A 144,179-nucleotide genomic window follows, 5' to 3' on the forward strand; every position below is an offset into this window, starting at 1 on the left:
ATGCAGGTGGAGAGCGTGTCTCACTGAGCAAATGTCCTGGGAAGGGATTTGCTTTCTAGGCAAAAAAATGTGGTTTTCAAGATATCCTGAGTTTGTGTCTCTTACAGCTCTCCAGTAGTACCTAGTGATCCCTAACCGAGAAGGCTATAAACACCCCTACTTAAAAGACCATCTCAACCCCAAAAGTGCTATTTGCCTGGCAGAGTGAGGCATTTGCAGCCACTTTCTGAAGTGTAAATGCGATGGGTGACTTCTGGGGAAATATACTGTAATTAATACTGGGGTCAAGTCTGGGGCAGTACCCTTCACACTCCTTCCCACTCCGAGAGAATGATTTCACATGGTTTAGCAAGTATCTTCATTTGTGTGAGGCATCAGTCAAGTTCGTGAGGGGCTGTGGTTAAGAAAGATTGGTTTTCACTTTTTGCACACGCTGGAATATTAAACTTAGCACTGCTCAAGTCTGAGCAATTTCTGTCTGTCCAAAACACCACTGTCGTTTCTCTTTTCCCAATCTCTCAATAGTCAGCTAATTTATACTCCACATATGACTCAGCAGAGCTGCATTCATGTTGGTACAGAAGCATCATTTTATGCTATTTAAGTATCAGTTCATCAAATTCTCTCTGACTGAAAAGACTTATTACATACATTATTATTACAACAGTAATATTAATGAAGAAATTGCAGGGTACTGTTACAGTGAGCTGCAGGTTGTTTGCCTGATCATTTTGGTGAGAAGACAGTCATTTCTTCCTACAATTTCATTTCTTGCACCCTCTAGGGTCTGTAGAATTAAGGCACTTTCTTTTACTGACAGTAAGAATAAGTATGTTCTGTATTTTTTTCATAATAGATAATAAGTAATATATTCTCCTCACTCTCCTTAAAAAACGATAGGTTTTATTAGTCCAAACTGACAGAGAGCCAAACTACTCAGAAAGCCTCTGGAATGTGCAATACATTACTATATAACCTGCCTACGATCTGAAAGATTGATTGCTCAATCCTATCAATCATCGTTTTACACTGTTGATCAGTTTAGATGCATGTATCATCCCCACAGTATCATTAATTCCTTCTCACAAGCTGCTTATGGAAACACTATCCCAGTATTAGGCAATAGCAGGTTATATATGAATGGGTCAACAAACGAACGCACATTTGCTGCACTATGGATCAGGAGCCTGAGCTCCTCTGTCCCTGAAGTCCATAGAGTGACACCTGAGAACTGCCAGAGACCTACCATTAGGTCATTGATTACATTCCACTAGAAATGAGTAGGTCACATTTTGGTTGTTATCTTTTATGCATCCCTGCAAATATATGAAATCATGCTAAGCCAAAAAGAAAATAAAGTCATGCTTCATGCTGATTGCATCCTTCTTTTACAGCTAGACTAGAATTTTTTATTAAACCTAGTGCTTTTACATATCTCTCAAATATAAAGTTGTCAGAAGTTTGAAATTACTGGCATAACTTCTGATTTTTGGGAACTGTGACAATGATAGGTGTTAATCTAAATGTTATATTTTTCAGTGTAATGAAATGGAGAAATTGGTTAAAATTAATCAAAGATGCTCTTTAATCCAGAGGGGAGCCTTTACCATTAGTGCTTTGGGCAATGTTAGAATGAGATTTTCTAAAATAATTCATGCTGAAGGCTATCCTGACCACTTTTCCATCGTTTCAAAGAAAACTCTCTTCTGAGGTACAAAGAAAAGAGCTGTTTAGTTTGCATTCAAAACAAAGTCTGGAGTCTCCATTGTTCTGACTTGTGACTTTATCCAGTCTTTAGCCTTAGGGCTAAGACGTCCTGTGGCTTGAGAGTGTCACAAAGCAGCAGATCCCCTCGTCCCTCAAAATAGGAGAAATTTGGGGAATCTGCTAATTGCCCTTTAAAACAGCAACTATTTCAAAGACCGAGTTAAAAGGGCCATTACTAAAAAAGTTCTCTATGGAACACAGAAAATGAATAAAAATCATGAATACAAAATTAACATTTTGCAGCATGTGTTGCAAAATAGATAAGAAAAGTATATATTTAAACTGAACAGAAAGAAGAGACTTCTAATATCCAAACTTTTCAATTCTAAGGTATTAAGAAACAGTGACGAATGGGTAGTCCACAAAACAGGACTTTTACCCAAATGATTTACACTGATTACACAGACAAATAGTTAGCCACTTGCTGAGCGTATGGGTAAAATACAGCAGGGGAAAACAACAGACATATTCAACCTACCTTTTTGGAAACCTTTGATTTATCACTATTAGATGTGACTGAAATCTCATTCTCTAGTCCTTTCTCTTCTTTTTCTTTCTATTTCTACTTTGCTTCCAATTTCTGGTCTTTCTTTTCCCTATTCTTTGACTTTTGGAAAAGACCTACTATATAAAAACATGAAAGCAATAAAGCGTAACAAAAACCAAGTCAAGCTAATTTCTAAATCTTTTTTTTCTCAACCATGAACTTGTGGGGATACATTTTTAATATACTCAGAGTCGTTTGTTAATTAGATGTCATTGCCTTTGAGGACTCCAGGTGGTGCAATCAAAATTCCAAAAGTCTTTGCATACTTTTAGACAGCTTTGAGAATGTATCTCTACAGTGACCAAATGCATCAAAATATGTAAAAATAGAAAAGCTACAAGGGGGTTCAATTGTTTAATCAAAGAGATGGATAGGAATTGCAAATGTATGAGCAACTGCCTTTGGGAAAGGTTATAATAAATGCAAATACACTGGCAAAATCCACTTTCCTATAAGAGACAGGTCATCCCACTGGTGCAATCAGTTATCTTTATAAAGGCTGTAGGGTTGATTTTTTTTATATTGTACTTCTCCGAAATTAAATCTCCATTTTAAATCTTAACTCATGCCATCTTAGTAATTAGTTCCAGCATCTATCTGTGCCAGCCACTGCCACCATAATTTTTGTTAATTAAAACCAGTCATAGCAAGGGAAAATTGAAAATGTAGATGCTTGAAGTTTCATACCAGTTGCTGTTGTAGAAATTTGAAAGCTTTCTTGAAAAGGCAAAATTTTTCACTGAAATAATTAATTTGCTGCTGTTGTACTTTTTCAGCAGAATACCAAGGCTGAGATTACTTAATACGATAAATATTAACATGCAGGCTGCATTTCGGTAAGCCACGAGCAAATGAATCAAATGCTGGTTCCAGGCAGCATCCCTTTCGCCGAGAGCGGTTGGCCAAACGTGCATGGCAAGAGCATTCACATCCCAGTCTGTGCACAGCATTGCCTCCACTTCCATGGTCTGTGCAAAAAACCAGAAGAGCTAGAACAGCTTGTTTGCTTTCACGTGTCTTTTGCAACTATTTCTTCTCATTGCACCTGCTTTCTTCATTGCTGTTAAGAGAGAAAAGGATGGATCAAATTCATCCTTGCAGTAAATCCACTGATGTGAGCTCACATTAGAAAACGTCGTTCTTTTCAAAGGCAAAATTATCACAAGCGGTGAGAAGGGGTTTTGTGTCACATTAAGGCTTTGTAAAAGAGCCAGAATTCTCATACTTTATTAATGAGGATTTTCTTTTGACAGATGTGCTTTGTATCCCAGTAGCTGCAAGTGGTTTCAGTGTTACAAGCACTTTTATGGGAAATGCCTGGGTTACTTACGGCTAAACAGTGATTTTCAAAGAAGAGTTGATACGAAACTCACAATGCATCAGTTAATGAGGAGGTTTTGCTATGCAGCCTCCTGTTGCTCATGAATCTTTTTAATTGAGGGAACACGGATAGGGCATCAGCCTGGGACATGAGAGACTCACTTTCTTCCTAGCTGTGCCACCAGTTTGTTGGATGACCTGGATGAGCCTCTTCATCTTCCTGTGAGACCGTTTTTCCTAAAGCAAAATAAGCATCATGATACTTCTGTCCTTTAGAAGGTGTGTGGTAAGGAATGTTAAGTGCACTACAACATACAAGCATTCTTATTTCAGTTATAAGAAAACAAACCTTTTCTTTTTAAAGCAGATGTCCACTGTTGATCCCTTCCGTGAATGCCTTTGCCAGGCCACTAACACTGATGGACATCAGCAGCAAACACTTAACAGGGCTATTTTACCACTGTGGCTACCACTTTGTATCATGTGAGGAATCACAATTAAACAAAGGCAAACTTTTTGGTATCTGGGGTACTGCTGAGTTTTGACCAGTAAAGGCTTCCTTTATGCAACCGGAAAACGCAGTGTATGGGTAGCACAGTTTTTCTATTCCTGCTTCAGAGCTACTTACAAACAAACCCATCGTTTTCCCACCCCTCACAAATTTACTAGTATTTTGTGACCTATCTGCATTCCAACAGCGTTGCCTATTACTAAATCTTCTTGTACACTAAGGTGTCTCAGACAGTGACTCACTCAACTGAATAGAACAGATATTGAAAAATGCAAATCAGATTGCTTTCAACCTAATCAAAGATGCAAGAACTCATTTTGCCCAGTAGCCCTTCTGAGGACGGAGGAGATCAACGTGAAAATTGGAAAAAAAAAGGTTGCTGACTGTTAAGAATAATGCAGTTGTTCTTTTCACTGAACTTTGTAATGAAATGAGGAATGCACTTAATTATATGATCCCAATGGTAATATCTGAAATAATCAGGTTTCTGTTTGGTTGTCTTCTTATTCCTCCCTGCCACCATCCTTGCGTAATTTCTAATCTTGCTAAAATAATTGTTAAATTACTGTCCAACGTTTAATGCATACATAAGGATATGAAGAGGGCTAGAACAGTGTAAATATTCACACTGCCAGCATAATTAGTCTCATCTGTTGCAAAAATACTTTCTTGAGTCGCATAACTAGTCCTTCCAAGTTTTAAAACCATGGAAAATAAAGCAAAAATTGAAGAAATGTGATATCATTTAGAGGGGGGAAAAATGACTATTTTTTTTTTTGTGTTTTTTTCTCTGTAAATGAGCAATTATCCCTTAGTAAATTGTAGCACAATGGATTAGACATGCCTGTCGATACCATGTAAAAATCAAGTCTTTGAGACGACTTGTGTTTAAATTACTTTACAAAGGACTACAAAATACAAGATTATGTTTCAAAACTGTCTTTATTCCTTAAAATTGTGCAAGAAATTGTGACTGTTGGCCACGCAAATCATCTGCATCTATCCCGTTTGTTGACTTTTACATACCAATCAGCACTTCTATACCTTGGAAAGTCAGGGGACTTAAAATCTTCTGGAATTGAAGACTTCACACTTAAAACAATTTTGACAAATACAAAACCTTATGGATCTATGTCTGCCTAATTTCTATAGCACACTTTGTGTGTTCAACAATATTGCGTGTATAGTGTGCACGAAAGGTTCTTATATTCAGGCCAAATAAGAGGAAGATTAACTTGTACGTTCTCTCTTTCTGGAACCTGCCTTGGCTGCCTTTCCTCTTGCGGGGAGAAAGCAACTCTTGTTCTGCTGAAGAGATAATGGAGCCAATGGTCTTTGCAACTGAGCGGAAACCTCAGGATCCACTGGTGCGCAAGTAAGCGTTGAGAAGTTGATTGCTAGGGACAGGAGGATTGCGCCTCCCACTAGACTAAAAATGACCCTGCAAGAATTATCAGTATTATATTTGATATAACAAAAAAAGTTTATTATTAGAAAGCCTTAAAAAGTCAGAATACTCATATTTATGAAGCAAAAGAAACTTCAATGTAAAACGTGCTTTTAACCTGTCCAAATGCAAGGCAGAAGTTTTGAGCAGTACGTGTTAAAATTTCAGAGATACAGTCTACAAAAATTTGTACATTCTGTACATTCTACAATAGGAACTTGTGGTTTTATTTGAGAAATTATTTGTTAACAGGTTAAACATTTTTTGGTATCAAAATCAAGAATGCTTTGTTAATATCACCACTCTGACTTCAAATCTCCTTTGGTTTCAATACTGTATAACTCATGCTAAATATTTAAATTTTTTATATATTTTCTGCTCTGAAGCTTGTCTGTCTGGGATGTGATTCAGATTGATTATTCTGTCTTCAAATCAGGGATATTTTATTCAAAATTCTGTGGAGAATAGGGAGCTAGAGAGCTGTTTTATCATGGAAAACTCATCTACAATAACCCACTGTATGAAAAACACCTGTATTCCCCAGTATGTGCAAAATGTAGCAAAGAAAGCCCAAAAGAAGGAACATGAAAATACAAGATGGAACAGAATTGATAAGCAGGGAAAAGATGCTTTGGGCTTACAGTTTTAGATCTGTTGACCTTGTCAGTGAAAAAGTGGCTGTTTAATTTGTATTAAAACTGAATATCAGATCTTCTCTTCTCAGAGCAGAAATTCCAAAATTGCTGGAAGAGCTTTCAGGGGAATAGGAAATAAAATGAAGGAATAAAATAAGGCTGAAGACTTAGCCTGTGAAAGTTAGGTTTACCACACGCTGATGTTTCCCCTGGTTTGGTAGCATGTTGATCATGTCATGTTGTTCAGCATTGCTTCATTGTCTTCTTGTAGTCCTTCATCTTTCGAATTTCCCTGCTGTCTCTTTTCTGATACTTCAGTAACTTCTCAGGAGCTTGGGTTGTGGAGCTTGGCTTTTGAGCTCCAAGTGCAAAGTTCTAACCATGGGCCATGACATCAGTCTCTTTTGGTAATGAAATGATGATTGAAGGGAAATGTTAGGCTATAGGGAACTAGATCGCTATTGAAATGAGAATGATAGCTTCCTCGGCAGAGAGAGTGCATAAGTGTTTCTCCACACTAGCGAATCCTATCTTTATTCTGATACTGCAATAATCTGCTTTTTACTTTGTCAAAAAATTCATACAACTGATCTTTGCTTAAAACAGGGTTGATGCCATTTCTTTGGCCGGGAGTACATTCAGAGAGAAATGCAAGCCATTGACTTTGAAGAGTTACGGCATGCCATGAATCCCAAACAACACCATGTGAAGAAATATGATCCCAGGACTGGAGAGAACTCGTCATCTTCCCACAGTATGTAGGAGGCACTAGCATTCTGATATGCACGTCATTTATTTTAATTTATCAAATATTTTTTAGATCGTTGATAATGCGTGATAAAATATGAACAGATTTTATTTTTCACTTGAACGCCCTGCAGATTGGTGCTTCTCAAATCCACTGAGCTTCCTTTCTTTCATGCTTTGTACACATTGTCAAAGAGGAGAAGGGATTGACGTAGTCTCTGCTTCTTAAAAGTATGTGAGAAATGCTTCATGTGTTAAGCCTTGCATCACAGGCAGCGTGCAGAAACGTAATTCTCTCCATTGCTACCAGGGGCAGCCACCTGCTCTTTACATCTGCTGCACATTAAGGTTTTGAAGATGGGAACTTTGATGACATCACATGCTGTGCTTTTAGTACAGACAAGCCTTGAAACTCGCTGCCTTTTCCTAAAGTGGGTTCAAGAAATACTCTTCTTCCAACAACCATCAAGAGCACTAACAGTCTTAGAAAAGTAATTTCTCCCATCCTGAAACCCTCAAGTATACTGATGCTACATGGTCATCAGTACATACACTTATCAAATGATATCCATTAAGAATTAAGGAACAGATAGTCCTTAAACTATACTAATTTTGGCAGCAGTTATTTTCAATTACTTCCTTCTCGAGGGAAGATGCATATATGTCATGACCCTAGTAAAAGAATATTCTTGCTTCCTATATTGCAGATACTGTGAAAATACCATTATAAAGGATCTGGGGAGCTTTAGCATAATGACATATCAAAATATTTTATCTAAACTTGCCAAGTCTGGTAAAGTTTGCAGACAAATGCATCACAAAGTGAGATGAAAACTGACATAAGTGAATGGTGTATTTGTTGATTTAGGGAATATCTCCCCTTACTCCATAGAGGAAGATAAACAGTTTTGCTTTGTCTTCCACCTACTGTCAGCACTTTCATAATTTAGGAAAACCAGCTGGAAGCTGGATGGGCGTGCTCCAGTGTTATGGACCTCGGGAGTCGGATGCTTCTTTGTGCCAGCCCGAGCGTGCAGCACAAAGAGTATTTTCTCTAGGATGTAGATACAGAAATTATCAATACAGAAGCAAAAGTTCAGGTGTAATTTTAATGGAAAGAAGTACTTTCATTATCACTCAGCACTGTCAGAATTGAAGAATTGGCTTAGAGTGAAATTTGTTTTATAGGAAAAAAAATAAAAGTATTTGGAAATAAAGGTTTCTTACTCTCACAGTTTATGTCCCATAAAGAATGCCAGTCATCAAGTATATTATTTTAAATAAGGCCTGAGAGAACTGGCTTCAAACTGAGTATATTCCTTCCTTTTTCGTTTAATGGGAGTCCTACTTTGGAGAGGAGAAACAACAGAAAATGGAAATCATCCCCAGTATTTGCAGCACAGGAATACATCAACTCCTTTATGGGAGAGTTTCAAGACAACAGTCTGGAAATGTTTTGCAAGAAAGAGATAGAGGTACATTTTCACGAGTAACAAAATCCCACTTAATGCCATAGATTTTAAATTCCCCAGCCACATGCCACTCTGGAAAAACCTGACTTCTTAAATTACCTTATGCAGTGTTGCTTTTAAAGGCTATTTCCACATAAGTTTGTCTTGAAAAAGCAGTTGTCCGATGCTTCCAAATATTACTTGTGTGAAAACATCACCACACATTTGTGCATTCCTGTATAAATTGCCCTGTAAATTTAAGTTCCCACATGCATTTCTTATAGCTCTGCTCTATGACCCTACAATGAGTGAGGTTAAAAAAAAATATAAATTCTCAAGTAGTTTATCTTTTCTGAACTTCTTCAACACTGACTGGGTCATTTCAGGCAAGCTTAATGAGACGTGGAAGAACATCCTCGTAGAAGTCCTAGATTTCAGAGATTTCTTAGTCTTGCATTTCATCATAATTCCCACTTGAACAGAGATCATACTTCTGAGGCATGAGATGTCTTTAACTGATAAAGCTCCTAAGAAGAATTTCATGCCAACCCCTGAAGGCCTGGGCTCTTTTTTTTTGGGTCTTTTTCTGTCTGTGTGGTTTTGGTTTGGTTTTTTGTTTTTTTTTTTTTTAATCTGCCTTTGTTTTTCTTTTGTGCTGAAGAGAGAAAAGTCAGAAATGGAAAGGTAAATAAAATCAAGGATGGGAATATTGCCACAGTATGGAGGGCCTTAAAGTCAATTTATCACATGGCTGAAGCCAGTCAAACTGTCTCTTGCATATATGAGAATGAACTAAACCAACAGCTATTATTATTTCTTTGACATCCACTGCATGTTGGGAGAACAATTTTACATTGTAAAGAATCTTCTTTAAAGAAGAGGATGTGAATGTTTTAGATAATCACCAATAAAGCAAAGAGACAACTTTCTCTCCTACTTTCACTGAAGGGGAAAAATAGATTAATACACTGATGCCACAGAATATAAACCAACACATACAGCTCAAACAGGACTGTGAAGGCATACATTTTATTCATAGCTGCTGAGGCAGGGGTCTGATCTCTACTACAATGACAGTATTTTTTTTAAACGGATGATTTTCATATATATGAATACATGGTATTTGTCTATTAATAGATACAATATTTCAGCCAAGTCATTTCCTACCCTGCAGCCATTTATAAGAACAGGACACTATATATGTGAAATGTGATGGGTCTTGTGAGGATCTCTACCTCTACATTACCTTTATCAGTGATCATAAAACTTGCTTTTTCAGCACTATTTCAAAGTCAGATGAAATAATTACAATACTTATGGGAAACCTTTATATAAGCTCTTTGAAATCTGAACAGTGACACACCACCATAGAAAAAGTACTAAGAATAACTTGATTTCTTTCAGTAACTTAATGCCACATGAGAAAGCAGTTAAAGTGTGGAAAACAGCCACTGCAGGAGTCAGCCGTACTGAAGAAAAAGCTCTTGCGACCTGCCTTCACTCCACTGACCACATATTTCTCCCCTTCCCATGGCTCCATGGCTGCCAGACTCTAAAGTAATTGCTATCAGCTTCCACTTCTTTCCACGTGTGATGTTTCTGCAGAGCTGCCTTCTACCTGCCCTGGCCAGTCTGCCCCACAGACAGACACGTTCCCCTCTGATGAGGTGGAGGCCATCCAAACCGCACAGCTTCCCATAGCCACGCTTCTGGGCTGTTCACCATGCTGGTTTGCTTTCAGAGCCTTTTCCAGAGTCTTCTTTCATCCTTTAAGCAAACCTCAAAGGACATTTGCTATGCCTTCCTCCAGGATGCACCAGGGTCCTTCCCCTGCATGCCCAAGAGCCACAACCTGTGAAGGAGCCTGTAAAGCATCATCAGTGAACCAACCTCAGAAGCTGATTTTTTGAACGTGTTTATTTAATATTTGGATTCCAGCAGCTGTGTAGAATTACTGTCTCTCTTACTGTCACAAATCTGGATATTTTGTTCTGCAACCAATATACAGATCGCATAGTTTATAATTTTGTTCTGCCAGACTGATGCATGATTTTCTGATTCTTACAGCCTGGTTCCTAGGTGATCATTCTTCACTTTATTTAAACTGGAAAAGTGACAAATCCCAAATCAAGTTGACTAGGAACTCTGGTGCACTTACACCTTGTGTTCCAAAACCTGCATCTTTCTTATTGCCTGTGATCAATTTATAATTACTCCAGAGGAAAAAGAACTCATAGCACAGCTAGAGAGAATTCACTGGTCATCACTGTGCCGAGTAAGAAGGAAAGCAAGCTTTGTGCGTCATAGTTCCAGAATTTTCCTGGAACTTCCATTTTTTGCTTCTGTTTACCCACAAGGCTTTGTCCTCCACTTAATATATATCAGTATATCAAAGAGATCAGAGCATTTTCCAGGACACTTTTCAAAAAAGAGCAGTAAGGTTCACCAAAGAACCCCAATCCCATAGCAAAACATTGTGTAACACTCTTAAAAGTTATTTTATTAGGAAAAAATGAGCAATTACAAATTACAACGAGATTGAATACGTAATGCCTTATCAGAAACCACTACCTAAAGCCGCTGATACCTCTCAGAGGAACTGGAGGGAATACATCCATAACCTGTAATAGCAGTGGTTATCCATAGTATCAACTGATAGTTGAGTAACTGCCCTGAGGACTGGAGACCCATCAAATGTGAACAAAATCTTACTTTAAATAATGTCGCTGTCTGCTTGCTAATGCTGTTTGTGTTTAAACAGGGACTTTATCCTTCACAGGCCATCTTAGCCTTTTATTTGATTCTTTATATTGTATTATCTTACCAAGCTTTAAGCATCCTTAATTTCCCTTAAGCTTATAAGAGGTTCAGAGGCTCAAAGCTCCACAGTATCACTTAGTCATAAACCAGTCCAGCCTATGGAATTCATATCCCGTTTTGTGGAGAAGAGACACTGGTGAACATCATGGTTCAAGTGGCTGATATGCTAGGCTGTTTCCTTGCTACATGCAGATTGCACTGCCACATATTGAATTATACACAGTTATTTTGCACCATATTGGGATTTTCCATGGATATCTTCCACCTAAACCATTGAAGCACAGCCATACTTTGCCATTGATTGCCAAACTTCACTGGACATTGGAATCAGACAAGTCCTAATATATAATTTTCAGAAGAACGTGAAAACCATTTAATCAAAATGTTATACATTATGAACTACATTATGAAATAAGAACAACTGAAGGTTTATGCACTCATAAGAATAATTTGTGGGCTTTATCCCACCTAAATATCGGTGTGTAGGATATATTACATGCAGCAATTAATAACACTTTACTTGATATACATGGTTACTGTGGTTTCTGGACATTTGAATTTCTGAACTTAGTTTAAAAAAACCCACACAACCCAAAACATTAATAACATGGATTGAAACTTTTCCCACCCATTTAATATGCAATTTATACGAGGACACTTTTATTTCTCAATATACACTTTAACACATTCAATAAATTACTACATTCACATTTTCATTAGCTGTAGTCATGGAGTTGCAGATGGCTCTTAAAGTCAGTCTTTACTCCATTTTCCATGATTTTTTCATTAAGCATGTCTTCTTAGAGTTTTCTTCTTCCTTAAACATTTATGTCTTGGAACACCAGGTTGTCAGGATCACTGATTAATTTATCAGTCTTGAGTATACTGCATTGTTTTACATAGATTTCAAATCCCAACTTCACATCACTGTTACTGTTATCCTATATCTTAGACTAAAAGGCACTGATGCTGATAAAATGCTTATTAGCTACAGAAAATATTACTTTATGTATATACCTAATAAAATAGTAAACAAATGCTTTCTAAGATTGCTAGGACATTTCCAAAGCTCTGAAGTACTCCGAGCTTCTCTCCATTTACCCATTCACTGTATCATTTAGTGGCATGAATATCTATCGCATAGCACCTGGCATCCCAGGCACAAAACTCCTGTGCTTAGCTACAGCAGGCATACGTGCACAAGAGCCAGTGTCTGAACTTTAGCAATAGTCACCACTAAAAAAGCTCAGGGTTACGTCAGTGGAAATTTTGATTTCCCTTCTTAGGAAAAACCCTATTTTTTTGAAGTCCAAATCAATCAAATGGGCATTGGATGTGGGTATCTGGGATTAGCATTCTCATTCCCTCTTTGTGTCTGTGAGTGATGACACCCATATTTCAGATCTATGTCTGTTTATCTGATGTATTTCTCAGGAGATTATTCACACTGTCAGTGTACAGGATATTACAGGATTGATGGGTACACTGTTACTCTATTGCCTTACTATTTTCATGTAGGGCCTCTAGGTTGCAACTTCCATGAGTTCTGAGCACATGAGATGCTGTACAAATGCAGAGTAACAGACAAACCCCGTCTCAAGACCTCATAAACTGAACGGACAAGAGAAAAGCGGAAGAAAAAAAGTCCTTCCTCATCTTGTACTGGGTGGGAAATGAGACAAAGAGACGTAGATTCTGATAAACTCACTCTCCCTGGGTACTGTTTAATGCATGGGACTGCCTCAGCCAGCATTAGATAAGGTGGCATAATTTAGAGATTGGCAAGTTTGTGGTAGAACTAGACTGAGCTCTCTGTCCTATTCATTAGCTCTCTTTTATTTATGACTTCTCTGATGCTGTGTTTCAAAGTATTTAACAAACTATTATGACAGTCAAGGTTGATGCAGCAGTAATTTACCTGGTCAGGATTATTCCAGTTAATTACTTCATGGCACCAATACTTGGAAGAGATGTTGCCTGGGTAACAAAATAATCCTCTCTTCTTTTTACAAAAGCTTTAAATCTTTTATGATTCATTTCATCCCTCATTCAGAGGATTAAGCCACCCCAATATTGTCATCTAGCATCATTACACCGTATGGTTCCAACTCCTAAATAGTTTTTGAGTTTCCCTTCACAGAAGTCTGCCAAAGCCAGACAGAAGAGGAAAATACACGTCCACATTTAAAAGAGATAGAGGACACAATCTGTTGCTGTTACACACAGGATCTCCAGCAACCCCAGGCAGTATGAGTCACACAGAACCACCAGCAATACAGCAGGAGGAAGCTCATCCTGCCCTCTGCTCAACATGCTCTTCTTATGCTGGCCAGATGCCTGCTCTCATTCTATGTCTCCTCAGACACTCCTGAGCTGCACACTAAGAACAGACACCAGTGGGGTGAAATTTCTGCCCCCAAAAGAGCTAAAAGAAGCCTTGACAGAGGCTGCCAGCCTCACTCTTACCAGACACAAGAAGCGCATTGCTGGTCAAAGGACTGTTCTCTTAATAGCTGTCCCTAAATGAGATTTCCTGAAATCACACCTGAAACCCAAACAGTTAAATTTAATGAAAATGCTTTTTAACAATGGCAGATTGCAAATCTACCCCAGCTGTGAACTCAGTTATAGCAATATATTTCAGGGAGGTGGGCAAATGTTCATCAGCAGAAGTATTCAAAGAAAGGACACAAAAGGAAACATAAGGGCCAGAGTCTCTCAGTGATTGTGTTAGAGCAGTCAGGGATACTTGAGGCTAGGATGAAATCAGAAAGAAACAGAACAAAACTGGCACCATGGAAATTAAATTTAATTTGTGAATAAAATAATTATTTGTTCTACATTTCATCATCTTTTTGGACCCTTAGAAAAAGAGAAATGCTTAAGGCTAAGGAAAATATTTTGGGGGGAAAAATAGCAGACCACTTGGCAAGTTTTTCCTTTGACGACACTCAGTCAAAACAAAGTGAGACTGCAGGCAGTCATTAGAGCTCTCTGCATAGTTTGCTCCACTACCTTTCAAGGTTTACATTGACATGCCCAGCAAGTTCAGTGGAACTGGATCAGACCATACATGCTCACTTGGAGTAGAATTTCTGGGTAATTTTTGAGCTGAAAGCATTTGGGAAGGGAAAAAAGTGTTTGAGCCTTTGGCCAGAAACATCTGGTTTTGTAAAAAGCTGATAGGGTTCTAGGTGCCAAATATTTCACATTCTGAAATTCATACATTTATTTTATTTTTATGTTAATTTTAGCAGAACTCTGAAGTCCCAGAAATAGCATCTCTTTCATCAATACATTTTATTTAATCTTTTTCTGAAAATACAACATGAAATACAAAGATCCTTATCAGGATTATAAAGTCAGGCTGTGATCAAATGAATCTTGACTTCAGATACATTCCCTTTCCAAAAAAATCCCATTTGCTTTATTTTAAATAACAAAATTATCCACACTAACACTCAAAACAAGGGAAGACACATTGAATAAACTGGAATAAACTGCCCAGGGAAGTGGTGGAGTCACCCTCCCTGGAGGTATTCAAGGAACGTGTGGACGTGGCATTGTGGGACATGGCTTAATGGGCATGGTGGTGTTTTTCTGGTGGGTTTTTGGTTTGGTTTTTTTTTTTTTTTGTTATGGTTGGACTTGATGATCTTACAGGTCTTTTCCAACCTTAGTGATTCCGTGATTCTGTAATTCCATCGGTATTCAGGGATGCCTTGAGATGTTTCCATCCCTGTTCTTTAGTGCAGCTTTAGAAATACCTGAAGCATTTCGTTGCACAGCATGCTTTGCTGAATAAGGATGTGATTGCTCACACTTATTTGTTAGAGAGGAGTGCTTCGCTGAAAGAGGACCTAATTCTCTGCTGATTCTGAATGCAGACCTCTCAGTTGTCTTCTTGAGAAAAGACGGTGTCATGTCAGGTCAAGTGATGGGGAACATGTCTTCTCAAGGGAACTACCTTCCTGTATGGCTCTCTTGAACACAGAGCCTGTGATATGACATGGCTGTACCATACCTGCCTTTCCACTCAGTCATCTCAAGATGCAGGTGCAGAGGGGCAGCTTGTTTCTGATGAGCTGTCTGCCATTTGAGGAGGTTCCAGTCACGGGGGCAGAGGACATGGCACGACGCTGGGGATATGTGAGGTATACACATAGCTGTGGAGCTGTACGAGGCAACGGACAACTGTGCGAGTCTCGTGCTCTTTGCATGAGTCCTGATAGAGAGAATAGCATCAGTTCTGTGCATAGTTTTCACTGTTGGCTCCCATTTAACAAGGGACACTTAACTAGAAGAGAATTTAAGAAGCTTTAAATGCATGGAGTAGAAATGATAACACGAAAGCAACTTCAACATAATTTGTAAGGCAAATATAACCCTGCCCCATAGCATATATGAATTAGTTACATATCCTAATTTCAAACTGGGTTTTGTATAATGGAATGCAACAGCGCACAGTCTCTAATCATGGTGGTTCAATGGTGGATCCCAGAAACTCCTGGAGCTCTACCTTAAGGTCATGGAAATTAAAGAAGTCCCAGAAGCTTTCACAGGATTATTCCTGCAGTAATTATTATTACATAAAAGAGAAACCTAAAAGAGAGAGACTGTGCACATATCTCTACCTTGGTCCCACTTTTTCATGTTCAAACTCACAGAAGAATTATTTAGAATCATGAGCCGAAAGCTATGTAAAATCATAGTTCTCATTTATTTAATCTGAAGGTTTTTTGCTCTATTGGTTTTTATGATCATCCACAATCTCATTCTCCATACGTACTTTGTGAGGACAATTGGAGTTGAAGCTGTCTGGAATGAAGTCTCTCCCCCTGGGTATCATATCTTGGACATTTGCTAGTCCCAGAGGTTTTAGCGGGTCTAATAGTATTACTGACTATGCAGTTAAACACCTTTAAGTTTGAAGTTTATTGTTTGTATAGCAATCAAAAGCGTATCACTGTATTTACAGATGAATGAGAGGACTAAGTGCCTTGATGTGAGTATTTTGCATTCTCGCTTAGCAATGATTTAAATGAAAATTAAGATATTAAAGAGCTTATACTGTTAACCACCTCAAAGAAAAAGTGAGCATCTCTGGTTTTAGTTCACATCCATTTGCTGTGCATCAGTCTCTGTGTTGGTGAGTAGCTATGGATGGACCCCAGGAATCACACGCAGTTCATCCAGTGCACAGCTCTTCTTCCCCTCTGACATCTCACAACATTCCTATTCCTTTCAGCTCTTCCAATGATCCTTATCATTGTTCACAAACCTCTTCCTCATCTCCTCTCTACCCCTCTGACAAAGCTTCAGTACGTATTCGTCTGGCTGATACACCCTGATTTTCAGCCTGCGATCTGACCCTGAAAACCACTCTTCTTAGATTCTTAATTTTTCAACCAATTTGGTGGCACGGCCCTCATTTCCTCTTTTGTTTCCCTTTTTCTGGTACCTTTGTCCTTATCTTCAACTACCTTAAAGGATCTGTTTCTTTTAAGCATTTCATTTGTCCCTTGGTTTTCTGATGTCAAGAAAATGGACAGAAAACTGCCAAGAAGAGCCTCTGTTTCTCTTGTGCAAAAAAAGTTTCAAAGCACCCTTCTCACGAAACCCCAATCCAACATACCAAGCAAACAACCAAAACCCTCCAAAAACGTGAGTAGCAGCAGGATCTCCAAGGACACAGAGTGAAACCCCAGAATTAGCAAAAAATAACTAAAATTAATGAGTCTAGTGGCTGCTCAGGCTCCCGCAAAATTGATCTCTGGAGGCATAGATCATGTTGTCCTCAAATGGTAGCAAAGAAAAAGGAAAGGAAAACTCCTCTACTTCTTGAAAAAATTGATTTTTCAGCTTTCAAGGGTAAGGAGAGAGATTTTGGGAGAAGGAGTAATAAAGTGACCTGAAAATGGTATTGAGCAATGTACTTTGTTTCACAAGCAGATTTCTTTAGAAGAGAGTTGGAAAGACATCAGCTGAAGGTTGTTTCTCGAGTTCCCACTTGCAGAAATTCAACTGTGATTAAAAAGAAAAGAAAAAAAAAGGAAGAGGAACAGCACTTATCGCATCTTCTGTGACAATGTGACGCTGCGGCATTGCAAAAACGTGTAGCTGGCATTACGATCTCGCCAACCTTGGCCATCTAGTGGCATCTTTTTCACTACAAAAAATAAGAAATAAGCAATTACGGGCCACCTCTGCTTTGAAGAGAAACAAACCCCAAAACAGTGCGCGTATGTTAGAATTGTGCCTGGAGCTACGTGATTTTGGCCATCTTCTTAAGATGCTGTAGCACAGAAAAACTTCTGGCTCTTTCAAAGCTCTGCAGCCTGTTGTGCTCCAGTGCAAATGCACAGCGTTCTTGCAGGTGGACGTGACAGCCTGGGTGGCTTGGCCAAGCATGAGTGACAGCGTGGGGGATGGCTGGAGGACAGGTTGCATTAGGTAGGACTCGGCGCCTGATGGTACAAGGGCATATGGCGCGGTGGTTATAGAATCATAGAAGCTTTTAGGTTGGAAAGGACCTTTACCACAAGAGGGCTGACACTTGCATTTTGCCGTTTAAGAGGTAACTTTGGAGCAGAAATGACTATGGTGAAAGAAAATCGCCGCATCTAGTAGCGGGTCCTGCAGCATCCGTGCACCTGGAGATGAGACAGGGAGCCCTCTGCGCGCTGAGGTGACTTCAGGTGCCCCAGTCGCAGACTGGCAACAGGCACAAGTTTCCCCGGAGCTGTTCAGCCAAGGCAGACGGGGCCTCCGGCATCCCCACGGCCTCTTTTCCTTCCAGGCTCTGCGATTTAAAGCCTGAGAGGCAGAATCCGTGTCTCCAGGCCCGGGTGGCAGTTCCGGGGTTGCCCGGAGGCACCCTGGGGCGGGCGGGAAACCAGACACCCCGGGCCGGTGCCTGAGACGGCGGGGAGCGACCCGCCGCCGCGCTGAGGGGCTCGGGCCGGGGGAGGGCGGTCGCCGCGGCCCCGTTGGGCCCTCCGAGCGGCGGCGGGTGGGGCCGGCCCCGGAACTGCCGTTCCCGAGCCGCGGGGCCCCGGCGGACCCCGGCGGCACGGACCGGCGGCACCGCCGAGGCGGCGCTTCCTGCGCGGCGGCGGTGGCGCTGGGCAGGGCCGCGGTGTGCTGGGCTACCGGCTGCCCGGGCTCGGGCCGCCCCGCCGGGCCCGGCGCTCCCCGGCCTCGCCATGCAGCGCTTCACGGTGAACATCAAGCTGCCGGCGCGGACCCTGACGGGCGCCCTCAGCGCGCCGAACAGGGGGGCGGCGGACTGGTGAGGGGCCGCGCCGCGGGAGAGCGGGGGCGGTCTGCCGGGCTCGGGGGGGGAGAGGGGCGGCCGAGGTGTCCCGGGCCTCTCCCGCGGCGCCCCCCGGGCCGCCCCGTGGGTCCTTCGCCTCAGCCGCGGCTTGGGCTTCGCTTCCCGCTGCCTGCCCGGGGTCTGCCTCCTCCCGCTCTCCGCCAGGCAAGGCGGGCCGCGCTTTTAGCCGGGACGTTCATGCAGTCCCGGTGTCGAGGTTCGGCCAGCACCGAGAGCTGCCGGGCGTGCAGTAAAGCGGCGGTAGCGGTCCCTGTGGAGAGCGGGCTGTGCCCTCCTGCGGGGGAATCGTGTCCTGCCGTCTTGGTCAAGGTGGTCACCGCAAATACTCGGGTCCTTTTGTGTTCCTGGAAATGGGCAGGCTGTGCTGGTGTGTCCAAGGCAAGCCCTCTTCTGCTAGACCCTGTGCAAGCTGCTGACACTCCCGTGCTCTCCCCGAGCCTCGCTGGAGGGGCTGGCAGAGCGCGGGCGGGGAGCCCGGAGGAGTTGCTGTTCTCCACCTCTGAGCAAGAACAAAGCCATGGCCACAGGCGAGCGTGGCCCAGTCCCTTCTGGCAATGACATTTGCTTCTCTGGGCAGAGGTCTTGTTGGTGCAACGAACTGTAGAGATTAGAGCAGCTTCTTCTGGTTTCTATGTTATTTTTGAGACTTGATGTACAAAGCCAGTACATACGCTGGTTTTTTGTATTCATAGCTCTGAACAATGAATTCACCCAGTTGTGCTCTAAAGCGTTACCCTAATGTCGCTGAGTCTTAGGGAGAGAAAATGAATGAGCTGAACCAAGTAATTTTTTAAAACTGTGTCCTTTAGGCTTGTCAGCTTGCAAAGCAAGTGAACACTGAGGCACTCAGAAGTTCTTAGTTTGAAACTTTGTTTTTCTGCTTTGAATGTTCTCACTTGCTTGGTGTTCACCATAGCTTTGTAATTGTCATCGGTGGCTGCATTAACTTCTCCTGAAGTCAGACAGGCCTCAGCAGATTTTCACTGTTACTGTAATCATTGTTCACATTGTTCACAAGATGCAATTAATTATATAATTGCAAAGATATTGCTTACCTGCCTGCTTATATATAAAATCTGGGAATGCTCTTCATGAATTCCTATGTGATGTCTTAAATTTACGGAAGAGGATTTTTATAGATGGACACAAAGAGATGTCTTAGGGTTCCATTAGCAAACGCTTCAGCAGATAGTACAGCAGTGGCATTTTATAATGCTTTTGAGTTTTACGTTATTAATTAATTTTTACGTTTGATGTTTGTATCTAGTAGCATGCATTCAACTTACCCAAAAGAAGCCTCATTCTTGGTGTGAAGTGCTTTTTGTTCTTTTATACTTGTTTGATGATGATATGTGCTTTTCTAGGGGCTGGCAAGGTTTGATTGCGTATGGATGTCATTCTCTTGTGCTGATAGTTGATGCCAATACTGCTCAGACTTTACAGGTCTTGGAAAGACACAAAGCTAGTGTTGTCAAGGTGAGATGTACATGTTTTAAGGTATATTACTTGATTCTGGTGTATATATTATTTTTCTAAATCACTGTAAATACTTGACATTATATTGCACTTGATTTTCACATAAAATTTGTTATAAAATACCCGTGTTTTACATGATCTCTTTTACAGCTAAATCAAACCATACATGCTGAAATTTGAGCTGAGGTTGATGGTATACCTCTATAGAAGGTATAGAATACATAGAAGGTATAGAATATATAAAAACATTTGATAGTGTTATAGAACACAGACAGAAATGTTTCTAAGAAAGCTCTTAACATGACAATTTCAAATGAACAGTACAAAATATCAAATGAATCTCTTTGCTGATGCCCTTGCTGATCTTTCCTGTTGTGGGGGTAACCAGCGCACCATTCGACTAGAAAGTTACTTTTAAGTTTTTACTTCTGTTCTTACCTATAGAAAAGGAACAATAGCAGACAAAACCAAACATCTATTTTAGCAAAAAAAATGGCTAAAATTCAAACTTGAGTGTAGGGTACCTGTACTTTCCTTTGAAGGTCCTTGACTTGAAATTGCAGAGAGTTTGACTTCGGGTCAAGTGTAGAACACGATGTATTTCTTTGATACATCATTTTTTTGACTGTGGAGAATGGCAGATTCAGTCAGGGTTTAGAGGAATGTTTGGCTGGCAGATGTGATGTTTGATCGTCCTTAGCTCAAACGCTGTATTAGAAGGCTGTCAGTAATTTATGAAGAAAACCAGATTTTTAGATAGGGGAATTTTGGTGGTTTTTGTAGTAAACAGATAATGACATTGTAGCTTTTAAAAATGGTTGTAAAGTTTAGGAATTAGTTTTGCTTGATTAGAGAGAATATTGAAACTGACTGGAAAAAAGGAAGGTGGAAGGGGTAGGTTTCAAAATAGGTACTTTTATGTCGTTTTTTGAGACTTTTGTGCAGTGATATATTTAAAAATAATGCTAAAATGTCACAAAGGACCGAAAACTGATTTGTTCCAGCATGTTTGTATACTTGCCCAAATCTTTCAGTGAATTTTGAGGATTCTCAGGGTTGCCCAAACATTGCTGTCAACTTAGATCTTGTGCTGCTGTTATGAATAGTCTCTCTGGTGACAAATGCAAGGCAACTTATCAAAGGTTATTTCTCAGTTATCTCAGAGCAAAGGTGTGGACACGACGGCAACCACAGAGTAAGCGTCATTCTGTGAATCAATACCTTTGCTTGCCTTTTGGCAACTTGTTTGGGTAAGCATACCCGTAGCCTCAGTTGCCTTCAGGCTATCCTTTAAAGTGAACAAATCAATTCCTATGTCTATAATTGTGTAAAAAATAGAAAATGTAAGTGGTACAGAGGTAGCAGCTATAATGATGACTCTGCTTTAAAATTTCCACTTAGCTTAGATAGTAAGTGGTAGCAAAATCAGTTTTTGATCCATGTCGTGATAGCATTTTAATGTGCTTCAGTTATATTCACCAGCTTTGAGAAGTAACGTTATTTCACTAGGAAACCAAATGCTGAAGTCCAAATAGTTTTTATATCATTTATAAGATAATTTTTCAAAACCACTATCTGGTGCTTTGTTAACAGAAATAGACCGTAAAAAAATGACTAATTCATGAGGAGGAAGAATGAAGAGAAATTCTGTTCTGCTGTAGGAAGTAGCCATTATATGAGAAATTATTATGAGGCCATGATCATTGCAGATACCTTTATGTGCATTTGTAAGAAATTTTCTTCAATTCCTAACTGACTTCTTTTTTTGTTTGTAAATGCTAAGAGCGTAAATAAGCTGGAGGGGATTTGTAAGAAGTCTGCTGTGTGCGTTTGACTTAAACTCTTTGCAGTAGAGGTTCACACCAGTGAACTCAGTCTACAGGGGATCTTCTCCCTCAAAACCCGTGCTTCGGATTTGAAACATTTCAAACCACACCACTATCTGCAATAAAAAAGCAAAGAGAAAAGTGATTGTTTCATAAATCCTTCTGCAGTCTGTTTAACTATTTTTCTTGAAATACTTCCTGGCCTTTGGCTGTTATAACTGTGTCTGGAAGAGGTAATGGTTTCAGTGAAAATGGATCCATGTTGTCCGTATGTCCATATGGTGTTTGTGGGATACTGGTAACTTTGTACGGAGTGGATTAGATCTGATTTTTTTTTTTTGTACCTTTATAAAGATTACTTGAAAGAGTACTTTTACAAAAGAAAATGTAATTACAGGAACAATTTTTTGACTGAGGATGGACATTTCATTTGTGTCTATTCTGATATATTAATGAACAGTCATAATAAGGTTCTTTAAATCAGGTGAGATAGATTGTGAAAATTAAAAAAAACTTCACCTCTGGTTCCTGTTTCTGACCAATGCTGCTGTATTTTGAAGTCAGGGTAGAGTGGCAGTGACCAGTACAATAAGAAAATAATTTCTTTTAGCAGAGGGATCAGGTCACGTGTGGGGACTTTGTTGGAGCAGTGTGACTACAATGGGAAAAGAAGGCTTATGGTGTGAGAGCGCCACATGAGCTCTGGCTGAGACCGATCTCCTTTTTGTTGTTCATAACTTGGTGATAGCTCCTCCCTTGGAAAATGTTTTCCAGACTTGGAATTTGCTTCAAAGCAATATATATTTAACTGTGGAAGAAATAGCTTTGCAGGTTTCTGTAATTACTTTTTGTAATAGCTACATGCAGGTATCCTCATGGGTAGGTTTTTTGAACTGCAGGGAATCAAGAATTGCAAAACTGGAATTTGCAGGTAAAGGAGAGTCTCCTAAAAATTCTTTGTTATTTTGGTAGAAACACACTGGGTTTATAGCTAGAGCTCTTTGAAGATTGCTTGCTGTGCATGTGTAATGTTTGTTTAGTTTATTCAGCTAGGCTTATGAGATACATCCTGGTCACACCTCTGAGAGGGGTAGCACAAAGGTGGCTATAGTGCCCTGAATGCTGTTATAAATCTAATTCATGTTGCAAAGTTAGTGGTGCCTAATGATAATTCTATTTTTTTAATGTCATGCTTTCAATATCTACAAAAAGTGTTGTGTTTGGCCTCACCCTTCCTCTGTCGGGTACTGTGACAGCACACAGCTGTCATTTTTGTAATAGGTAAACTCCCATTAGTTTAGCATTAAGATTTCTTTATTCTGTTAGTGTCTTCAGTCTCTCTTAAGGGCAGAAGTTTGCCTTTAAAGTAGATAGCAAAACAAGTCCATATTGAATACATAAGGAAGGAGTCAGTGTTATCTCCGTATAATCCTGGGAGACTTGCAGACAGGATGTTTCAAATTTCAAGACACATAATTTTCATAAGTATTGCCAACTTGCAAGCCCATGCAGCTTGAAATCCCAAACCAGAAAGTGGTATGTGGAAATCATTGGTGGCAACATGCTGAAAAGGACCAAAAAGATCGCAAATGTCAGCAATAGCTTGTCATGAGACAACATATAGATGAAAGACTAACCTTCCTTCCTCCCCAATACCGTAATGTACTTATATTTGACAGATTAGGAAAATGACATGGTTTAGGATGTATATAAAAGTTGGATGGTAAATTTTCAACTTTCATGTTTGGAAATCAGTGGGTATAGTTTGTAGATGTGCACAGAACCTTAAACATTGCCATTTAGTTTCTTCTAAATATTTGAGTAAACTTTTTATATACATAGCATATATTTATGGATTGTTGTAGTCACCTTCAGAAATAAGGATTGTTGATTTATGTAGTTTGAAAATATCAACCATGCAGTCATGCAGCACAGTTGCAACATACCTTAAATTTGGACACCTGATGGTAGCTTAAAGGTATGCTTACACAGCTGCTATTAACGTTAACTATTACTATGCTTTTTTGTTGAGTTGCTTATTGTTTGTTTATCCATCTGAAAAATATGAAGTATGGTGTCTTTGTTATATGTGTTTGCCTTCTTTGACAAGTTTTCATCTGTACCTTCAGGTTAAGTGGGCTAAAGAAAATTACCATCACAATATTGGCTCTCCATATTCTTTACGTTTAGCTTCTGCTGACGTTACTGGAAAAATAATTGTATGGGATGTGGCAACAGGAACAGCTCGTTGTGAAATACAAGAACATACGAAACCAATTCAAGGTAATGATAGTGCATGATGTTTGTGTGGAAGTTATTTTATGGAGCATTGTGTACAAATTCATCACTTAGGTTTTGCAAACTATTCTCAGTTCTGCCATTGATTTTTACTGTTGGGATTACTAGCCTTCTCTATGTTTGTCTGCTCATTTTCTGTATAAAAGTAAGATTTGCTGTCTCGCAGAGGGATGCTGTGAGGTTTAATTCATTATGGTAATATTTTCCAAGATCTTCTGAAAAAAAGTTACAATCTATTTTTATTAATGTTATTGATTGAAATAATAATATTTGCGGTGTCAAGTACATCTTCCTGCTTTTGAATTGGGGATGTAGTGCAGTTTGCATTGCACCTGAATGTTAATGTCATCTATGGTGGTGTAGTACTTTAACAGTACTACGTTGCTGTAAGTTAAGAGTTTCGATTGTGCACATATAAGTTGACAGTTATTTAGATAGTTCATTATATAGCTACTTCTGATCAAATATAGTAGAATGATAACATACATTTGCAATGTAACTAGAGAGAGAAGATTTTTTTGAGCATCTGTGTAGTTGTCCGATTCATAGGAGCAGGGATGCTTTTCTCTGCGTAGATAGCAATATTAAGATGTGAAAAGTGAAATGGAGAAAGGGCAAGATACTGGGTAAATCTTAGCATAAAAGACAGTTGTAAATAAGGTAGGTTTCGCATATAGATGGAGTTAGCGGTAGGAAGTCTTGAAACTGAGTATCCCACATTTGAATTAGGTTTCAAGTGTAGTTAAGTGGACATAAATGATAGGGATTAACACAAACAGTCAAGAGAAAGAGGAAATTTTGACATGGTGTAAATACCTGGGTTTGGCTGTTATTTGAGAAGACAGTTTAGCTGTGGTATTTGCTGCTCTTGGTTCTCTTCTGTGGGTGTTAGCCCAGTGCAGCTGGGAAGGTCTGAAAAATATCCAATAAGCTCTACCCGAACAGTTCTGGGCAGCTGGATGTTTGAAGATTCTTTATCCCATTTCCAGAAAAAAAATCATGATCTCATTCAGGGATTTCACAAGGGGGAAGTAGAAAACAAAAGCAAAAACCAACCAACAAAAATCCCACAAAAAAACCCAAACAAACAAACAAAAAGCCTGGAGAAAGGAGCTACACATTCATGATGTTGTAAGCCACAGAAGATTTATGTTTGCTTGTGCTGGAGGCAGAAATGTCTAGAAGCCTGGCATAGAGGTCAGTAGCTATCTTCATTGGTCTGAAGAAGGATAGAGAACAGAAAATGCAGCCACTGGCCAGGTATAACACAATTAAGAGAATATATTGGAAAGGAATAATTAAGTGTCTTTTTCCTTGTTTCCTTCTGTTAGTAAGGTGTCATCTACCAGATGCTCCCTTTCATTAGTTAGTGTCTTGTAACTTCATCAGTGAAAAAGTTAATGTAATGGTTAGAACTTAGAAAAGGGAATCAAAAGATCTAGACTTCATTCCTTAGTGCATCACACGCTCAATATAATTTTTACTATTGCTTTAATTGTTGCAGTTTGTAGTTGATAGTAGTACTCTCCTACTATTGTAAAACTTGGTTTTTTGGTTCTAATTACTTGTGGTAGGCACTTTTCTGTCTATTGGAACCACTCCTAACAGAGCTACCGGGAGCTGGCTGGAGCACTGGAATCTGGTTAGCTTTGTGGCAGCACTACTGTGGCTGGTCTGCTTCCAGTACCTGAGCTGATGCTGCGAGTGGACTGCTTCCAGCATCAGACTGGCTCTTTCAGAATTAGCTGGGAGGGATAACTGCAAGTACAGCAGTGTTTACATGCTCTGCTGCATGTTCTCGTTTTCTGTTTATTGCTACTGCTGCCCATACTAGCAATATGTCTACAAATTATTTCTGAAGTAAAATGTAGAAGACTTTTTTTCTTTTTCTTCTTTTTTCCCCTCCCAGAGAAACTACCATAATGAATTTCTAAGAATAATTTATAGTTTATTTGGAGTGTTTTAAAAACTTGTGATGATGCTTGTATTATACCTGCTTTTTATTTTTAATTCTATTATTTGAAAACCCACTTATGAAATTAAGTTGTTTGTTTTTTGTTATACTTCTGTTTTTTATAAGTTCTATGAAAGTAGGTGCAATATTGTAAGTCTGATAGTGGGACACTGAAAATGTATTCTATTGACTACAACTAATTTTGTTAGTTTTGTTTCTTTTTTTGTGTGTGTTATTTACTCCTGACACCTATTCACTGAATGCCTGGTGGAGTTTCAACCATGTCACTTGAAGATTTTTCCAGGTTTTCAGACTCAGTGAAGGCTTTCCAATCTGCTGGGTGAGAAAAAAAGTTAAGGAGCAACAGAACTAAAATTCTGTTCTTTCCTCAGTCCCTGGTTTGATTCAGCAATAGCCTCTAACAAAACCATCTTCTTTTCCTTTCCATCTGTTTCTGAGGCCTCTGGCTGTTTTTTACAAGCCTGTAGAAAATGGTGCAAATACGGAGATTGAGCACTGGAGTGATCTGCTGGTTCTCTGGGTGTTATCTGCAAGAGCTTTGTAGGGTAACAGCTGGAGCCTCCTTGTTTCAATGAGGAGAAAAGTGATGCTTCAGTGGCACTCATCTTATTTGATCCAAACTCTGCATTCACCTGGGAAGGAGTTAACCATTTGTTAACTTACAGTGTAACTGATTAGGACACACATGACTGCATTTTTTTTTCTTTGAAACCCAGTGAGAAGCCCTTATCAGCTCTGAAAAAGCTGGGTTGATAAAACAGAAGAATGGCTGAGGAGGGAAGTTTTTTCAACATCTTAATATATATGAACATGCTGTAGAGAAGCTGTGACTTGGTGAGGTCATGCAGTGAGCGGTAGGAGCTGGCCTGGGGGGACTTCATCCGTTGCCTGCCTGACTCATTCTGTTGTCTAAAACACTGCCCCCATGGAGTGTATAGGTAGCTCTAATACAGCTCCTTTCTAGTAATTGAGGGGGCTGTCTGTTCTTACTGACACAAAACATAGACTTTTGTGTCCATTTATCTTGAATGTTTAAATGATGCCCAGCTGTGGTGATTGGCAGCCATACCTCTTCAGATTTACCTTAGCATTTAAGTACTGTACTTGTATTCTTGAATGTGTGTTACAGTCAGTTTCATTTTACTCTTAAACAGACTCTCTGTTAAAAAGTATTTGAAGTGGAGAAGACATTTCTTTCCAGATCTGATACTGATACCATCATAAATATTAATTTGGGATGCTGTATGGTTCATGGTGTCATCCCAACTATTAATTGGGATGTTGTATGGTTCTTTTCAGTTTGACTCTGTAGTGGTTCTGTACAATACAGTATGTTGTTTCAGGTAGGAATTCACTGGATGAAAAGGTCTGACTTCTTCAGATTGGGTGTGGGTTGTGTGCATGTGTGTGGACATGTGTAACCCACTGTATTGCTGCTTGCTAAAAACATAAATTTAGGCTGTAAAAGGAACTTATTTTTTAGAATTGTGAAATAGAAACATCTTGTTACTAACAAGTCACTACTGATTTCTTTAAAGACGAGGTATTACAGAAGAAAAACAGTTTTAAAATAGAACACTTTTTTTGAAAATTAATGTCACTGTTTGTTGTTCCTTCTTTCTTTTGACAGACATGCAGTGGTTGTGGAATCAAGATGCTTCTAGAGATTTACTGCTTGCCGTTCATCCACCTAACTATATTGTACTGTGGAATGCAGACACAGGCACCAAACTTTGGAAGAAAAGTTATGCTGAAAATATTCTGTCTTTTTCATTTGACCCCTTTGATCCATCACACTTAGCTTGTAAGTTTGCATGTATAAAATAGTGTGACATGAATAAGGGCGACCGGGAAAAATGTTAAACTAAAATATTGAGATTAAAGTAATGGGTTGGAGGTAATAATGCCGTTAATGCCAAGAAGTCTCAAAACAAAGACAGGGGAGTCTTTGGTTAACGTGGAATCTTTGAAAATAAGATGCCATTGTGTGAGGGGAGGGGAAAAGTAGGCATGAGTAGAGAAGTTAGAGATCTGAAAATAAATGTTTGAGACTTTATGAAGAAGGTGGAAAGCATGTAAATAGGGGGCTGGAGGAAGCCAAGTATAGAGCGCCCAGTTAAACTGACATATAAAGCTATAAAAGGATGGATGGTGAGGGAGAATCCAGTGAGATGAGTAGACCAAGAATAAATGGTATTTTCAACAGAAAGGATTTATTTTAAAGGAATAGAGTGTGAGCATCAGTTTTAGAAGCATTTCAAATGTCAAGAGGATGTAGTGCAGATTTATTGACATTTTAGCAGAAAGAAACTAGGAGAAATAAGAGAGTCACCATTTTATTCTTTAGTTTAGCTTGATCAGTCCTGATCTATAATACGACAGTACAGTTTCCAGGCTTTGCGGTTGTCTTTTTTTTTTTTTTTTATCTGCCATAGCATTCAAACTAAAAAAAGACTTTATTTTTTTTTTTTAGAAACACGTAGTAAAATCTTAGGTACATCTTTACATCTTAGCTGAATCTGTATGCTGCAACATAAATAATGTGAGTTAATGATTCTTTGAGCCATGCTCTGCTTGAGAACAAAAAATGGTGAAATAGCCAATGTGGGCAACCCTGTCTTCTATTTGCATTGTGAAGCTTAAAGAAAAATAGTTGATGAGAGAGAATAACTGTACTGAAGAAATAAGGTTTCTGCCAGTAATGCCCACAATTTTCTTTTAGTATGGACTTAATTTTAAAAAATTGAGTTTTGTAGATATAATTAATTTTAATGGACCATCTGCAGCTCTTTCAGTAGAAGGTGCCTGTTGTGTAGAGTTTTCTCCTAATACAGTATTATTAGTTACTAGCTTTTCTCCCCATCAAAATTTCATTAAAATGGAACACCATAATCAAATTGTAGATTGTATTTTGCTATAATAAAAATTGTTTTTCTTTGTACAGTGCTCACCAGTGAAGGAATAGTGTTCATCTCTGACTTCTCTCCTTCCAAAGCTCCTGCCAGCTCAGGGAAGAAAGTTTATATCTCTAGTCCCCATTCCAGTCCTTCTCACAACAAGCTGGCTGCTGCTACAGGGGCCAAAAAGGCCCTTGATAAAGTAAAAATCTTAATCAGTAATGAAAAACCAAGGTAGGTTGCAAATAATTCTTCTCAGATAATGCTTTGTATGCCTGTATATTTTATAGATATAATCAGATTAAAGACTATAAGATAATTAGTTTTAAAAAATAAAATTCATTGGGGTAGGCAGATGGTCGGATGTTCTATATGAGGATGTTATGTAAGGGTATAACATTGACAGTCATTCATCCAGTTCTGTTCATAAAAACAGCCGTATCATCCCAGCATGTTTTACAAAAGTTAATGACATAATGTTCTCCCTTCACTAACAGATTTTCATGCAGGTGTAAATTCAGAAACATCTATCTTAGGGGAAAAAAAAAGATGAAAATGGGCTAACGTAATTCATTTCAGTTGTGGAATGAGAAGGGATATAATAAGAGAATAAAAATTCTGTAAGCACTGATACCTGAGAAGAGTTGTCATTCTGATGTTGTACATGATACTGCAGTAGGAGGCATTTTTAAAATTAATAATGTATAAATAAAACTAGAATTTATACATTTGTCTATTTTCTGACCTTTTAAAACTAAAGTTGTTGCATTTTGAGATTATTTTTTTTGTTAGAAATTCTCAAGACCACTTTCTATTGTGTGTTGTAATTCTTTTTTTCCTTTTGTACTTCCTATTAGAGTAATAAAAGTATTTCTCGAGCCTCTAGCAAATTTGAGAACAAACTAATCAGACAGCACTTGATACCAAAATTTAGTGCAGATATGAAATTTACACTCTGCTTTAATAAGGTGTTTAAATTGCAAACTGGGGAGAAGACTTGATGATACTTCCTCTGGTAATAATTTAAGAAATTGTGATTTTTTTTTTTTTTTTTTTTTTTTTTTGGTATGAAGTTAAAGGGCACAATCTTGTAATTTTGTGTTCTATAATGCTTGATTTGTGCTGCATCGGACAGAACACCTGATTTGCAAATACTGAGACAGCACATATGCTGCTGCAGCCTTATGTATGCTCTGTAATAATAGCAAATCAGCAAAGATACCATATTTCTGCATTCTCCTGATTGCATTTTAAGTTGTATATGAATATTGCTAAGGGTATGATAGTCTTCTCTTTTCTCCCTCCTTTTCCATCCAGAACAGCTGAAAAGAGTAGAATGGGAAGAAAAAATTGTAGCAGCAATGGTTTATCTGGTTTTGTATTAGTTTGGGGAAACTTGGAGGGAAGAGGAGCAGGAGATTGTCAGGGAAGTGCAGAGAAAAGGTGACTAATACTCCTGAAGCAAGGAATGAGATGCCAGAAGGGGTGTTTAGTGTGTGGTAGAACAAGGAGATTAAAAGCATACAAAACCCCTCAAAAGGATGATACATTAAATCAATTAAGTGACCTTCAAACCTGATCACAGTATAAGGATTATTTTCTTCAATGTGACGTAAATACAGTTCATTGGATTGCATATACCTAATAAAACTCTTTACCTTGCAGCCAATCTTCTGTTAACAGTCAACAAAATGACAAACGTTCCTGCTCTTTGCTACTTTCTTTGAGTTTGAAGACTGGTATTCTTGATAGGCTAGTTCTGTTCATTTCAAAATAAAGTAATATGCATAATAATATAAAAATTGAAGCAAGCAGTATGTTTGAGAGTAATTTCCCATGAATACCAGTAAATGTCATGGCAGATAGCACTGTTCATAATTGAATTGCTTTGTATTTGAGATATGCAAGTATTACGCATACGTATGAATTACATATTCTTTTAAAAATCACTCTGTAATCTTATTTAGACAAAAGTCAACAGAGTGTGTGTCTTTTAAAGGTCAGTGGTGCTTTGCACTGCTGTAGCAATTAAATGGAAATATGCAGTTCCCTAGCGATGAAAATAGGGAATACTTGAAAAAATGCAGCTGCAGGAAAATTTGTACTGTTAATTTTATTTTGAACTTGAAGTATTTGTTGATACTGAACTTGATTAAAGATTGTATCTGATGTTTTACAGTGCTGAATCTGTAACACTCAATGACTGTCTTCAGTTGTCGTATTTGCCTTCCAAAAGAAATTACATGCTGTTATTGTATCCCAGAGAAATTTTAATTCTTGACTTGGAAGTGAATCAGACGGTGGGTGTGATTGCAATTGAAAGAACAGGTGTGCCTTTCCTACAGGTAATGAAAATTTGATTGGTTTCTATCATTGTAGTTGTTTATTAAGATTATATGTAAGTTCATGACCCACTGATAGTTGTGTTTGGTTAGTTCTAGAGGGTGTAAAGAAGTCAGCTTACCAGGGGGAAAAATGTCCTCTGAACCAAGCATTGTTTAATTTAGTTTTCTGAAGTCTGCAGCAAACCCACTTCATTTTGTGGTGTTACAGAATTTACCAGTGTGGAAATAGTGCTGTGGAAAACGGACATTAGTTTTCTGGTAGTTAAGCTTCTTACACACAAGTTAATACTAGTTCTCTGAGCATCTACCTTTGCTTAATTAGACAGCTAAATCTAGTCTGAGGTCTTATTGAAGGATCTTTATTCTCTTGGAATCATGAATTCTGATACCAAAAAGGAAAGTTTGCTGTTTGCTGTTTTTTTTTTTTTTAAAAAAAGTGATAGCTAAAAAGAATATGTATGTGTACATTAATGTTTAAAATAAAACCCAACAAACCCAAACCAGCAAACAATACAAACAAAATCTTTCAATGAATTTCTCAAATGACTTGATTTCCTTAGTCACAAGTACTGTAGCTAAAGAAATTCATTGAGTTGTTACTTTAATGGTAATGTTTTTAGTGACTTGTGTGTAAATCAGGATACATCAGTGTACTTTGCAAAGGATAAAATTTTAATAACCCAGTGTAATGTGGTATCTCTTTACCTAGGTAATTCCATGTTTTCAGCGTGATGGGTTATTTTGCCTACATGAAAATGGTTGTATAACTTTAAGAGTTCGCAGATCTAACTGCAGTATAACTGGAACTCCAAATGAAGAGCCAGGTAAGTTATGTGTCAAAAATGTCCAGAAATTAACTTTGAGGTATTTTAATTAATACTTTAACAACAATATTAAACATCACGCCTCATACAGGATGGTGAATTACAGCCCTTCTAGTAGTTTTTTTTCTTATACATTAGATTTAAAATTTAAATTTATGCTGCATTCTCCCAAAATTGTTTTTGACTTCCCTGAAATTTAGTGCAAAATAAGATATTCATATCCTGCAAATCCTTTTGACACTAAATAATATTTTAATTATGAAGTGGCTTAACAGTCACATATACAAGAAAGTTTTACATAAAAGATGATTAGTTTGTTCTTTTTTATCTTTAAGAAAAAACATTTTTCAGGCAAACATGTTTTTGAAAGTCATTTGGTCAATTGAAAGAATTGATTTTAGAACTAAGACATGGGCTTAAATTTAAATTAAAATCTAAATTATTAAACCCTTGTCTCTTTTGTGAAATGTTACTAAGAATGGCCCTTTAAATGTAATGGAGGAGACTGGAAAAAAGAAGGGAAAACATAGTTCTGTAAATAAGTTATTTTTTTGTTTAGAGTTTGTTGGTTTGGTTTGGTTTGGTTTGGTTTGGTTTTGGCAGTTTGGTAATTTCTAGTGAGCTTCTCTCCTTCTCCCTCCCCCATTACTTGCTACCAGGTTTACCAATAAACCAAATGAGTTTTGGATTGTGAAGAGCAGATGCACTTTCTGCCCAGACATGAAACAGAGTGGTTGGTTTTTTTTTTAGATTTTGCAAGATTCATGTGGAATAAGATATTTTAAAGACAAAGTTACATTTTGGAGAACTTTTCAAAGCTGTATTATGCACAGCAAGATCAACAGTACATAGTTTTTGATTATTTTTCCTAATTGTTGCACAGGAAGCATGTGGATTTCAACCAAAGAGCTCAGTCATTCTGCAAATTTACCTCTGTTGGTTGATCACATCATATGTTTTTCATTCTAATTGTTTGTCCTTTGTGGGACATTGATGTTACAGATCCAGATCCAGTTCAGGAGCTGATTTATGATTTAAGAAGTCAGTGTGATGCAATCAGGGTAACAAAAACAGTTCGACCCTTCAGTATGGTGTGTTGCCCAGTGAATGAGAATTCTGCAGCTCTCATCGTCAGTGATGGCAGGGTAATGATCTGGGAATTAAAATGCAGTATTTCTGGCAGAAATATGCGTAACAGGTAATGGAATTTATTTTTCTTATCAAATCTTCTATCAGTTACATTTACAAGTGGCATGTAGTATTTAATTATATTCTGAAAGCAACAGTGATGTCCTTGTGTGTATGGTAGTGTGACATGTGCTATACATGTGTATGAACGAAAGGAAGAGGAACAAAATACATCATCCACATAGATTAGTTTCCTTGCTTTGGGGAAGTGAAGGAACTGTATTAACTCTTCTTTCTTTAAAAAAGTAATTCCATACTAAGTGATTGCATTAAGGGAACAAAAGATAGGAATGACTATTGACATTATTTTGCGGGAACATTTTCTTCTCATTTGGCTTTCTTCAGACTATATAATTTTCTTCAGGAATGAATCCCTCACTTTCAATCACATGAAAGGACTGCAAAATGAGTCTGGAGAGAACTACGTTTTTAGTAGGGGGAAGTTTTTCTGCTAGATTTGTGTGAATTTGACACAGAGCAATATAAGGCTGCACAGCAGGTGGCTGGAATACGGTGGTATAAACAATACTTTTATATACAAAGCCTTTAGAGTTCTAGGTTTTGAGCAGTCTCTAGAAATACTATGTGAAGTAGTATAGTTCTTTAAACATTCAGTGTATTGAGGTCATTCTGCTGCAATAAACCTTTAAAGTACTATTGAATAAAATAAATAACGTACTGCCATAAAAGAATTACAGAATTCTTGGTACACTTTTAAATGTCAGAAGTATCAGATTTTCAATGTAGATCCTTTTGTTGCTCACCGGTGATATAATGTTTTTATTCTTGGTGTTCTCAAAAATACTGTTAGATGGATTCTTTGTGATGCATATCCAAGAGAGCTATTTAGGATCTATATGTTGCTGGCTTTTACTTATTGGATTCTTAGGGTCATTTCTGTAACATTGATTTTTGTCATGATTATATAACCAGGAAAAATGTAATAATAATATAAGAACCACTGAGCTTAGAGGATTCCGGATATGGTTGGATTGTACTGTAAAGTAAAGCGTATTTCTAATTGGCACAGAGTCTTTAATGGATTTTGAAGGAGTCTTCCTCCATTAGCTCTTGATCTTGCTGGATTTGATGGTCTTAATTAAAATTTGAACTCAAAGTCTGATAAATTGAGATTTTAAAGAAAAAGGCTTTGTATGTGCCTTAAACTGCGATTTTGCATACAGCTAGGTGCAGTCAGTAGTCTTTGGTCTTTACTTATGACATAGACCCGTCCTCAGCCCAGCATTGCCAAGGCTGCAGGGGGTGTTTGAGTCCCTTTTAGATGGAGATTGCACTGGAACCCAGTCATAGTCATTGGGGAAAAAATAATACAAAAACCTGATGCATAGCTATCTCACAGGACTGTAAACATAGGTATTACTGTAAGTTTCTGTTGTAGCTCTGTATATACAGAGGCAATCCTGTTTCACATGCTTAGGTGAAAGGCATTGCTTCAGTTACGGGTTTTGTCATCTGGAACCTATGTAAGAAGTTTATACAGACTAACAGAAACCAATCTAGTTTGTATTAGGAACTTGTTTTCATTTCTTTTACAGCAGTTCAAGTGCATCACCTTTGTATTCCCCAGTCTCATTCTGTGGAATTCCTGTAGGAGCATTCCAAAATAAACTTCCAGACCTCTCATTAGACAACATGATTGGTAAGAATTTCTTTCACTGATACTACTGCTACTCATTTCTAGAATTTTTGAATCATTGTACATCTTAGCTTACTTGAGAACTACATATGTTAGAATTATTTTCTATGCAATTTAAATAGTAATTCTGAAAGAAAAGAATGTCTGTTTGCTAAAGAAATTATCAAATTAATCTTTTTGGGGATTTTATGTTGAGGACCAATGTTCAAACTTCATTGTCACTAAGGGAAAAAAAAAAAAAATTAAAATGGAATTTGGCCAAAACGCCTTAATTTTTTAAAAGTAATCTTAAAAAGATGAAGACAGTTTAAACTACCCTTGAATTCTGGAAGACAACTGAAATGGTCGCACTTAATTTTTTTCCCCCTCTTTCTTCCCTTTTCCCCCTGCCCCACCCCCCCCCACCCCCCCTTCTTAGTATTAGGAAAGAAAACTAGTATTGGAGAAATTACCTGATGTGCAGTCTTCTAAAAAGTTTTGTCATACAGAGTTCAACAGGAAGGAATGCCTCTTTAAATAAACATTGTTAATATGTATGTTAGTTTATTTGTGATTTTTATTTTATAAACTCCTGTTTCTGATAACTTCCCATAACATCTCGGTTTAAAATTTAATACTAACAAGAGCTTTAATTTTTAAGCAGGGCAAGGCACAGTTGCTGGAGAAGAACAGTTAAAAAGTACTTTTCTGCAGGAAGTGCACCTCAAATTTCTCCTGACTGGGCTTCTTTCAGGACTTCCTTTGCCTCCGTTTGCTATCCGCATGTGCCCACCTCTTACGACAAAAAATATTAAACAGTATGAGCCAATCCTTGCTGTTGGTAAGTATCTTCAATAGTTTATTGGTTGCTCTTAAAATAATATACTCTAGATTAAATACAAATATAGTTACTAATACAGAAAAATTTTCCATTTTTCAATCCTGTGTAACTAATCACAAATAGCGATTGTGTATTAGTATTGATGCATTAGTTTGCATCCATGATAGTCTTCGGATTCTTTTTTTCCTGCCTTGGGTTTAAGTAATACTACCTGAAAAACTGCAATGTATTAGCAAGTTTGTATTTATCCTTTCATTTACTATGATACTGATCCGTTCATACAGTCAGCATTTTAGATGCTGCTCTCGCTTCATTCTAAACATCAATAAATATGGAATTCTGCAGCACTGCATTCCTAGAATAGTAAATGAACTTAACAGAGACTGCACTTTAGTTGTGATGTAAGTACCTAAAAATACACTTAAAGAATCTCATTTTTCCTGAATGAATCTATTCTGTCTTATTACAAATGTAGTTAAACTCCTCTAGGTATTAGAATAGGTGCCAGTGAGCACCTGATTTGTTAACTGAGCTCTCCGTATTTAAATCTGATTTTTGTGGCATGCTCTTTCAGACCACATCAGGAATTTCACAGTGTATCTATGCAGGCTGCTGTCTTTCTCTGCAGTCAGCAGGCTGGAACAGTAGACACAGAGATGCTTTAATTTAAAGATTGTAGAAGGTTGTAAAATTAGACCTCTGGATTTGGGTTGTTCAAATGTGCTGGTGATATATCTAAAGTATCAGTTGATTCTCGTCTGCTCTGTCAAGGCTGTGCCTGTTGCAAGTCAGACTTGGGAGATTTTTGTTGTTCTTAAGGTTGCCTGTGCTATAGAGCCTTCTTAGGTTTTTGGATGGGGTGGGGGAGTATTGTGCAGGTGAATGTTACACAGGAGCTTACAAAGAGGCTCTCGCTCCAGTAATGAAAACACCATAATAATGCATGTATGTATGCAGTTCTCTTCTGCTATTACAGAGCTACAAGTACCATCAATAGTTGTGCTCTAAAATGTAGGCAAGCTATCATTACGTGACTTAGAAAATGTAACTTTTGATTTTATATAAGCTGTAGTTGTTAAAACAGGTGAAATATAAAGATTAGGAAACTAATAGGTAGGTATGAAGTGCATTTACAGCAAGGTCTGCAGCACCCTAGACTTAAGGTACCTGAATGGCTCTTTAGGTATCCATTCTTGTATTTAATAAAGTTGATATGAGTATAAAGAAAAAGGAGAAGAACAAGTAAGTCTTCCCAGTGTCTAATAGAAAATGGTAACTTTCAGTGTTTCAGAAGGTTTTTGATCTAATTGAAGCTAATAGCTGCTAAGTTATTGATTTGTAATTTGAAAGAGATCATTATTTCAGGGATGAGAAAGCAGAATTGCTTTAATGATTCAGTAAAATCTACTTATGATTCTCCCCTAGGGTTATTGGTAGATAACAGTTAATACTCTTCCTTGAGGCTTTTACTCATCTTGAGTAATCAAAACAAAAAGAAACATTCCTTTCTCCTGTAACTGGGTATGTTGTGGAAATGCAAGAAGAATGAACAGATTTTCTGTAGGCTCTACAAATAGGTTCAGGAAAATGGATTTTCTAAAATTGTAAAATATAATAGTTACAGGTGGGGGGGAGAGAAAAAAGAGAAATAGCTGTAAATCCTGCTTTTTCACTGAAGTATGGAAGAGAAAAATAAATTTTTTTTTAAATCACTTTTTATAGGTACAAGTAATGGCTCTGTCCTGGTGTTTCATCTTACAAGTGGACTTTTGCACAAAGAGTTAAGCATCCATTCCTGTGAAGTCAAGTAAGATTTTAATTCCCACTATAATCCTTCTGGGAGACAAATACTAAAACATCTAACTAACGTTGTACCAGCAATGTGGGTGTCTTGTTTCATTGTTAATGACACTCAAGAAAATTGCCTGTTGAGTAGTCTACCCTAACAGTATCTTTGCTATGTATAAGCAGCAACACACTGACAAAATTAGAGTGAAAATTGCATTGAACTAAATATTTGAATTGTATCTCTGCCTGCTGATCTAGGATGCATATCAGCTGCTTCCAGTTTCTTTAGTATATTGTAGTACAAAGAAGTCTTTTTAGCACAGGAAACTTTATTACAGTGTTGTGACTCACAGATTGTGTCCTTTGAAATAATTCTGGTTTGTACGCCAAGGTTTGTTTCCTCTGCTCCTTGTGGCTGAAATTGCTGTTGAGACAATTCTAGCCTTAACTGAAGTAAAAATTTTTCATTTTACCTTTAAAAGATTTTTAAAGACCGAATACAGGACTCAGTATTTATCCATTCTAGGTAAGGAATAGAGTAAGTTTTAAAGCTGTTACTGTGTGTTCGGTGTACACAATGGCATAAATTTTTGGGTAACTAATGGAAAAGGTACTCAAGATGGTGCTTGATGGATACATAGTTCCAGACAGATGGAAAATAAAACATTTATTTTTAGCAGTAATAGTAGTGAAGATTTGTATCAGAGTTGTGGCATGAAGCCTTCATCAGGGTAAGGTCTTCGTTTTACTGTTCATTCTACAAAAAGGTAAGAAAAGTACAGGTCTCTGAGAATAGATAGCTTTAAGAATTCATTATACAAACCTGCTTTGAATCTACCACCAAAATCACATAAGTGTATTTACGTTTGTGGTGTGATTAGTAGGCACTGTAAGAACGTAATTTCCCTTTCTGTTCTAAACCATTCGAGCTTTTTGTTTCACACCATTAACTACTTAGAAAATTATTTTCATTTTATGTTCTGTTATGTAGCACAGGAGAATACTGCATTTTTTCTCATTAAGGTGATTATAGAGTTCAAAATTAAAATGACTGCTAACATTTCACAGATTAAAGAAACACACACACAAAAAAAAGAAGATGGGGATGCAGGAGGAAATACGCTTTTGAAAAAATATTTCTTTATCTTTTGTTTAGGCTTCATGTATTATTGGAAGTATTGTTAGTTTGGGGTTTTCACTTTGCAAAGGTTTTGTGACTTTTTAAAAACTTTAAGAATACATTGTGTTTCTAGGAACTGTCCTTCCACAAATGGTATTTTTAGAACAAAATTAAAATGATTGTGAATTTTGTTTAGTCATAAGCTGTTATCTTAGGTAAGTCTTCTAAATATTTGTTTTAATTTCCTGAGTCCCACTCTTAATGGTCTGAGTGACTTTCTACATAATTTTTACAAGTTTAAGGGATTGCTTTAAGCAATGTAGAATAAGGCAGAGGGATTTTTTTTTTAATGAATATTCATGGAGTGCAACAGTTTCTTTCAGTGGGAATTCTTACATTACCTCTAAAATGCAGATAGATTGGATAATGCCTCTATTTCAGTTTTATCTCAAATTACACCTTCAGGGAACACTATTATTTAAGTATGTAATTGAGAATACCCTGAAATGGTAACTCAAGGCCAGCAGAGTTTTCAGTGTCTTGTAGTTCAAGAGGAGAGTGTAATAAAGGTAAGGTCTTTGGGATGGCAACTGTTCTTTACATGTCAACTGTGCTAAAATAATGAGTTGTCTAGGTGCTAGCAACTGACTTTTTTTTTGAGATTAAAGTGTTCTTTTTTAGAAGCAACATATGCAGTCACGTGCTGGTTTTTTTTTTTTTAATTATTTTTAAACTTTGCAGTTCTATATTGTGATTAGGAGTAAGGTGAATTGTTTTTCTGTCCTCTATTTAAGATAGTTTATACTCGTGAGTAACCTTGAATATTCATTTTTTCCATGATCATTACTTAGCTGTTTCACTATTTATTTAGAATTATGTGAGTAAATACTTTTCCTTCGAGATTAATTTGGTTTTTATTAGGAGACTGAGGCAAGAAGCAGCAGAAATGCTTCAGAGCACACAGAGAGGAAAAGTCAATCAGGCTACTGCTAGGAGCATAAGTGAGGGAAGAAACAGAGGGAGACTATAGCGTGTGTGCTGGCTGAAAGATGCTGTGAGCAGGAGGTTAGTTTTTCTTCCTTCAGGATACAGAGAAATGCAATTAATTTTTATTACTAAGAGGAATTAGAAGAATCATGAAATAACTAAGTCTGATACCTGTTGTGTCTTTTAGGTGGAGCAATCTAAACTATTGTGATAAGATAGGAGATAATCATACATCTTCAATGCAGAGGAGAATATATTTGAGACATGTAAATAAAATGCCTGCAATGTAGCTTCTAGTTCAGTGAAAGTGGTGTGTTTGCAGTGCCCCTCACTGTTGCTTTTGCTTATTCTGATAGATAGATAACTATGACTAGAGCAGCACTTCTCATTGTTTTTCACTGAAGCTCAGCAAGTTCAAGGTTGCAACAGCTTTAATTTTTAAAATTAAAATCTCACTGACTGTAACAAGAATGTGTATGGCCTGCAGGCAAAATTTGAAAATTACTGCATTACATCTGAGTTTTAGCAGTTGAATTTAAGCTGACTCCACTTTGGGAGACTGCTTTGCAAACATTCGTCACCACCTTAAAAAAACTTGCCTCACGTAGAGAAAGATGAATGAGAAAGAGTTCCCACTTCTGTCATACAGGTGTTGGTGTGCTAGATTTATTTCTGTGCTTTAGTAAATGTGAGTTGCCTGACAAGCATAAGCAGTGTCGCAATGAAATCCTGTGTATTCAGAATTGAATTCTGAACTCTCCATTACAGGATATACAATTATCTGACGTACCGTGTTCAGCACTTAATTATAATTTCTTTTTCTTAACCTTCCTCTTCTTAAAAAGGAAAAACTTGTTCCATTGCTGACGTTCACGTTTGGACATGTAGACCATACAAATACTTTTGAAGTGCAAGGAAAATTCTTTTTAAATAATAAAATTTGAGGCTAAGAGTATTTTCTGATAATACGATTGAGATTTTAATACAGTTTTCTTTAAGATATGGTTTTATTTCCAATTTTACCTTTCTCTTTTTCTTATAATTAATTTGAGTAGCAGCTGCCTTGTCAAAAAGTCACAACAATCCATTCCCAACTAGAAAAGTAATTTGTGTTTTTATCCATTTAAGTACCTTCTGTAATTTTTTTGCATTGGAAACATTAATCAAAACAACTGAATCTTACCCCTGAAGTAACTGAGACAAGTTGAATGTATAGAAACCCTGAATTTCCTATTTTAAAAGAGTGGATCCAGTCTGAGAAATAGTTTACAGCTGAATGTAACCCTCAATTCTAGTAGACAAAGATGTCTTTTATTAGGAAGTTTTGCAAATGGAGATGTTTCAGTGGGGAAGGCATTACTTGTTTCCTTCTTAAAACTTGAACCACTGTCTTCAGATTCTCAGTTTACATGTATGACAATAAAAAAATTGTACTGTTTCAGGTGCAAACATTTAGCTAAGCTAAGGTTTCCTTTTGATTATAAGTGTCTTGGGGTTCTGTAGATTTTTATTGGTATTGACAGATGGTCAGCCGGCGGCAAAGAAAAAGGACTTCTCCTGTTAAATCTGAGCTGATGAAAGAAATATAGAAAATGCCTCAGGTCTTTGAACAAGAATAGTGAATAACTAGTGGCAATAACAATGCATTACAAGTATTCTGTGCTTTTTCAAAAAAACATAGTAGAATAATAGATAAAAATTAGAAAGATGTCAGAATTCATATTTCTTCCATTTCGGAAAGCTCCCTGTATTTGTGACCTTTCAGAGACTTACAATGTCACACATTATTGCAGTTGCAGGTTTCTATTCAATCATTCCTGTAATGTTTCAATTAATAATTGAATAGTTCTCATTTTGATTGAAATTATTGGTTGAACTTTCATAGGTCCTGGTGGGAAAAGGACTGGGTCCTAAATTTTTAACGTTACTTAAGGATTTAGGAATAAAGCTTCCCATTTTTTTTTAAAGCTTGAACTAAGAAAATAAAGGAAAATATGGCCTTAACTTGTATGTGCAAACTATTACGGGAGTGTTTTTTGCTTTCACCCATCTACATGGCATTTAGGAAACTTCTACTTAGTACAAAGTGGGTTGGATTTACTGACAGTAAATCATAAATACTGTTATTTATCTTTCTTATATTTCATATATATTCTTGTGACATGTGACGTGAAACAGACCATGATTTTACAATAGATACAACAGAAGACTGACTTAGTTGTCCTGGAAATAGTTCTTAAGTAATCTGTGTTTGAAGAATTTGAGGAAAACCTAAATCCTTTTACCCGTGTTAAAATGAACTTCTGCATATGTATGTATTAGAACAGTCTCAGTTTTCTTTTAGAGTAGTTCCTTGGTTTATTTTTGTAGATAAAGCACTCAACTATTTGTGCTGGCACAAAGTGCATGGGGGAAACGGGGATGGGGAGGACTATCTCGTTTTGGAACAGTACCACCTAGTGCTGCTTTCTATCCTTTTGCGGCCTGTGGTATATCTCAAGAATTTGGTTAGAATGTGCTGACTTTGTTATATACAGCGTAGCTTTACATCCTTGCAACACTTCAAGGTAATTTGGCTTGTGGCTGCCTTGGCATGATCTAAAACAGCAGATAATCAGGTTTTCAGTTTTGTGATAGCCATTGAAATCTGTTCAGGGACTCTCTTATTTTATCATCTTTGTTTCTCCTCTCTCTGTACTGAAAGAATCACGTCTCCCCACCCTGCTATCCATATGAATATTTTTCTCTTTCTGTATGCTGGCAAATTTGAGTTATTTGATAGTTCTTCCCATCTGTTTGGTGAACCACTGATTTAATCAGAGCAGTGCTTTTAGTCCACTCTGGTGTTGAGTATCTGTGAAGGATTTTCTCAAAAGTTGCCAGTGTTTCTAACTGAAATATGTGTTTTAACTAAACAAGAACTAGCGTTGTTTGAAAAGAAAGCTCTTCTTTAATTTCATTTGGTAACTTTATATTTACATCGTAGTTGTAAATGTGTAGCTTCTTTTTATGCTTAAATATAGTGTTTCCATAAAGTGTAGAAAATTACTTCAGGGCTGTTTTCAAATTGAAGAATATGCATGAAAAAAATTATTGTACTTCAGGCTATTTTCTAGCCATTCAAACGTTTTGGCTAATATGCTCCACATACTCTCTTCTGATGACAGGGGAATCGAGTGGATAAGCTTGACTGGGTTCATTTCCTTTGCCACATCAACACCTAACAATCTGGGGCTAGTAAGGAATGAGCTGCAGCTGGTGGACCTACCAACAGGTTAGTATTTCCTGAGAAATCTGTATGAGAGGCTGACAGATTTGCTGGGGAGTGACAAACAGAAGTTTTTAGTACTTTTTTCTTTCTTCTGTTGTCCTGACAAAATAAAATAATAAAGAGGAGTTTTAACTGGTTCTGCTCTTCTGTCCTTCTGGTACCACGTAATGTTTTCCATCTGGTACCCTACAGACAGACTTGAAACAATACCTTTGTAGAGATGTTTTTGCCTTGGGCTTATTAAAAGAATGAGTATATGTCAGCAGGAGGTTTAGGAGCATTCACACAGCATGGGTATTAGTGGTGTGTCTTGTTCACAAAATGCATGTATTTCAAATGTGTTTTGTCACAGTCTACACCCATTGTTTCATGACCACCTGAAATAGTGTTGAACAATTTATTGTGGTTTGTATCAGTAACAGATAATTTTTCAAGGTAGGCCAGATGTGTGGCCAGAATTTGACTCTGTGTATGAATGTAAAATGGATATTTTAATAATGAAATTGGATACTTTTATGAAGAATTGGAAGGGTTAAAAAACAAAAAACTTCTTAAAGGGTACAGTTCATAACAAAATTAACAGTCAGATTATGTGTGGTTTTCAACTACTCCAGCCTTACAGTGGATCACAAATATATTTGTGACTGAGTTCAATATTTGCATAATACTAGGAGGTATAATTTGGAAGATCAGACAGCCCAAAAGAAGAAGCACTTCAATAATTTAATATTATTTTTGAATGGGAAAACTTGGAGCCATTTAATTTCTAATTGAAGAGCCTGAATCTTGTAACACATGGCTAATTCTGAATTGCTCTATGTAGCATAAAGTGATTTTTTTTTTTTTTTTTTTTTAAGCTTACGGAAAAGACTCAAATTTTTGTATTTACAGGGTGCTGCACAAAGAGGCTATTCTTTTAACCTAACACTATTGTAATCTTTTTCCTGATGATGTCTTTTGTTCATTTGTTTAAAATCAAAACAGAAAAGATATGTACTTTGTAAAATTGGATTTTGATTTTTCACTCAGCTTGTAAATCGGTATTGAAACATTTATATTTGTAAGTGAAAAAAGGCTCAGTATTTCTGCAGGCAACCAAGTTCCAAGTAAATGTGAATACCTGACACCTTAGCATATGTTTTGCTTAAAAAATATTACTTTTCCTCTTTTAAAACTTACAAGAAAGGCATAGCTGTTTAACTGTTTGATCATTGGGTCTTCTATCACTAATTAGCCCAACTTTCTATGCTAGTTCTAGGAAAGCTGTGCTGATTTGTATTTACCTCATGAACACTTTGACAAAATTCTCATTTACGTTTCTGAACAACAATAAGGAAGACAATTCCTAGGGTGTTTGATCACTAAAGAAGAAAATAGAGCTGAAAGGTTTCCTGTAGCTTGGCCTCTGACATGAGAGCTCTAACTAGCATTGTTGATAACTAGGTTTATTCACATAATTGTCATAAGATAAGTAATTTAGCTTGAGCAGCCACAAGATTGGCTAAAGTTTGAAAACTTGAATTGTCCTTGAAAGCTAAGGAGAATGAAACTTGGATGGGAGATGCTGTGATACCCCGGTGTTTGTTGACCATTAATGTAATTCTGCCACACTTTGTACAGGTGGGCAAAAATTTTGTTGGGGATAAGATTGTAAGTTCTTAGGGTTTATTCTTTTAGCTGGAAAGAAAGAGAGAGGGGTTCTGCTAAGTGTAGAATGAGTTAGTACTTCACCGTGGAAATACTTTCAGACTTAGTTTATGGCAGAATTAATTTCCCTTACAAAACTTGAAATCTACTCATGAATTTCCTTCTTGGGGAATTGAGAGTATATCTCATTGGCTTTGAGTGGAAAATAATAACTCTCTGAACTCTCTTTCTATATTTATGTAATGCTGATGATGAATCAATTTTAGTAGTTGTGCTCTGGAATTGAGTCAGGTATTATATTAGTAGAATTTACGTTACATTTAGTCCTTTGAAATGCAGTAAAACTTCGACAATGACAAGAGTAATGTAAGATAGGTCAGGTTACGTGGAGATGTTCTACCTTATTTGTAAACTCTTTCTGTTTACAAACAGAATGGTTTATAAATGATTTCTGTATTTATGTTTAGTTTAGTAACTATTTCTGTTTTCCCTGGTGTCATTTTTGTGTTCCAGGCAGGAGCATCGCATTTCGTGGGGAACGAGGCAATGACGAGCCAGCTATTGAAATGATAAAGGTGTCTCATTTGAAGTAAGTAGATTAGCCTTGTGAGGTTTATAAATTTTACTGTACTGCATGAAGATCCTCATGCAGTAATAGACTCAGTAGAAATAATAGAAATTTTGGGAAAAAAGACTCCAGAGAGTATAGAAAAATGTGCAACAGCATCAAGAGAAAAATACTTCAGAATATTAGTTCAGAGTGCAAAAGTTGTGAATGTTTCTGTGGTTGACTTTGTCGCTTCAGGATCCAGTCACATTGCAAGGTCAGTCAATATTTTAGTTCTGTTAAGAATTGTGTTCACCGAACAGGCATTTTGATAATATTAGGGAGAATAAAAGTGCTGAACAATTTTTGTCAACTTTGATTACGTTATGAGTTAATTCCCTTTTCTGTAACTTAAGCCTAGAACGTTGACATTAAAGGCGGGATGATTTTTCATGTGTTTATTAATTTTTCTAAGTATGTATCTCTCACCTTTATAATAATTGTCTACTGGAAAACCAGATGTGAGGTATAGTTGTTTGAGAAGTCAGCGGGTAAACGACCACGTTGTTTACCATCAAATCCTGTGTCTTTTGGGATCAGGCCTGCGAGAGGATACCCTGTTCTTTATAGTATCAAAAATAATAACAGTAGTGAGAGTAATCCCTGTGAGATTACTTTACCTTCCTGTGTAAATGAAATTAAAGTAGTGTTGAATTTAATAAGGCATTGTCTCTAAATTTTAAAAGGTTTTTTTTCTTTACAGTAGAGGAAAAAAAATAATGTTCTCTAGCTTGGATAGGAATATTTTCTGAAGTATGTATGTGTTCCAGAGGATTTGGAAGAGTTCAACCATATAATGGTCTTATTAGTACATTAAAAATTAAGAACAACTGTGGGCTTAGATGACAAGACTAGAATGTTAAGCGAGAACAAGAAAGGATAGTTAATTTGAATAGAGATTAATGCAGTTGAGTAGAGTACATATAGCTGCAGAACCTTTCTGTATTTTCAAGTTACATGTAAAAAGTGGTAGATTGAAGGTGTTTTACTCATCCAGCTCCACAGATGAAAGGTCTGAAGACATGACTGGCAAGTGGTTCAGTGTAAGAAGATTTTATGTTCATTTATCACTGGATTAGGGAAGTGGCATGTGTCTGGAGTAGAGAAAAAAATCTGTCCAACCTACAGTTTTGCTATGTCTTTCTGGTATCTTGTGCAGTCATCAACTCGGGCTGAATATGTCTAAATTAGAGGTGCTGCTGCTTTCTCTGAATTACTTCCCATGTATCCTTTACAGTAATTGAGCAGTACCACCTGACAGAAATTTTTAATTCTTTTAGCTTTGAAGGAGGATTCCTTTCCAGATGCTGTTTTGCACCTCAGTAACTCAAGAAATCGGAAGCTTCAAGTGGGATTTGAGCCAAATCAGTCTGCGCTTCTTCCTCTTATTTTTTTGAGGGTTTCCAGAGTGCTGATACGAACAACACGTGTGAAGTAAAATGCTCAAATTAAAATGGAATGATTACTTTTGATGTAGAAAATTCTTATTTGTTTTAGGCAGTATCTAGCTGTAGTATTTAAAGACAAGCCACTGGAGATCTGGGATGTCAGAACATGCACTCTGCTCAGAGAAATGTCTAAAAACTTCCCTACAGTGACCGCTTTGGTAAGGAGTAAAATCTGTTACTTAGTGTGTATTAAATGCAATATGTTGAGATAGTATAAAAATCTATGAACAAATTTGCAGCAAAATGTTACTGTATCTGTTACATACAGATAAGTGCTTTCACTCTTCCATTTTCATCTGTCATCAAATAGAGGCAAGAAAAAAGGAGGTGCTGGTGGAAGAATCTTGGGTGATGGGGGGAGGTATCATAGAAAGCAATCTTCATTGTAGTAATTACAATGAACAGAAAAATCCCCAGTAAATTCAGGGAGTAAACATTTGTCTTTTCCATTTTTCCTGGACAATTTTTCGCAGGAGTGGTCCCCTTCTCATAACTTAAAAAGCCTGAGGAAGAAGCAGTTAGCAGCCCGTGAGGCCATGGCCCGGCAGACGGTTGCGTCAGATACTGAAGTTAGCAGCGTAGAATCTTCTGTTATCAGGTATTTCTGATTCTGATTTAATGCTATTCTGCATCAGTTGTTTTTCCACTATGTGTCATTGTTCTACAGAACAGAATATTTTGGAACGGATTCTTGAGTACATACCGGGCAAACAACTTTATGGGCCTCCCTTTAGCTTTTAGATGTCAAAGCTTACTGCTGAATGAGAGAAACAGTGTACCTGTTTCTCTCAGGTGTGTCTGTAGCAGTCCATTAGTTACCTGGTTCTTGAAGTAAAACTCTTACTTGTCCCCTGAACATTGCCACAAGTATATAAATGAGTTAACTGTTCCTTCTGGTAAACTGTTTTGAAGGAAACATACATTTTTGTGCTGCTCCTGTGCATTAGTTAGGGAGAAATTGCCTTGCAATTCTAATTTCAAGAAAGAAGTACTTATGTCTCATTGTGTTCTCTTTAAAGCTTGTTACAGGAAGCTGAAAGTAAATCAGAGCTGAGCCAGAACATTTCTGCCAGAGAGCACTTTGTGTTTACAGGTGCCGATGGCCAGGTTTATCATCTCACAGTAGAAGGAAACTCAGTAAAAGACAGTGCAAGAATTCCTCCTGATGTGAGTTCCAATTTTCTGTATCATTGATGCTTTAATTTTTTTCTTAGCTATGATTGCCAGAAAAAAAAATCAGGGATATGCCTTGTAGTGGCCAAGTGGTCATTAATGCAGTAGTTTGAAATATGAAATAAAAGTTCCAACTTCAAAAACTGTAGCAATTCTCTTTTCACATTCTTACGGTTTTTCTACTGAAAACAACATTGAAATAAAACATTTTTTTACAAGTTAGAATCTTCATAGGCCCTGACTTGCTTTTTGAATAAATTACATGACATATTTTTAAGAATTTTAGTAAAGTGTATACAAAAAGCATGAATAACAAAGAGGGTGTTACTGAAACATGTTTATGCGCTGTTAATGGATTTTGTCTTGCATCGTAAGGAGGACTTGAGTAGGCCAGAGCACTCTCTTGTGAGTTTTAAGTTTGTTGGGGTTTTTTTCCAGTTACTCTGAAGAACAGTCTTTCTCTTTTTCAGTTGTTCTTCAAGGGTTTGATAAACTGAACTTACAAATAAGAATTCTTTTATTTTTGTTTTCTACTTTAGTATATACTAGTGTTGTGTTTAATGAGGTCTGTCATGTTGGTGTTTCCTTGCCACAAAAGACAGAGAAGTGATTTCCATTGCTTTAAACCCAAAATTTCTTACGAGGAAATGTCTTTTGAAGCCTATTGAAGCAAATATGACTGACTTGATAAATGCTTATATTCAATAGAATTGTTTCTGTTTTAACTGAGCAGAATTTGGTCTATCATGTCATATAATATTTTAAAAAAATGAAATATAATGCTGAAATGTTTGTTCCTATGTTTGGCTCTATTAATCACAAGTTTTTATTCTGCTGCTTAAATATTTCCAGGGAAGTATGGGTAGCATTACATGTATTGCCTGGAAAGGGGATATTCTGGTTCTTGGAGACGTTGATGGAAACTTAAACTTCTGGGATTTGAAAGCTAGAGTATCCAGGTAGGAATGCAAATTAAGTCTGATAAACACGAGATAATGAGTGTTAGAATGTTTTTTCCCCCTTCATTTTTGTTCTTCACTATAGCAGGTCACCTGTGGTGTTTGAGGGGAAAAATGCAAGTATTTTGAAATAAAATTTCAGAAAATGCCTACTGTGTTATAATTCTCTACATTTCATCTTTCACGTTTTCAGATGGAGTAACATTTTGTCAAATTTTTAAAACAACTAGCTCTCTTTCTTATGTTAAACCTGCAACGGCTTCCTATAAAACGTTAAGTATTACAGTATTTATTTCAAGCATTTAATCTTTTTAGCTTTCATGATAATTTGGATAGCCATTTGTGTGTGTGTATATATATTGTCCTCTTTCTCAATCTGTACAATATGATCTGCAACATTCATGAAAAGGATTTAACTACCCACAATATTAGGTATAGAATGATTGATACTAATCTTGTGCTTTGCTTTCCTTAGGGGGATTCCTACGCACCGAAGCTGGGTGAAAAAGATACGTTTTGCCCCAGGGAAAGGAAATCAAAAACTTCTTGCAATGTACAACGATGGAGCAGAAATTTGGGATTCAAAAGAGGTAAGCATCCATTGTTTTGATACGTGCTTCTTTGCAAAATACACATATTACTTCTGAAAATCAGGACGAGTCAGGCATTAAGTTTTACTTAGTCATGATTCCTTGCTGACAGTTGTATAATAAAGTTGTATGGCTTTTCTCAGAAGACTTTTAGTTCCTATAAAGCATTTTTAAGCTGTCATCAATAAAAAGTACCTTTCACTCATAAAGCTGACTGTGTCTCTGAGATACTCTATCATTTCATTCTCTTGTAACGTTTTTGAGGCAGACATTGAAAATTTAAGGGGGAGTCCTCAATCTTAGAATTTAATCTGTGGACAAGAGAGTATTTTTACTACAGGTTTCTTAACTTCCGTGCATATTCAAGAGTATGTATTCTTCGGTGCATGGATTTAATTTGTTAGGGAATACCAGAAAGCTAGACACTTGTTAATTAATGATGTCTAGCTTCTCATCTTATTAAAAAATTCTGTAGTAATGCTCAGAAATCTTCTGGGGTTTGCTTCATGGGTCTTTCAGGGGATTATAGTACCATGGGGAAAGAAACATAATTGTACTGTTTTAACTTGGAGGCCCTCGGAGTAAGTTCAGGTTATGAGGGTATGAAACAGGAATTTTAATTTTTTTCTGTTCACTTTGTAGCAAGCACCAGGTCCAAAACCAGACACTTAATTTGAGCAATATGAAACGCTTCGTTGAGGATAGGAGTAGGACAGAGATATGACCAACAACTGTGAATTACATGGGCAGAGTAGAATATTATCCCATGAGTCTCTCCTTGAAGAATATTTGAATAGTTTTGATGCCATGGGATACTCCTCCTGTAGCTGTTCCCTCTCTTTTTCTGGGACAAGGGAAAGAGTTTCCTACATGAAAGTATTTAAAATTAATTCACATTTTCAGCCAAAAATCTTTCAGAATATCTATAGAAATATTTTATAATCTCAGTCCTATTGTCCATATAATCCTCTCACCTTTGCCTACAACCACTTATCCCATATTTCTATATTTTTCTCTAATTCTCTCAGTGCTAAGAGTAATCATGCTCTAGAGCTGTTGTACATTACATCTCTCTAACTCCATGCTTTGCTCTAGAACAAGTGAAAGCAAACAGCAGAATGTTGATTGCAGTGGAGGCTTTGTTAATATTTCCTTATATTAACAATTGTAATGTTCTGTGATGCTACAGAAGGGTTACAAAATGTCTATCTACTGACCTGTGGTTAAAAGTGCAGTTTAGAAGGTTTTGTTTATCTGTGTTTTCTTTGTGGACAACAAATCATCCTGTTCGCATAATGTTGCGTTAATAGTATGTCTAACTGTATTTCTAGACAAGTTCAGTATTTATCAAGAAAGTATATGTTTATGAAGAGCATGAGTTAATTAATGAGAACCTCACTTCTGCCTTGATGCACATATGCTAGATCAGGGACTGGAATTAGAGAGGGAATGTAAATTTCCACCAGTTTACTGTGGAAATTTTATGTTCAGAAAAGATAACGAAAAGGCAGCTGTACAGCTGTGCTCAAAAGGATGTTTTCTCAGCTCTCAATTGGCAAGAAGTATTGTTTCAGCGCAACCATGTGCCCTACTCCAAGGTTTCTAAATTCCCTAGTCTCCAGAAGAGACCATCATTAAAATGATTTATGACTAACTTCACCTTTTATTGCAAATTTTGTGGTATGCCTCTTGGGTGTGTGCCAGAGTCTTACACTGTGTGATGGAGAGCCTACTAAAAATGAAAAATAACTCAACTTTTCAAGGTACAAATGGTGAGCAGTTTAAGAAGTGGAAGAAATGTTAATTTCCGAATCCTGGATGTGGACTGGTGCACATCAGACAAAGTGGTCTTGGCATCAGATGATGGGTGCATTAGAGTTCTAGACTTGTCCATGAAACCATCATGTTTTAGAATGGATGAACAGGAGTTAATAGGTATGTTGATTTCTTTTTTGCTGTTGGTTGCTAGATATTCCATTTTCAAAGTGGACCATAAAAATGCTCAACACTTCTGTTAGAACAGAGAATTGTTGTATGTAGAGGGTTAGGTGTCCCCATAGTGGTCTTCATAGATGCAGATAAACTTTTTAGGCTTAGGGCATATGGATGGTTTTTTGGTACAAATTTAATCTCCTAAATAAACTACACTTTTTAATATCTTAATACAAATTAATAAAATAAGAGCTTTTTGTACAGATGTCTAGCAGGTTGACCTAAAAAGCATCAGTACATCAACTTGGTATCAGTTCCTGCATCACTGCTGTTCATTACCTAATTCTAAAACATTTGTTAATGTGTCAAAATGTCTTTTCTGATATTTCCAGATATCAAAGGCAGTTTGTAGACTGATTCATTGCTTTTCAAAGTAGATTTTCCCATTGAACTCTAAAATAGCAGTGTTAGTGCTGTTTGACTTTTTTTGCCATATGTTTAAGAAGGGAATTTAAATAGTTAACTAAGCTGCGTTTTTCTGGGGTTTTTTTATTACTGGTGTTCCAAATAACTGCTTTTGTTTTGATCTTTTTTTGTCAATCCTGCCTTTACTCATACAATTTCCTTAAAACATGTGGATTCTGACTAAGACGTAGGTAATAAAAAAATAGTGATGTGGGGAGCTGTGGTGTAGGATCCTTGAGGAAACACATAATTTATCGCAGCTATCTTTACTATCAAATGAATTTTCTGTAATATTAAGCTATGAAAATTAATGTTCTAAAACCAAGCACACTGAAATTAGGATATACCAGGGTTAAGGTTGCCTGTGATTTAGCTGTCCTTCTGCCTCTACACTGTGATAATCTTTTAATTACAAAACCACGTTTACAAGATTCCTACATCATTCAGTGCATATGAAATACAGGGCATTGCTGAATATTTAATAATGTGGCTGGTTGGTACTTGTTTTACTCCGAAGTCACTGCGTAGCATTTACTGCATATCATCCAAACCTTGTAGTGAATACAGACTTACTGACTTGTAAATTGGTATGACAACAGATAGTACTATAATTTTCATCTTATTTCTTTGCTAATATAGACATGTATTAAGCGTCACAACATCCTTTTGGGATGATGGTATTAATCCTTGTATTATGGTGTAGAAACTACGATTGCAAAGTAAAACTAAAGCATACATTATGGGTACATGTACATGCTGTACATACTTTCCAGCATGTCCTTGTAGTAGCAATAATCATCATATACAGCTCTACTTAATGCCAGTATAATGTATTCCAGGAGTCTATGGCTAAATTCAACATGGAATGTCCTGAAATTCTCATTTGAGCATGGTTGATAACCCTGTACCTTCTATGAAATGTTTTTGCTTGAGTGTAAAGATTAGCTTTTATGTCTAGTAACCCATGCTGTGTATATGAAAAGCCTGTGATTTATGGTTTTCTTCTGGTGCTTGCAAACAAGGTGGTACATTTTCTGGTTACTGAACACAGTGTTATTGCACATTAGCCACTCAACAATGAATCTTTTCCTTTTGTTTCAGAACCTGCATGGTGTCCCTATCTGCTTGTTCCAAGGGCTTCATTAGCTTTAAAAGCATTCTTGTTGCATCAGCCATGGAATGAGAAATATTCTCTAGATGTTGTAAACATGTAAGGAGAAATATATATTTATATATAAAATAGTATCATTTTTTAAAATTCTACATCTTTTATTAGTCTTTCTGTGCAAATAACTGTTAGATGTGTAAGTTTCCTCACTCTTTGGGACAGGCAGAAAGATAATAGCTTCAGTATTTATTACTAAAAGTAATAAATGGAAAAGGCTTTAAGGTCAAGTATTTTGTTTCTTTTGACTTTCAGTAGCCCTTGGCTATTGAAAACTGCTGTCTACTTTAAGATACTGGCAATATTTTGATGTCATTTACAGGTTATATTACTTCAGAGGACAACTGTGTGTTCTCTTTTTTGAGGAAGTTAATGTAAGAATAGTCAGAGTTGGTTCCTAAAGTGTAATTGAAAGTGATACTCTAACTGAGAGTCTAACAGGCATATCTTTACTTTTAGTGAGCCATACTTCACATGATAGTAGGAGCACCTTCCTGTATCCTTTATTGTGTTTGTGCACTGTTAGTGGTCACATAATAATGGGCTAGGCATTGTCATTTTCATTCATTTCGAGGTTTATGAATAAAAGAAAAGTGGGAAAAGAAAGATTGGTGGCACCGACTCTGAGGTTGAGAGAAAGCAAAACCAATCTTTCATTACTATTTTGGAGCTAGTAACTAGACAAAGAATCTTGCACGAATGGCTTTCCATAAGAATATGAAAGGTTGTTTCCATATATGTTCTTGTGTTTTTCTACTACCAGTAATACTCTTCCATTTCAGATAATTCTGTCATTTTGGTAATATAGGAAACCTTTTCTTTTTTTTTTCTTTTTTTTTTTTTTATCCAGTGATTATCCAGAGAATGAAAATATTAAAAACCTTCTTCAAGAGCAGTTGAATTCATTGTCCAAGTAAGAATTTTTCTATTAGTAGTTGAGTAAGCTAGTGAATTTGGAGAAGGAAAAAAAAAAAAAAAGGCATTTGTGGCAATTCACAACTTAATGAAGAAAGAATGCTTTTTGCCTCTTTAAAGATAAGCTTGAGTAATGACAGCTTTTATTTTAAACACAGTTAATTTTTTTTTAAATGTAACTCTTAAAGGTGCTGCTTTATTCATTTTATTGAAGATTTTAATTTTTTGTTTTTGATTTTTTTGTAATTAATAATACAGTCTTAGAAATTTTTTTTTAAATAAGAAAAGTATCTCAAAGTAGTTTGTTAAATATTGACTCAACAATAAAAATGTACTGTTCTGAATATATAAAGTGTGATGGAAGTCAGTATTGAATTTTTAACATTGACTTATCATAGTAGTGCCTGACAACAAGAGTTTCAAAGATACTGATTAGGCTTAGTATATAATTTGTCCAGACTGTATTGGACACTGCTTCTTAAATACTGCAATGTTTGTTAAGATATTTAACCTCTGAGGAAGAAAAGACAAACAATTCTAAAAGCCTTTTGTTGATAATATACTTTCAGAGTAATGTTCATGCACATTGCTCTGCTTACACAGAAAACAGATTTTGACATTCCATTTAAACTATAAAAATAATGTTTGAAGCTAATAAACAAAAGTTTTTCCTTTTGTCCTTTCACTTAGTAGGATAGAAAAGATAACTTAGCATATTCTTATCCAGTCTGAAACGTATGTAGAAAACCTAAATTTATGCATGTGGATCTCTTAATGCTGTGGCACTGCATAGTTGCAAAATTATTTGTAATTAAATTAATCTTGTAATTTATCGAATCACTGCAGTCTAATTTATAGCTTTGTATACACCCTTGTGGTTGTTCCCTTTATTACAAGCATAAGGGGTTCCTGACAGACTCACTATTTGTATTTAAACTGGTAGAGTGACTTGCTCCTTGACATCAATTATATTTCAAATTATGTATACTTCCTGTTATGGTTTTGATAGGTGCATTTTTTTCAGCTCAGAAAAGAAATTGTGTAATTTTTGTTTTGATTTTTTTCAAATTTTAAGTGATATATCCTATTTGTGTTCAAAAACAAACTAGCACAGCATTTTACAGGTTATTTATGGCTTTCTCTTTTTGCAGTGACATAAAGAAACTTTTGCTTGATCCGGACTTTACTCTCTTGCAAAGATGTCTCCTAGTTGCCAGGTAGTAGAGACTCAGATAACTATATCAAATGTTTCCTAATAAAATCTTGATGCTATTAGTGCATATGAATGTGCTGAAGTTTTACTCAACTAATTCTCCTTTAACTCAGTGCAACTCCTAAAGTACTTTGTTACCCACGTATTAGAGCATTTTTGGGGCTGATAATGGAAATGTTACCTTACTGAAACACTTGGTTTTATTTGCTTGCTGGATGTAGAGAACTTCCTTCAGTCTTGGTGGTACTTTCATAAATGCAGTTCTGCTAACTACATTGCATTTAGTTGTACAGCACCCAAAAACGTAATTCAGAGCTTCACAACACACAGTAGATTATATGCAAATAGGGGAAGGCCTGTTTTTATGTGAATTGTATTTGTTCTGTGTTGTTCTTCTACCTAAACTATAGCTAATTTTAGTCTGTCTATATTCAGAGATGTTTTTTAAACTTAGTCACTTTCTTGTAGTTGAAAGAGGATGTTAGTGATTAAGTGTAAAATAATAATAAAATACCAATTTCCACATATTTATATGCTGAACCTTCACTGAGTTTAACTGCTATTGTAACAGTCTTCTGGCCAACCTCTTTCTTACCTACCTTGCTGAATGTCATTCCTTAATCTTTTCTTGTAGTTTGTCCCATTGATAATGCAAACTACTTTTGGTGCCCACAATAGTGCATGGTCTTTGTAAAAAGATATTTTAAATGTGTAATATTTTTACGTGACATATGAAAAAATACAAACATATTTCACATCCCAATTTGTATCTTCTCAGACTGTATGGGGATGAATCTGAACTGCATTTCTGGACTATTGCTGCCCACTATTTGCACACTTTATCCCAGGAAAAGCCTGCAAAACCGACAGACACAGCTATCCTTCAAGAACAGTTGGTTAATCCATTGGATATATGCTATGATATACTGTGTGAAAATTATTACTTCCAGGTATTTCAAGGAGTTAAAAAATATATTTAATAAGAATGTTATTAGAACATTAAAAGCTCAGCATTGTAAACTTATTATCTTAGAGCTTTTTCACGGCACATATGTCACTTTTACTAGTAACATACAACTCTGGATTAAATAACTCCCTATTATTTAAACATAGGGAGATTTTTGGAACTCCCAAAATACTTCCATACTTTTTAAAATTCTTATTTTTATTTCTTATGGTAGTCTTATGTTTACAATATTTTTCCTTCTTCATGCAGAAATTCCAACTTGAAAGGGTAAATCTCCAGGAGGTGAAGAGATCGACGTATGATCACACCAGGAAATGTGCTGATCAGCTTCTTCTCTTGGGCCAGGTTTGTGGGTAATATTTTAATTTTTTGTTCTTCCTTCTGCATTTTTGTACTTACCCTATTCAGTTAAAGGTCTGTCTAACTCGTATGTGCTGTTTCATACTTTTAGTCACCCAGTGGATAGTAATAATAACATATTTATTATGTTATTACACTGCAGACTCAGCGTAATGACATGGAATACTAATGTTTGGTATTATCTGCTTCAGAATGTATGATTTTTCTGTGAACCCTATAAAAATCTTTCTTTCTATATGGTGACTAGAAAAGAAAAAATACATTTTGAGTTTCCCAGAAATAACGTAAAAACATCTTTGGGATAACTCAGTCTGCACTTAGTACTCTTGTTTTAGGCAGCAAAGGACATGTCTAAGCTTTTGGTAGATCTGTACTGAGCAGTGAAACACTGTACAGAGCTGCTCACTAACACCTTGGTAAGAATATTGTTGCATTTGTACAGTACATATTATGAACTCTTCACTACCAATGCAGTTGTGCTACATCTGTTTCCAAAAATAGCTTTGGTGATACTAGCTCGAACTTAAATTATTTCTATACCACTGTGCATTTGAGCATGTCGACAAATGTTACCAGTAAAAAATGCCAGAAATATTTAATCTGTAGACAGTCTGTTTAAAATGCCAGTTTATAGAAGTTTAAAAATACCAGTTTATTGAATCACTGTATTTTAATATGTATTTAATGTGGCTTTTCATTATTTCTGTGATTATCTAAGCCATCAGTTGACTGACCTCACCAAATTGGCCTCTCTGAAAGTTAGGCATCTCATTTTAATAACAGGCAGAGATGACATGCCTGCAGTAATTCATTTTATTTGGAGACCAGTGTCTGCAGCCAGTGTAATGAGCCCCACTGTTTAGGTGCTCAGCTGTAGCTAACATTTTAAATGGATGAATTCTACCTTTGCTTTAAAATATCAGGTATTTAATCAGTCCTTGAGATCCTGGCCAGTTTCTGCATCTTTACAATTTTATTTCTTCTCTGCTTACTTTAAATGCTTCTCTTCCTTCTATAACTCTGCAAAAGATTATGTAAACAAGGAAATAAATGTTCTGAATTAAACTTTTCTTTGGCTTCTTCAGGAAATTTTAGGCTGTGATTGAACATTATATTCATGATGGATGCTTAAATGCTATCCTTACTAAGGATACTTTACTGAAATAAGACCTTAGTTATTACTATGCTGGTAGATATTTTTGTATTCTGTTTTAGAATAGCTTTCACTGTTATTTGTTCCATGTCTTAAAAAGGGTATAAAATGTAAAGACTTTTATTTAAAAGTGAGTATGTTATGGTCAAATTTTATGTGGTGGTTTTTTTTTTCTCTTGCCAGACTGACAGAGCAGTACAACTATTGTTAGAAACAAGTTCAGAGAATGCACATTATTACTGCGATTCACTCAAAGCTTGCTTGGTCACAACTGTCACCTCATCAGGTCCATCTCAAAGTACCATTAAACTGGTAGCAACCAACATGATAGCCAATGGAAAGCTCGCAGGTAAAATGTGACTTTAATTTTACGTTTGCTTATAAACTAGTAATTCTGATTTTACTAGGGCAGCTGATAGAGATGGGAGAGCAGAAAATTGTAGTAGATCTTATATGTTGCATATGTTATGGTACGCGCTATCTACAGTAGTTAAAACAAAAATGATCAGTAACTCCGTTACAAAGCTCAACTTGTTTTGATTCATTTTCATTGGAAAACATATTTCTGGAGTAATTCTCTTAGCAGTGGTTTGCCCTAAAAGAGGCCAAGCATGTAAAGCTACATCTTTTCCACTTTCCTAATTAAAGAATTAATTTTAAAATGGTTTCTTATTACTGAAATGGAAATACAGACTTAGTTTCCTTTCCAGTTCAGAACTTGTTTCAAAAAGTGTGTTTTCTTACATGCACAGGTTAATTTTGCTTAATGCAAAAGATGTTCACAATATGGTGATTGACTGAAATACTCAAAGACATGCAGAGAAAGTACAGATGTCTGTACTTGCCTCGAAAAAATACTTTCCACTCTGTGGACAATTAACACTTCGCTGTTACTAATTACACTATGGACAACATTAAAATAAAGGATTATTCATTAAATCTGCTTATTTGGCTTACAAAGTTCAGTATGTCTTTATGATGAGAAGTCCAGTGAGCTCCTTGTCATATGTATTTAGGACAAAGATAAATGAGAGCTTTGTGAGGTCCTTCTGAGCTCTGTAGCCCAGGAAAACGAGATGATAACTGACACCCAGGTTACATGGAGAGTGAGGTGGTAGAAATTACGGTTTTTCAACATCTTCGTATGCGAAGAAGGATATAAGAGAGATCATTTTTCTGGGGATGAATGATCCGCTCACACTCTACATAGCAACTCTTTTTTCCCTTAACTTACTAGGTAGTGTGCTTTTTATTTTCCAGAGGGTGTACAGTTACTGTGTCTGATCGATAAGGCTGCTGATGCCTGTCGCTACTTGCAAACTTACGGTGAATGGAATCGTGCAGCATGGCTTGCAAAGGTAGGTAATTTCTCATTTTTCAGTTTGGTAACGTAAATGACCTACTTAGTATATGTAGGTATGAAGGCTGATGAGGGTGTTAAAGTTCTCCAAAGTTAAAAAAACTGAAACATCAATTTGAAATATCATCATCAGTTCTTTCCATGTGTTAAGCTATAACAAGCCAGTTCGTTCAGTCAGTGTTGACAGGTTCATCTTCAGCCTTTTGACTACAAAGGTCTGCCCCGGTCGTCCAAATGACAGGATTGGGGCCTAAAAATGGTTAGAGTACTCAATTTTCTAATTTTTGAGCAGTGATTTGTGAAGTTACATGTAGCTGCAGCAGTACAGAGTTCATAATAAACTATAAAAAAACACTCCTGGAAGTGGATAAGTAATTAGGCAATTAAGTGACTTTGAGCTGCGCTCCATGTAGCTTGTGTGCTGATTTTAAAGTTAGCACCAACCACATAAATTTGCACCGACTTCTGTTTTGGTACACAGACTTTATTACGGTAAAAGTAACTAGAAACAGCATTAATTCTCCGTATTATAATGGACAGGAGTCAGTAAGGATAATCTTTCAGTGTCACCAAATAAAGTTTCTGTTATGTTTCCTGCAGAAAGTATGGAAAAAAGTCATACTCAGATTTTCTAAATGGATGAAACACACTCTTAAGGACAAAACATCTCTATTTTTCATAAGTTTTCAGCAAAGGATAAAGATTTTGAACTTCTTGATACTTGAGGTTTTACTAAAGCCTTCTTGGGGTAAATGTAATGTTAATCACATGTACGTGTGGAGTGACCACAGCGGAGTTTTTTTATATCTATGTAATTCTTCTTTTTCTTTATATTGTATTCGTTCAAGGTGTACTTTTTATAATAAAATTGGTAATTTCAGATGCTCTTACTTCTGCCCAAAGTTTCTCATCAAAAAAAATGAAGTAGACGCAGAATGCTCTCTTTAGCTAGCAGCTGAGAATTCATAACTGGCTTTCCCATCTCTTCAAGGTTCGTTTGAACTCAGAGGAGTGTGCTGATGTGTTAAAGCGTTGGGTAGATCACCTTTGCTCTCCACAAGTCAACCAGAAGTCCAAAGCCATTCTTGTTCTCTTGTCACTTGGATGCTTTACAAAAGTTGCAGAGATGTTGCACAGGTAAAGCTGAAACAGCACAATTTGTATTTTGTCTTGTCCAAAATTGTTATTTGAGACTCAGAAGTCAAGGAGGAGGGAGGAGGTCTGCAGTTTGATTTCTGACAGTTGTTTCTATTAGCATGTTTTTCTTTAAATAACTTTAATCCCAGCAGTGCGTCATTTCTGTGTGCTGGAACTTATGTTTTTGTTGCAATTTCAGGAAATATACTGGCACTTAAATTTACTGCAGGCTTTAAGATTGCTAGCACCCATTGACCAAGCGGTAACAATCTATAGTAGCTATGATTATTTCTGACTAAGTTGAGCCTTGATCTTTCAAAAATTTTCATCAAATGTCAGTTCTTTGAGTGCAAGGAGGGATGTTAGAAGCTTGGGGACAGGGCAGTGCCAGACTAGCGGGTGCAAGAGGAGCACGAGGCAGTATGTGGGAAGAGTATGACCTGTTCCTACCTACTGCCTGGGAGCAGGGTAGCAACATTCTCTGCCATGAGGAAAGCACTTGGCGCTGTCATGATGTCGTGAAGGCTCAAGGCCTATGAAGCATGAAGGCGCAGAGAGTAAGGTAGAGCAGAGCAGTGTGTGATGTGAGAGTGCGAATATGTGCCGTAGTGGCAGCTAAATGATCATACCGTTTAACCTTGGCCATGTTTGGAACCCTTGTTCAGCCCTCAGTGCAGAAGAGATTTGCCACTCCAGACCTAGGTACAAAATTTTAGAAAGCCTGTGTGCAAGTGTTTTGATGCAATGTCCTGGAATACTTTTCTGTTTTCCTGTCCTAACAAATTACTCTCTTTTTTTTTCCATTTAACAGTATGAGGTACTTCGATAGAGCGGCTTTATTTGTTGAAGCTTGTCTGAAGTATGGGGTGTTTGAAGTTAACGATGATACAAATATCCTTTTTCTGAAATCCTGTTTTCGCATCTGTGTACTCGTACACAGTGAGTATGTGTGAACCAATGTTAGATGAACTAGTCTGCACAGGAACAGGAGTTCCTATATTTATTTTCCAGGTTGTGTAGTTTGAAGGAAGTATGAGGAAACAAAAGAAAAAGAGTAATTTGCATAAATCCATAACCTTACCTCCTCCTGATGCTTTGTGAGGCCGGTAGAACTGGAAAACAAACTAAAAGTGAAAAAAAATAAACATAGGAGGGAAAAGAACAGATGATAAAAATGTTCTTTGCAGAACTTGGAAATTATTACTGCAAGCTGTGTAGTGAGATCAGTGGTTCAGTTATCTTTTAAACACTGGATCTCAGGGAAAAAAAATCGTGCATTGAACCCCTCTACACAGCAGCACACTGTTTTAGTGATTGAAGTCCTTTATGAAGGAGTCAGTTTTGAGACAGTGAAAACAAAGAAAATTAAAGGTCAAGATCAGATGAGCTGAAAATGTAATAAGTATTCTAAAAGTACAGTCTGCACATCTAAGCTGGTGTTCTGGAAACTCTGAACAGTTGCTCTAACTTTGGTATTATATGTAATAAATAATAGTGCATATGTAAATAATACCTGATTGTGTTTTATGGAGTCATCACTGATGTCAGCTTGTAAATAAAAAAAGCCACTAATAAGTCATGTAGATAACTCCAGAGCTAATTAATGAACAAATCTTGTAGTATGACCTTACAGTTTCTTAATTTCTTTTGCAAGTTATGACATGGTATTGTGGTAGGTACTTACGCATGTGTAAAATGTATCTGTTTTAGTTTATAGCACTCTGCATTTTGCCTGATAAATGCTTATGTGCATTCAATAGTAGAATTTAAAGCAACTTTTTTCTCTTTATTTGTGCTGAAAAATACTGGATTAGCACAATTGGCAGCAGTGTTCAGCATTTTTAGCTTGGGAGAGCTAAAGAGTGAGGAGAAAGAAAAAAGATTCTGAGTTTTTTCATTTTGCTATTCATTTGTGTTTTCCTTAATGCTTCATTTACATAAATTGATCCATGCTGTATATGCAGATTATGCCAGAAGCTTGAAGCTCCTGGGCTTTAAACAGGGGGCTATTCTCTTTGCCTCAAAAGCAGGAGAAACTGGTAAAGAGTTACTGATGGAGCTCAAACAGCCTAACGAGGTAGTGACACAAGAGTAAGAACTTTGTTTCTGAGATTTGAGTTGTCTGTCAGACTGAGATTCCACTGCGTGAAAAACATTTTTCTTTTGAATCACTGTAATAGCTGATATATGTGATTTGAGCAAATATTGTTAAATGCGTGTGGAGGCAAGATTAAGAACTGTTTCATGTTTATTTTTATGTTAAAATTGTCTTCACTTTCACAAGAGGGGGAAGAAGCCTATGATAAAATTACACAAGAATATTTCCAGCTACTTCGACTGTAGCAGAAATCAAATTTAAAAATGTGCTGAAAGAGTTCTATACCTGTGTAAAAGTTTACTCCATTTACTTCAAAAACTCAAATCTATACCTGTGTAAAAGTTTACTCCATTTACTTCAAAAACTCAAATCTTTATGTTTGTATTTATATGTATAAATGACTCAATCTGTACTATAAAAATATAAGTATATTGAAAGAATAAATATAGATCACAAAACACACGATTCTTTCCTGGAACATCGTGTTTTCTGAATCGAATTTTTCTGTTTAAAATTACTGTTATTTTAAATCAGTTCACTGTATTGTCATTTTCATAAGTGTCTGGAATGGAATCTTTAACAGGCTTACTTATGAAAGTCTCCTAACATTCCAAAAATCCATGAAACATTGTTTTTTTCAATTAAGGTATTGTTATATTCCATATTATTCTTAAGTGTGCACTCCCTGCACACCTTAGGGACTAAATTTTGCCTTGTGTTGTCTGGTTCATGGGATCAAAGGATGGGAGAAGCTCCTACCTCAAAAGCAGCAAGGTAGGCTCCTGCAGAATATTCAGGGGACTGCTAACGCTGTCTCCATAGTTGTTTTGTTTGTTATTTGAATATATGAGTAACAATAGGTAGAAAAAGCATTGTGCAAAGCCAAAATGTTGCCTTTTTAATTAGATACTTTTTATGCTAACACATCTTATGGTCCAGATACTTAAGGATGACACCGATAACATCTTTTCTCATTTTTGTGCCAGTATTTCAGTATTTAAGTACGTGTTTTCATTATTGTTTCTTATGTCAGATATATCTTTTCTATTTATTACTGATTGACTGAGAAATTTTACAGCTGAGGAGTGGATGCTGATGTTAAATTGCCCCTGCAAACTGAAGACTCTGGCATGTGAAAATTAGTCTTGGCTAAAAAATAAAATTACTCTTTTTACCAAGTTGTTGGAGCTACTGAAGTTTAGTATGCAGTAGTGAAAAGGATCATATTGTGTAAAAGGTCTCTCATTTGAATGTGATTCTTGGCTTGTCTCCTTAAAGTAATGGTGCATTGGATTCTCCTTATGTTCGAATATTTGTGGATACGTATTCTATATTCCTTCCTAGAGGAGCACCAGCTTCAGGACTTCTCTTTAACTCCATAAACCTTGTAATTCAAATCCAAAAATAGCATTTCTGATAAAATTTGAAAGGTTAGCCTTTTCAATAATGATGTTTTTTATACAAATTGAAAATGAGAGTTTCGTTGCTCTAAATAGAAAAGTGAATGTTTTAACTTCAATGTATCTTACCTTTTCTCGCTACATCTTATATACACCATAAAATACTTTCTGTTCAATGTATTACAAACAATGCTTATATCGTTACTTTAGCGTGGGAAAGTAAGTATACAATGAAATTTGCCTTAAGCTTTAACTGGCGAGCAACAGAGTTGAGCAAAATTAACTGTCGTTAACAATGGCCTAATTCTGGCTCACATTGAGTACTACAACACTCCTCAATTTCTACTCTTGTTTTTGGTAGCAGTACTCATAGACAAGGTTACTACAGAGTTAACGTAAGCACACACAAACTTGTTCTTTGACAGATCACGTAGAATTATTTGTCAGTGGGTCTCTGGAAAAAAAATCTGCTTTAATGCACACTTGGATTTATAAATCTAATGTTTTTCAAAGAAACACATTGCAAAGGCCTTTTAATACTGAATGTTTCTATATACTTTTAAGTGTGAAGGTTGCAGAATACTGTGTGGCATTCCCTGTTGAAACGGTTATGATGAAAATAGAGTGTAAAAGCGATTGAAAAGTTTATTTAGATAATAATGCAGTCTCACTACAATAATAAAAAGAAACTTTTAAAAGCTCTGTGTGTCTTTATTTAATACAAAAATGTCATCTGATGCACTGGGGTTGAATGCTGGTTTTGTGATTGCTGTCATTTTTCCTTCTGGACCAGCACAATGCTCGGGGCTGGTTTTAGTAGAGGGAGTGATTATCCTTTGTACATATTAGTCATGTTTCCCATGTTAGTACTAATGAAATGTTGGGTTTGAGTAGTATTAAGTCCTAACCTTTACTAGAAAGCATAAAATTTGTATAGGTTATTAGGTCAGGACATGGCCTGCGCTTTCTGATTTTTAAAAGCACGGAAATAAGTGAGGAAAGAAAAACACATCCTTTCTGTTTTCATGCTACCCGCAGACAATAATACAAGACTTTTCCTTGCTTCTCAGCTGATGCCAGCGAGCATTGCACAGCTTGGTGTTGTCTGGGAGGCAGGTACGCTTACATCAATGCAGGTAATCAACTTCTCAAAAATATGAAATGCATTCAGCGATGCTCTTGGCTCTTACGATGCTTTTGCAACTTTGGCTTAGAAGTTGTTTGAAAAGATACGCAGATTATATCGGACGTGTAATTGGCTTGTACGGAAAGATGCGAGAAGCTTCTCACTTGTGTGTTTGAAGGACAAGCCTGAGAGTTTGGAACATACAAAGAAAGTGAACTGAATGAATTTTAAAAAGTTTCCAATAAATATGATTTTAACTCCTTTAAATCCTTTTGAGAATTCCTTCCTCAAAACACTGTGAATAGTTCAAATAGCTGCTGAAGTTTGTAATCTGTATTTGCCAGGTTTTGTATTTTGAAGCTTCTGTCGGCAGCGAGGTATGTAACGCAGCCATAATTCAGGAACCTGTGTTTGACCATTCTTGGCAATGAAGAAGCGGTAGAGGAATTGGGTTTGCAAGCCAACATATGGAGATTCTTTATTCATCTGTCTTTGAACATGAGTCATATTAATTAAGTGTGATGTTTGATTATTGGAGCAGATTATTCCGTATTTTAAGGTTCATTTGCAAGAGGCCAGGACCTGTGTCCATAAACAAGGAGTTTGTTGGACGTTTGGGTTGTCTAGATGGAGAACATCTTACCGCATAACTAGTGATGATTACCCCTTTCATTGTATGATATGAATCATTTTGGACTTGTATGACCAACAAAAAACCATGCATACGATTGAGTCTCGGGATGCATAAGTTGTCTTCATTTCAGTGGAGCATTCTGAAATTTCTACATCTGCTGTGTGAAGCTCATTCAGTCCTGCAGACAGCTTCTTTCTAGATCTGTGTGCTCACATTCAACTAGTGGTTTTACAACCTGAGAGAAGCTTATGGTAAATATTATCATAGGATTTTTGTGGTGGTACTTAATTATAGAAAAGGGGTTATTTTTGTTCAATTCCTGATGTGATTCTTAAAGTAAGTCCAAATTATTCCAGTTTTATCATAATGGTTGTACTTGATCTAGCTATAAATAAAAAGTCTAGAAAATAGTCTAGCAGCTTAGTTTCAGTATAAGCAAGCCCTAATTAGAGTTCAGAGCATGGTGTGCCTCACAATAAAGGCAGTCTCTGTAAATTAATCATATTGATTAACAGTGTCTAAAATTACCTAACTTGGATCAGTTTCTGAAGTACTTCTCCAAAAATTTAGTTATATATTTTGTGTGTGTGTATATGTGCACACACACACAGATACACATATATTTGATTCAGGGGGAATAATTATGGAAAATTACAAAATAAATTATTTTATTGCAGTGTAAAAAATGATTAGTACTATATTGCAAATTATTTATAATTTACTTTCATTAAAATGCAAACGGTCTGCCAATTTAGAGACTTTGCAGCCAGATAGAGGCATATATTATACATCAAGGAAACCCGGTCCAGAATGTTGATGTGTTCAGTGTCTGACTAAATAATCTAAGAGATGATGTTTTGCAGAAGTTGACCCTAGAGACAGAAAACAAGGACGATCACAGATTCTTTAATGGGAAATGGGTTTGGTTTGGGTGACCACTAGCTGCCCAAAATTGTATTCTAAAAGCTCAACTAAAAATTTAATTGATGGTGAACAATAAAATAGGAACAGCTTGGCAAAGAGTAAGGGCTTTTTTTTTTTTTAATAATTAGTTTATTTATTACTTTCTCAGAAGAATTCAGCACAACTTTGGTATTAATGTGAACATGGTAAAAGAATTCATTCATGAGTTCAGGGTAAGAATTTTGTACGCATCGATTTAAGTAGTGGCATAAAATTCTTTAATGCGATTGATACTGACCCATTAGTATTTTTGAATTGGGGCTTCTTGACAGTAAGTTGTTCGGTTTCTACTTAAACACTGAAGATACAAGCCACAGCTGTGATAGTTTCTCAGTATCTCGTCTGGTTTTGCTGGAAGGCAGCAATGTTAAGCAGAATTAAAAAGGAAAGAGACAAGATTAGAAAGTGTTGGCATGTAACGTAGTTTCCTTAAGATGGCATGTCTTACTGTTTCATCATTCCACTGTATAAGGACTAGTGAAAACTGGTGCTGAAAATTCCTGTATTAAGTCAGAAAAATCAGAGAGGAGGAAAACAGACAGGCTTGAATTGGTTGTGCTTAGGCCTTATTGAAATTTTTCACACATTGAGCTGTATTCATAAGTGAGAGAATATCGCAGCAATTACCTTGCAGAGACAATGTTGTAGAAAGAACAGTCTCTGCCTCCTTGTCCAATAAAGGCAGGTGGTGACAGATATCAAAGCTCAGCATAAGTTTCCAAGAAGAATGAGAAAAAGTAACAGAAATTGGAAAGGGAGGAGAACTTGACAATTCTGAAATTGAACTGGAGAGGAAAAGTCTTTGCAAGTCCTTCTTCTATTGTCTGGGGGAAAGAGTGTTTTAAAAGGCTTTTGTTCAAACGCAGGAATGGGAGAATGGCAGAACAAAATCAGGGGATGGACGTTGATGGATGTATTTGCAGATACTCAAGGCATAAACGTTTTGCTTAAAAGTGACAGATTTAATACAGCATTATTCATAAAGAGATTCAGCAGAACTGTGTGCTGACCTCTCCAAAGGCTGTAGTACTAAAAAATGAAATAGCAAATATGTTCATTTCCCAAAAAGAAGCCACAAAAATACTTACAGAGTCTTTTCCAACTTCATCCCTACTTGCATGAGTTGCTGGCATGACGTATGTCGCTTTGTGTAGGTGGGATCTCATAGAAATAGGAAGTTAACCCATGGGCAAAATGTCTTTTGTCCATATCTGTTGATTCAAAGGGAGAAGAGGGACCTTAATAAGATCTGAAATTAATTAAGACTGGTGGATTTGGACACACTGAAGTTATTTTCCATGGAACCCATGTACAAACTGTCTTTGCAGATCTGAAAGCTAGCTCCCCTCAAGGATGGGCAGATGTTGGCAATACATACAGTTCCACTTTGCTGTCCATGTGCCCAGTATTGTATTTTTCTCCTTCGATTAAAAGATAAGGTCTACCTCTTTAAAAATGACTTGCTTCTGACAAGTATTTATTATGTGTAGTGAATTAAGGGATCCTACACAAGTACATGCTGACAATTTAAATGGAAGACACTAATTTACTTCCTGCCAATTTTAACAGTAACAAACAATGAAGAGAAACTGGAGTTGCATAGATATGGTCTGTTTTAAAGAATCAACTACCAGAAGGCTTCCAACCTCCTGTAATAGAGAATGTCGACCTTCGCAGAGCTCTCTGTTACTTTGCTGTCTCCTCAGTCCATCTGAACAAAGTAAGTTGTAATGAGTTGGGGACAGAATGACCAGACAACTAAAATGTGAAATACTGAAAAGGGTAAAATGTAACATATTGGCGTAGGTTGTAGGTACACCTTATGAGGGATTACAACTGGTACCTCATCCGTCTGATTCCATCTGCTCCAGCAGCATAACAATAGAAAACATGTAAATATATCTGAATTAGAGCATCTGGATTTTTTTCTTTTTAATTCTTTGAATATTCTAAATTTATTTGTGTTTAACTTGCTATTAATCTGTTTTGTTTGTGTTAGATGGCTTTCCAGCTTGGACACAATAATTCTGGAAGAAAAGGAAAAACATGTTTACCCAGAGAAGGGAACCAACTAACATATTGGACTTGATGATCTTAAAGGTCTTTTCCAACCTAAACGATTCTGTGATTCTATATCCAAATGCAATTACAGAAGGTAAGTGGTGCCCCCCTATGCCTGCTGGAGGAAGGGAAGTTGGAGTTTGATTTCAGGCTTGAAAACTTGAGATAATCAGTTACATGACACTAGGTTTATTTCCACGGTATTCATTGAAATTGTAATGCATCTTCACTTCCCCCTTCGCTTTCTTATTTTCTCCTCCTTACCTATTAATGCAGCAGCAGAAGGCGGAATTGTGGATGATAGGAGTGGATTGCAATCACCCGCGTTATGGAAGGGCTCATAAGCGGGGCAGCGGATGCTAGAGGTAAAGCGAGGGTTGTCTGTTAGACTCCAAACTCAGCAGGTGGTAAAGGCATGAACATTTACATACTTCTTCAGAGTGGCTTTATTGGCCCAATTTAATGGTTTTCTTTCTGGGGTTCAGGTCCGTAAGTTGAAAATACTTTTTTTTCCATGTCATTGTCGCCAGTACGTCATTTAGCAAATACTGACTGTAGCTCAGTGCGGTTTCTGCTGACAAACCTCATTTCAGTGACTGCTTTCCAGAGGGTTATTGAGTGATAGTGTTACATATTGCTCAAACCAGATGCCAACAGGTGCTTTAAAAAAAAGGCAGTGCTTTGTCATTACTTCTCACCTTACAGTAGCAGGAGATAACAGAGTTGTATTAGACTTGTCTGGCTCCTGTTTCACCTGCTGTAACTAATAAAAAGCTATAGGCAACGTATTTCAGTTGCAAAAAGAAGGTCGTCTTTGTGCTTTTTTTGTGAGTGGTCATTTTTTTCAAGCACTTGTTTCATAGTTCTGGCCTTAGTGAGTCAATCTTTCATTGCTGTGAGGCCTGCTTTTTCAATCCAACCGTAGATTCATGAATAATATTATTTTGATGTCCCTTCGAAAACATTTTTTCCAGTGTTTGTGAATGAAATTTTACAGTAGCCTGAAACCAGCAGTCACAGATCTTGACTCAAATAATGTGTGCAGTGTATGTCTTCACAGATCACTGTTCCTTGGTAGTATAATGCATAATATTCATAATCCCCTCTTGGTGAAGCTGCTAGCCTATTCACAGGGATGCTCTCTCGTCACTGATGATTGCAGGGTCTAGAGGCTCACTGACATGAAGGCAAAGGTGACCATGTTTCTACACACCTGTGTCTTTTGAGTATCTTTTTCAGTTGTTGTCTTCCAGGTTGTTCCAGTATGCTGGGCTATTAAGACTTTTGGATTCTCCTCTTCATTCTGGCGTGGCATCCCAAATTTCAGCCTGTAGTGAAGGTGTGAGTTGTCCCTCCAGCACATCAGCTGGATCTCAGAGAATCTGTATACACGGTCGCTACATCATCTGGGAGTTGGAGCAAGCTTTCAAACATATTTTCACTGCAAAGTGCAGTACAACACATGCAGGTTTGGAGGCATAATACTTAAATACAAATAAAATATTAACTCATTTCAGCACATTTCCAAATACTCAGGGTATTCTACTGCTGAGACAGGTTATTTTTTATTTTTAATATGCCAGATAACAGTGATTGTCAAGTACCTGTGGTCTCTCCTTCTAAGTTTCTAAATCTGCCACTTATTTAGACACATCTCATTTTACCCTTTTTGGTTTCTGTCTCTAGTAATGCTTTATATAAGCAGGAAATTAATCTGGTGTTTTATATTACTTGCAGGACTAGTGTCTAGTCTTTATATCCAAGCTATGTCAGAAAGTTTTGTTGATGGTTTCCATATAACGCATCTTCTCCAGGCTCTGTATCTCTTGTCTGGCTTTACTGTGTAATTCTTTTCTTTTGCTTCAGCCCCAGTATTATCTTGTGTTATGGAAAACTAGTAAGATTGCTGCTGCGGGTGTCATTTTCCAAGACCACAGCTTTGATCGCATCACTGTGCTCTTGTGCTGCTTATTCACCATGTCAAAAAGTTGGTCTTATCTTCCAGTCTCAGTTCCCAGGATTCTACCTCTGAACACTTGTTTGATTTTTGTGGTTTTTTATGTTGTTTTCTTATGTTCAGGAGAAAGTATTTTTTTCTCTTTTTTCCCCCTTTTTTTACAAAGGAGTTGTTTTTCAGATGAAGAGCAAAGTACAAAGTCAGGGACAGGTGAATGGCAGCAAGACGACCTTGGGAACAGGCTGTTCTGTCTTAGCTCTGCCTCTGTGCTACCCTCCCATTTTTGCTTTCTTTCCTATTACTAAGCCAGATACAGAAGCACAGAAATGGCAGCAGTAAATGAAACAAAGCAACCACCTCCTAAGCCAAGTTGGAGCCATGGCACGGTGCTATGACAATAAAAGCTCCAGTCCTGTGCTGGGGAAATGAAGGGGAAGAGAAGGAGGAGATGCAAACCTGGCTCTGCCCAGGACCACCACTAGCTGCTTTGTCTCTCTCCCCGCCTCGACATGCTCTGTTTCTGCTGAGGAAGCTGCTCTGCAGCTAGCACAGTGTTTAATTTTGTACATACATGAGGGGGTGGTTCAGGACTCTAACCTCCAGCTATAAAATACAAGACTTCTTCAAGCACATTGACTTACTCCTTCAGTCAAGTTCCACGCTGTCCATGGCACTGTAGATCTGCAAGTTTTCATAAAACTCATAATCTGGGCTAAAAGAAACTTGTTACCCTTTTTTTGTTAGAAGAGGTTTTATGCAATCTTCTTCATCAAATTTCTTCTCCTGTGGCTCCTAGATGAACTTTTTCCTTGTGTACTACGTGGTGCTTTGATAACCAGCCACCTTTCTGTTGCAGAAGAAAATGGCCCTGGGAATGAGAGGACACGTATTAAAGCAATGGAGCTAACATCTGAAGAACAACTAGGGATGGAAAGTACGGTTTATTAAATAATAAGTTATTTGTCTGCTTTAACAGAATTCCATTTGCCTGAGAAAACACTTGTGAGGAAGCTGTTTCAAATTCACTTCTGGGTGATAAGGGCATCCTGGGCACTGGTTCGCAGCTATGAATACAGCAGCTTTACGCTCCCTTTGGCACAGGATTTCCATTCCTTGCCCTGCCAGAGGAAGTAGCTTTGAAACCAGAGAATTATGCATGTCGAGAGTCATATGAACACAAGTTCATATTTTAAGAATAATCTGATCTTTCCCCATAATCAGAAGCACCCTTACAACTTCTGAATTGTTTTTGGCCTTTGCTGACTGAAAACAAAATCAGACAGACTTTTCTTGGCCTCTCAGGACAACAAGGCAGGGGTTTTCTAATTAAAGAAGTCAGTGGCTTTTGACACTTCTCTTGCTACGTATCCGTTGCTCTGCTCCCTAGTTTGGGACCGAAGACAAAGAGGGCTGAGCTGTGAGCTGTGCTGTTAGCACACGCTTTTTGGCTGGAGAGAGGAGACTTGGCAGAACCGCCTTGGCTGGAAGGGTTTCAACCTAAAGCCAGAGCCACGTGCTGAATAAAGGTTTCTCTGAGGATCTACATCTCCTCTGAGCCAAGAACACCCTGTCATTACTCTGCAGTTTCTCCTGAACAAGTTGAGATAAGCCAGTGCTCTTGAATATACATAGTATTAATTAGTCTCTTTCTCTTGACTGATAGGAGAATTCCCCCAAACGCCTTTTCTATGTTCTCTTCTTAATTCTTTGAATAATCTGGCTTATCTTTACAGCACTTTGGCTATATCCAATGTCTTTTTCAGGAATAAAGGAGTGTGCACTGTCCCTCCTCTCAGCTAGGACCCACGTAGTCGCACAAGCACGGGGCTACGTCAGTCCCTGCTGAGCTGGATCGGTAAATGATGTCCTCGCGTGCCCGTGTTCACTTCCCTCACACCCACGCTCCTCTCCGCATGTTCTCGCTCACGTTGCGCTGGTGCTGGTGTGGCAGAGTCACGAGAGAGGTCTGGAGGCTGAACTGGCTGGAAAATAATGGGGTTTGTTTGTTGTAAGGTCTTTGTGGGTTTTTCAGATGAACGTTTTGCTGGATCGGTTCCCTGGCCTGGTTCACCACATACTTATTAAGGCACAGGGAGGTGGATGCAGATGTGAGGGTCTGGAGTAGGGTAGTCTGGGTTCAGGTTGCCTGTGCAGACATGAAACCGAGCTCTTGATTTGAAACCTCTGGGGAGAGAGAAATATGTGAGGGTTTTATTTTTTATTTTTAATTACAAAATTTGACTTGCAACATGTGTATTTGAAGTTACCAACACAATCATTTGCATTGGAGGCGGCATACGTTGGATGTTCATAGTGTGTACCGTCAGTAGCTGGAAATCGTTAAAAGGAAAAAAAAACCCACAAACAAAAAAACAAGGTATGAAGTTGCAAATATGGGTCTCTTTTACCTTACCGTGTTCTTATTTCAGTAATTTCTTGCATCTGAAATTTTAACTGGCACCTACAGTAGTTGAAGTATTGTATCATGACTTTTCGTTTCTTGCATACAATCCCTCTCTAGCACAAGAACAACTGATTAATTTGGACTACTTGTTTGCTTGTTTTTTAATTCCTGACAACCCAAAAAATTTATTTCCATAATCTGAGAGGACTGTTTTGCGAATTATCAACATAGGTTTTTTGCTTTTTGTATGTTACACAACTAAATAGGAAGAATTGCCGCAGGCAAAATGCTGTACAAACCAGCTCATTCTTCCTGCCTTTGGGAAAAGAAGGCAGGCATAGCCATTTTTCCAAACGGGAACAAAATGGAGTATTTTCTTTCTCCCTTCCCTCTAGAAAACTATTTCTTGAATACTTATCAAGCCAAAGAGACTTTTCTTTCTGACTGTTTCTTCCAGCTCTACCCTGTGGTTTACCTCAGCATCTGCTTTCTTTTTCCACTCTGCAAAGTTAAGCCTGGTTTTGATTGAAAGCAAGCTGAAAGGCAGATTAATGCATTGCAAGAAAAAGCAGCCTTGCTAATATGAAAAGAGAGCAGGAAGGTGATTTGTCAGTGATCGCCTGGTCCTGGATGTGATATTTTCTGGTAGCAGCTTTTTCTCCCAGTAGGACTAAGCCAATGCGTAGGGGGTTTTATTATTATTTTACGCCACAACCATCTCATCAAAAAGCCAAGACACATTCTTTGAACTGAACTGAAATCATCTGTTTGTCCTTTCTGACTGCTTTGCAGGCAAATTCCTCAGCCACGAAATTATTTGCGAAGTACATTTTTCTCTTTCTTGTTCCACCACATTTTCATTTTTGATGAACTTTTAAAATGCTTGTGTTTCTGTGAAATTCCAGTGCTTTTTGACAATATCTTATGTGACTTCAGCTTTCAAACCTAAGAGGTATTGTGAAATCAGAGTCTTACAAATTATTAACCCAAGCAGATCCCATAGGCAATCTAGTTCTTCAGCTTTTATTCCTCAGCTTTTGTTCAAAGAAATGCTGAATGAGTTAAATAATGATAGAAAAGGTAGACAGAATCAAAAAAACCCCAAACCCACAGTACGTAGAGTGCAAGTCAGTGACTGATGAAATGCTGAGACTGGAGGGACAAATAAAGGAGAAGATCAGAATCTGCAGGAGAGGAGAGAGATGTACGCAGATTCTGTATGCAGAATAAGATGGACCTTTTTTCTACAAACTGAAGGAGCCACAGAACTCATTTTCTACCACCTGAAGGCAGCGTGAAGGCTGGGCTGCTTCATTTCTGAGCAGTGGCTGGAGGAGCTCCGAGGCAGTGGCCGTCGCTGGACCGATGGGAAGCACAGCACCGCGGAGCATCCCGCTCCCGAAGCACCGGACTGCCTTGGCAGGCCAGGGAACGGCACCGGTCTGTGCCTCCGCCTGACTCTGTGGCTACAGTAGAAAGTCAAAGCAGAAAAACAGCTACTCTGCTTCTCATGTGAGCAACAGAGCATTTACCTCCTTCTTAGACACACATAATAGATAAGTTTACCACTTTTGAAATTTTCTATTCTTTTGCTGGATATCTCCCTAAAAGAACCTTCAAATACACATCAATATCTCCACGTATTTATTCTTCTATTATTATTATTATTATTATTATTATTATTATTATTATTATTAAAGTCAAAGCAGAAAAACAGCTACTCTGCTTCTCATGTGAGCAACAGAGTGTTTACCTCCTTATACACACATAATAGATAAGTTTACCACTTTTGAAATTTTCTGTTCTTTTGCTGGATATCTCCCTAGCAGAGCCTTCAAATACACATCAATATCTCCATGTATTTTTATTATTATTATTATTATTATTATTTTATTTTGTCCCTTACGCCATTAAGTAAGCTGTCATGAGCACTTTCCCTTTTCAGCTTCAGTTTTCCCTAATGCTAAAACTCCTGCCCCATCCCCTCGGTGTTTAAACAAAGTCACCATTAACAGCATTAATAACATGTTAACTTCATCCAAATCCTGGAAGGCGAGTTTCCAGCTCCTGCAGGAGAGGGCAGCAGAGCTCAGCAAATGCAGAGGCTGGGGGGACAGTCACCAGCACGGTGCAATAACGTGAACCAAAGGGTTGGGGTTTTCCTTTCCTTGTATTCGGTTTTAAAGAGTGGCAGCTCCATGGCACCAGCCAAGCAGGAGCCATCTCGGTTGTGGATTTTAGTGTCATTTATAAATAGCTGCAGGCTGTTTGGAAAGGAAAGAAGGACATCGAGACTATCCAGTTTTCTTACAAGGCAAGAAGAAGTAGGAGGAAGGTTGTTATTGAACACGAGGCCACGCCTCGCTTGAAATCTGGTTTGATTTGGCAAATAAGAAATGCTTGAAAACGCATTAAGAAGTACGATTTAAACCATTATTTTGCATCTAATGCAGGAAGGGTAGGGTTTGTTTAAAACTTGGTGGCTGGTTGTGGTCAAGTCTAGTTCAGTTTATTTCTGTGTTGAAGGATTCCTCTTAATTATTCACAATAAAGGGGAGATTCGCTTTCTAGAAAACACAGGGAGCAGATCTGATGCACACAGAAATTGCAGCAAGTGTATCCTACATTCAAGTGACAAAAGTGAACTGTCTCTGCATTTACCTGGAGGATCAGTGGATGCTCGTGCCAGCAAGTCGCTGGCAACGTTCCTGCATACCAGCAGAGACCACAGTAGCTTATTTTGTGTGTGCGTGTGTGTGTAGGAAGAAGAAAGGAGCAGAGAAAATTTACGACGGGAAAAGTTCTCCCTGATGGTTTTCAAAGATATATACCTCAGCACTTGCTGTTATGGATGTTCCTGGTGAGCAGCGAATTGTTGCCTGTGAATTTTAGTAGGAATTTAGCATATTTCAGTACACTAAAAAGTACTGGGAGCACAACCGACCAGAGGCACCGGTGTGTTTTGGACAACAAACATACTGAAATACTCTTTTATTATTGTTATTAAAGCTTATTAACTCTTGCATCACACACTGCACACTCTTATTGGCTTCACGGCATCCCCTTTGAAGGGAAACCAAACTGAATGATTCCTCTTTCAACATGTAGACTTGTCATGGTGCTTAAAGCCCTGCATGAGATAATTCTGAGCCCAGAGCAGTTTGAGTTCAGCAGGAAGCAATCCCTGCATTTTCAGCTGGAAAACCAACACATAAATAGGTTTATTATCTGGTAGAAGCATCTAATATTCATGACTAGTGATAAGAGTCCGTAATGGTGCTGATTCTTGAGGCCCAGCTCCACAAAGGCTATGGTCTCATTCGAACGGTGTGCGTGTCCCCGAGGAGCTTTGGGTGGTGACAGGTACGGGGAGGTTTGCTCTTGTGCTTAGCACAAAGCATCTCACTCGCTAGATACAGTTCTTCAGCTAACATGGTGAAAAGTGGTAGGAAAACAAGTGCAGCGATGAATCTGATACTGAAAGGACTCTCACCTTTACCCTGACAGCATCTCTGAGGAGCTTGTGCCATCCTCCCACCCCTCCAGAACCCCTTCGTTTCCTTGCGGTTTCCGTATTGCAGGTTCATGAACTACACGGGTTGGGGAACCAGGACGGCGTATTTGTACCTTGCACGTCGTTCACACCATTCCCCAGAAAAGAGCATAACTTACCGGGAAGAAAACGCACCAAAAAGCCTGAAGACACATACTGTGAGATGCCTTTACGCAAGAAGGGTTTGTGACGAATGTGAAGGTAAGTATTGGCTAATGCTTTCTTTGAATACAGATGATTTATTTTATGAAGCCAGTAATTCTATTTTAAAGCACGGAGCTGCTCATGCTCACACCCTGAATCTAGGGATTTAAGAAATGATTATATATATACGGAGCTCGTAGTCCTTATTGAATTGGCCTCCTCCCAGCTTTTAAGTCACTCTGGGGTCCTGTTTAGTGTCTGCCCGAGGGAGCCGGGGATGGCAGTGTGTAAGAGCATCACTGGGCTGCGGGAGGCTGGTTTCTGCGGCTGTTGGCTGGAGCTGGCCCCACCGCAGCCTGGGGAGGGAGGAAAGGTGCCCCATTGCCCCACGGGTTTGGGGCTGCTTTCCCCAGGCTCTTGGGAGCTGGGCTGACTTTGGACTTGTTCGCCCAGGAGTTTTAGGAGGTAGTGAGATGCTCTGAGTAACGAGCGTTACTGAATCTTTCACTTGCAGGTCTAGTTGGAAGCCAGCTCAGACTGACAGCAGTTGCACCCCAGGAGAGTGATAAATTGCTTACATCAATAAAGATGATGTAAACACTGGCAGCGTCAGAGGAGCTGCCTCCCAACAGCAGTTCTGGGTTCACTGATGCAGTCTGTGCTTAGCTCTCCTGTTATGAGAGATCTGAGAAATGAATTTCCCTCTCTCAGCCCAGCAGCAATGTTGGGGCACCGCTGGCAGGGCGACGTCTGTTCCCCTGATCTGTCTGGCTGCGTCTGGGTTTTTGTCATTTATCCTCATATGAATCAGGAATATCTGCTCTGAAAGAGTCCGTTTCATTTTCTTTTTAAAATGTATATTTCTGATGGCTTCTTGCTCTGCTGATGAGAACTTCCAAAGAGTCCTTTCAGCAGATTTATTCACAGGTAAGTATAAAAGTCACGCTTCATCCTTGGCTGCTGGAAAGGCCAGGATGCTCATGAAGACAAGCAGCCTGATTAAAAACCCCTTTACTGAGACTTCCACAAAACTAATTAAACCAAGTTTGAACACCATATCTAATGCCTGATGCATGGACACTGGAACACTGCTTGTCCAATGCATGCACACCTTGAATGGGGCTGCAACTCATGCCTCTGCAGAACAGCCCGGACAATGAAACGCTTGGGGAGCTGTGGTTAGCAGAAGCAGGGCTGCCTGCAGATAGGCAATCAGGGCGATTCCCCAGCATCAGCAGCAGTAAGACATGAAAGTTAAGGAACCGTTTTGCCTCCTGATTTTTCCCTGCTTGGTCTCTGCGTCTCTAAGTGTCTCTAAGCCTCCTAAGGCAGAGGAAGATGAAGCAATTTTCTCTAGGGCTTAAAGTAACTTCTGTCTTTGTTCTCCAACCCTGATCGTGATGGATATTCAGAGCACTAACGGTAGTTGAACATCTTGTCTCTTTAGGTAGGCTTCTGAAAGGGTCTATGCATGTACGATGTACGCAATTTTTTGTTACAGCGTGTGGTGCAGCTATGTGGTGCTTTGCATTAAATTCATGGGGATGACTACCAAATTCTGGACCCACCCAAATACCTTGGCATAATATTCGGAATACTGAGTGTCAGCAAAATGAAAAAAAGGGAAAAAAAAAAAAACCCTAACATTTTTGATATTGTATGTATTTTTGGCCTTACTAGAGTAAGAATATTTTTCACCGTAACTAAATGTAACTTTTAGAGGCCTACCTCTCTGTATATCAAGTAGACATCTGTCTTCCACAATATAAAAATAAACTTAATGAGAAAAAAGGGAAAAACGCCCAAATTGTTTTGTTTTGAAATTTCAACTATATTACATTTGTTTGTAGAGATGTTTGACTAGCTGTGCAACAGTTAAAAACATTTAAAAATACATCAACAAAATTATCAATGATGAGTATATCCCTTTGCCATATAGAATTTTCAGTAAAAACTTATGTCAAAGCCACCTTTATCTGAACATATATGGGAGTAAGTAATCAGTAGGAAAGGACCATAATGCATGGACTGGAGCATTTTCCTGGGACAGCTGTTGGCACAACGTAGAGTACCGATGGATACCGCTCTTTGGGGGCTTGTAGCAATATTGCTATTGAGGAAAAGAGCACTTTGGAGATCTTTGCAAGTGTATTTGTCAGTCTAAAGCTTCTTAGCCAGTACATAGAGAGTGAGAAAGTGATTTAAGGTGTTGTCCAGCCCTGTTTGTATTAAAAAGCACGTGTCATTTCCCCACGAATACAAACCAAACCCAACATTTACGAAGTATGGCTATGGCAGGGACTGAACATTGCTTTGCTCCAAGAGTTGTTATCATCCTTGGGTAAGTGCCAAAATAAGCATGACTGGAGCAAAGGACAGCGACAGTTTTAATGTTGTCCATCTCAGAAACTATTGTAGCTGGAAAGAATGGAGGAATTCCAATAGCAGTAGACCTTCCTTTTTTTTTCCTTTTTTTAGATTATAGCACTTCATGCGCCATAAGTATGGTTGGACTTGATCTTACAGGTCTTTTCCAACCTTAATGATTCTGTGATTCTGAGTAAGAAATTGTATAATTTCAGTTTTAGTCACCTGTATTGCCAACCGTTGAGTCAACTGTTTTTCAAGATCCAGTTTGTTGCTATTCATTTTCTTTACCCACTGGTTTCTTATTTATCAGAGGAACTGGCTTTCTGCTAGCAAATCTTCCCCATCCTTTTCCTGTGTCAGTGTCTTCTAAATGATAACATGTTTTCACTTATGCTGAAGGGCTCAATTCCCTCCAAAATCTTTCCTTCTTTTCACATCTCTGTAGGGTTTCATCCTTGTCAACTCTTTTTTCAAGTTCCATGCTGCTTATGTATGTAACTTTTGAAGATGGTATTCTTGTCAGAGTCTCTGTGGCAGAGGATTTTATGGCAATAATTATCTCAGAATGAATACTTTGTTGGGATTAAAGGTTTCAATTAATGTCCTTTTAGTTTTACCCTTTTTAAAAATGTTCTATGTGCAAATCATGGGCTGCTGTTTAATTTTGTCTTCCCAACTTTTAATTATTTAAAATTTTGCTCTCTCTGCTTTGACTAACAGTGTTACAGGTTCGCTGTGGGAGTCCAGTTCAGGATTCAGTACTAAAGCTGAGTGAAGAGTTAATTGCTTAGGCTCAATCCCATGCTATTGTCTGTCCTCTGACTCAATAGCTAAAATCCTTAAAATGAGAGAGCTGATGGGAACAGTTGTATTCACATGAGGTGAATAATCTCCAAGAGAGCTTTTCACATTCACTGTGATGCATCTTCAGGATGTAACTGAGCATAGCATTTCTGAACTTTTCTGAAACAATTGTATACCAGCTGAGGATCTGCCCAAAGATTTCTTATGTACCATGCCTTCACTAAATTCATTCATCATTCATGCTAAGTTATTCAAAGAGAATCAAATGACAGTGCATATAAAAAAAAACCCAAAAAACCAAACAAAAAAAACCAAAAAAACAAAACCAAAAAACCCCCCAACCTAAAACCCCAAAAAAACCCCTGCAAAGCAAATTCATATTTGCTTTGAAAGTTTGTAGAAAAGGGTTGGATTCTTTTCTGCAACTTTGGCAGGTTCTGATTCAGCTCTGGCAGTAATTATTCAGAGCAAAGAAGGATTCTGTATGAGAGAGAAAGAGAAAATACACATAATTCCCAGGGAGTCTTGACAGTCTATGCAATTAAACTGATTTCTGACATCTCTGGACAGTGGGAAAGGATAAAAATGAAGTTCCTATTTGATATACATGAATTCTTAAGGTAGAAAAGCCAGCTTGTCTTCCAAGATGCCACGTGATTCTGCATCTGCCCCAGGGTTGCCGGTTAGGCAGGAGGTCATCTCTTAGATGCCCTCTCCAGATTTAGAGGTTCATTTAAAATTACAGCTTCTGCTAAAAAACCGTGTGCTGTATTCCCAGGTTGAATTAGTCTAGCTTCAGCTTCTAGCCATTCATCATGAAGTCAAGCGGAGGGCGTTTCTGTATGTCGAAGCCGGAGAGCCGCTGGATGCCAGCCAGCTCCGACCCCCTTAGCAAGGCTGATTGCTTCAGACGTAGCGTTGCACTGTCTGTCACCCAGCTCCCGACTCAGAGCAGGCTTGTGTGGGCACAGTGGGACTTACACATGCCCCAGGGTTTTCACTTCTCTCTCCCCCCGTTACACAGTTTAATCATTGTCCACTGCAGTTCTTTTCAAAGGGCTGTTTTCTAAGACAATGGAATTCAGCATTTCTGGTGCCTTTGTGTAACGAACTTATTCTGTTTCTTCCGAAGACCCCTGCTGAAACACTGCATGTGACTTTTGCCGAATGGCTTGCTGATCTCCTTCCCACTCAGAAGCGCTTTGACGAAGGCATCGTTTTACCGCTGTCTGTCTGAGAGCTGAACGCAGATTTTCATTGTGATCAGATTTCAGTTTCTGAAAATCATTTCTGAACTTCCCAGCGGTAGCGATTCCTGCAGTAAAGAATTTCATCAAGCAGTCTTTTGTAATATCAGGCAACTTACCTACCCAAAGCAGAAAAATCCAGACATGGATACACTAAAAATATTTCCCATGTGGCTAATTGATAGAAAGTGATCGCTCTAATGTGTCCTTAGTCACACATTCTGGTGACATTTCTAGATGTAAATAGTAACTTGATCTGTTGTTTGTTTTTTTTTTTTTTTTTTGAAGGGGATCAGTGGTTAAAAAGAAAGCTAAATTCATGTCTATAATGTTGCTCTCCATCCCTGCATGGTCTTCTAGCACGATGTTCAGAAGCAAGGAACCTTCACTGCTCCCCTTCTATGAGGCAGCAAATTACTTGCACATTGCAAGGACTCGCTTTATCCTGTGCTATCAAGTGAAATCCAGAGCATGAATTCAAATTGAATGGAAATGGCGTGGAATCATTACCGTTTGTTGGTGGATTTGGTTGGTTCTTTTGGTTTGTTTCTTTTAAAGCAGAAGCTGTCATCTCTTCTTGCTGGTAAATCAGCATCTTCTATTAGCTATCATATCATCACATTATGTACCCAGCAGAATCCTTTTACTGTGACCGCCTTCCACATTAAACTTTAAGATTCCAGGAAAATTGTAAGAAACGTTTTAAGTCAGTCAGACGTGAAGGTAACGAAGGAGGCTGGAGGAGCGCTCCTGGTGCGGTGCTTAGTTTCTGCCTAGAGCACAGGGCGATTTCATCTGAAAGGCTGGACTAACTTCTCTAGCTTACGTGTGACACGATAGGAGTTTAAGTAAGGTAAAGTTGAGCAAATATCAATAAACAGCTCACCGTAGGATGGTTTCTCTTTAGGGCAGTTGACTGCATAATCTCAAAAGCAATGCCCCAGCCTTTCCTGGCAGGAGCAGGAGGAGGCAGGAGGTTTGGATTCCACACCTTGCTCTGCCCCTGAGCTGCCGTGTGGCCAAGACACTTGCTTTTTTCCCCTGTGCTTACCTGTCTGTAAAGTGAGGGTGATTTCCATCTTCCTAGAGCAAATTCTCTGAAATCTATAAGTTAAAAAGCGCTACGTAACAGACTAGGAGTTTACAGGGTCCTAGTGGCAGATTAAGCACTGAAAAGACAAAATAGATGGAAAACCGTATAATGTACTTTATTGTATAATCGGTTGTTACTATTGCAAAATCATGAGATGATAAAATACTGCAGTGGTCGTATTTACTGAACCGTTTCTGTATCCTGCAGTGGACGCCTCTTGTGAACACGACGTGTTTGCCACTGTTGATTCATACACAGGTTGCAACACAGAAACCTAAATGCTGCCTAAGACATCCCAAGGTGAAGAAATTAAGGTTCCATAACAAACTAGTAACATAAGAAAGCAATGTCAACAGCCTCCGAATATATGAGCTGTTTCTGATCTGTTAGTGGCAGAGAAGCGTTCTTGCGACTGAAACACCCGAAGCTGCTCGGATGAGCTTTCCAAAGCAGGACAGACTTCCTTCTGAGAAGACCAGTCAGGCTCTTCCAAACAGACATAAAGTAGGTTGGCTTCCTGAAAAACAGGACAATTTCACTAAAAATAAGCAACAGGGATCATCTTAGGGCAAGGCAAATTAAGTAGTTGGAAGAACTTGTACCCATAAAACTGTCCTTGCCCTGACTCTTCCAGTGTTGTCTGGCTCAACTTTGATGAAAAAATGCACTAAATTCACCAAAATGGACTGTGCAGTGAAAGCAGCAAGACACTTTTCCAGTAAAAACTTTCACGTAGACAGGTCAGTGGGCCTGGTGAATTTTTTTGGTGTGTAGGATTTTGAAGCTTGCTGAATACTGCCTTGGTATTTTGCTGTTCAGAGATTATCTACCCCTCTAAAGCTTTTGAGGCTTTTGTTTAAAGGCAGGCAGTTAACCTGTGTTCATCATCATTAATTCTGGTGCACACAAATGCATAACAGATTAGTCATCCTTATTTTAATATTGATGAAAAGCAAAGATTGCATTTAGTAAAACACCTTATCCACTAGAACAAGTTATCCTAAACCAAATCTGGTTTCCTCTGTTAACTTCCGTTTTTTTCTGCTGTATGTGAAATTGTTCTCATAAGAAACAAATTATGAGTGGAATATATTACAGTTGCCATGGACGTTCTTTATAAATTTAAGTTTATTTAGGATTACTGCTTATTTTTTTTCTCTGGCAGAACCTTGAGCCCAAATTTAAAATCCTCTAAACAAAGCCAAACCATGAACTACTTGAGGTGACAATTGCTTTAGATTCCCTTTCATCCCTCTGCAGACCCAGGCATAATTTAGAGAATCAGTTCATACATTCTGATTTTTATTTTTTTTAAAAAAGGTAATAAATCAGAATCTCAATTAAAAAAAAAAAAATTAAAGGGAAAAAAAGAAGCCATGCTGCTATTTTTTCCCCTTATAAATCCATTCAGATATACAGCAGTATCACAAAATTAACAGGCACAAAAAGATGAATTAGTCCTTGTTGAGGTATTTGGTGATCTCATTTCTGGTCATCTGAAGTCAACGAAACTTTTTTGTATGCCAGCAGGGAAAGAAATCGTAAGAGCTGCTCTTTACTAAGCCTTCACTCCAGAATTTTACCCTGTCACAAGAGGAAACAGAAATAATCTCTCCTGTCAGGGATGTTTGTAATGTACTGTGAGGTTTCCCATTTATTATTGTAGCTGCAATATTGAGGAACGATGTTTGCCATCCACAGGTGTTTGATTTACAGTGCTTCTTTATACTTTGTCTCCTAAGTTTAAGCAGGACAGAAGTTGCATGACCTTCAGACAGCTCCTGGCCCATAGCACACTAAGAGTTTTGTACAGGTCTATTTGACCAAGAAGTGACTCTTCCATTTCCAGTTTGCTGAAGTCCCACATATTTCCTTACCATCTTCTAAAATCAAGTTATTACCTCTTACATTATGTCCTGGGAAGTAGTCATAACTTCTGATCAGTCCATGAGCCTGCATTTCTCTTGACAGATGCTTGTTTGATGCTGGGGCCTGGGTAAAGCAGTCGTCTTCCCTGGAACCAGACTTCACCTGGAGCCGGTCAGAAGGTGAGAGCTGGATAGAAGCTTTTCACTAGAAAATGCGGTTTGTTTGGACTGAAATTTTCATAGCAATGCATCTGATTCCAAAACCAAAACAGCTAAGATTGTCATGGCTAGGCTAGAACTGGATCAAATGAGGACATCAGAGTCAAGTCAGCAGCGCGGAGGTCACACGTACCTGTGAGCAGCTGCCCACCAGGCTATTAAATCTCCGGAATTATTTACTTTCCCATTGTATTTTTGGGGGGCAAAAATCCACAGATAACCTTTTGTTTTTCCAAACCTTTTGTTTTTCCAAAACTTTTGTTTTTCCAAACTGTTGCAGAATGAATTCCTGTTGTCTTGCCACTCCTAATTCAAAATCCCTTCCCTGACCTCTCGCTCCCCCCCCTCCCATTTCCTCCAACAGCCTCTCTGTAGCTGGGATGGAGACTCAGGCTTGAACCCTGTCACATCTTTGCTGACTCAGTATCTCACAAAAGACCTTTGCAATGTCTGCTTATGATCATGCAATAAGGTAACCAGATCAACAGACTTTGAGCCAGCGTCGGGACATGAAGTTAAGGTAGGGAGTACAAGGCATTAGCCAATACTATTCTCATAATCTCCAGAAAAGCTTTCTCTGAAGTGGTTTATTCGTACTCCAAATTGGATGAAGCCGAAAGGGAGCACTAGCTTTAAGGCATATACAGTGTATACTTAATAAAAGGAAGCTTTCAAGAGAGGAATGTGTGAGCTAATGCCATCCTAGAGCAAGCATAATTCATGCTTCAACAAGTTATACGCATTTTTGTGTCTGTGGCTGATAACTTGCCCCTACTTGTCAATGCTAATTATCTCCCACTAAATGAATGTTCAGCTCTTAGTGGTCAAGAGATTCAACGCTTAAATGAACAACTCCTAAGTTGTCAGAGAAAAGGTTTCCTCACATGTATGGGTTAGTGAGGTAGCACGTAAACACGTCTATTTAGCACAAGGTCAGTTGGTGTACAAGCTCCAGTTGGATAATGTATACGTGACAAAAAAAAATCAGACTGAAAACAAGACACATTTCAAATAACACTGAGAGCCAAAACCATCAGAGCATGTGATAATATCCTTGTCATTGAGCATCTTGAAGTAAAAATTGCTAAGGGAGATTTTGGAATCTATACCAGGGAAGGTTTGTTTTTAAGGAAACCGAGGTACACATATGCTAGGAACAGCACGGGTTGATTGTCCAAGAGCAGAAGATAAAGTAACTGGCTTCTCATGATCTCTTACACTCTAGTTTTCTGTCTGCATAAAATATTTTCACCATCTATGTAAAATACATTCTTTAGTTTAGCTTAAAAGACATTGCCTTTTGAGTTTCAATTGACATCCAGGTATCCCAGTGTGTTCAGCCATAAACTCCTCCACACAGATTACACATTTGAACTATTAAAAGCTTTTGTTAAGAGGCAAAAAGTATGTTCCTGAGCTATTGGAAAGTTCAGGAGGTGAAAAACATTTCCTGCTTCTATAAATGACACGTTTGAAAATAAAGCGTTTCATTACAACAGTCGTTTGGAAGCCGCAGCTGGCAGCTATCACTTTGGGGGGAAAAGTGGTTGTGGCTTTGACAGTAGCAAAATAACAGTGTACGTACGAGCTAGCTAACAGTATTCATAAAGGTATAATTCTGTCTGAAGTTGAGCTTTCCTCTGGTGTCAGCAGGCTTTCTGAAAAAAATGTGAAGTGTAAATTTTCCTAGATAAAGCTTAATTTTGGGGGCCCAGGGAGGACAAGGGAGGGAGGGAGGGAGAATGAATTGTTAGCACTCCAGGGTAATTCAGGCTGGAAGGGACCTCGAGAGAACTCTAGTCCAACCTCCTGCTCTGAGAAGGGTCAGCTCTGGGATCACACCAGGTTGTGCAGTCTGGTCTTGGAAACCTCTAAGGATGGAGACCTCACAGCCTCTTGGGGCAACCTGCTCCACCGGCCTCACAAGGGAAAGATTTCCTATCAGCATGTGAAGCCACTTGACTCTAGATACTTGAAATCATGAGACAAATGTGATCACTAATGGCCTTTGAGACACTTCTCCTTCTGCGAGAAGACGGGAATGTACACTGTACACCATTCTTCTTTGGAGGCAGAGCTTTGGCAGTGGACCACTCTATTTTGGGACAGTATTTGTCCAATCTGTCCTGATGGAGCTATTCCAACTAATATATTTCTGGGAGGTAAAGCGAGTCAGACTCTGTTGGTTGGACCCTTGTTGAAGAGAGCAGACAGGAATTCTTGCTGGTGTTTTGTTTTGCATTATTCCACATGCAGTCTTACCTGGCAGGGCTGCTCTGCTACTGCCTGTTAGATGGTGTCCATCAGGTAGGGCAGGAAAAAAAGAGAAGCTGATTCATAGTGCCAGATGGAGCTTTTGCAGTCTAGTCCCTGTCTAGACTCAAGGAGCTTTCCTAGGGGCTCCAGGTGCCTTCACCATCGCAGAACGGATGATCAGGGTTTCAGAGGCTTTAAGCCTGTGCTTTCCGTGAGCTACCAGCTGCGGGTTTTCGGGCTAGGTCATGGACCTCACTGCCTGGTCTGCACGGGGGACAGCAGAGGAGAGCGTTGCTGTTTGTTTCACCCCCCCTGCTGCAAAGATGCAGCCAAGGACAGAAACTGCACTTGAGTTTCAACTTTAAACACTGAAAATAGCTGAAGAGCAGCAAAAGCATGCTCTGGTGTAGCAGTCTATAGAGCTGAAGTGTTTGGCATGCAGTTATGTGATGTTTCAGTATGACTCCTCACACACTCCACTTTAAGCATCTGTTTAACTATTTGGCTGACTAGAGCCAAGAACGCTGAATATGGTATAATCACATCTCATGTTGATACCTGTTAAAGTATGTATATATCATCGATACTGGATGTTGGGAAGTAATTCAAGCTCTGTTGATAAGTCCCTAGGGTTTGTTTTCTTTCCCTCTCTCTCTTTCTCTTTCTTTCCTTCTTTCTCTTTCTTTCCTTTTTTCTCTTTCTTTCCTTCTTTCTCTTTCTTTCCTTCTTTCTCTTTCTTTCCTTCTTTCTCTCTTTCCTTCTTTCTCTTTCTTTCCTTCTTTCTCTTTCTTTCCTTCTTTCTCTTTCTTTCCTTCTTTCTCTTTCTTTCCTTCTTTCTCTCTTTCCTTCTTTCTCTTTCTTTCCTTCTTTCTCTTTCTTTCCTTCTTTCTCTTTCTTTCCTTCTTTCTCTTTCTTTCCTTCTTTCTCTTTCTTTCCTTCTTTCTCTTTCTTTCCTTCTTTCTCTTTCTTTCCTTCTTTCTCTTTCTTTCCTTCTTTCTCTTTCTTTCCTTCTTTCTCTTTCTTTCCTTCTTTCTCTTTCTTTCCTTCTTTCTCTTTCTTTCCTTCTTCTTTTAGAATTTAGGTTAATAGATTGTATACAAATATCAGTGTCTATTTGTCAGTAGGAATGTAGGCAGTAGGAATTTTGAGTTTATTTGCTTGTTGTTACTGACCTCTTTTGTGGCTTTAGAAATGGCATGTATGTATCCAAAATATGATTTGCTTTTTAACACCTACCAGTCATTAGGCTTTATGGCTATTGATTAATAAATTCTTTGAGGAGGAGGTATTTTTAATATAAAGTGTCACAATGTAATGGTATATTTTGATGCTCTTTTCTCTGCATAGTAGATACAAATTTTTATTATTGTTTAGATGCAAAAATTAAATTAATTGCTTTGTTTTCTGGCACTTGAAGAAAGACTATTGAAAAATCTAAATGTTAACCAAGGTTAATAGCTACGTTTATGACTGATTTTAGATGTAAAGTTTGACCAGCTTGGAATGGAGACTGATGTTTAAAAAAACTATTTTTCATATCAAATGCTATTGTAAATGGGAAATTTTAGTTTTAAAGCATTTAAGGGAATATCAGCAGGCTCTAAAAATGTGTACTCAAGTGAGCGGTCTTTACCTTCGCAATCCTGTTACTATGGATGAGACTAGTCACATAACTGAAGCTTGCAAGACTGGATCCAGTGTAAATACTTGATTTAGTGGGATAATTTTCTGAGTGCTTTGAAATGTTATTCAGGATACTCTAAAGCATATTTATAATTTACTGGAAATGTTTGCTGTGTCCGTCTTATTTTTCTTTCTCTATTGGTAGTATTTGATGTATACTTACTCTAGCTTGTAATAGCCCAGTGTATAACAGATATTTTCCACTCATTTTGAACACTTTCAAGTTAAGTAACCATAGGTTAGAACATACTCTTTTTTTAAAAAAAAATCAAAACAAAACCCAAACCTTTTCAATTTCTTTCATCAGAAAGAAAAGGCTAAGATCTCAAGATAAAAAGTAAAATAAAAATACTGTACGTTAGTCTGAGCCATGAAATGGATTCTGATATGTTTACGTCTGTATTTCCAGAGTCATTTTGAAGACCCTCATGGCAAAATCTAGGGGAAAATTTACTTACTTAAAATGGCATTTTGCTGGAATTTAGACACCTTTACCAAGAAAGCGATCCAGATAGTTTGGTTTTGTATCTTGTGTCTTGCCCAGGTTTTGAAACTTAAGTGCCCGGCACCTGGCCAGGCTGCCTCCATGGAGCTCTTGCCACCTCCCGGGCTGGCACCGCGTCTGCTATAGCTGTGGCCGGCGTGACTAATGCTCACCTTTTCCATGGCTGACTCATGACCACTGCATCAGCTGAGAGGTAGGTGAACTGGTCTTTCTTGCCTCCTTAGCCCCTAGTTCTCCCAAAATTGTGCAGATCACTCCAGGCTCTTGACTATTCTGTGCTGAGGTATCGTCCATCTCTCTTGTTGAAGCTGAATAGTTGTACAGCCAGGAACACAAGCCTTGTAGAGCTGAAGGGAAAGGGGGAGGCAGTTAGGCTTGTGTCAAGGACACTTTGGGGATACTCGTTTGGTCCCCATCACTGTTTCTGTCAGGTGGAGTCAGCAGTTTTAGGACTCTTCCAAAAGACGCAACCATTGTGAGTTTGGCGATTTTGGCAACAGCAGTTTAGATATGACATGGCGATCTCTCTACCATGCATTCCATCATTAAGTAATGACCTGACTTCTGCAAATATATCTCCTAAATGTTGTGCTTGCTGTCAGGAGTAGTCCCACTGAAAGATCTTACTAGTGAGTATAGCATATATATTTATATTTTCTAATAGCATATTAGCACAACCTACTTGCTGCTTGGTTTCCTAAAAAAGTGTTTAAGAAACTCATTCTTTACAAATCCATTTTAGGACACTTCACTTAACTATTTACTTCTTCAATAATATTTAAATTCCTATCTAAAGGACATCAGTTCTTGAGAGAGCTGCTTAACAACCAGCATTGCATTGCTGTGTCCATGCATGGATACAAACACATGTGCCCAGCCAGCATTTTTGTATGTATGCATGTGGTTAATGTACATGGGATAATTCTGCTTTTAACTGGACTGATCCTGAGCTGACATATATTTCAAGCATACTTCTCAAAGAGAAGAGCAGCCTGGTATGGGGAGGAAAGCCCAGAATCAGTCCCTTTACCTTCATCTAACTTACAGAAGCCTCCAGAGATTTATTTTATTTTGACTGTGATGGTGAAAACAAATTCACTGCTCATGCAGGTTGAGATCTTATCAGACAAATTTTAGTACAAAGCACATTTTACATTCGAGCTATGAGCCCTTGAAAACAGAGGCTTATAAGGACATTACTGACAATGTTTAACATTGCAGCAGAGTTGATGCCAGCATGGTTGGTTAAAATGATCTTGGTTTTAAGGTAAAGAGTTGGATCTGTTTTTACACAGTGGTGCCTTCAAAAAAGAGGGAAAACATTACTTAGGATGACTCATAAAAGGACTCTAAAAATGCTATTTAAGATTTAAGGCATAATGTAGAACCTATAAATCTACTCTGCATTCTTTCACTGGGAATGACTGACTTTTATGAAAACTAGGGATTGTAAATCAGGAACCTAAATAAGGGGTTTTTTTGACATGTAAATACAGATTATACATTAGCTGAGCCCTGACTTGGCTGCCGCCTGGTTCCACGGGGGGCACACGGAGTAGGCGTTTATTCCCCTGAGCAACAGTTCTGCCTTGTAAAAGCTGGTAAGCCAAAGTATAGTTTATCGTTCCTCTGGGGAGAAACTTTTTTCCTGGTGATTCTGGAAGGGGATTTGCTTGCTCTCTCGCTCAGTTCTGCTATTCTGCCTCCCCGTTCATTCATCTCTTGTTTAGGATTGTGTGTGTGTTTTTGAGGAGATGGCATTACTTCTGAAAGCAATCCTGAAGCTCTCTAGACACAATGTTAAGTAGAAGGATAAACACCCCCTCCACATGTAAGCAAGCACACTCGGTCACACACGTACACAGATGCACACGCCCTTTTCAGTGGTCATGGGGAGAGTTTGCTCTGTTGCTGAAGTTGTAAGAAGCAGCTTCCACGCCGAACTGTCTTTCAAAACCCATTAAACGTCCTTAGGAAATGCCAACAGCCTTCCATCGTGTTATCACAAATATATTTGACCATTGGCATCTTTGGCCTCAGCTTAATTTGTTTTCGCCTCGTACCCTTGTCTCCACGCTGTAACTCATACGGTGCAGTATCTTGCACAGCGAATACTCCCCTGCCCCTCCAGCCGCTTATCTGAGCCGCGAGCAGACCTGGCGCTCTCGCAGCAGCCAGCTTGCTTAACCTTATCTGCTTTCAGCTTCTATATTTAAACAAGGAGGGCTCTTTGTCGCTGAACTAATATAAAACATAACCTGACTAGATGCCTGACTTTTAAAGAAAGGGCATCTATCACTTTTATGTGGCATTTCAAAGAAGGCATTTAATGACGCTGAGAGACAAAGAAGGGAGTCTGTCTTAATGTACAACTAGCCGTCTAATGATTAACTTCTCTTCATACTTAATCGGTTTATGGTAGAAAAAAGCCACAGTGCCACGGCATGGTTCAGCGTTGTGTTAAGGAGCTTGCTGCGCCGTCTAAAGTGATACAAAAACTGTATGCAGCTGGTGTACAAGAGTATATGATACTCTTCAAAAAAATACATGCAAGCAATACTCAAAAGCATTTAAAACAGGAGGATGAGGAGGGCAGCAGTGACCTTCCACCCTGCAGGAGAGAGCCGTGGATGCAGACCACGATGTCCTTGTGCACCGGAGGTGTTTGCATCAGGCTGTGCCACCTCCCTGGACCCCGCTCCCTCCGTCTCAAGGCCAGTGTCCCGCTCGTCCCAGCCCCGCTGCAGACCCCCGGGAGAGCTCCTGCTCGGCGGAGTAGGGACAGTCAGGCAGCTGCCAACAGTTATACCCTGTCCCGCTGGCATGAGGCACTACCTGTGTGGGGAACTTCTAATGAGAATAGAATGGGAATTCAAGACTTTTCCAACATGACTCTCTAAGCCAGCCTTACTGCAGATACTTCCTCGCATATATGTTGATTTGTGCAGGGTAATAGTCTCTTTCCTTTTCATGCCTACTTCCTGGAAAGCCGAGAAGTGTATTTATCTTCTCTCTAACTACTGCAGAAGTTGCAGAGAAGCTCACCTTCAGCCACCCGAGGTTGGTTTGGTAATTTCTATCTCATAAGAGGAGAAAAATCCTGTCTAAGGTTTTTACATAATAAAAAAACATTTTGCAATTGTAGTCTTAAGGTACACCAGCCAAAACTAGGGAAAAAAACCCTAGGAAATTGTTACACTGGGTGTGAATTTTTCATTTATGGTGATTTTAAACTTTTTGTCTCCTAAGAATAAAAGTTTACATAAGGCAGCTCTCCCATTGCCTCTATTTACATAAAATAGAAATCACCTTTTCCTTTCTTTTGGCAAAAATTTTTTCTTTTTTTTTTTGGTGAGTTTCCCAGCTTGATTGCTATGCCATAACAGTCCATATAGTGTAATAGCATGGAATACAGTGTCCATTTCATTACTATCCCACTGGACCAGAGCACTGCCTTTGTCTATATTTGTGAGAAGAACCTGCTGAATCTGTTCCACCCTCAGATTAGAAGAGAGAGAGGCGAAGCCTTCATCCTCACTCCTCCTCCTCCTCCAGAGGACAAATGCCTTCGTATGTCCAGTTTCTTTTTGAGAGCATGCTGCAAATGAGGAAGAACAGGGTGCTTTGACTTGCCAATGCATTTCCAGTTAGTTGAAAGACCCTATGCAGATTTCTTATGAGGATGGTCATTATATGTATTTTCAACTGAAATTATTTAAAAGTGAAGTAGTTGCGATTAAAAGTATTTTTTGTCAACTGTAAGCACCCACGCACGGTAACTTTGTGCCTGCAGTTTATAATAGCTGTATAGCTTACGATAATAGCTTACAATGTAGTCATGAACCTGAAAATTCAGTATGCGCTCTCCCTTCAAAACAAAGTGAGAACCTCCAGCTGAGTGCCCCTGGACAGAGATCGCTTAGTGGTGATTTGAATGGGTGTTTCTCTGGGTGGAGGGTGTTGGGCACCTTCTGAGATCCGTTCACATCTCAAGGGCGTTGCATGGGTCACCCCAAAGGGCAGTCTGGACATACTCGCTGTGATTTTCCTGGGAGGGAGTCTCAGCAGTGTGCAGTCCCTGCTGCCATCTGAACTTGCAGCTTGACTCTGGCCCGCTTACGTTTTGGCCTAAACCTCCTAAGAGGTGTGTGAACTTCTGTGAACCCAGCCTGCGCTCAGGACATGGGGCTCTGATTATTAAACACTTTTTCAATGTCTGTAACAGCTTTCACCCAAAGACCTTCGGACACTTGAATGCACTCATGATTAACTGCACACTCTGCACTCCGTCCCAGTAGAAAACACCTGGGAAAGCCATGTCAGCTCTGAATATACTTTCCCAACATGAGGACATGGTAGAGAGGGACCTGGACCGAAATCTCATTTAAAATACCTCAGACGGCTCAGCAGTTCCGCTTTCCAGTTCTACATTTTGAGTGGCCCTTTTCTATAGCAGGATTTAAACCATGCTATAGAACAACCACTTCCAAATTCCAGAAAAATACAGGTGCCATATACCTATATACAGTATACAACCAAATCTGTTTGATGATTATACAGTAAGATGAAGGACGGTCCCAGGTTTAGAGTACTGGTGTATGATTTGAAGACCTGGTTTCCAGCATTTTCTTTTCCCATGACAGGATTTTTGAGAGGGAGAGGCAAACAGTTCTGCCTCTGTGTTTCATACATATTTTTATTGCTTTATTAAACTGTTATTGTGCTTGAAACAAAGAAACTTTCCTACAGCAGCATATTATGCAGAAAAACGTACTAAAGAGGGAGATCTGCCCCCGTGTTAGGGTAGCGGTGGCCGGGTAGGTGTCATGGATAACCCACGTTCCATCACTTCCATTGACTTACGTGGCCACCTCTCAGCAGAGAGCCAGCAATGGGTAGAGTGTCTGCGTTGGCTCCCTTGCCTTGCTCTCGGGACTTCCTGCAATGCAGAGGAGTCCTTGCCAACCTTTTGAACACCAAAGCCGTATCAGTCTCTCCTCCCTACAGGTGGTGTTTAGAGGGAGTTTGCTTTATTTTTCTTTTTCCTTTATTGTTTTTTCAAAGTTGTGTCTGTCCTACGGCCCAAACTGCAGGTGAGTTTGCTGTCTATGTAACTGGGTTTTGCAACTTTGAATATATCTGAAGGCAACCGTCATCGCTGATCGTCAAAAGTCTTCTACCTCCTTTCAGTCTTTCGGACACAGCTAAGCATAAAACCACAGAATTGCACAGCCAGAGACTTCTGCCAGCTTTCTTACGTGGCTGGGGTTTTATAGCGATATCACGCTTAGGTGTGACTGACAATTCATAAAACCCCAGAAGTTAGAGGTGGAAAAGACCGTTAGGTCACCAGCTCCATTTCCCTGCCAGGGTGGGATATGCTGCAGGTGTTTCTGCTCTAAGACTTACAGAAGTACCCTTCCAGCAGTGGTTGCCATTAATTACTGTATTTATGAGCCTAAGACTAAATCCTGGTGGTTCTGAGCACCACCTTCTTACAGCAGTGGGAGTCCCAATAGCTCAGTTCTTTCTAGATTTGGGACATCACAGTTTGAAACATGATCTCCTGTGATCTTTTGTCCGGAAGAGTAGAGGACAATAAAGCACATGGATGAACTGGGTTATTCCACAGGGCATAGTTTCTATAGCTGGTGAGATTCAGACAGCTAGCTGTACCCACTCTGTATGATAACTTAGTCTGGCCTTGCCTGTTTTTAAGTCAGGGAGGAATTTCCTTTTGCTACAGGGTAGTTCATTCACAGTTAAGTGTGCTCTTTCCCTCCTTAATAATTTAGTACTGTGCAAATCACTGGAGTCTTTTGTTATGATATTATTTTCTGCAAAGGATGTTTCAAGCTATTCATTACTAGCTAGTAATATTACAATATTTTGCTTGAACTTGTAGAAGTAAATACTTATTTTTCTTTTTTATTTTTTCAAGTAAGAATGAAATTCTTTTACTATTTTATGAGACTCTTAATGTATCTGACACAAAGAAAATAGAATTAAAGCAAATAGTAACCCAGTTTTTACCACAATATGAAATCCTGTTTGCTCTCTGATTGCACATCAAATGCTGACATTAACTAGCAGATATGCCACTTCCATGCCAGAGTTTCATTCTTGGAACATGAGATCAGGCTGATTCTGTGAAAATAAATATTAAAGAAAACATGCTCAGTAAAGCGCTCAGCTCATAAAGGCCCAGTGCTAAGAAATCGGGGCAGCTGCTGCCACCCCCACCGAGGCTCGCTCAGCCGCAGCTCTCACTTTCCGAGATTTGCATTACAGTTGTATTTCTGCAGGTAGCCAACGTGATCCCATTTCTGTTTCGAGTTACATGACTTCGGTTTCCAGTTTCCCCCCAACACTGTATTTGGAATGAGCTATTGTCTCGATACTGCAAGTGTCAGTTCTTGTACTATTTTTCAGCTACTTCCATTTCACAATAACCTGGCACTTCCTTGGCTTGTTTTGTTACAAAGCAGGAGACTTGGTTTTTTAAGTGTTGTTTCCTTCTCTTTTTGAGCTTCTTCAAATTCCAGCAATGACCCTACAATCAGGCCCAGCACACTGTGTGCCTACTCTTCCTTCACAGCTGCACAGAAGTTAAACGTGGCATACGCTGACCTTGCCTGGTCTTCAGAAGATGGTAGGACATAAGAAATTAATGTGTTAGCAGGACACTGCCAGTGTTTCCCCTGAGCTGACACTCCTGGCTATAGAGGAAAGATGGGTTCTAGGTGAGGAAAGTAGTAACCAAATGCCGCCTTTGGCTCTAGGTGGGGACAGTAACAGCCAAGTTCCTTCAGTCTTCGGTTATCACCTTCGAATACGTCTAGTCTGATGGAGTGGACCCACTTTCTATTGCCCCCTTCTCATCTCTCCAACCCCTCCCCAAAAAGGCGGAAAAAGCCACGAAGTTACAGAGAACTGAGAAGGTTAGGGGACCCTAAGCAGCTACTGAGGACTTCTGCCCGACAGCCATGTAGTAAACACCATGTAACGAGTTTTCAATTTTATATTCCTATAGCAACAAGTGATCCTGGACAGGCAGAAGCTCCATAACGCCAGTGTGCTATATGTGTGTGTATCCACTCCATCCTTTCTTTGAAGATTTCCCAAAGGTAGACCTACCCTTCAAGGAGCTTCCCTGCAGGTAGACCCTCCTCCCTTTCAGTGATGCTCTGTGGCGGTCCTGTGAACCAGCTCCTTTCAGGATCAGGGTCTGAGGAAAGACTAGATGAAAATAGGTAAGTGAGTAAATATCTAATATGAAGAAAAAGGAGAGGGAAATCCTCTTCCCTAGGGTTACGTTTAAAGCTGAATAGGGATTTCTGCGTTGAAAGGTTAGGGAGAGAAATTATTTTTGTTTCAGATGGAGCTCTTGTAGGAGGGAAGTGTTGAAATGAGAGTGCTTTGGGGTTAAACAAGTTTCTATACTCAAGTAAGTGGTAGTTGAGAAATTACTTTAAATAATTTCAGTAAAACTAGTGAGCAAGGAAATTAATTCCCTTTGCAAAATGATGTGGCAGAAAGGCAAAGCCTTGGGTTACAGCTCAGACAAAAGGAAAAGGTAAATGCTTCACATTAAATTCCTTGTGCATTTCATACTTTTACAAACATCTTTGAAATTTATAGCGTAGGTGCACTGGTTTGAAGTACAAGCTCACCTTGCCTGACCTCCCCCATAACACAGGCCTTTGAATCGGACCCTGTAATTTCTGCATCAGGCACCTCTCTCTCTTTTTGAGCTATAACATGTCTCTTAGATATCCATCTGGATATCTATCTTGACTGGAAGACTGCAAATAAAGGAAATCCATCACATCCTTAGGTAGCTGTGTTTAAATCACTAAGATAAGCCTGTACATCTAAAGCTTTCCCTGAAGACAAGACAGCAACAAGAATTTGCTGAAGAGGCCAGCACTCGTGGGAGGGTAAAAGTCTGCAGATCCAGCCGTTATTTTCATAAAGCTCAGAAATGGGAGAAAAGCAAAGAGTTGCTCTAGTTCCAATGCAACATAAGTGCAACATCATTCTGCAGGAGATTTAATCTGAAATGTATTCTTCTTAAAGTTAAAGGGCCTTGAAAGATCAACGGACATTGGTTTATGAATTATTTGGTTTTCAAGGCTGATGTTGGTTGGGTGACTAGGTGGTAATGCTATAGTGAGAAAAAATTAAAAACTCATTGGGAAAAGGGAGGTGATGCTACCTGTGAAAACAATTCTATTTGGTTTTGTGCTGTCTGATTACAGGTCATCTTCTGTCCCAATTGTTTCAAAAACTGTTTTGAAAATATTTCACTTATGGTTTTGGCATTTGGAGAGCCAAATTTGGTGTCTATACCAAAGACTTAGGTGAAATTTAAGCCACATTAAAAAAGAACAAAGTTGTCTGAGGTGACATCACATGGAATATTTGTATTTCATGCTGATGATCTCCAAGTGATGTTACTCTCTAGTAGTGATAAACATCAACCCAGATTTCAGGGTTTTTGTTCTTTCTTATCAATATTTGTCAAAAACTATATTCACAGTTTCTCAAACCTGAGCATGAAGTTTCAGCTGGACTGATTTTGGTAACATTAGACAATACACTTTCTACATTATTCAGTGATATATTTCTTACCAAAGTTTGAACAAAGGTGCCAGCTTGAACCATCCGATAGCTCTATATCTTTTTTATATAGATCTTTTGGTACTTTTTAACATACTGAGGAGTTTTCTCGTCTTTCTGTGGGGTTTTTTCCCCCCTCTTATCTACTAAATCTTTATTGTAATCCTCTAATGTTCTTATATTTTTCCTTCATTCCTTTTCTGTCTCCCACTTTCCTTAATACAGACCTCCTGTTCCTAGTGCCACCAACCAAACTGTAAACCCCAGACAAAAATAATCAGTGTGGGTGGCTCCTGGGTGCAGGTGGAGCTGGGTGGCAGCCGCCCAGAGCTGAAACTGCCTTGTGCAGGGGTGGACCTCAGCTGGTGTCCATCAGCGCTCCTTTGGTGGAGCACTTAGTTCTATTTTCATTGCATTTCACTGGGAAGGGTTTCTGTAAGATATGTGATCATTCTGTGAAACAAGTCCTGGATGCCTCAGAAATAACAACAGGATTTCCTTTGAGGTGACACGTGTGTAAAAATGCCCTTTTCAATGACAGCACTGCCTTTGGATGCCTGATTTCACTTCCTATTCAAACAGCATTAACTTGTGTATTTCCCATTCAATTTTTTCATGTCGTTTATTTTGTTGTTCCACCTGTGAGATCTGTGGAGTTTAAAGCACAAGATATAAATCATCGGGCTTTAGAGTGAAGTGCATTCCATCTTCTCTTATTATATTCGTTTTTACCTGGTTTAGCCTTCCCACTGATAGTTCTTTAGTTTCTTTGTCTTCTGCTCTTCTTCCAATCACAGACATCCAGAAGAGATTTTGCAGTATTTACGACGACTGAGGTAACCCCCGGCTTATATTGTTCCATGTGTTTCTCTGTTCACCTAGACTGCTTGAGCATTACGTTTGCTTTCATGCTGTAGAAAGAGCCATTCTACATTTTTAGTGCATCTTAGGACAGTACGACGAGTATTGTTCATAAATGACTGCACAGGCATGTGAAAGCTATTCTGATTAATTTAACTACAGCAGTATAATGAATCTGAAAAATATGAAGGAGCCTTTCTTAGATTTGGGAAAATCTCCTTCAAGGTTAATGAGATTCCCTCTGCCTCTCCTCAGAAAACTACCCAAACAAGCACTCTAGTGGTTTGGTTTTTTTTTTTCTCATATAAACCTCTTAAGAAGGGGAGCGAGTGGGTCATCATCAGGTCAAGAGCCTTTGGTTATGAACGCTACCTTTCATTTGCTTGAATAGGTAACCACATGGCCCTCCATAACATTTGGTACAGCATTGTGTCACCGGTTGTTAGAAATGAGGTAACGTATTTATGGATGGAGTCGTCACATGTGTGGTTCTGTAGTTCAAAATTTTATGTAGTGCATTATTTCTCCCTGCCCATCCAAAATTTCATTAACAATTATAAAGAACAACTTTGTTAAGCAAGTAGAACATGCTGGATTTGTTTAAGGGCAATTATTTCAAATGCAGGTGACCTGTACTTTGTGGGTAAAAGGACATTTAAATAAGCTGCTAAATAAGGGACTAGAACAGAGTATCTTATCCTTAAAACACTTACCATGCCTGAGGTAAAATTATAGAAGAAAGATGAATACTTCTTGGGTACCTGCGGCATGAAGACCAAGGTAGTTAGGGGAAAAAGATGAGTAAGAAAGATTGGAAAGTAGAGTGTCATTCATTAATCTATCACCATACGCCAATTGTTTTGGGCTTTCTTAAGAGAAATTACATAGGAAGTTATCCGACAATACAAAAAATACTAAAATACATAAGAATGTATATGTTTCAGCCACATAATGTAATTAAGTAAATACATTTAGTTAGTAACCTAGTTTCAGGAATATGGACTAGTCTGTGGTAGCTGCCTACACCAATTTAGCAGAACTGGAAGAATTTTGTCTGCTTAGAATTGCTCATATGCAACTCTTCTGAAACTTCTATTATTACCACTACAATACTGGAAATCATAAAAGACTTAGGGAATTTAGGACTGCTATGCACAACCAACCAGTACATTAAAAGTCATCATTCTTAGGTCTTACTGCTGCTTAGAACTAACCGAACTGGAAGCAAATGAAATATATTTTTTGCACAGAATAACAGGGATGTGCTCTACAGAGCATTTGGCTGCAAAGACGTACACTTCAAGGAATCTATTGTACCAAAAATATAAAGCGTTTCCTTTTTTTAGCAGGCAAGGAGGAAAAAAAATGTGTAGATTACTGTCCTATGGAAACTTTACAGAATTGCTCTTCTAGGTCAGGAGCATGCTGGTAGACTTCTACAGTTATCAGTACTCTTCTGTGCAAAACTTTACTGTGAAAAAACTTTTTAAACGACACAGTAGAGACAGGATTTATTGCACCAGCCATTAACTGTTTAAAAGTCAGTATTCTGTACCAAACTGTCTAGTCTAGGCAAAGGAAAGAGGTAGACACCAGGTAGCAGCTCTCCCCACCTATTCATAGATGGCTCTCTGAAGAGGGTGTGGGTACTCAAGTCCTCATTAATCTTTCTTCATGCATGAGAAGCAGAGGACCTACCATGTTGCTAGGCAGAGCATTGGAAATATGAAGTAAAATGTTTATTTTTCAAAAGCAATTAGGTGCTAGTGAGGTCCTGCCTGTTTTGGGCACTGCTTCTAAAGGAACTGGCTAGAATTTGGCAAGTGCTGGCCTATCCAGTAAATGACGATATTAAAAAATAAAACCATTGAATTTGGACGGCAGCATCCAAATAACTCCCAGTGGTTTCTAAACCGTATCTTGAAAAAAAAACCCAACAACCTTATGCTGCTTTTATAATAAAATTAACAGAGCAAAGTAGATTAGTACTGTCCAGTATAACTCTCTGACTTCCAGGTCCCTTCCAGACCACTTTGCAACTCCAACTTAGTTATTAGCTCATGTTAAGAATTCAGAAGCAAATTGTGTACAGCCTCCATCTACATTAGGCTAGATGTATTTTGGGTCTGTTTGCCCAATGCCCTACTTTGAGCGCTTGTTTTATTTTGATCGCTTCACAGGATATCAGTAATTATTACTGAAGCAAAATGAAATTAAATCAAAGTTTTTCCAAAAGGTGATAGGAAGTATGGACCCATAGCCTAGGAAACCTTACCAAATTCAAGTCAGCTATACAGCCTGTGACCACAGAAGTGTTTTAGGAAATTTTCTTTCATTTGTCTTAATTTTATGTATCACGAGGTGCTTAATAAGATGCCATGTGTAATGCTGAAGTGACCTGCTTCTACTTTACAAGTGCAATTACCTAAAGACAAGCTGGGTTTTGTGCAGTTTTCTGCTGGGACGTTGAGGAGACGGCAGGTGGTAAAGCAGTCGGTGCCAACTATTACAGCGCTGCCCTTCTGGAAAGTGAAATCGAGGTGAAAAATGTTACCACATCTCTGGGTCACCTTTCCCCTTCGAGCCTCCCACTCTGGAGGGAAGCCTCGCTGTTCAAAGGCTCGCATTGTACCCGTGGCCTTTCTAAATAACATAAAACGCACTCCGCTTCAGTGTGGGTGGGCAGTTAAAGCTAAGGTAAACAACCCGCATTGCCGAGCAATATTTTTTTAAGCAGTAGGCAAGATGCATTTCAACAGATGCGTTTCAAAAGGAATAACCACAAAGATATGGGAAACACCTGCAAGCCTTTGTTGTATGGGACTCTCTGCAGTGGGACCCAATGGGAATGCAAAGCCCACCTGTAACTTCTCTGCAAAGCAGTTGCAACAACATCTGCAAGGCAGGAAAAAAAAATGCACCTATTGATCTGGGGTATGTTTTGTTTGTGAAAACGAGCATGGGTCCGCACAATAGTCACTGCAAATGTGAGTGCAGATTGCCTCCCCCTTAGCCCTGGGGGAGGAAGGGTAGAGAAAGGGCCAAAGGGGGTGGTTGCCGGTCCAGAACAGCCCAGGATGGCACACCTGCACCCAGTTGTGGCTGTTTACCTGGTGTCTTTTAAGATCTCAGCCTCAAGATTTACTTACTAACAACCCCACAGGTATAGCTGTGATTCACAGATGTCAAGTTAACAGCACCTTTTTGTCAAACGCACCTTGTCTTGGCTAGTTTCTTCTGATGTCTTGAAAATATCATCACCTTGAATAGGGAGGAGACAAGCATCTCTTGCAGGAACAAGTAACTTCATATAACAGGTTTATAATCATTCGTAGATTAAGGCCAGAAGGTAATATTCGATGTCCTACATAGTACAGGGTGGACTGCATTATTCCACAAAAGGATATATTTTAGAAAGACATCCACTTTTGTTTAAAAAAAAAATTAAGTGATGGGGAAACCATGTATGAGAGGTTTTTGCAGTGATTGACTGCTATCAAGTAAAAGTCATCACCTTTTTTCCAGTTTGAATTTATGTAGCTTCAGCTTCCAGTTCCTCAATCTTAGTATGGCTTTGCCTGACATGTTTTAAAAAAACCCTCTAACATCAGGAGTTTTTTTATCCATTTCACTCTAGATTAGGCTCTGGATAGTGGCAGGTCGCCTTTGGAAGTTTAAATAGATCTAGCTTCTAAAATTATTCCAAATTTTCCAGAGGTCATTTTCGTCTTTTGGCCTGTCTCCAGTGTTTCAGTAACAGAAACAGTACACACAATTCTTCCAGATTAGGTCTTTCAATTTCTTATTCCCTTTAGATTTCTTTATAAACTTGCCCCCTGATTATAACACAGTTGACACCCTCCCAGCTGATGAGCTGCCATGAGGAGCAGCACGCGTGGCGAGGCAGGACGGCTTCTGCTGCAGCCCCAGGCTCAAGGAGAAAAAGGAAAACAGGGCAGCCCCTTCTCCCTGAGCCCCTGGGTGTCCCGATCCTCATGAACACAGCCAAAAGTACAGTAAATTAGAATAAATGGGATCGCATTGAAGGAGTCCTGTGCCCACAAAGCAGGTCGGGTGGTATGAGAAGGTTTGACTTAACTCATCTACATCTGTAACAACTTAGGAAAATACCATGGTTATGTACAATCCTAGTTAACGTCATTGCGTCCCTGTAAAACCCATCGCAGCAGTGGTCTGAAGTCGTGGCAATAACACAGTCTTGGACCACATAGTGTGTTTGTTTTGTCAAAAGCCTTTTCCTGGACTCTATCTGCAGGCTCTAGCACGTATTTGCATCACATTCTATTAGCATACACGGCCTCTCTCTCTCCCCCTGATCCAAGCAAACTGGAGGTCGTGTAGCCATGATTGGTATGGGAGTAATTCTAAGGGAAAAAAACCTGCAGATATACTGGGATAGGGATGGAATTGGGTTATATTTGCCTACAAACCCACTATATAGTCATGTGTCGTGTCCCGTCCCCCCCAACAAGAAAAGATTCTAGGATATACAAAAATACATCACTGCCATGTGTTGGCTGCAGCTAATGTGTATCTTCATAGGCTTAAACAAACACCCAGCGGAAAGACTCTTGTTGGATGAGACCCAGCTTGGGGCTCTTGTCAAAAACGTACTGTACAGATATCACTATCATGAGACACTGATCTGTTTCCTGTATCTACTTAGACTCAGATCTATTTCCTTTGGTCTTTAAATAACCTATTGTTACTCTTTAGGGGGTTTTCTCAGTCCTGGAGAAGTGGAAGGTAACTGGGGTTCTGGCTTGCAGACTGTGAGTGAGATTTTTCAACATTCTCATTATAAGATCTTTTCAGAGAGTATGACCCAGAAAATATCAGGTTTTACCTTTGTTGAGCTCTCAGTGACAGGCAGTAGCATATGTGTCCTTTCAGTGCTAAACTGGACAGGTTTGATTGAGAAATAATAGCAAGGTAATAAATAGGGAATCCCAAGATGCAATTTTTACAAGTTTGCTTTTCACAGAAGCACACTGTAACACACGTCATTGAGCATCTACTGTTTTACATCTGTTTTCTCAGCAAAAGAAAGATCTCCTCCCGTTATTGGAGTGATATGAAAAATGCAGAATTGAAAAGTCTAAAGAGACCATCTGAGGCTGAGGGACACTTACAAACCCTGGGATTTTGATAGGTTTAAAAAAATGAAGATCAAATGTCAAACCATTTGAAGTTTTCTGCTATGGGTTGTTTTCATAGTGAAAAGTCACATATGGTTCTACATTGCTATTTCATTGTAAGAAAGAAGAGAGAAGGCAGGGTGTATGTCTGTCTCCCATTCTGGGACACGGCTCCAAGTCATATATTGTGGTTTGTTCAAATATTTTCACTGTCCTACAGGAGTTGGAGAATTTTTCTTCTCAAAGTTTGCTCTCTCGGGTAACCTTCCCACTTCTGTTATATTGCAAAGAAGAGGTGTGCAGTGCTACGCATCTGTGTCCCGTGAAACACTGCTGGATTTGCAGTCCAGAGACTAATCTCTCAGGTGGCAGAGGCGAATTAAGAGTCCCAGCAGTAATGGGACATTACTCCCTTCTTGCCCTCGCTCCTGGGATGATGTGACTATAGGCAATATTACAGTCAGTACTATATGCCACAACAAAGGCAAATCAGAAAAGAAAAATAATTATAAAAGTATGATGAAAAGGAAATAAGAGGATTAAACAATTTCTTTGTCTCCTTACGTTCACCAGATTGTTCTCAAACTGTACCCAGTGACACGATAAAGATCCACTCTGTCAGGGAGAAGAAAGAGTTGCAGGGGACGGTGCTCTGGGGAAATGTTGCTTTGCTTAAGGAGCACTGATGTTGTATTAACACAATCCTGAAAGTTTAATGGCTGTTCTCCTGCTTTAAGTGCAGAGGACTTTGGTTTAGAAGACTGCAGAAAATGGCAAATTTGTGGTCATTACGCTATTGATAAGCAGGGAAGCTACTTAAAATGTTTTCTAAATTCTTTTTGTCTGACAGGTAACTGATTGCTCTTTTTGGATTAACGGATCATTAATACAGTCTGTCCCTGCAGGCTCAGGTTCTGCTCCTTTCCTACTGGCAAGTTATAGCATGATACAAGTATGCAAGTGCCAAAAGCTTCTTTTCCATCTTGTTTGGTGTCACACGGTAAAGTACTGGAATGCCAAACAAATAAAACCCTTCCCGTTGCCATCAAAAGCCTGTCATGCTGGTACTAAAAACTGGAACTATAAAAGGAAAGGTCATTTCTATCCCTTTGCAAAGAAACTGATGTTTTTGTTATGTTTATCAAATACATGGAAGGATCCTGATACGTAACTGGAGCCAAAATACAAAAAAAAATTACTGTAGATGACAGCAGCACTGATGTAAAATAGCCAACTAACTTCACACTGGATTTTGAATCCTGTTTGGTGGAGGTCTAGCTTTCAAATAACCTGTGTCTGGGTCTCATTGGAAGTCACGCATGGAGACCACTTGCCTTTTTCCCTACCAGCAATACTTCTCTCCTTTCAAGGATGACAGGCCAATAGCATCCCAGGGCGTGCTGAGCTAATGCCAGCAGTATTTCTCCTTTGTGGATCAAATAGCAGGAGTTGGAATGAACCTTCCTCAAATTCTCTTTCAGGATCTCCTCCAGGCAAAACTTTGAGGTTTGCATAACTCTGAAAAGTAATCTGACTTTACTTTGGCAATGAAAAAGAAGCCTCTTATTTGTGCCAAGCAAAAATATATTTCTTCTTAGTAGCATTTTTCATTGCTAATATGTAATTTCTATCTTCCCCCTCTTTTTTTTTCTCCCTCTTGCTGTGATTTTCCCCTCTTTTAAGGACATTTTTACATATACTGTTTCAGGCGTGCTGAGACAAGAGTGAGACATTTGCAGTACTTTATCATAATGCATGAATTTGATGTGGTCAAACAAAACATTTCAGTTAGTGGTCTGAATGTGTTGTTGAAAACTGAAGGATGATGTGAATAAATGGAAAAATCAATTTTCCTTTCTTTCTTGAAATACTCCCAGAAGCCTCAATAAGGACAATCCAAAAAAGAAAAAAGAAAATAAAAATGTCACTTTGCAATTAATAGATGATAGAAATGTGTTTTTAATACAATATGTAATGCATTGCCAGAATACAAGTAAAGCAGCTATCATCTTCATTTTTGATCAAGGCAAAGAATTTTTGTGACGCTTTTCATTTTCTCATATGAAATATTATTTTTAGTTTGGAGCCAACTACAGCCACAGAGATGTCAAGACGTGGTGCCTTCTGCCATTAGAAGTGTCTGCTAACAGTTACAAGAAAGCTTAGTTCAGGACCTACACCATCCTTTGGGCGGTTTCAGGAGATGTCTTGTGTCTCAAAGGTGGGTATTTATTTACTCAAAAAAAAAAAATAGAAAAAAGAACAAAAAAAAGATGCACGTATGTCTTCTCAGTGATACAGCTGTGGCTGCTTCTTGCAACAGCTCTTGTGATGGGTTCTTTTGAAATTCCAGAATGTAGCAACTCTGTAATGATAATCTCAAATTCCTGGTGATTTTCTAATGTCCTGGTGTGTTTCAAAATACCCCAGATATGCCCTACCTTTAAACGATCATGCTCTCCTCATTCACGCTTTAATCTTTTTGGAAGAGGAAAGAGAAAACAGTCTACCCGTACATTATGTATTTAAATCAAGAAATGTCAGAGGGGCCATATGAAGGGGGGGAGCTGCTAAGACGGGTTGGAAAGAGGTCAGGCTGGATCACATGGATCACTAGTTACAGCTTTAACCATATAGAGGAAAGTCACTAAGGCACACCATCAGCAATGCACAGCTTTCATCGCACCTTTGTCAGCTCTGTGGGTGATGGAGTACAGGTTGTAAGTCCTCGATGTTAAATACGGTAATGCCCCGTGGAGTTGAAGTTAATAATAAAGAGAGGAGCAAGGGAACACAATGTTGAACAAAAGGGGCAGGCTGAAGTGATTTATGGGGAGGGCTGAACTTCTCATTACTATGTAATGGAGAAAAAGTTTTTAAAACACCAGAAGTTTTTAGGCTTTCTATGGCTAGAGATGAGTACTTTGCAGTTAAGATGAGCAGGCAGAGGCTGTCCTTGTCTTACATTGCATAATTATTCTCTGGTGAAAAGCACTTATGCTATTCTGTGTGCTCTCTTCAAGCTCTTACTCTCTAATCCTTCTCATAAATTAAGAGACAACAATCACCTACTGCTTTTCAAAAAGTTTCCTGTTCCTGTTTGATGTCATTGTGCTTAACTCATCCTTTACACCAGGGTTAAGCCTGGCTTGCTTTTTTTAGTGCTGCCCCTATTTAATTTTCTTAATTTATGTGATGTGCTGATATTTGTTTAGAACTTTTAAATAGATATAAATAGTAAAATGGAGACATCACTGAAACAAAGAGAAACTCTGTTGATAAGAACTGGTAAGTCATCTTCTTTCTGTCTTCTCCAAAAAAGATCACGTTCATGAAGAGAAACTGTGTAAAGAGGAAAGGGTTCATTTTGCGATAGATTGTTTTTTAAAGAGAAAATAGAACCCAGGAACAGATTTTTTGGTGTCTTTTTTTGGTATTACATCACAAATACAAAGCATAAGACTCCATACAAAGAGATTACATGATCTAGGACATCTCTGTACTATTAAATTCCATTAATTACTTTTAATGAAAAAGACTATGTTTTCAGAGGCAAAAGATGCATCATTTATTGACTACACAAGACGAAATCATCTATCATTGTTAACTCTCCAGCCCATAACAACGTTAACTGAATTAAAGAGATCACTTAAAAATAACTTCTCTTTATTTTCCTGCAACCTGACAAACGTTAGGATGGGCAGCTGTATCCATTTTTGAGAAGATGGTGGCAGAAGATACATTGACAACCCATTCAAAGGTCAATCCTGTCAACTCTCATTGCTGATCAGACTAAAATGCTCATCTGCATAGCAGGCAGTGTAATCCTGGTTTATGACAGACCCAACAGGACTTCTCTAGAACCTAACTGAAGTATAACGTTACGGAATGGTGACAGTGGAAGAAAATGGTGTAAGAGGTTTGACCTTGACCATGAAATGGACTTCTGCTGGTGTCTAGAAACTTCCAGCTTAGTCTTCTGATTTAAATGATCCTCTCTACCATACAGAAGTTGTTGTCGGTTGTACCAGTGGCTGTTTGTCTTGCTATACCTGTGCGGTCATTATATAGCAACATGCCTGCATTCCTGAAATTAATTCCTTTTTGCTTACTCAGCGCCTGTTTATATACCTTTGGTCATTTAATAAGACCAAAGGAGCCGTTTTGTCACCTACCTAGCATCACCTCAGCTGAGTTTACAGTTGTGGGTAAGACTTATCAGTTGCCATTTCTCAGCAGGGCTTCCTCATTTGAATGGCTAAAAAACCTCAGGCTAAACAAGTCATTTTATGGGAGTTATAAAACTCTGTCCCAGTAAAGCAGGCTAATTGTTCCATCTCTTCTAGACCATGATTGCCAACTAAATTTATGTAACTGTTCAGATTAAGGAGATGTTATTTAGATTAACAGTATATGAGGTTTTTTGGGTGGAAGGATTGTTCACTGTTGTGCCTTCACATAACAATAAATGAGAAAGGATGTATCAGTTAAGTTTATCAGCAGCATTGCTGGGAGAGGCGGAACCTAAAATGGCAAAATAACATCCCTCTCTACAGGATCCTCTAAGGAAATAAATTAAAACTGCTAAAAGTGTGGGGTTTGCTGCAATGATTACACTGATTTTAGGTTGTTAGTCAGCTGAGCTTTGCTGGTTAGGCAGGGATTTCTTTTCTGTCTTCCTAACCAATAAAATTATGTCAGCAAAACTTTTAGGTTTTAGACAGAATGTAAGTGACACATTTCAGTTGAATGACCTCAAAATTTTTTGTGTCTCAATCTCACAAATGTCCTTTTCAACACCAGTTTACTAAAGCTGGTTTTGTAAGTGCATTAGATGTACAGTTGCTTTTATATATAATTTTGTAGAACAGCAGCCGCATAACATACACGGGGAACCTTATTTCTCTAAGTAATTCTTTGTGTCTTTCAAATACTCAGCATTTCTCAAATAATCCTCTAACACTCTGTATTTCTCAAATAACCATTCTTATTTGTAATTATCAGTTCTGGAAAACACCAGGAATTACAGACTTCTAGGTTCAAGTCCTGTGCAGCAGAAATGGAATTCTTAGAGATCAGCATAAAGGCAGAATTATGGGATCTTCAGAAAATAATTAGATGGTTGGTTGATGATGATTTACTGAAATGGTTTAATTTTGTCACATAGAGGAGACATACGTTTCAAGGACTAATTAGAAAAAGAGATGCCCATCATTTATCTCAGTGGATCCAGTTTAGTTGGCCGGCATTTTCAGCTTTCTGTATTCCTCTGGTCCAAACTTTGCATGTGTTTTCCTGTGACTGATTACACACGAAAGCAGACACTGATGTTTCTTTGGATGCTTAGTTACCCTGAATTTCAAATTTTCCTGTGTTCTAAGTCACATTTAAATAATCCAGGACTGTGATTCAGCTGTTTCAGGTCTATCACACACTCCAAGTGGAAAAGCCTCTCACAGCCTTCTGTCAAAACCAAATGGAGATAATATGGTGGGAAGTGGAACAATTAGCAGTAATCAGCCCGTTTCAGCTTCTCCAAGAGTGGTACCAGATTCGTCTCCCACTGGAGCTACTCAGATCACGATAGACAGAGCACCTGACTCTCACAGTGCTGAGCATCTGCGGTCCCATTGACTCACTTGGAAACGTAAGTCCTCAGCTGTCATGAAGTCAGCTAAGTTTTGCAGTTGTTTGGATGGTAAATTCCTCATGCATAGTTTATGTGCCTGGCTTTGTTCTCCAAAGAGGCCACTCTTTGGGAAGTCAAAGGCTCAGGTCCATACTCATGTAGCATAAGCCATCTTGCCCATTAACTCAGCTTCTTTTGTTTGGAAGATTCTTCCCTTTCCTATGATCCCAGTAGGTTTTCTCTTGTCTTCTTAATATCAGCTTTCTCACATTCAATAACCAGAGCACACTAGGACCTTCTTTCCTCTCCTAACACTAAAAATGAGCTGTCATTCCCAAAGCTTTCCCAGCTCACCTGTGTTTTCTCAAAGCCATGTCTCCATCTGTAAACTGCCCTTTGCACTTGAATTTGCTCAAAGCTTGGGAGCTCTTACCTGGGCACTGTGTTGCTGCCTCTTACATGAGGAACCAGTCCTTGTGCTTCTGAGCAGAAATTTATGCTAGGAATGGAAAAACACACCAGGGCCTGAAGAGCAAGCCTCTTCTGCTGGTTGGCTCCAGAAACCCCCACTGAGCTGGCGTCCCCAGGCCCGGTCACCTTGGGATAACGATATTTCTAGGCAGACCATGACCTTGTGTCCACTCCTCCCCTGTTTTACATACAGGGACCATTGCCAGGGCCAAAGGGGCTGGTCAGCTCCTGGCTCGTCCCTGGTGCGAGCCCCTCGGGGCTGCTGAAACAGGCCAAGACTGCATTGGCTTTACCACCGTCTTCACTGTGAGCGTCTCAGCCACAGCTAACAGCTATGATTGCTTCCTCTGGGCATTTTGTGCCTAACACGTTGTTATAGCAAGTCCTCAGTAAAGGCTTAAATTAGCATGTCTAGTGTTAGAATGAGTGTATTTATCTTAGGCTGACATGACCACAGTTAATAATCATGCTGTAATTGAAATTTGCCTTCAACATCACTGCCCGACTGACTAATTGGATTGTGTCCAGTTATTCTCTCTCACTATTTTTTCTGTCTCTTCTGATCAGCCTGAAAGGTAACTCCCCAGCAGTATTAAACCAAACCCACACTGACCTGTCACAGAAACCAAGGCATGAGTTCATTTTTTACACCAGAGACCTTCCTGAACATGTTAAGCAAACGAGGTGAATGTTTGTGCTTTGGTGCATGGTGGAGCTCAGTGACTTCTTGTGTCACCCAGGATTTTGGAAGTCAGTTTTGCTGTTGCTGTGCTTTCATCATAATTATTTCCATCAGGACAATATGGGTTTTAGAGGCTTCCAAATCTGTATGTTAATGTTATATTCTCTCACCATATGTAAATGAACAAATGAATTGTGGAATATTAAAATTATGTTCAAGGGGTAGTTTAGAGCATATAACACACCCTTCATAATGCTATTTATAAACATGGAGAGAGAAGTGAATGTCTCAGTTAAAACAGCCAGCTGACTATGTGGCTTACAACATATAAAGCACTTCCCTCATAATGTTTGCATTTGTGGGAATATTTCTTTTTCCTACACTTTGTCATGCACTGATTTTAAATGACTGATCTCTTGCACGATAGCCTGTGTGGCTGTGATACAGCTGGCAGGCAACCTAAGGCATTCTTTAATTTTTAAATAAATAAGTTAAAATAACAGGGATTGAAACTGTGGCTATATTAAACTTGATACAAATAACCTGACTTACATAAAGACAGCTATAACTTTATAACTTGATTTCACCTACAGATTCTGTATCACCTTATCTGTTATTCTAAAAGCATTTCTGGGGAAAACGTACCAGCTGACTACCCATGATTTTTCTTGGAGGGACAGAAGGGACCTGTTAATTTCTTAAAAATGTAAAGAGCAACAGGACATCATGTTACTCTATATACACACAGACTCACTGAATAATACAGAGATCACTTTCAATGCTGAGTTTATTTTTCCACTGCAAGAAGTGTGTGATATTTCTACTAAATGCCTGCATGAATTCACAGCTGGTGTAAATCAGCAGATTTCCATTGACTCCTTTCTTGATGCAGTGTAACTTCAGGAAATGCTTGGCATCGTTCTCAAAAGGATAAACAACAAGAGATCAGCCAGGATCCTCAGACACAACTAATTCCCTGTAACTTTGATGGGGAAGCATCATACACACTATGCAGAAATTTTGTGTGAATTTATCTTAAACAACTCGAAGTGTGTTTTTTTCCTTACTCCAGAAATGGGATAGCCATGTCACATATGCCAGAGAAAAAAAAAAAATTATAATTTAAGTAATATATATTACTTAACGCAAGTGCTATTCCAAACATGCTGCATAAATCCATGCTCCTCGTCGTAGCAGCTGAAGCAATCCCAGTCCTCTTGGGAGAAATGGAAGTCTTGGCTAACCCTACCACGTCCTGCGCCTCCCACTCCCACCCTTAGAGTGGGGTGAAAGGATTTAGGAGAGATTTACTGTGGCAACAAGCCTAAACCCATCCATTTAATTCCAAAGCTATTTTCCCTTTTTGCAAAAGGAAAGCACACAGCCTTTCTTTGTGCACCACTTTGTGGTGTAAAACTTTCCTTGATTAAAGCACTGTAAAAATACAAGACTTTTGTACACATGTCATTGACTGGTTATGCTGTTGGTCCATCTGCTTCATCTGCTCCCGTTCATGCTGTGATCTTAAAGGCTTTCCATCATGTGATATGATGGGTGCTGTTAGATTTATATCTGAGTTCGTTTCAGGTTGAGATTTTTCATACTGTTTAAGGGAGTAGGGTGCCAAATTCCCACCACACTGATGAGAAAGTAACCTTTCCCATTCAAAAAGGGTTCTTGTGTCTTGGCTGAAGGATTTCACTCACACTAGCTAAAAACTTTCCAGTACGGATGCTGTTAACGTATTTACAGGTGATGGTTACTGATCAGATGCCGCTCTCAAAGGTGAACAGGAAATGGGTGATAAAATTCTTTTCACTAAAATCAGTATGTGAGGAATAGCTTGACTTTGCAACTTTTGAGAAGGAATGATAGATTCCTTTGAGTCCTGTAGTGCCCTTACCAGCACCACCTGCCCTTCTATATGTAAGAAGCTACACAATAAAGGTCCATGGGCTCTATCTTGTAAATCATGATGATTTCTGTCTCCTAAAACAAGCTTAATACTTGGCTGAAAAATCACCTCTGTTAATAATATTCTTTGTAAAAAAACCCCTGGGCTTACGTGTATGCTCTCTTGTTTAAGTGGAAAACTATAAAGATGGTCTGACTGATTTTCTTTCCATGAAAGTTATTTATTTCTTCTCTCCTCCATGTTTTCATGCAGTGTTTGGAATACCTAAAGACTCTGTATCTAAGTGCAGCAGGCAAATACAATTTCTTCCCCTGATCCCCGAAGCTCAGCAACTATTTCAAGCACCTGGAAGGCAAGAACAGGTGGTGTCATTTTTCTTCAGCACAATTTAATTTTTTCAGAGTTATTAATAACTAGAATGGTAGATTTCCATCCTTGTGTTCTGCTTTGTTTCAGAGCTTCCAAAAGGTCCCAAATTATGTAAAGTTTCAGGAGGGACTCTTGTCTCTTCCACAAAGGCAGCGCTGGAGACATATAAAAGCAACTCCAGAAACTGTAAGATTGGACTTGTAGACAGAAGGGATGCCAGATGGCTATTTTTTTTAAAGTTGTCATGAGTAAAAGACAGGAAAGGCTGAGAACTAAAGCTCAGCTTCAGACACATCTTCAACCTGCTGCGTATGAGGCTTTGAAAAGTATGATTTACTGACCTCGTTGTAAGAACCTGCACTAACTTTTGCTCCTGTATAGCAGAACTAATATGTGCATAAGCAAAGCAGCTACTTTCATCATCTAACAAGACTAATTTATAGATTAGGACCTGTAGATGACTTTATTATTCAGTCACCAGCTTCATTAAGTAGAACCTGCTTTGAATAACCATCATCATCCCATGGAGTCATCTCACAGAGTGATCATTAAAACTCCTGGTCACTTGCCAGTGCCATAGAAGTTCTTTGTCACACAGTAGGACTATGGTGCTGTGTACCTAAGCAGACAAGGGTTTGTTTTCAATATTATTTTCCCATTTTTGTTGCCTTTGGCAAATGCATTGCTGTTGAATGCAACCTACAATCTTTAGTAGAACTTGATATGCTAAATCTGTTTCATGTTCATCTAATCTATGCCATGATTAGTATTTGCAAGAACAGTATATGCCAGGATTGAGTTAATGTTTACATAAAAGATATAAGTTTATAAGAACTAGGCAAGCTCAAGGCTACCAAACTGACTTGGCTTATTGACAGCCTGTTAATGTAAAATGTAGACCATGTTAATTGTTAAATATGCTGATCATTCTTTCCAATTCATATCAAACTACATCCAACTTTAGAGTAAAAGAATTAATTCAACTTCATCTTAAATGTGATACTCCTGTTTTAATGTGTGGGTATTCCTAATCTTCCTCTCTCCCTTCTTATCATTTGTACATACTCTTCCATTCTTCTTGAGATAGAAATGCTGTATGAAGCATCATAACAGGACACGCTGACTACTGCTCCTGCTTTGCTCGAGACGAGTTGTATGATCTTAGCGTGTTTCCCTAGAACTGTATAGAGATATCCCATTTCTGCAGTACTTCTGAGAAGTGATTCTCTAATTCTCATTGCCGTTTGGGAATTAATACTTAAAGGATCACAAAGTTCATTGCACTGAACATGGCAGCCTAAATAGTTACAAATCCTATGAACTTCACAAGGATAACATCAGACCCAGTTGAATGTTTGGATGCCTCACAACTTACTACATCCAAGTTTAGGGCATGTTCTTTGGTGCAAATCCATTAATGTAATGATAGGAACTTATTTAGTTATAGGTATCTAGAGCTATTTCCTTTTTGGACTACAGATGCTAATAGTGATTGCAAAAAACTAAGTCATGTCTTTAATTTGTTTTAAAAATAAAACACTCCTCCCTACCTTTTAATAACATGATACCCTGTGCTCTTTCCAAAGTTCTATAAATGGTCTTAAAAAGAAAACGCTGAATCCATTAAATGTGGCGGGTTGTTCTAACATCTGGAAGTACTTTCACAGCTGTCTTCACTTGCTTTCAAGACAGTGAAAAACTATGCTGTATGATTTCTTGATATTCATACAAGGGGTGCCTAGTAGCATCATTGCTAGTAAATAAAAGATTAAATTTTCTACACTGGAGATTGATGTTTTAAAGTTTGCGTTTGGGCATTTCCTGAGGCCCTGTTGCTAATGCATAATGTTAGGAGCTATTTGTTTTTACTGTGTAACTAGAGGAGGCAATCTAATGCTCATTAGGTAATCTTTATTGGACCATCTCTGCTGTATTTATACTAAACAGTACCCTTATTACATGCTTAGTTCCATTTATTTCATCTGTTAAAATTAGATATTTTCACTGTATTCAAAAAGCATCCCTATTCTTGGCTAGCAGGCCCAGAATTTGAAGCTAACCGTTAGAAACTGTTTCTAAAGCAACTTTTTATATAGTTTAGTATTCCCATCTCTTCTGTTCAGGAGCAAGTGTTCACAATGCCTGTGGTACCAGTCCCCCACGTGGAAAATCAAGGGAAAGAACACAGTGACAACTGTGATTTTAAATAAGGTAAAAAAAAAATCCCAAAAACCCAAGTAAGAAAGTAAACATTCAAACATTTCATTTTATGTAATAAAATATGAAGATTTAAGAGCTCCATGTTTAAAGGGCCCTTTGCATGTTCCCTCTGATATTGTTGGGGGTTTTTTTGCTGGCTCTGGGCACTTTTTGGATCTTCCCTAATTGACTTAAAAAAAAAAAAAAAAAAAAAGTTGGGGAGAGAAAGAAAAAGAAAGGAAGCAGTTCTGGGCATTTTTAAGAGTTTAATACCTTCTTTTGACATTTGCCATGTAGTTCCTGGATTTACAGTCTACTGTTTCAGCGTGCTGTAGTGAAATACCAGCTATACAGAAGAAATAGGATATTAGTGTGGTCACAGCTATGTGACTTGAAGAAATGGCTGGAAAAAGTAAAGCACTTTCAATTAAATATGTGAAGAAAACAAACAATTGTTCAGATACCTTCATATAGAAAATGTCCAGAGGCTTACACAGAAGGCACTGAAAGACACTGCTTGTGTCCTTTTTGTTAAATTCAGGTTTTAAATGTCTTCTTTGCATTTCTTCAGCTAAACCAAAAAATACAGAATGAAAGTGAAGACATTCTTTCTCTGCAGGTACTTCAGGGGAGAAATCTCCTCTGCATTTTAATAGATGTGCTGCATTCACACAGCGCGCAGCCTACAATGTTGGCACTGGCACTGCGGCAGTGACTGGCATCTTCTAGGAGCACTTTTTAAAAACATCATTCAGGTAACTATCAAGTCTACGTGTCACAGACAAAAGTTTGATAGAAAACTCTGGCTTTTTGCTAGATCCTGCTAGAACAAATTCAAGAGTACAGTGTTTAATAATGATGTACTCTTGGAAAAAATACTAAGATTAAATCAGTGAACTAGAGGATGTTGAAGCATAGGAAAAAATACCATGGGCATAAAGCAAGCTTCCAGATGGACTTGACCTTCACAGCTGTGTGCCGAACCTCCCACTGAGGCAGGCTGCTGGCCACGTTAGAAGCAGGGCGATGACCCTCAGTTGATTTCACAACGGCCATCAGATCCAGCTGATGTTCTGGTGTTATAGTTTAGTGACCTGAAGATGGCAGTCTCCATGTTGCATGACCAATATCTAAAATAACAGAGACTTCCTATTTATCTGTGATGAGCTACAGCTTTCTGTGTTGAGATTGTTTGCTCCTCAAGAAACTACAATAAGCAGATACGGTGGTGGTGTGTGTTAATCCTATAGTCAGCTGGAGACCTGGCCACACTGTCAACTACAACAGACTTCTCCAGGCTTATGAGGAATTTCTTCCAGTAATTTTCTTCCTCCCGAAATGGAAGTAACGGTTCAGGATCTCATGACCTATGTCGTGAACTTAACTCATATCATTACTGAAAGAAGTTTGTTTGTAGAGATTTTCTTTGTATTTACTATTCCAAACAAAGGAAATGCTTTGTCATTTTCTTTCATTGCAACATTTTCTTGGAAGATTCATTTGTATATTTTTACTTTCTTTTTGTTTGTATGTTCTCTACGAGGCACGGAAGAAATTTCAAAACAATGTATGAACCAGGCTTTTCCTGCTCAATGTGACACGCTAGTCTTCAAAGGACTCGCATGTATGTGCACTTGGGACTGTACTGCTAAGCTGGAATTCTTTGGAAGAGGCCACAGATTCAGGGCTCCTGAGTTTTGGCATGTCCCATTTGATACAAATGGCTTGGGTTATCAGATGATACAGCAACTATTCATGCCCTTAACTTTTTTTTGCTAAAACCTTGTGAAGACAACTATTTCAAACTGAAAAATCTCAATAAATGCATCACTTGAAAATACTGACTTAGGAATATAGTTTTGTCCTTTCCAGCTGCAATATGCTATATTGTCTCAAAAGTGAGCGGTTTATTAGTTATTTTGACATGTTCTCATGGCAGTTCTGTATTTTTATATTCCAGTGAGGGCTTACAGTGTGAACCTAACAGAAGCTTTCCTAAACATTCAGAAAAAAAGCCTGGCAAGGAGCTCCTAGCGATTGCTCTATTTGTTCTTGAATATGGCATAGTGAATATTTCATAGCAGAGCATGGGATATGTATGTGATAAGGAAGTTTTTCCTGAGGCTCCCAGCTCGCTGTGTGTGTCATACAGTGGTACAGAAGGGATTTGGATCCTTTATCACAGGCAGCCACTACAGGGTTTTGTGAAGCAGTTCAATTTTGACTATGGACGTAAATGTTCTCCCCAAATTCTTTTGTAAATTAAGATTTTGGATGGAAATTAGATGAGCTAATCCTTATAAGTTATAACATATGCCATACCAAGTAGAATGTAACATATTAAAACTTTGAAAGCCCATTAAGATCCATGACATTTAACCCAGTTTAATTTTTTGAAACAGGATTCCTTTTTTATGAAATAACAGTCAATTCAGCTTTTCCAACGTTATGCCTATATGTAATGGAATCATCCATCAGCGTGACTGTTGATTGTCCAGGGCTTAACGAAGGAGGTTCTAGCAGTTATAAATCCTGACTGGTAAGCAAACAGGCATACTTCAGGAGAGCCCTGCTCTAGCTTTGTACCACATCGGGTATCCTTACACATAGAGATATAATTTAACAACCCAGAGCCAGAGACTATGGTGCACAGATACCTGAGCTGACACTAGTCAGATAGCTCCTTTCATCTGGCATCTAAGGCTTCATGTCTCCTGTGAGCATTACCTTAGGGTTTGCTGCACACTTCTCAACTGCATAGTGTGGTTGGGCCTCGTTAATTCCTGGAAATAATACCAGCCAGAGAGCAGAGCTTAAAGAATACCTTTTTCTAGGTTTCAGAGACTGAATTCAGTCTGGATTTGTGGCAGAAGTAGCAGAAGAATAGCAAGAATTTTATTCAGTCTAGAAAAATGGTTGTTCTTAACCAGTGGCATACTGCTGTACTTAGAACCGATGTCATTATGACAGTGTAACAGGGATTGCTGTTCCATTTTATTCCACACTGACCCGCTAATTAAAGGCTGACAAAGGAACCAAGAAATTCTTTGTGAAAAAAGGGGGTGGCTATCTCTTAAAGTATTTTTTTTAAAAAAAACCTCTTATGTGGTAAAATGGAAGGGTACTGTACACTGGAAAGGTGATGAAGAAAAAGGATCCTTGAAAGACATGGACCAAAGTGAAAAGAGGAATTTGGGTAGAAGCAGCTTGACCATGCTACTGTTTTGCTGTATCTACAGATCCCTTACGCTGATGTAAGTAGAATGCAGTTGGCTGTGGAGCCTTCTCACAGCTGGTGTCTCTGAAGGGCTTAACTAGAGCTGTTAAACAGGATAACCCAATAGGTAGAAATATGGGACAAGGTTCTCTGATGTAATAGTGGGATCTTGGCTTTGGTTATTTTTTTTTTCCCCTCCCCCCCAGTCCTGAAGCCCTAGAGCATCGGGGTGAGATCTCTGAGGAAAGGATACTGAACCGAGGAGGATGATCGCAAGGATGTATGGCTGCAAGCGTGTGCCAGAGAAATGGAAGAGAGTGCTGGAGCCTACGAGTGTTCAGGAAGACGAAATCACAAGAGCCTACCATGGTGGACCACAGACACAGCATCCTGGTTTGTGACATTTGTTCCAGGTATAATACAACCTCCTGTTTTCCCTAATATTGCTATCTTCCAAGTGAATAACGTTGAGCAGCTTTTTAAGGTGTGTGTAACAGCATAGTAGAGTCAGACACAAGTGAAACCATTCTCAGCTCACCATCTAATCTAGCTTGATGAACAGACTCAGTTTCTGTATACTCACTAGGCTGTGAACAGGTTTAAACTCGCTCATGTATAACTTTGAATTTGTCAATAGAATCCTCCAAATTAACAGATATGTTCATTGTAAGTGTATCCTATTTAACTGAACTATTCATTATTACATAAAATATATATTAAATAAATTTATTATTTATATGGCATCATTCAGGAATTCCAATATTCCCCATTCTACTGAATTTTCCCTTGTGTTGGAAATAGGACCAGCTTACCCCAGCACTGCACTAGATAATCCTGACAGTTCAGAGTGACCTTCCAGAGGGCCTCACCATGACTCACTTTGGCTGCTGAGGCACCATCACAAAATCCCTTGCCATTTCCCACCTGCTGTAAATGGCACTAAAGATAGAGCTGAGACAACAGTTTACTAGAAAACATAATTACAGGTCCATTTTTCTTCATTAAATTAATGTTAAACATAATCTATTACAGAGGTTCCATTCAAGGAACAGATGGTGAATACAAGGTAATACAGAGACAGATTAAACAATATTGGCAACAGCTGATACATTTGAACAAAGCACAAAGCCTGTAGGTATTCTTTAAAACTATGCTTAAACCATGGAAAACAAAATCCTTTCATAGATTTGTTTTTAAATTTGTTCAGATGCAAAGTACTTCACTGAAGCTACAGGGTAAAGGGCTCCCAAGGTCTCCATCTATGAAACTTCAAAATCCACTCTACTAAATGTTTTGAAGATTTTATTGTAATTTCTGTTTTTACTAAGTTACAATATCAAACAAATGAATTGCTTGAGCAGGGAAGCCAAGTGGTTAGATCACAAGAATTAGAGCTGAGGTGTCTGGGCTTTTCCAGTGGGAGGAACTGCTGTCTTAAGAATAGTACAGCAAGATTTTGTTTGCCTAACAAAAAACCCCAAAGAATTCAGCTTCCGCATGATAAAGTGCGAACTGCTGTGTGAAGCAACACATTCCCCACACCGCAGCTAAACGTCGAAACACAGCCTGCATCAAAATCCTTTCTTCTTCACATTGCTGATATCTGCTGAAGAGCCATTTAGTTTCCTACGGTACCCACAGCCTCCATCAATGTAAGATCAACCAAAACTCTTTTGCCTGCATGACTGTTACTTTCCGTGGTAAGGATCCAGTCCCTGGGGTTTGAGCAAACAGTTCAGGACCACCCTGTGAGAGAATTTCTAGAAAAAGGGCAACAGAAAAGTATCGCCCCCTTCCTTGTTTGCCTTGACAAGAAAGTGACAGAAATACTCTTGCTAAAAACTTGATTTTTCCTTTACGTTGAAACGCTATCCAATGGAATTTCCACATTTATTTACTGTAAAAAAAACCCCAGACCCTGGCGACCTACGCACAGCAAGACCCAAGACCCTACCTCTGTGCTCGCCAGTGGCTGTGGGCAGGCGAGGGAGACAGAGGGAGACAGGCTGGCTGGGACTGGACCACGATGTCCACAAAATCATCTGCTAGGGACTCAGACCTTCCCAAGTACTATTTGAGAACCATGATCTCAAGCTGCCTTGAAACCATCACAAATGCAAGTCAAGGAGCAGCAGTGACTCGAAGGGGGAAAGCTTGTCTTTTCTGGTTTTTTCTCCTTTAGTCTGCTCCCCTCGTTTTCTCTTTGCGCTCTCTCTCTCAGTCTCTCATCTCCCTGTCTTTCATTTTGAGGTATGCAAATTTATACAAATATATTTATACTTAAGCAAACAAATCCTCCTGCTTTGAAAATATTAAGTATTCAAATATCTGGTGAAGAAAAGGCAGTGAGTGGATGTTATGCACTGAAACAAAATAAAGCAAGACAAAGAAACTCTAGATTTATTACAAAACTAAAAACCCAGTGCCTGCAAAACAATTTGCTTTAAGTACGATAATAATTCCTTGAGGCAGATGATATGAGCCCCTTACACATGAGTTACACTTCAATAGTGAAATGTAACTCAGTCTAGCAAGGAGACACAGCTCCAATGTTTAGAGCGAGTAGGCTCTGGCTAGAAAATGTGCCTTTCTGAGTGACTGCAGAATCTAGCAGTATTACTCTGCAACTTTTCAAATGCACAAGATGATGGAGTTTTCAGTTATGTATTTTTTGGAGTTAAGGACGAGATGCCACATTCTTAGAGGAATATATAGATATTATTTTCCAAAATACCTACAAACTTGCGGTCCATTGATTCAGGGAATTCAGCTGGGTGAAATCTCATCCACAAGAAAAAATATCTGGAGTTTAGCTAGGTTGGCTCTGTGATCCCGGTTGCACAGCGTGACCACAGGCGTGCAAGGACAGAGGTACCCGTAGTGCTGGAAAGAGAGGGAGGGTGAGACTGCCGTGTAGCCGCCATGGGAGCATGCCTCACCGTAGTGCCCAACTGCTGGGTCACACTGAATCATTGTTGAGTTTCTGTGAAGTAAGAGTCTGACGCTAAGTATTTTCCTACACACACCCCCCGCCCCCCCGGCTTTTTCCTCTCCCCTATTCCTGCTCCAGTTTGTGAAAGCCCGGCTTGAAATGTCTTATAATCCATTTTTCTTAGGTGGGTTTTTTTATATATATAACATTGCACTGTTACAAATAATAAATTCTTTCCCTTCCTTAACAGCCTCTAGCACATATAATTTTGGCTAGAAGCTTGAATAAATACGTCCCTTCCCATCAAGGCTGCATAAACATATTGGGTGCTGCCTGATCCAAGACACCTTTACTCTTTCTTAGGCATTTGTACAGTCTACTGCAAGATGCCTTGGAAACTTTGGAGTTTCCAGCAAAACTGAAAGTGCTAATTCCAGATATTTAATGTATAAGTTCTCTTTCTTTCGCAATCTCTCTCTCTCTCATGTTCCACTTGGAAAGCAATGTCATAACCATTTATTTTATGTAAGCCCCACTTCAGAATGAAATAGGACTATCATTCTTCTCATTTATTTTTTCCTCTCTCATCTTTATTTTCTGCGCTCTTGGAAGGCTGTTTGTCCTGTTTTCCACTTGGCATGGATTCAGTAATTTTTTTTCGTTGTCTCCAAGGCTACAATGCTAAAAGGCCCCAGAGGAGTTGGGTTCTTGACTGGAAAGACACCAGCAATGTGGAGGCCCTACTCCTCTTTCTTAGAGAGTTAGCAGAAATACTTTTTGCTGGGATTTTCAAGGGAAACTACATGGCCTTAGGCACCAGCTTCCTATGAGCTATCTCTAATCCCTTCACCTCCTTTGAAAACCCTCATGTATGCATTCATCTAGTGCAGATTTTGCCGTAAGTACTTCATGACTAATTGTAAAGGTCTAAAACACAGCTTGTGCTAGAGGTTTGCTCGTAAGACGTAAGACGTGATGCTGCTCACTCTGCTCACTAGTCCTGCTGTGCTCATGAGCTGTGGGAATAGGGACACTTCATGTTGCCAATCTCTTCTAACAACCGTCAGCAGGAATGTGAAATGGTGCTCTGGGACATAGAGTCTCAAACGGAAGAACTGTTATTATTTAAATTATACTAGAATTAACCAAATCAATGGGCCAGATGTTTTATCCGGTCTAGACTCTTTGTGCCATAGGTGTAGTTTACAAATGTTACAGTAATTTAGCTGATGATTATTTCTGCATTTCAAAGCTGTTTTGAAATTTTCTCATTGCTAGGTTTAAATCAAAATTTTGGGAACGAAAAATAAGTTTTTGAAAACCTCTCCTGAGGAAAAAATGTTCAGTTCAGGCTTGAGATTTTGCTAGTGGTAAAAGAGGCCAGACTAACCAATACCACCCCTGGTTAGGTCATGAGGGTGAGGGACCCAGGTTTTGTTGCATAATTATTTATAGAAAGTAGAACAGACCCCAAAGAAAAAAGTACCAATCCAATAATCTAATGGTTGAATACCAAAATAGCAATCAAAGGACTTGAAGCCATCTTATTTACAAGAATAATATAACAATGGGGCAATCGTCATCCCTTTTTGATAATTTAAACCGTTAAACTATCTCAGTTTAATCCCAGAAGCTCCTCTGTTCCTGCAGATGTGTGTTATCCCACGGATAGAAGAAGCAGAGTCCCCAAAGAAACAGAAGTGACTGCTCCTTTATGGCAATCCTACGTGGAGCATATTGGAGATGGGACCCAGACACTTCTAATACCTCACATGCCAATAGGTCAGATAAAATAAGCTTTAAAACATTTAAAACATCTTAGCACTGTATTGCCTCGGAAGTGTAAAGAAACCAAAACTAGAATTTAGGGCAGAATTGCTTAAGAACTTAGCCAACAACTTATTTATATTATTATTAACGATACCTTTAAAAGGACAGTCACACCCAAAACGAGCTTTGCACTGTACACACACACGTAGAAAGGCAAAGTCCCTGCCCAAATAGCAAACAATTGAAAAGTATTTATTTCCTTGTCTCTTTGTTTTTGACAATGAACATTTCAAAAGGAGACACTAAAGATTTAATTCCAGTCTCCAGTGCTACCTACAATATTGAGATGTACTTTTCTGTATAATTCCACATTCTTGGAACACAAGGAAGCATTTTAGATTTATAGTCACCTGAAAAACTACTGATGGCACATTGACACAAGTAATTCCTTTTACTATCTGTCCTAATAACTTTTCTCAATTTTTTCTGTCAATAGTTTTCTTTCTGGTTGGACCATTATTTGAACTTATATGTTGCAGTGATTAATTAATACGTGTTTCATTCAGTTTGAGCCATGAAAATTTCTGGCTATATGGAAACTCTTCCCATTGTCCTGATTTTCATTAATCTACTCCAGTTTGTACATTTCAGTAGATTTTATTAAAATAAAATCTCATATTGGAGATAATCTTTTTCTTATCAGAAAAGGAGAATCTGATGGTTTTTAAGTATTCCAAGAATAGAGGAAGTCCTTAAATTCTAGACATCTCCAATCATCATATCACCTTGGTCAGATCCACTCCAGGATTTAGACACCCAAATGGGATTTAGGCAGAATTTAGGTGCCTAATTCCAAGAATAGGTTGCTCTACCTCTTGCATGGACCTCCAGGTGTCCAGAATTATTTACATTTTGGCAACTGGCCCATCATTTTGGCCCTGTCGTTGTTTTGTGAAAATGAAGAGTAGAGCTCTGTCCTGCTTGGAAGCAGACATGCTTGATCAGCTGTGGCAGAGCTGCAAGAACATCCCAAAAGATCCTATTTTAGAGGATAACAGTGTCAAATGCTGTGCTGGATAGGATGGGTGTATACTGTGGACTTTTCCAGTCAAACTCCAGTTATGGCTCTGACCAAGTTTTTGGACCTAAATGTTCTAGCGTTCACTAATTTTGGGGTATGTCAGATTTCTGACCAACTGCCCTGGGGATATACCAGTTTGAGTTACAGAATTACAAAAAATATACTCTACAGCTTCACCTGAAGGTGGCAAGAACTGCAGCTCCCTATTTCGTAGCCCCAGACCTGTTGCCAGCTCTTGAAAGTACCTTAGCTGCCTCCTGCCTCTGAGGCACAGTTTGTTCCAAGGCTTTGGCTGGACAATGTTTATGTTATTATCTGTAAGAGCAAAACGTTGATTATATCATGTGTTAGAAAAAAACTGTAATGAGGCTACAAATCCCTTTCAACTAAGCACAACACTTTAGAATCAGTGAGCATATTTCTCCAAGGAACTACACCGGTCTCCTTTAAATAAGACTTCTACAGGAGCTATTTGTTCCATGGTATTTTTTTTTAATCCACAGCTTCTCTCTGAGTGGTGTGCTCGTTTTATGCGTTCAGACTTTCCTGCATATGGCGTGCCAGCCGAAAGCAGGAGCAGCATCACAAGCAGCCGTATTTGAAGCAGGAGTGAGCGCTGCTGGGCCAAGGCTGCACCCTCCGACGTGCCCTCCATCCCCGTGAGCTTTGTTGACTCAAAAGCACGTGCATGGTTCTTCTGTGGCAGGTCCACAAGTTGATGCAGAGACAAATTGCCTTACCCAGTAAGCTCCCCAAATTAAAAACTGAGACTGGCAGTACATCAAGTACCGGAATTTGTTCCAGATTTAAGCAAATGCATAATGGCAGGTGTACAATGGAATTTAGGTCAGGCAGGCAAGAGAGATCAACAGCACAGAGCCACAGGCTCTAATTCTAACTAATGAAGAGAGCGGCCAGGAGTTTAGTCCTGACAACTGAAGTGGCAAACTGAGAATAATTACATATTTGGAAAAAACATCCCCTTGGGCGTTCATAGTCAGCCCAGATCACTAGCAATGATTGTGATAAAAAGCATAATGAAATAACCAGGTCGGTAACAGCCAGAACATCTATTGCAATAATCGTAATCGAGGCCCTGCAGAGAGATTTCGGGGGAGGACTAGAGAATCAGTGAAGAACTAGTGTGTGGGGAAGTGCAGCTACTTCGCTATTTGGGAAACCGGAAATTTTGAGAGAATCCTATGTAAGAAAAAAGAACAATCTGACACATTAGATTTAGCAGAGGACTCAGAGAGAGATTTCTTAATTTCTATGACTGATGTCAAATATATAAAACTAGCTGTTTGGAAAATTGCTGTTTATTTCAGACAGGTGTTCAGTGAAGCCTTTGCAGGAGCATGAAGATGTCTGCAGAAGTCTAAAGCACATAAATTCAAGGAAATACCCTTGGGGTTAAGAAGTAGGATGTAATGTAAATTATTCATAGCTGGAAACTAGTAATTAGTCATTCAGTGACAGAGGAGACAGGAAACCTAGACAAAGTGCTCATTAAGAGGTTCTAGGCCCTTTTTCAGGCAGGCTGCAAAGTGATAACTAGAGTCATCGGCCAAAGAAAAGCCCACAACACATCCAATTAAGAAGAGGTTATCTTGCAGGAGCAGATTGTAAGTCAGAGAGTCTTATAGCTGTGTGAATAAAGCTGTGCTCTCCATGGACCCAGATGGAAGTTAACTGAGGAGATGAAGACATTGCCCATAGGTGAGCTGCCAAACTACTGTTCAATGAACAGGGAGTCATCTGCTCCTGGGAAGATGTCCCTCAGCTAATGGAAGGCATCCATGGGGTCACTCATTTAGGATCATGTGAAGCACACAAATATACAGCACTGGGGTGCCACTGTTTAATATTGCCCTATTACTCACTTTGAGCACTTTGGGTCAGGGACCATAGTGACCTAAGGACTTACACAGTGAGTACTTACTACTTATGGGGCCCACATGCTCTCTGGGGACTGTAGATATTTGCTCCTGGAAAGAAAACACGGTGAAAGTATTCAACTAAACAAGGGTAACTGGAAATGTGTGAAGATACAATAAAGGTAATTTACGATAATAAATGTAATAAACAGAGCTGCAGAAAAAAAGCCAATTATTTTAAAAAATAATCTTGGTGATTTAACACGCTTAGCAAAGTTTTGTTATTTAACTAACTAACTTGCTACTATTTTTTGGGAACTGCTTTGGTAAATATTTTGTGTTTTGAAATATAAAAACTAGAAAAATGCAATGAAACTAATATTCTTTACTAAAGTAAATACATACATTTAAATAAAGAAATTTATCGCCCAAAGAATTTGTAATTTTGGGGGCTAAACTTTGGGGGAAAATAGCTTTGAAAAAATGGGCTTAAAAAATCTGCAATTTTTTCATTTTAACCTGAAAATGCACATTTATTAAAAAGTATTATTAATAACATATGCAAGTTCATTTAAGTTTATTAAATTAATTGCAGCAACTTAGTTTCATGGGTTCCATCTATGCAACAGATTTAGGGCAATATGATAGGCAACTATTTATTTCCTAGAGGATGGAGACCTCCATTTGAATTCTCCAACAAAGGATCCTAAAGGATCAGAGAACTGTATTTTAGAGGTTTTTTCAGCAGAAAAGAAGCTGTACCCACTGTGATTTTCCTGTGTGTGCATACTATTAGCACGGGTTTGACCCATGGCTGTTATTGCTCCTGCTGGGAGAAGCAGGAAAGCTGAATGCGTGTTGGCAGAATGGTTCTTAGTGCTGGAGTAAATTTAACGACTCTGTGTATTTGTTACCTGCAAAATCTCAGAGGGCTTACTCCATTTGTGGCCTTTTTTTAGGAGGATATACATGTGGGAAGACTACTCAAAGCCCAAAAGCATTTGAGTGATGTTGGTCTGCATTTATGTGTCAGAGAGATGGTGTTAACCAGTGATGAGCTTTGCTTCCTTAAGCTTTAGCCTTTACCCAGCCCTGGAAAAGCACATGTCAAAGCCCTTCAGATGAAGGCTGAGGGTGTTTTTATGCTATGGGACTTAATTAGGGGTTTGTGTTGTAATTTGTGTTTATTTTGTAGAAAGGCAAGCCATAACGATCCTTTTTAGCATGCTGTATATAGACTGTCTACATGTTATAGAGAAGAAAACAAAATGCATACAAGGTCGAGGGCAACTAGAGTATACAAGGAAACTGTTAAATTAGGGCACATATCTAGGTCAAGAAAGGGTTTCAATGGAGTGGAAAAAATGAGGGAAAGAAGATTTAGGAGACACAAATAATTATCAAGTGCATTTTTGGCATGTGGACACTCTCAGGATAGAATCAGTCAAATAGCTTATTTGAACTAAAGTTGGCCAGTTTTTGCTATATGAGGAGTATAGCAGTGAGGATCATTCTCACAGGCCAGAGGGAGGAAATGAGAAGATTACATAAAAATCAACAGAATTGGAAAAATGTAATAATATAGAATTCTGACAAATACTGTTTTAAAATACATTCACTTATTTAAAAGCCCTTACCAAAGCTGCATATAAACTCATAAGCTACCAAGAGTTTGAATAAGAGACTCTGGGGTTTTACTCATAAAAATGTGCTGACACGGTTGGGTCAAATTTTTTTCCGTTAAGTTTAATGGTAGAATCAGAATGTACGACCATGCATGGCTTGAAAAGAAAAATGTCCAATTTGTGAAGTCTGGTACCAGCCAGTGAATGAGATTCAGAAAATGAGAACTCAACATAGGGAAAAGCTCCTGGTTTTCTCCCATAAAAGTGTGTGATCATACTCTCAGCAGCAATTGTGATGCTGTTCTAGTGGATGCTAGAACTATCGTGTTGCATTTACTACGGCAATGCAAAGTTGTTGACAAAGATACACACATTTCCTTCCTCCTGACTTTATTTTCTTTACTGTGTTTATTTTTTTAAATAAAAATATCACTTGCAGATTGCAAAAAAGAAATGGATTAAGAGTAAAAAACTTAACCATGGTCAGGCATCTCAACTTAGGCATTTTCTACTTTTTTTAGTGTACATGGACCTGATCACAAAATGCTAATTTGATTTTAGTTACCCTAAAGGCTTGTGGATACAAAGAGCTAGAGTGCTGGTTCTGACCCAGTCATACCCCTTACTTTGTGATTGCTCAAAAACGTGTAGCCATGTCTAAACAAGTGCAGGCAATCATGTTTGCTCCACCCTGAGATGAACCTGACTAGACACAAGCCTGCTTTAGACCAAAACCTGGGTAGCCACATTAGAGCTATCGCATTGCCTTGGGTTTATATTAGTGCATCTACATTGTTTCCAAAGAAGATGTGGTTTATGGCTGGCTAGGCCAGAAGATAGGCCAAACCATAACTGTCTGCATCAGTTTGTGTGTAGAAGCACTTCTAACAGAGCATATTGATGGGAGCTATTATTTGTGGTGCCACCAGTTTTCCAGCCTTTGGTTTCTTCATAGTCTTGTGCTAATTTAAAATTGCTTTTATTCTTTTCAAAGGAGAAGGAACACAATAGCAAGTTCTATAGCACATATGTAAGACTGTACATACTGCTCAGAGAACAGGCATTTATTTAGCTACTATAGTGCTAGCAGTTAAAATACTTTCAGCCCAGCTTTAAACCTGGGGGTGTAATTATGATATTCAAAGTCCTCAGTAAGATGTTTGAAATGTCATTTAGGTGTGTAAATAATGGTCACGTGTAGTATAAAAGAGCACTTGGGCAGTTAGGTTCCCCGTATCTCTACAGAACGGCATGTGGTCATGGGGACAGAACCACTATTTGCTCTGGCAGCTCATGCTTTGTTCAATCCGTTTGCTCCTGAATGCAATTATGCTAGTAGTACTCCTTACAATCTCTTATCAGAACTGTAGTAAAAAGTAGATATTATTCTCTGAGAATGATCCCTCTATTGGGTGCAATAACCAGAAAGCCCTTAAAACACTTTCACTGTAAAAAATAATTTTCCAGAACTTCTGTTTTCTCAGTCCTGTAAACACTGTACACACCAAAATGTACTATTCCTCTGATGGCTGAGACATTCATGTAATGGCGATTTAAAGTCCAGTACCCATGGTCTAATCATTATACCATGAAGGAACTAGAAAGCTTGATAAAAATTTGCTTCAGGATTTTTATGAGTTGATCATATCCATGTAGATAATCATATATCTCCCACTTCCCAGCATAGAATAATTCACATGGGAAAATTGCTAGATGATCTACTATTCTGTCACCTGTGACATCTCTTCTTTGTGTAACTGGAAATGATCTGAAGAATGACAAAGTGGCAATCATTCTCAGCTCCCACATGGGAAACCATCAAATCAGCTTGCCCTCTTCCAGAAGAGAGGCAGCAGGCAACAGTAATGACAAGGTCTATAAAATCATGAATGATGATATTGTATATGCTAAAGGTTTACACTGGTTTAAGAGGAAATTGGACAAGTTCATGGAATTGAAATCCACTGAGAGTTATTAAATCATGGAAACCACATCTGAAGCTGAGAGTGGTCAGAAGCTGGGAGAGCTTGAGTGGGGAGATCGTCTGTGCTTGTTCTGTTCTTGCTCTTTGCCTATGGATGCTGTCAGAGAGAGTGGACTGAAGTAGTTAGACCTTGTGTGATCACTGTCCTTATATTTTTATGTAATGAAACCTGTGGAAACTGCCATCTGTTCAAGTCTATGTGACTGGTATGAATCCTTCATACAGAAAGTGATATAAAGACTCCCTCTTTTGTATTTGACATACCATACCTGAATGGATATTTGAACAAATAAGTAAATAGGCAAAACTTTTATTTTTAATGCCCAAAGTTGCACTTTTATTGGAACTGTTTTTCAAGAGCCAAAAGGGATGATAGAAAATATTTCAGTGAGTTAGTCTGCTTAAATGAAAACAGGGCTGAGCTTTCCGTATTTTGCTGTCTGAAGAGTTTCATAGCTCTCCTTCTTCGGTCCCTGAAGAGGTTCAACCATTTGCCTATCAATCAGAACTAGGACAATGGAAAAAGCTGTTTTTGTGGTAATCCAGTTATGTCCTTACCAGTTCTAAATATCCTCGGACAAGACATTGGAGATGGGTGAATGTTCAGACGATAAACCAGTGAAAACCCGCACTCTGGAAACACTGCGTAGCGATACCTAAACCAAAGCAGACACAGTTGCGTGGTGTGAAACGCAGGTTTGCTCCAGCTCTCACCGTGATCAGCGATATCACCACCTTCAGAGGGGCACGTCGCTGTCTCTGTGCAAATGCCTTGACAAGCATGAGGTGACTGCATACCCCCAGGGCACCACAGGCATGAGGAGGAGAGCTGACTTTTACCTCTGACTCAACTGGCTACCCGCTCAAACCCAGCGCATAAGGAATTCCATTGGAGAAGTTACTTTCACCGTGAACACAATAACAGGTAAGACAAGATGAAAGTTAATCCTTCACTAGGGAGGGAAGCTAATGAATTAAACCACAAGATAAGACCAAGAAAATGTTGGCTCCAGGAAAACCCAATGGGTGGGCCAACTGCTTAACAATGCCAAAATTAAGTACAAATATTTAAAAACAGTATCATCTGGAAATTACGGGGATAGAGATAAAACAACTACTAAAAAGAGGCAATTTGTAGCAAGATAGTGACAGAGGTGGAAAAGCCTTCATTTTATTGACTGTTCTCATCAGAGCTATAAAATGCAAATGTTGCGCACACATGTGTCCCCATCTGCAGGGCCTGGCAGCCCGCAGGCTGGCTCTATGGGCAATCAAATTTTCACATTACGAATGATAAGAAAGCAAAACAGAGGCAGTGGTGGCTCATGATGTGTTCTACCACGCAGGTGGTGTTTACAGATAAGCACCTTTTTGGAATGAACACTTGAGGTCAAAATAATCCAGGGAGTTTTTTGAGCAGAGAAGCAAACAATATTAAAATAAATATGAGCTCATTGTAACCCTTACTGCTTAGGCCGTTGTGTTTATGGCAGACTTCCCAAACAGAGCAGTTTCCCTTTGTAGTCATGCAATGCACCTGCTGCTTTTACAGCGCAAACTCACACCTCTGTTTTCACGTTGGTAATCTAGCTGTGTGCCCTCGTGGTTACAGGTTGCATAGTCAAAGAAACAGGCATCCAGACTTGCCCTTTAATGTTATTTTAATGAATTGCATCATGGAGAAGTAGATTGAAAAAGGCACCTTGTACAAGCAAAAATCAGGTCTATTTAAAAGAAGTTTAGAAAAAATAAAGTACCGTGTCTTTGACAAAGAGTAGCATACATTGAACAGTTCATAGCTGTTACTACCAGAATGATAAAAATCGAGTTTCATATTCGACCTCAGCTTTCAGACAGAGTTACATTCAAAGATGTGCCCTTCGCTAAGATTTAAAGTAGGCATTCACCGCAAAGATGAATTAGGACACACCAAGTTTGGTGAGATCAACTCTGCAATGTTATAACTCAATTTAAATATGTGAACAATCTATAGAATTGAAACAAATCATATCAGCTAAAGAGCTGCCTAAGTGAGAGGTCTTTGACTCTGAATGTGTGATTTAATGCTGCTTTAGAAGAATAATATGCAGTGGCACCAGACGCTGGTCCCAGGTCCATTAATAACGATCAGAATCTAGTCCTTGTAATACCAGAGTATTTTGTGAGAGTGTTTTCTTCTGTTTGGTTCTGTGCAGGGCTACAATAAGTGATAAGTTGTTGTGTTACCAGTTGCAGTGCAGGCAGAAGGCATTCCTGCTTCTTACATCTTCTGAAATACATCCATCCTCCCAGTTAATTATTTAATTTTATTGTGGGGTTTGATGTCTTAACCAAACTCAGTCCTATAGTGCTGCTTCTCTCGACAAGCTGTGTTGACAAAGCTCTCTGAGCAAAGAACTCTTGTAGAAAAGATTTATTTGGGAAAACTACTTCTTGTTTTCTGAATCTGACAGCAAAATGAAAAGTAAAAACCAAAAAACTTCAGACTTTCATCATTATTTTTAAAGGGCCAAATGCTTAGAATTAGAAGGGTTTGTTACTCTGTTCACTGTAATTGAGTGCAAAGACCTGATGCAGCAAAATACCGAGGTCAGTAAGGAAATAGCTTATCTGCTCAAAATACTGTTAAAAATACAGTGGCAAGGCCATGCTGGATATTTTAAAATACTTATTATAAAAAATAAGTGCATGGGAAAGATGTACAGTAAATGATAAGGAAGACATTTAGGTCATCTTTTTACAGAAGCAAAAGCAGAATAGTGTGTAGCTGATGGTCACATTTGGTAAACACATTCGATTGCTCAGTATCAGGGAACCTTTACTAATTTTCTGTTTGGAGGCAACAGCGATAAGAAAATTGCACTGACAGCTTTTTTAGGGATGCTAGATCCTTAAAGCTGCTTTTTAACACAGATGGTACAGAGGTGGAATAGAGTCTCGAATTTCTTTCTAGTAATAGCTATCATTCGTAGGAAATTATATTTCCCAGGGTACTTTCCTACTTCACATATACATGCATTTACATATATATACACATACATAAAAAAGGCATTTATGTATATAAAAAAGACCGTTTAAGACAGAGTGTTCAGTATCTCCTTTAGCAGGCTGGGGGTTGCATGCCATGCTTCAGGACAGAGCTTGTGGTGCATTGCCTCAGGGATTTATTTCAACTTGCATGGCAATCTACTGTGAAATTATGATTTTTCAGTGCTGAGTGGCTGTTCCCGGCAGGAAATGAGTTTTATGAATGCTAATGATATATGATTGGAGCCCATCACACAACCCTTTCCCCTCCACTGCAGAAGAAGGTTCATCAGCTCTGTGCCAGCATCGCACATCACCTTCCCCGCTCCGCACCACAGGTTTTGCGGAAAGTCCCAGTGCCTGTGTAGGATTAGCCTTGGAAGCAGCATTCTATGGAGTCTTCTGGGACAGAAATAGCCCCCTCCACCCCAAATACATCAGTGCACAGGGTCTCTGCCACTCCCAGAGGGTTTCTCTTTGCAACAGCAAGGTGAATAAAGGCATCAGGAGCGAAGGGGCAAGCAGTCGACCTGGATTTGTGGTTCCCTTTTGTAGGGAAACACGATGGCAACGAGCAGTGCTGCTGGAAGTCTCCTCATCTCCCACAGGACAGCCATCACAGACAGACAGACATGCATGCGGGAGGGATCCTGTATTAACACCGCATGCGGTGCTGTGCTGCTTCCCTGTGGTCAGAGGAAGCCTGGGCTGCTAACTCAAGCCTTAGGAGAGGGGCTCAGCACCCAATAAAGTTGAGTAAAGGGAATCTAATCATCTCTGCTTCCACCCCAGGCAGAAAACCTGCTATGATATACAGAAATCCCAGACCATTAAGATCCTGCCTGAAAAGGGATGGGTATTGGATTCAAGCAAAAGCACCAAGATACCAAATTTGTCTAGTTTTCCACCCCAGTGCCTCCTATCTGCAGCCAAAGTCACGCCAGCAGACTACAAAAAGGTGAAAGACTTGGGACTACGATAGGAAGACCTCGACATTAGATGCCAATGATGTTACATTTGGCTGGGATCAGCTATCATCTGCCATGCCCAGGCACTTGTGAGTGCACCCTCAGGGGGAAAAAAAAAAAAAAAAAGCAGCACTTGTGAACCAAGCCAAGAAAGAGGGAAATGTAGGAAAAAGACCCAACCCCTGGCAGCATCCTTTGGGTAAGCTGTGTTCAGTCTAGTGCTATTGATTTTGCATAAATATGTCATATACTTATTAACCTTATCTTACAAAGTTTACCTGTATTTTGACTGTGTATTTATTAAGTCTTGGATATAAAGAGAAAAGAGATATCTATTTTTCTTTCCCTTTTTTTTTTTTTTCCCTAAATTATTAAAATAGGGTTCATCCTCAGGAAGTACTTGAGGGAAAAGCGATTCATGTTAAATCAAATCCCCTTTGCAGATCTTCTCAGAGGACATTAAGATCCAGTTTGGTGATACTTTTTTTTCTTGTGAGTGGTTTTGCATACTAGTGGGCCAGATTAATCAGTGGCACAAAGACCATGTCTGATGCACTGGTGTGGGAAGATCAGAAATTGGGGTGCTGTAGTATTAGAAGGGCAAGTGTGTCATGTCACCTTCAGCACAGACAGATGAAGGTGGATCTGTGCTACACCCTGTACTCCTTGATCCTCAGGGACAATACCCTGTCCCAAAGGCAGTATATAGCAGTCTCTCAACTTCTCTGCTAACTCGTTGCAATACCTGAAAGCAAGCACCGAAGCGTGGCACATCCCAGGTACCTCTGTCCAGAACATCCCTCCTCCTCGCCCTGAGATGTGAGTTATCACAGTGGTGGCATCCAGCCAGCGTCCCATGGGGACAACACAGCACAGCACAGCTTGGCGTGCCCAGCTGAGCACGCAGATCTCTCCTAGTACTGCAAGGTACACCTTCTGGCATGTCACTATTAATAATCACAGAATCACAGAATCACAGAATCACTAAGGTTGGAAAAGACCTGTAAGATCATCAAGTCCAACCACCAACCCAACCCCACCATGCCCACTAAACCATGTCCCGCAATGCCACGTCCACACATTCCTTGAACACCTCCAGTGATGGTGACTCCACCACCTCCCTGGGCAGCCTATTCCAGTGTTCCACCACTCTCGCAGCAAAGAAATTTTTCCCAATACCCAGCGTGAACCTCCCCTGGCTCAACTTGAGGCCATTTCTTCTTGTCCTGTCACTTGTAAATAGTCATGTAGATAAATATTATGCCTGCTCCTTTATCATATGGAATAAAGGATGCACAGAGAGCCTAAATAACTCAGCCAAGCAGTCAGGAGTCTGTGACAAAACTGATAACGGCGCCCTGTGTGCCCTGACTCCCAGGTTAGTGCATGGAGTGAAAGGACTTCTTCCCTCCCCCATGTTAAAGTACAAGCAGCCAGCAAAAAATCATCATCCCTTTTTAAAAGTCCTCATGGAAACAAAGTGAAGGAACTCCTCAGCAGTGAAATAAGACAGAAAACTCTGGAGTGTTGCTGCACTTAGCCTCTCTTGGTTTATTTGATGATGAACAGTGGTGTGTCCTTCAGAGGGGAGCAGAGATACCCCTTAAATATTCCTTGTCTTTTCCACAATACTGTTACAAGAAACACTGCATTGGTTGATTGCATTTTAGGAGCATCAGTATCTCTTTCGTGGGCAACTTTTCCTGAAATGTGTCTCACACAGGCTGCAAATATCCATGCATTAGGTAGTGATATCAAGTGGTCCCATCAGATCACGGGAGCCCGATTCTCTTCTCATTTAAGCCAGCAGAGCTATAAGCACCTTCACAAAGCTAATCCTTGCCCTGTATGAGACTGGCTCTGTTGGATGCACCAACAGCTGGTGACAGACCCAGCACTGAGACGTGGAGAAGAGGAAAGTGTCACTCCTGCCAAACGAGATGAAGAGAAGAGGTCTTGTGCTTTGGAGAGAAAGTTTGAGGGAGAAGGCTGGCATCAGCTCAGAGATGTTACATTTCACTCCGATATTCACTCCTTTCTTCCTAGCTAGTTTACCTTTTAGTTACTTCTGTGTAGCATCTTTTGTTTTATGACTTTACACTTGCTCCTCAGCTTTCAGACCAGTGATCTAGACCAGTGAAGGTGTGATTCTCCGACCCTCTGACCTACTTGTAACAAGTGCACGTCCCTTTAATCATCAATACAGGAACAATTCTGCAGTCCATCTTTGCTTTCCTATCACTGCTACACATGTAAAGTGAGAGGATAAACATTGCTTCACATTATACACAGGTATACGCTTGTGTACAGAAGACTTTTCTAAGCTCTCCCACTGGTCACCCGGGGCTCCTGCATTATGAATCCTGTCCCAAATGCAGGACGTGCTGCTGTGACAGCAAGCAGCAGGACTGATACGTGGTGTGACATTCCCTGTTAGCATATGCGGCAAAAATAAGAGGTTCTACTTTCAGATGGTCTGATAATCACCTCATCTGCTTTTATGCACACCGAGCTCACAGGTACGTCAACTTGAATTCTGATTTGTGCCTCTGAGAGCAACATTGACAAATACATAAAATTCTCATATGGCAACTAATTTTTCCTTTCTTTTGCACAAATCCTCTTAGACCAATAGACTCTAATAGCTGGAATTTATCTTCTTGAAAACAATAGGGTTTAATGAATTTCTTTCTAGGCTTTTGTATGTCACTGGAGTTTTGACAAATTTAACATCTACATGACAGCAGTGTATGAAGGGTACTTTTCTGTCAAAGTCGGGGTTAGAAGATAGCTATCACGGAGTTAAATGAGACAGAATTTGGGATTACATTGCTCACTTTTTTTAATACGTCTCTGGTTCTGACTCAAAATTTTCTGGACCACTGTATAAAACCTATATCTTTTCTTTGTCTGATACTGATTTTAACTGCAGCTAATTAGTATTAGACTGTTTACATATCCCGTCTGTCTAAGGATGAGAGATTGATGGTATCTGGCAGATGATACATATCCCAGCTGTTGGAATGGTGCAGTGTTTGAAAGTTAATTAAACAAGAAATAGAGTGGAAGTAACAAAATACTTAGTTTAAAATGCTGTTAAAATGTCACAGTCATTAAATTCAAACTGAACCAATCTAAAACATAATTTTATCATGTTCTTTTTCACCATCTGTATGAAAACCTTAGAACACAAATCTTACCCTTTTATTGTTAAATGACACTTTTTGAACGAGCCCTGACTACATAGTGGTTTAACTTTGAATTGTCATGCTTATTTGTTAAGTTAAGAGTACTAAGTAAAGTTTAAGCCCCATATAATTGAACACATCAAATTATATAGCCATGAAAATGGGACTTACAATGGAAATGGCAGCTGACGCTCAACTGAAATAGATATGTTGGAGTAACAATTATGTACCTGATTTTTAATTCTTCAGATGATTCATTTAGGCAGGAGTTGCCAGCGCTGTAATTTTGAAAAAGGTAAAGATCAAATATCTTGTTTACAAAACCGTGTTCCTTGGTTATTGCATATATATCTCAATTCAGCTTTAAGGGTAAGTAATAAATCTGAAAATGTTTTACAGCTGATTAAATTAAAGTGAATTTCATATTAAAACATGCTAAAAGACACCTACAGAATAAATAACAACCCCCTGAAGGAAATTTAAATATAAAGTGGTTAATACCTTAAGCTGATGAATAATATAGTTGTGTAAAAAGCATGCTCGTGAATCAGGCACCTATGCTTGCAATCAGTCCATGTGGGTGGGCCTTGCAGCTGGAAAACCCTTAGCTGACGTCTCTAGGTCTCTGTGTGGGTGTAAAGGTCCATACACACCCACATATGGATGCGACTGCAGAACAGGGACTAACCTTTTAGCCGTCTTTAGTCACTCACATCCTAGTTGGAAAATGCCAAAAAAGGTCAAATATCATTGACCTCAGTGTTTGTGAAGAGTTTCTGCCAAGTACAAGACAAATCTATAAACAGTAAACGTGACTTGACTCATATTCTTAGTCACTTCATTAGGAGAACCAAGTATTTTATTTACCAAGTATTTGGTTTGTCATTTCTTTTAATTACACCTTTTAGTAAGGAATATTGGGATAGCTGGAAAGGTCAAAACAAGGATCTTGGAGGATAAACTGTTGTCCTTAAAAGCAATTCCAACTGGAAGAAAATATGATGATTGATAGGTCAGTGGTGCTAGGGTAAGCACCAGATAAGTCACAAGCTATTTGAAGTAACGTTTCCTTTGATCTGCCAGACCTTTCCATCCATAAGGAAATCCAGTGGGGTGCTAAAGGCTTTGCTAATCTTCCTAATGATATGCTGAGGATGCTTAAGGTTGAGGTTAAAGAGGCCTTTCAGTGCAGCTTGACTTGTGAACTTTTGAAATACAGAACTGACTTTCCTCTCAAAGATATTTGCAAAGCATCTGTTCACATTAGCAAATGTGTGGGCAACAGTATGTATGAGCTTGGGCCAGAAAAGTCACATTGAAAAGAGAACCTTTAGATTAGCTCTGCTGTTAGCAGTCCTGCCCAGGGCAATGTTACTCTAGGGTTCCCACAGGGCTTTATGAAAAAAAGTGTATTAAGAACAAGGATGGTTTAAAAGCCTTGAGGAAAATAGGAAATCAAAGAGCTGTGTTGGTCAAAATCTTTGACAAGTATTATCAGACAGGTTGGTGGGCATAGCACAAACGTTCTTGGGAAGACTCAAGCTCCTCATTCTAACATCTAATTTTTAGGTCAACCTTTAACATTACCATGGCATTCATTTGAAATCACAGCCAAAGTCAGTCATGACTGCAGAATCAACATTTGACTAAAGAGCCTGAAAGTAAACTTGGAAGGCATTAGTCATGAAAGTTCAAGAATCATCCAGGGGAAAAAAAAAAGAGAGACATGTAATCCTTATTGGCACCACTGAGGTCTGAGGCAATTCGTTTTGCCTGGTGTTCAGTGCTCTGCTCTTGAACGTGTCCTAAGGCCTGAACAGAGCAAACAGAGCATGTCTATATCCTTCAATCCATCTGAGGTTCAGAAACTAAGATAACTACCAATCTAGTTCTGTATGGTGACTAGTTAGATGTGCTCAAACTGTGCCCAATACATATAAACACTGCACTTAGTTTGGCAGTCACGGCAACTTTCTTTCCAAAAAGAAGAGGTCATCATTTGCATTGCCACACAGGCAAGGCTCTTCAGCTGGCAGCCCACAGAGAATATGTAGCTCCCAAAGGATAACTAAGGGGCCTATAAAGTGCCATAGACTCTCCCACGTACAAGGTGACGCTGTTATCACACGAGTACAGATGACACCTGGGTCAACAGTTGCCTGGGATGTGCAATTGTGGGATGCTTTCATGCCAGGATGGTATCAGAAATGGCCAGAGTGAGGACATGACAGGGTAGAACCAGGGCATGGGTTGCAATGGGAATAAGACACTGCTGGTGGCCACTGAAACCAAAGAGGCGAAATGATCCAGGTGGTTGGTAGGAACCACTCAGACATCAGGACTCAGGGCTGGAGAGCAGCATCATACAGCAAGAGGGCTGGGGTCAGCTCCCCCGCAGCCGGCTGAAGCCAGAGCAAGCTCTCTTCTTCACACAAGCTGGCTGGGGCAGCTCACTTACTCCCAACTTTTCTTCAAGCTGGCTTTCTTAATCAACCAATTAAAAAAACCAATATGGGGCTTGTGTCTCAAATACTTGGTCAAGAAACAGAAAAGCACCTTCCTCTGTTGGCAACACCTGCAACCCACCTGCTAGTCTATGCTGTATGGGACAGCCAACCTGCTCTGAGGAAGATTAACATCCTTAAACACAGGCTAAAGCATAGTTTTCAAATACTCTCAGTTGCCCAAGGACTATTTAGTTGTTCCATGCAAAGTGAAATACCTTTAACATGAGAAATTCCCCACTTCAGAAAACCATACGTTTTAGCGGTTAGAGTTAGGGCACATCTGTAGGAGGTAAGGGTTGAGTCATCTCAACCTAAGGGAAAAAAATATTCCTGGGGTTTTACATCACAGGTAAGTACTTTAATCAGCAGTCTATGGGCAATGACTTAAATACAAGTTTCGAAGCACTGCTTCGGAATTTAGGTGTCCTGGGTTTGTTATTGTTATTATTTATTTGGTTTTATCTTATTTAGGGACTTGAGTCATTACATTCCTGAGGGAAGTGCCAGCATTTTCACTTGAAATAACAGTGTGACTTGCAACTGGCCTATTTTTATATCTGATTGCACATGAAAGGAACCATTTTTTTTCTTCTGTAAAAATGGATAAGTTTTGAGCAAATTTACCTGGGACTGACAGGCAGGGAATCCTATGAAGCCCAATATGGCTTAAGGCTGAGATAGGTACCAGCCTTATTGATGATGTTAGGGCTCAGTGTCTGTGCAGAAGCAGGGATGTAGGTGCTTTGAAAACTTCACTGGCAGAAACCAAATACCTAGAAAAATTAAACAACTGAAAATCTTACTTGGATTTTGAGGGTCCAGACTTTGGATGTGGAAATCAGTAGGTCCCAGATGTGAATTGGGTAAATGCACCTATGGGAAAGTTGACTAATCCAGATTCGGAGTTTATTCCACCAACATTTTGAGCATATGCTGTTCAAAATATGTACTTGGGAGTTTTAGCAAAAGTAGAAAAAAATATTCATCATTCTTGTTCACTGCTTAGGGAAGCCCTTCCTAATGAGCAAGTCTACAGTCAGTAAAGTGACATCTCTTAAAACCGTGGTGTGAGCTGGTGAAGGGTAAATATCCTTTCCTTTGTAGGCATCAGGGCTGGTGGCTTTACCTTTTGCAGGTATAGTCTGCTAGATAAAACAAAGGAGAGGAAGTTCGGTGAGAGCCCCAAAAGCATTAAGATGTAAAAGACCAGTTCTTATTCAGGGCACACGTTTCTTGCCTCACATTGAGCAGGTTTCTAAGGGCTAACTCCATGTAAACAGTCACAGAGGCTAAACAGGGCAGCTAAGTCAAAAGGTGAGATCATGGAAACCACTAATCATTTATTGCCTCACCTCAGAGGCCTCTCAACTACACATGGCTGTCACTTTCTGGCTTTAAAGTTTCCCCTGGTTTTGAGCCCTTCTGCAAACCCAGAATTGCCTCAGCCCTGACCCTGCCAAGCAGCCTGGCACGCCATCCGCTCCACTGAGTCCCCAAAGGTACACGCTCCCCACCTCATCCCATGAGGCTTCCAGGAGGGAAACGTTCCCAGATTATGCCTAGTACCCGCTGATACATTAGTCTCCTTATAAAAAAGCGTGGTGGCTGACACTGTCTTTCAAAAATTAGTCAAAAAAAAAAAAAAAAAAATTCAGATTGTTATGTAAAAAAATTTAAAAAATTGAGTATTAGAGCTCTTCTGCTCATGCTAGATGAGACTTAGACCATATCTCCTGGTTCTAAGTCATGACCAACAGCCATGCTGGAGATTGGTCTGGGTTGCAGCTCCTCCCCAGCCACCCTGCTGAAGCTGTATGCATGTCAGACAGTGCTCAGCTTTCTGTGCGTTTGAAGGGAGAGGAAGGCAGAGACCTGGGTGTACAAAATCATGATGTTATGAGTAGATAGGAGTAGTGATTTGAGTTCTTTAATGCCTAACACTAAAGGTCTAACATCAAGGAGACTTAGGACCTTGGAGGACCATACTCTGTCAGTGAACTCATACCCACAGACACAAGTTGGTTGGAAGGTCAGAAAATCCCTTTTAACTTCTGAGTCCCAGCCAGTGCTTCTCTTTGTGACACTGGGAAGGCCCCAAGGAGCTCTTTTCCAAGTTCTAGCACTTCACATCACTGCTAAATGCTACTGCAAGATCTTTAACAGTGCTTAGTATCTAGCAGCTCACTTTGTCTTGGGAGTGAAGTATCTACAAAAAAAAGGCTCCTGAGCATTTCAGTCCATCTATTTTTGTGCATGGAATTGACAACGTGTTGAAAAATGAAACAAGACCTGCCACAGGTAAGTTTTACATTCGTAAAATGTTAAAATGAAAGCTTATTAACACTTAAGCTTCCTGGTCATTATTCTCTGAGGCACCTTTTGTGGACCATGTAATTTCAAAATAAGAAATGCCACCCATTTCTTATTTACTTAAACCAAAAGTAATTCTCAGAAGTACATGTTTCTGCTGTGTATGTCAAAAACTAAGCCAGGAATATGGCCATAATTGAAGGTCCACAAGCAGACTTATAACATTACCCTGCAAATTATCTCCACACTAGATTGCTGTTTTCCTCAAGACAGTTTCTTCTGCCAAGTGTCCAATAGTCAACGTCATCAATTTTGCTGGCTCCCACTTCCTCTGATGAGCATGTGGAGGTCCATATTGTCCATATGCCTGTTTCTCAGAGACAGCAGTTCACCACCACCCAGAAATGTTGGAAATGTTTATTTGTGTGGAGGTGTATGAACACAGAGATAAGTGTATGGGTGTGCATGTTTATATATTTAACGATGCAGGAGTACACTTTCTGGATGGAAGCTGATAAGGGTCAGATGAAAGTAAGCACTGAAATGGTTGCTAAAATAATAAAAAGTCCTTTTTGTGTCCTCACAAAACAGTGCCTCAATGGCACTGTTAAATGTCAATGTTAGAACGTGTAACTAGGGCATGGATATATAGAGAATTATACTAGATACCCTAACTACTGGATAAAACAAAGAACGTGGATTGGGCCAAATCTTGATGTTACTTGCATGAAGAAGAAAAACATTTAGTTGAATTCAAAGAGGTGCAGGTTTCATCCAGAGAGAAAACAACAAAGAAAGAAGCAGAGCTGGAACAACACACAGGTTATGTGCATTATCATAATGTAATGTGTAAGGCGTAATAACCATGGCCTATGCATGCAGAAAATGGAACAAAGCAGAAAAATTCAGAGTTTTATACTTATGAGGATGTGTGGTTATATGGTCAGATGGGAGGATGGAGTGCCAGGAGGCTGCCGGCATCTAATACCAGATGGGGATCTGAATCACCCTGGGCCAGTCACGAGCTCTTTGTGTTTCATGGAAACCAAAATGAGCCAGGCAGAACCTCGCTGGAAACCAACACTGCATCTAAGAAATGTTTTCCAGGTCAGGTCATGAACATAAAGATTCCTCTGGAAAGTACCTAACAGCACATTTACTATGAAGACACACTTTCAAAAACCTCCAAAGAAAGGAAGTTTTTGTAAAAGTAGTCCAACAATGCTGTGAGCAGTTTGAGGGCAGCCCCCCGAAAACCCTCTATCTCCACTAATCTTAAGCGTCCAAATTCCCACAAGACTGACCCCTTATTGGTGCTCGAAACAAAGTGCATATTTTCTGAGCTTCTCTGTATTTTATTAAGCCCCGAACTGCAGTGAAAGCCAGGAGAGGAAAGAAAATCCTGTGGGTGAACATTTAGTTCTATGGAAGTCAATGGCAGATCTTGGATCAAGTTCTGTAGGGCAAGATTTCTTCCTGTACTTTTAGATACTTAAAAATACATTGCATGGATGAAATCAGAAATTTCTTCACTGAGTTCTGGTAATAATAATAGCAATCTGATATATATTTGAGAAGAATCAGACCTGAATGATTCATAGCTTCAAGCACTATCGGTCTTCCACATTAGCAGTTGGCCTCTGATCATGTGCTATTGCTTAATTCTTTGTGTATTTATGGTAGTTGCATTGGCTGTTTTTAAGTGCTGTGTGTTTTTACGCTCATAAGTAGTATAGGCATATAGTTTATTTACACTGGGAAGTTTTGGGGAGTATGTAAATCTAAGCTGTGTAATGTGGAACAGCAGTTGTGCAACTGTTGTGTTGAGTACACACTTAATTTGTACTTAAGCTTCTTGCATCTGAAATCCTTTGCCCATGCATTTAGGGATTTTTCTTGCTGTAGAGTATACAACATCTGCCAAATCTGCTTCAATTCTGGGTCTTTGGGGTCACATAAAAAAAAAAAAGGTTCCGTCTCTCTGCTCCATCCATCTGGTTTTTTGCAAGTCAGCGCTGTTTTGCAGCACTGGGTCAGTAGGGTGGAGAAAACGGTTGAGTGCTGTGAGCCAAACAGCTGTTGCACAAGAGACAGCGCTGCAGAGGTGGGCTGGTAGGCAGCGGTGGATGCCAAAGGTAACCCTTCTCTTTGGAAGGCCACCACTGGAACACAGATGGGGAGACCTCTTCCTGAGGCCAAAGGATGCACTTCCCAAGGACAAAGAGGAGCCGGTGTTATGTGTAGGGTTGATGCAGTAAACATGACAAAGGGGCTGTAGCTAAAAAGGAAAACAGCACTTCCCAAAGGAGCAGATTGAAAAAGAAGTAAATGTGAAAAAACCCTTGAAATGATGAAAGACGCTAATGGAAAGTGATGGGGAAGGGGAGGTCATATGCACATGGCAGTTGGCAGGTGAAAGCTGATTTCCTTTTGGGTTTCTGTTCAGTAACAGATCTGGCAGGAAGTTCCAGTAGAATAAAAAAATCACAGAAACCACACCAGGAGTGTTGAGAGGTGTGGGCAGGACGGTGTCTGTCACAGAAACAAAGGCAATATTTGTATGCTTTGAAAGGGCAACCGTTGACATACATGACAAGAAATGTAAAACGGTTCTTTGATTTGCGCCACAGACAGCTTGACAGGTTTCAAAGCGTACGAGACTGGATCAGACCCTTTTTCATATAAGGGGTCTCCTAAGTGAAAACAAATCTAGTTTGTCACATCTTAACCAAGGCATGCTCCAGGCAGAGGGGAGCCAAGAGGGTCCTTCCACCCCAGCCAGCGGCTGCAGAGGCAGGTCAGGACTTCTCCAGTCCCAGCTGAATCAACTGGCTGCATGCTAGTATTGCAAGAGGATGGCTTACAGCAGCAAGGGCAATACTGAATATCACCGGCCAACAATTGAGAATAAACCAACTAAAACACAACTCACTTTGAAATAGGGGGAGATAAACGGAGATTAAGAGGAGCATGGTCAGCCTCCGGGCCCTTGTCCTCACCCAAAACCCCTTTGCCTGAAAGCAGGATGGCCAACGGCAAGCGCAAAATTGAACTGGGAGTGCTGGTGGCTGAAAGCCAGCTGCATGGCCTAATTCTTGGGCTACACCATGATCTGTCTTGTATGCTGCAGTGCTGCTTTAAAGATCAGTTGTAAAAACAGTAGAAGTGTTAATAGTGTCTAGCATTGGGGGAAACAGCAAGCCAGTTTTAATTGCCTAGGGTGACATATAGTTATATTTAAACATTGTAAGGGACTC

At 38.8% G+C, this 144,179-nt stretch overlaps 1 protein-coding gene across 1 annotated transcript; it reads left to right on the top strand.

The window, feature by feature from the left end:
- Window positions 1-18,450: 18,450 nt before the first annotated feature.
- On the top strand, window positions 18,451-62,583 carry WDR11 (WD repeat domain 11). The gene is made up of 29 exons (XM_059821106.1): window positions 18,451-18,536; window positions 19,946-20,057; window positions 24,013-24,166; window positions 27,787-27,960; window positions 29,101-29,287; window positions 31,233-31,398; window positions 32,108-32,222; window positions 33,225-33,420; window positions 34,967-35,070; window positions 35,711-35,887; window positions 37,610-37,694; window positions 42,950-43,056; window positions 45,214-45,289; window positions 46,805-46,913; window positions 47,229-47,353; window positions 47,775-47,922; window positions 48,781-48,887; window positions 49,363-49,477; window positions 51,241-51,412; window positions 52,976-53,084; window positions 53,890-53,952; window positions 55,106-55,171; window positions 55,946-56,117; window positions 56,384-56,479; window positions 57,831-57,996; window positions 58,908-59,005; window positions 59,999-60,144; window positions 60,956-61,035; window positions 62,082-62,583. Exons 1-29 carry the CDS (start codon window positions 18,451-18,453, stop codon window positions 62,237-62,239), a joined length of 3,669 nt encoding a protein of 1,222 aa, XP_059677089.1. The 3' UTR covers window positions 62,240-62,583.
- The last annotated feature ends 81,596 nt before the right edge of the window (window positions 62,584-144,179 follow it).

The sequence above is a fragment of the Gavia stellata genome, chromosome 9 (genome assembly GCF_030936135.1).
Source record: "Gavia stellata isolate bGavSte3 chromosome 9, bGavSte3.hap2, whole genome shotgun sequence".
NCBI lineage: Eukaryota > Metazoa > Chordata > Aves > Gaviiformes > Gaviidae > Gavia > Gavia stellata.

What these genes read in the sequence shown, in the direction of transcription:
- WDR11 (XM_059821106.1), top strand. Translation starts at nt 18,451, where the DNA reads ATGCAGCGCTTCACGGTGAACATCAAGCTGCCGGCGCGGACCCTGACG. An exon ending in GTAGAATCTTCTGTTATCAG is followed by an intron (nt 47,354 to 47,774) that starts GTATTTCTGATT and finishes TTCTCTTTAAAG; the next exon opens with CTTGTTACAGGAAGCTGAAA. An exon ending in TCTCTAGATGTTGTAAACAT is followed by an intron (nt 53,085 to 53,889) that starts GTAAGGAGAAAT and finishes TTTTTTATCCAG; the next exon opens with TGATTATCCAGAGAATGAAA.